The sequence below is a fragment of the Adiantum capillus-veneris genome, chromosome 21 (assembly GCF_014529385.1).
Source record: "Adiantum capillus-veneris isolate H3 chromosome 21, ASM1452938v2, whole genome shotgun sequence".
NCBI lineage: Eukaryota > Viridiplantae > Streptophyta > Polypodiopsida > Polypodiales > Pteridaceae > Adiantum > Adiantum capillus-veneris.
Window position 1 is genome coordinate 66,525,358 of NC_140951.1, and position 144,179 is coordinate 66,669,536.

A 144,179-nucleotide genomic window follows, 5' to 3' on the forward strand; every position below is an offset into this window, starting at 1 on the left:
GGAGTTGCATGTGATGAGAGTGAAGTGCAAGTCATCCTGGCAGCAGCACTAATAAAGCAACCAAGGTACCAAGGGATGGAGTCATTGGCTCCCATTGTGAGCTATATCCTAGAGGGTGAGTTTCCACAAGGCTTCACAAAGGCTCAAAAGCGGAGGCTCATGGAAAAGGCAAGCTCATATCTATTCTTGGAAGGTGCCCTCTACCAAAGAGGAAAAGACCAAGTTTTTAGAAGAATACCAACCATGGAGGAGATTCCATCCATTTTGGAAGGTTTGCATGAAGAAGCTAGTGGTGGTCATTTTGCACAAGAACTCACTGCAAAAAATATTTTACTTGCTGAGTATGTTTGGCCAAGCTTACACATTGATATTCAACATTGGTGTAAAAGCTGCCACAATTGTCAAGTTAATGGAAACAAGCACTTGTTGCATGGTCCACGTCAACTAGTCCTTGCAAATGGGGCATTGATGCTATGGGTCCATTACCTAGGACTAAAAATGGAAAATTGTATATCTTGGTGGCCATAGACTACATGACTAGGTGGGTAGAAGCTCAAAGTTTGGCAAGAGTAAATGAGAGGACAGTAAGAAAGTTTGTATATACTCACATTTGCTGCAGATTTGGAACACCTTTGGAAATTGTTTTTGACAATGGTCCAGGATTTAGGAAGGGTTTGCTCACAGAAGTTTTTGATGAGCTTCACATTCTACATCCGCATAGCACCCCCTACTATCCTCAATCAAATGGTTTGGTTGAGAAAGCTAATGGAATCATTGCAGGGATCATCCGAAAGATAGTAAAGAACAAGACCAAGCTATGGGATGACTTCTTGGATGCAGCATTGTGGGCGTATCGAACTACGTATAAGGAAACTACGGATTTCACACCCTTCCACCTTGTATATGGGCAAGAAGCTTTGCATCCTATTTAGCTCAACATTCCAACAATACGACTTCATGGAAAGGTGGCACAAGGAGAAGAAGAAGCATAGGCGGATCGTCTCCTCACCCTACCAGAGCTAGAATGGAAGCGGGAGGCAGCTTACGAGTGCTACAAAAGCAGATCCACGCAAGTAAAAGGTAAGCTCAACAAGAAGGTCAAGGACAAAGGAATCAAGGAGGAGACCTGGTGTTAAGATATGACAATCGCTTTGATGTGAAGTTCAATACTAGGTGGCAGGGTCCCTACATCGTGAAAAAGGCCTTTAATTCAATCTACTATTAGCTCATGGATCTGGATGAAAAGGAGCACTCTAAAACGGTAAATGGTTATCAACTAAAGCCCTACTTGAGTTGCAGTCTACCAAAGGGTTCACAAAACCAAGAGGCTACATCATCATCCATGTTTTGATGTGAAATTCATACACATAAGGCATGAAAAAGTAGTAGGGAGCGACAACAAACACATTCTTTGGAAACATCAAATCTCATCAACACTCGAGCATCACTTGCATTGGAAAGAATGCCTTTTGATGGGGGAGGGCTAAATGAAAGCTGCTTTTCGCTATTAAAAATTTCACATTTTTAGCATCACTCTATCACTACTAACCTTTTAACTCTAACCACGTGCTAACTCAAAGATTGTACATACCTTATTTTTATTCATGTGTGTGATACCACTCTATAGTGGACATGGTGTTCTCATAAATCTGTATATTTCTCAAAAGTTTGTCCTAACCATAAAACTTCACCTTTACTAATTACCTAAGTTGGGTTGGATCCAAAAAATTATTATTGCCCTTAGTATTTATGTAAATATTTCTTTTCTTTGTTTTAAAGTGCATAAATATTACGAGTATGATTTTATAAAAACAAAAAAATTATTTTCACACATATTTTTTCCCATCCCCTTTTATGTAACTAGGTGTGAGTATTTTTTCCCTACCCACCTACTAATTCACTAGGTGTGTGTCGTGTTTTTCCTAATTTACTATTATTATTATTTTTACAATAAAGTGATTTTTATAAATATTATATTTATTTGTATCTCAAGAGAGTGTATTTATTCATTTATATATTTCTATTTTATTTATCCATGAGATTTCAATTTTTTCTTCACGCTAGTTAACTACAGTGTACTTTTTCCTTTCATATTGTGTAAAATTGTAAATATTATTTTTTCACTCCACCTATTGTAAGAAAATATAACAATATATATTTTAGCATACCTCTTTTGTATATTATCTTATCTTATTTTATTTTACTTTTATATTTTATATACATATTATGTATATTTTATTACTATAATCATGCACCTTAGCTTGTACACTTGTTATCATGCATATCATCACCAAATTCAATAATAATTTTTCATGGACTCAATGGAGCATTATTAAGGGTCCATGTGATGCCCTCATGCCTCACCGATTGGAATATATGCAAGTTCAACAACCAAGGACCCCACTTGGAAGACTTTGAGAGGGAGAAAACGACACATGTTTTTGGGCGAATTTTCATGCATGAATCCACTCCGAGTTGGACTTTGCACAAAACTACAAAGTTGTAGCTCGTGAGCTGAGGTTTTAGGAAAAATTTATTTCCCATTTTTTCAAGCTAAGAGTGATTTTTTATGGGCATTTTGGTGGACCCCAATTTTGTTGTCTTGGTCCAAAATGCTTCACCCTCACGCTCCTCTTCACCCACACAAACTCTCATTTCCATCTCCATTATATTCAAACCTGCAAACACTCTCTTCCCCCTCTAAGTACAAATAATCCTTATCACCTCCACTCTTACATACCTTCCATGAAAGCTTTAAACACTCATCTACCCTAACTACCTACCTAATAATTATCAATGAAAAGATATGATTGATCTCTTCTTCCAAAAAATCTAAAAAATCAGCAAAAAACTGATTGTGTGCATCTTCTTCATCAGCTTAATCTCCCCCAAGCACCCTAATTACGCAAGCCGACAAAACCTCGCCACCGATCAAGCATTGGAGCGGCAAACGACAAGGTGTTGCAAGCAATAACAGGTTTCTTATCCTTTCAAACTCATCCTTGTATATAATCATTCCATAAAATCACTTTTCCTATTATGCTCATTTGAGCATTCCCTTTGTAAATTATCCATTTCGCACGTTTGTGCCTCACTTGTAAATATTATAACTACTAACTCACTAACTACTAACTTGTATGCAATTTGCCCATCGAATTTCACCTTTTTAAAAAATGGAGACCCCATGTAGATAGAAACACCTCCATTCAACCCTATAAGTTATTTCTCTTCTCCCTATTCTCACTCAATGTAAATAGAGAAGACAAAGTAGTCCCACTATATAAAGAATTCAGAAAACCCTATACCTAATTAGCCACACAAATAAGCATACTTATGTTGAGAGATAATCCACTTGGAAATGCTATAAATAGAGCACTTCTACATCACTTTGGGGGGGCTTATCAATTGAGAGAAGAAGAGCTTTAGCTACTTAAGTGTGTGAGGAAGCCGTCGTGTCAAGTCCTTATGTCGAGATAATCGCCAGAGATAGGCTCTCCATTTGTATGGTCTACTTATCTATCTATAACAATTGGATTTGGGCACACATATTCTCATTATCTCCTAAATCTCTTGACAATTCACAAATTGGTGCTCATTTTGGAATCTTCTTTAGCTAGCCGCAACAATTGGAAATGTCTACTTGTGGTAACACTTGTGTATTTTCCTTTGAGAGTTTTTGTTGATGATGGTGTTGAGCATTGGTGGTACTTTGTTGGTTTAGGTTGAGGTTGGATTGGAGATCCCTCACTAGAATAACAAAATCATCAATTGGCTTGTGATTGTGTATGTGCGTGCGTCTATTTATGCTCAAGTGTTAGTGCCTTTGTAAGTTTGTTTCATGAATCGTCGCAGGTAAGTCTCTTCATTTGGTATGTTAGGATGTATGATGGGGATGATCGTACAAAGATGTGTGTAAGCTCAAATGTGATGTTCATGTTTTGATATGTCCTAACTCATTCTAGTTAGGTGGTGCCCTTTGTCTTGGTTTTGTGTGGGTTTGGTTTGGTCTTTTGGCCATCCGTTTTTTTTTTTTAGCGACACGGGAGCCTAGGTGGTGCTTAGAGGCCACTTCCTTGTTGCTTGCCCCGGACCGCCTCACTGGTTATGGGAATGTATGCACAGCTCATGTTTTTGCCCTCGTAGTACATGCAAACTTTTGAAGATTCATTCATGATTGGGTTTTTCAAAATGGATTTGACAATCTTCAACCTGCTCACAAAGGACTTGCAAGCACGGCATATTGCTTATCAAAGCATGATCCTCAACAACCGTTTCAAAGACCTAGCTGTTCAAGCAGAAGTGGTGGCTCAAGAAAAAAAATCAGAATGATCACAAAGACACTAGAAAAAAGAACCTTCGAGTGCTAAAGCCACTGCCACAGTTTTCATGAGGACGTGCAAAGATTAGGAAGGGGCAAATGTTAGCAGATGTACCCAACGGACACCTCCTAGTCGACTAAACCACCACAGGGCCATGAATTTTTGTAATCATATTATATTTTTTAGAAAGAAAATAATGAGAAAGCCTTGTAAAAATAAGGATTCATGATTATTGAGCCACATCATTGTAAAATCTAAGTTGTAATCCCTTTGTCCTGAGCTAAAAGTCTTGCAAGCCGGCCATTGGCCAATTGAGCCCTAGGTAAAAATTTCAAATTTTCAAGTTTGAACAACACGCACCTTTTTATCTCATCTAGAGTTTTGAAGAGCATTGAGCTTATGAGTGAGAGTGGCTACTCTAAAGCACATTGTAATCCATTTTTCTCAAGCTCTAGTAATCACATTTTGATTTTAAGTGTATTGTGCTCATTGTCTCTTGCTCTTTAAGATAAGTGTAATCATTCTTAATTTGTGTTGTGGTTTGCGATTCCCTGTTTGTGAGTAAAATCTGTTGTTTTGAGTGCAAAAATGATTTTGGATTTCAACCGTAGGAGAGTGTTCCTAGACCAGAGGTGACCTTTTTGAATAATTATGTTATAGTATTCAGGACCCTCGTCAGGACCTTGATCATGATGGATCGTGATTTTGGTACCTTGCAAGATTGCAACCAGACTGTGTAGTATAGTTCTCCTAATCCTATTATATCTCCTCCTAAATTTTCTTTGCATTTCAACTTTGTTTGAATGACAAAATCGTGTGACAATCGAGAGCAGGGAGACAAGACACTGATTTTTTTGAGTAGAGAGTGATAGATTTTCTAGTGCTGATGATGGCTTAGTTTTGTAGGTTCACGTCTTGAAGTTGACACCCTCAAAGAGTCTCTGTACCCCATTCAAGTTGTTTCCCTGATAATTGACATTATGTTAATGCCAGATAGCTATGTTGTAGATGTTCGATCGCTTCGACCCATTAACAGGTACCTTCTCTTTCCAATGACTCATGATAACACATGAATATGAGGAATGATACATGATGAATGATTCATAGCACATGATGGCACATGGAGGGTCAAGTGTACCTACTCCAAAAGTAGCAAAGCATAGAAGCATCCCTCCTACATACTCACTGATGATGTCGAAGCTTAAATCTCCATGAGAGCTATATAAGCACAACTCCAATGTACAAGAACCAATTCTCACGAACCCACTCTTGTATAACCTTTGGCATGATTGTTAATCCATGATTACTTTGCATTGATCTTGTCTCTACACTTTTTTTTTTGGCATTGAATCTATGCAACCATGAATGCAACTAATTCTAAACCTCCTTATCCTGATAGTAATCTAGAAAAAGCATATTGATTAGGGACCACCATCAATGAACATCATCTCTTTCAATTGGTATTAGAACACAAAAAAGGATTAGCACATTCCTAATCTAATCCTTTAGGTATCCTAGGAATTATTTATCTTTTAGCATTGCATGCCTTACAATTTGGGAAATCACTAGAATTATTTTTGCTAAGGAGATCAAGTCAATCTTGGAGGATTATTTTGGTGAAGGTTTTATTAAGAAAGAATCCAAAGCTTGAAGAATCCTGATAGTAATCTAGAAAAAGCATACTGATTAGGGACCACCATCAATGAACATCATCTCTTTCAATTGGTATTAGAACACAAAAAAGGATTAGCACATTCCTAATCTAATCCTTTAGGTATCCTAGGCATTATTTATCTTTTAGCATTGCATGCCTTACAATTTGGGAAATCACTAGAATTATTTTTGCTAATGAGATCAAGTCAATCTTGGAGGATTATTTTGGTGAAGGTTTTATTAAGAAAGAATCCAAAGCTTGAAGAATCTGCCATACTTGATCGTTCAACTAAGGCTTCTTTCCTCCCCCTAGGGCACATCTACTCGCTTCTCTGCTCAACAACCCTCACCATTGCTCAAAAAACTCCCAAAGCTTGTTCTCTATTTCAGCCACCGTAGCCATATATGGTTGTAGTGTTTTGTCCAAGAACCATAAGCCATATCCTGGCCTCCCTTCAACATCAAACTTCTCCATTACCTTAGGGCACACCCCCTACATTTGTCAATTGAATTGATTGAAGGTACAATCACATGACTTTTTTCGATTTGCATATCAACCTATTTTTCAAACCCAATCGTCTATGAACATCTATAAGCTTTGCTAGATTTCAAGTCAAAAGTCAAAAACTTTGAAATCAAAGTTTTTAAGGCTTAAAAAGCTTTTGGCCTAACATAATCGATTTCTTAATCTCAATAGAGAGCATCTCTAACATTCTACTCTCGTTTTTACACGCTTAACTTCAGGTGGAAGCCTACCATAACAAAGCTTAATTTCTTTTTTGCTTACTTTTGTTTGCATTTGCATTTGGATTCTTGTAGACCTTTGGGTAGACAGTGCCATACAATTGGCAAGGCCCCCCAAATTGCACTTGCATAAACATCTTTCAGATTTTATCTTTTTCATAATAAAGATGGATCATTGTTTTTTTTTAAATGAACCATGATGAAGACACTTTTTTCCAATACACAACTATGATTATGTTGTACTACATGACAACGACAAGAAGAGAATCAATGGCAAAACGATGAAGACTCAAAGCACAATAAATGAATGATTAAGTGTACAATTACTTGAACCTACGGATAAGAAAGTGATCACCTTGTAAACCATAGTGATGAATCATGTGGATCCACTATGATGTATCATTGAACAACAATGACTCTAGATGAATCGTAATCATATGTACACCATGACTAGGTTTAAGGGGAGGATTGTTTGCAAGTAACCCTATCCATGTGGATACTTACCCTATCTCCCATGACATGACACATGAGCCATCCATGAGGCATATTCATGGCACAAAGTAGTAGCCATGTGCCACCCTCATTTATGAGCATACCACGAACCATTGAGTCTATAAACATGACAAGATGCATGTGCAATTGATGCACACATCACATCATTGATGATGTCACTCAAAGCCTCTCCACTCAAGCTATATAAACCACTTGTATGCATCATTTTAAGTATGAATCAAGCTACTCTATTTGTGGCCATGTTGCATACATACTTTCCCATGGTGATTAACATCACTCGTGGCATAGTCTAAGCTAACCCTAACCCTAATGCAACCACCATGAATGGAAGCTTACCTAAGCCACCATAAGGGGTCTCAATCCCAACAAACAAAAAGTCAAGCTTGAAACTTTAGATTCACGGTTTTGTGTAGAAAATTAAAATGCTCTTCTTCTTGAAGCTTTTGGGAGAAATCAACTCAAGCAATGGTCTTGGAGGGGCTTGCAAAAGGCTTCAACTTTGACAAATCCAAAAGAAAAAATATGAAGCTTCTTGGATCTGTGTAGAAACTAAAATCATAGCTTTGAAGCTTCTTTTGGGGAGAGCACGCGCACGCGCGCACACACACAGTAAAGTGGGGAAGCTTGTGTGTGAACTTGGACATTGGAGACCTAATGTTGGAGCCTTTGCATTGGTGATTTTTGGCAAGGGAGTATGTAATGCACACGCGCGCACACACACACACACACACATTCACACACCACTAGGAAAAATATGGACTTTCCATAGGTCTTGTAAGAAAGCCTAATTTTAAGGAATTAATTCTAATATTATGTTTGGTTAAGTGGACAAGTGCATTTATTAGGCTACTTTTTCATAGGTTTCTCTAGCATTTTGTTTAGGCCCAAGTAGGGAGTGGAGCTAAGAAGTCATTTTCTCTCTCTATCTTTTGAGAGTGACGGGAGAAAAGGTGGGATGGCATTAACTCCCCAATCAACATCTTCCCTTTTCCTTTCCATTCCACGTCATCAAAACGTGCACAACCAAGAGCCAAAAAATGAGGTTTTTTTTTTAACTCAAAAAAACTCATTTGGATCCATTTTTAGTTTGAACTTCTTCCCAAGTCATTAATATATATATATATATATATATATATATATATATATATATATATATATATATATATATATATATATATATATATATATATATATATATATATATATATATATATATATTATAAAATAGATACATATATATGAAAAAATGGCATTTTAAACTATATTTCCCACATCTACACACTCTCACTCCCCAAAATCTCCTCTCTCTCTCCCTCTCCCTCCCCCCCTCTCTCCCTTCCCTTGTGTGTGTGTCTGTGTGTGTTTGAATTTAAAATCCCATCACTTAGAATCATATATTGAGAGACTTGAAAACTATTCGCAAAAACCTTTTGTGTAGAGAACAAAACAAAGAAAAATTTCTTGATATAAATTTCATTACAAAATACTTTGATACATGACAAAGTAGGAGCTTAAGCCGGAACTCCTATTAGATAAGAGCAAAGATCTTTACCTGCCAACGAACCATAAGTACAAAAATATCTTGATATAAATTTCATTACAAAATACTTTGATACATGACAAAGTAAGAGCTTAAGCCGGAACTCCTATCAGATGAGAGCAAAGATCTTTACCTGCCAACGAACCATAAGTACAATTAGTTAGAATTAATGTGTACTACATGGGTGACAGGTATATCAAGAAATCCCCACTGCTTGATATTTTTGTCACACCCCATACTTCAAACTTACTCCTAAACATATATGATGTTTTCTTTTGCTCGTCTATGTAAGTAAGGTCTATTGCGGTCTTCGGAACATTTAATGGGTTTACATGGTTTCGAGATAGGGTCCCTAATTGCTATTGGCCTGGTTTTCTTTAGCCCATTATGTGAAGCCATGAGCTTGTCCCAAATATGTTGCAGCTTAAAAATGTCCCAAGTGATGCTCATTCTAGCTGTCTGTCTGTACCCCTGTTTGTCAGCAATGATTATATGCATGTGGTTAATATTCTTACATACTATACTTGATTGTTGCCTCAAAAGCATCCCTACTTCTATGGTATGTACATTCATCTTTCAAAACTATTTTTTCACAAGTATCTTAAATTTATGAAAATTTCGGCAGCATTTTGTTTGTAAAATCTTTCTTTTTTCAAAAAAAAAAAAGTTGTACACAATGACATATGCCCTCACAGGAGGTTGTCATACACCCTCTTTCAAATCTTGATGCATTTTTATGCCACATAATAAACTTGAAGGAAAAGAATACAAAGAGGAAACTTTTCTCTTAACATCAATGTTTAAGTATATATAAAACAATTGTAAGCGAAGCTTTCTGTACCAATTCACCTGGTTATTTTTCGCATTAAACATCTGTGTTACTCCTCTTGTATACACTTAGTGTCCAATGTAATGCCCCCCTTGATTGTTTCTTCCTTCAAGTGACACATTTTTTTGCAAAGATATTAGTCTTATGATACAGTTTTTGTATTATGCATGCTAAACTACCTGTTTGTATGCCGATGTGAAGCCTTTCAAGTGTTTTTATGTGCTTATATACATACCTTTGTATGTGGATGACAAAACCAAGCATTTCGTATGTGTAATTATGACTATAATCAACCTCGTTTTTGCCTTTGTGTTATCCTTGTGTTGGTTATTCACCACTTATTGTTTTAAACACCTACATGCATGTCCGTGCATACGAAGCTTCCTCTTTTTGTAACCCGACTGTGGATGAGATTCTATAACCCGACTCTATGCATGTTTATGCAAGTGGAAAATCCCCTAATCTACATATACATCTGCATCAATCAATTAGGTAATTGGTTAACTCAAATACGTCTTACCGTTTGTGTACTCGGTGTTGTCGTTTCTCAGTTTGGTGTTGCCACAAGCTGCACACCGTTTGCAATCGTTGGCATTTTGCACAATACCCACACCACCCTTGCGATGGTTGCTTGCTGTGTAGACTCCTTGTGTGTGTATATTGCTACGCAGCTTGCAGGCTGTAGTCTTATAAGTATTAGGCTTATGTTGCTGGTGTTTTATATATAGCCATGCTGTATTGCTCCTTAATGGCCCTGGGCAAAACTGTTGCCTAGCTCTGTAGTATGTATATGAGGTATTGGAGGGGAGTGTATGCTCTACAGAAGCTTGCCCACCCTTTCAGTTTAGCGCGTCTGTGTAAGCCACTTTATAGCCTATAAGAATTTGGTGCTTTAACTCCTATGTGTTGGCTTCTGAGCAAGTTGCACTGCTTATTGGGTAAGCCTTAACGTATGGCTTGACCATACCAAATCACTATCTCTAAAAAAGCCTCCATTGAGATTATGAAAAAGGGTTTATTTAATTCTACTTCTTACATAGGGCAACCCGTCCCTTTTTGGATTCTTACAGCAGGTCTTTAACTTTTTTTAAAAAACCTATCATGTACTTTAACTTGGAATTTCCAAATTTTTATTAAAAGAATACCATGTTACTTTAAAATTTCAACGGTCACTGCAAATGGAGATTTTTTATTTACTCAAAAATTGGTACATCATCTGTTGTCTTCTATTGAAGCATATGAAATACAAAAAAACCGTTCAGTGCTGAAAAAACCCCTGCTTGTTTACAAACATCAATTGTTAACTGCTTGGCCCCATATTTTGTCTTTGTTGTGGTCCATCAATCCCCTGCTATTGACGTAGTTGCCTGCATTATGTTCACAAGATTAATATAGTTCAACTGCTACGTGACCAATATCTGTGTTATAAAAAATAAAATGATGCTATATTTTTTGTTTGCATGTGTGTGTGTGTGTGTGTGTGTGTGTGTGTGTGTGTGTGTGTGTGGCCCTCTGGCCCCATCCTTGAGAAAAGGTACATTTGGTGGAGGATAGGCCACCAAGTAGACCTATCTTCTACCAGTTCTATGTTTCAAGGTATTAATGGTAAATTTAATGCCAGGAAATTTATTTGCTTCCTAAAGTTAGTAATACATGTAACAATATTCTTTTTTTGAAACCATTTTCTTCAAACATAGATATAAGTTTATTTTAAGTCTGTTATCGCATTTGATTTTTGGAATGCATTGTATAAAATGGGGAGAACTTGTGATATGCATACATAATATGCCATCTTTTTTGGTCGGTTACTGGCTGCATGAATAAATGAGACATTAGGACACGGTAATTTATCTTTTTTCCATGCGATGTATGTAATATATTCCCCTTCTATTGGTTCACATAATTGGATATATATATTTAAATATGTGAATTGGCTTCCCTTATGTGTGGCTTTGATCCCAATAATGTCTAGCGGGTAAATTGTAAAGGGGTCCTCATGGGACAAGGGTCTATTATGATCCAAGCATTGCAAAACAAAGGGATTATTAGCAAATAACAAATCATCCATATATCTCCATGAATATAAGAAGGCTTTCATCATATCGTACTGTGCAAGACAAGATACCTTTTTTATGTATTCAAATTCATACCATACCAAATATAAATTACACAATAATGGAGAGCAGTTATACCCCATTGGTATACCTTTTTCTTGTCGATAAATATGTTTGCTTAATTTTGTAAAGCAATTATCAAGGACAAATTCATTAATAGTATGTAAGTATTCAAATGTCCATATCACTTCACTCTTCTCTTTTTGGTAAGTACAATCTGCTTACAGTGCTTCTTAAAGCCAAGATATTTCAAAGTTTTTATGAGTTCAATAATAGAGTCAAGTCCTTTGAGTAATCCATGCATGTCTTTATGAGGGATAGCTTCATAACATGATTTTACATCAAATGAATGTTTGTGATATGTTTTGGTAAATTAATCAAAAAATCATATTGATTACTGATCAACCAATATCCATTGGTTTGTGTCCCGAAAACTGTGTGTATCTTTTTATGTATTTTTTTAGTGTACTCCAAAAAACCTTAGGTTACTCCTTTGAGTAATTTAGTGATTATAATTGTAGCTGGAGTAAATACACAATTATGTGCATTAGTGATCCATCTAAATTCCATTTTGTGCATTTTAAAATTTTCCATAAGATATGGGAGTGAGTATTCCAATGGTGTTTCTAACCCAATTTCTTGGGTATAAGATCCTATGGCTTGACAAATTTCTTCCTCATTTGAAGAGAGAAGACCAAATTCAGGGGTTTCTAACCTCCTTGTTGCTAAACGAATAAGTTTTTTACATATGAATACCGGAGTTTGTGCAGATTTATCTAGTCCACAAATAAATAAATACTATAGAATATATTGAATTTCATCCATTAAGTTTGTATTTTTGTACCATGGAGTTTGGTTTTGTCTGTGATAGGGAATTTTTTGGAAAATGACTCATTAACTAAACTATGGATATAATTATGATGTGCTTTACTATCCTCACACCCCAAGAAGGAACATAAAGACTTCCATACCTTGCCCAAGTTCTCTTACCATTGATGTAGGGTTTACAGGTACTAATGGTATGTGGTTTAATCCTTTCCTAATAAATTCTTGAAAAAATTTATGTCTATCTAAGCAAGGGTTTTACATTGTTCCACAATGTCCGTGGGTATGCTATAGAGCAATCCTAGAGAGGAAATGGTAAATCGATGGTTCAAGATTTTATAATCCCAGAGTTTGTGTTCAAGTCAAATAGCATCCAACTCAACTTGCCTGGGTGGTAATAGTGGGATTACTTCTAAAAAGAGCTTAGAAACTGCTCTTTCTGGGGCTAAACTGTTTGCATCTGCTAAAAAGTTGAGCACTTCTTTCTCCTCTTCTTCAAGAAGGTCTAGATCTAAATGAGGATTGATGACCTTTTTTTAGTGCTTAATTTCTATAGAGACAGCAGGGACGTTATTTATAAAATATAACTTGTTCGCAATAGTGGGTAGAGAAGTAAAATAAAAATCAAGATCTGAACTATCCTGGGCATCAATAATGGGTAGTTTAGCTAGGAAGGTACTAAAAGCTTCCAAAAGATTATCTTTCTCTTTTCTGGAGAGAATCAGTAAAGAGAGCCACTCATTGATAGAAGTTGTGTTTAAGACACATATAGAGTGGGTGATAATAGCTTGTTTCTCAAAATCAAGCAATTTCTTGTGGAATTCCACTCCTTTGGAACAAGAAATAATACATTGGGTACCAATTGGTGGAACAGGAATGTCTTCTTCTACTCCATATCCCAAACAAGTGAGAGATGGAATCCAAAAGGCCTGAATCAATCACCATATAGGTATTAAACAAATTCTTTGAATTATTATAGCAGTATTAAGTATTCTCAGTATATGATGGATACCCGACCAAAGGTATCCTGGGAAATTTTGTGTGTGTTAAAATTTTAAATCCAATCACTTAGAATCATGTACTGTAAGACTTGAATACTGTTCGCAAAAACCTTTTGTGTAGAGAACAAAACAAAGAAGAATTTCTTGATATAAATTTCATTAAAAAATACTCTGATACATGACAAAGTAGGAGCTTAAGCTGGAACTCCTATCAGATGAGAGCAGGGATCTTTACCTGCCAACCAACCATAAGTACAATTAATTAGAATTAATGTGTACTACATGGGTGACAGGTATATCAAGCAATCCCCACTCCTTGTTATTGTTGTCACACCCTAGACCCCAACCTTACTCCTAAACATATATTATGTTTTCTTTTGCTCGTCTATGTAAGTAAGGTCTATTGCGGTCTTTGAAACATTTAATGGGTTTACATGGTTTTGAGATAGGGTCCCTAATTCCTATTGAGCTGGTTTTCTTTAGCCCATTCTGTGAAGCCATGAGCTTGTCCCGAACTGTTGCAGCTTAAAAATGTCCCGAGTGATGCTCGTCTACCTATACCCCTGTTTGTCAGCAATGGTTATACACATGTGGTTAATATTCTTACGTACTATACTTGATTGTTGCCTCAAAAGCATCCCTACTTCTATGGTATGTACAGTCATCTTTCAAACCTAATTTTTCATAAGTATCTTTAATTTGTGAAAATTTCAGCAACATTTTGTTTGTAAAATCTTTCTTTTTTCAAAAAAGCCAGTTGTACACAATGACATATGCCCTCACAGGAGGTGTCATACACTCTCTTTCAAATCTTGATGCATTTTTATGCCACATAGTAAACTTGAAGGAAAAGAAAACAAAGAGGAAACTTTTCTCTTAACATCAGTTTGGTGCTGCAATGGAGGTGGGAGAAGATGAATGAGCTTGCTTGGTGTGGCAAGGGGAGGTGAGAGAGGGAGAGAATGAGGAGGAGCTTTCTTGGTGCAACAATGGAAGAGGGAGAAGGTTAGTAGAGAGATAACGTTAGAGTAGAGGGTGAGTGTGATTGCAGAAGCAATAGAGGGCTTAAAAAAGGGATTCTATATAGAGAAAATCACTTTTTGGGTATGGGATATGTTTAGGGAGACTTTTAGAGTACAAAAGAATATCTTGGAAATTTTGAAAACAAATCCATTTTTTTAGCTTTTGAAATACGTTTTTCGACTTTTAGAGTTCCAAAAAGCCCTTTTTAACTACAAAATAGGTAAAGGGGTGTTTTAAAGAAGGAGAATATGACTTTCAATTTTTTTTGAAAAAAACAAATTTTTAAGGTATTTTCAACTCCGCGGCACAAAAGGGGGGGAAAGAAGTCAAAGTGGTTCCCCACCTCCCCTCCCAACACACACACACACCACCACCTTCTCACTAGGTACTTCAGGCCATCAAGATATGTAAGACTACTTGTCCCCCTAAGCTTTTGAGGGTACAAAGTGTGTCCAACACCCTCTTTCTATTGGTTGGTCTCTAATTAACTTGAATCCCAAAGGGCCCCTAAAGGGTTCATATTTTTCCTAATGCACGCACTCACTGCAAAGAGTGTGTAACACATACACAAAAAGGAGTCCACAGGAGTTCGAAGATTGACGGCTATCATCATACTCTCCCTTGCAAGATTTGACTTAGGAGTTTGAGAGAGGATTTTCCAAAAAAAAATCTTTGCATTATGGCTTTGCTGCATTGAGCATTGGCAAGCCTGGCTCTAATCTCAAAAAATTTGAGCATCGACGAGCTCGACATCAACATAGACTCTTGGCAATTCCACCCAGCAATGGAAGACGACATCGACATCTCCTCCCTTAGCACAGGAGATTCACTTCGTTAGAGAGAGAGAGAGAGAGAGAGAGAGAGAGAGAGAGAGAGAGAGAGAGAGAGAGAGAGAGACATAGAGAGAGAGAGAGAGAGATTGTGTGAGAGAGTGGTGTCCACTCTCGGTTTCCACCATCAATGATCCCACTCTTGGTATCCTCGACATCAATAGCTTTTCTCGGCCTACCTTCAACCATCCTCATCATCGACACCTCTGAACTTCCCCACATAGATTGTAGTGGGAGAAATTCACGAGAGCACATCCATAGCTCTTCTTGAGTCTCTTTAGAGATGGTTCCTTGAGCACCTTTCTCAGAGGTGGAGATTTGGCATTGACTGCATATGTGTAGAGCTTGGATTTTTTGTTGCGGTTGTAGTGGGTGTGATTTTTGATCGAGAGACATTGCAGCTAGGGTTTTCTGCTCACAAGTTGCATTTTTTGTTGCAATTTATATGGCTCAGCTACTATGCTTGTGAATGTGTGGGTTACTTCAGAGAGTTATATGCATGGATTTGTGCGATTTATGATAGTGTATATCATATGCAGATACATGTGAGCTCATAGGTTGTAGATTCACAGGTCTATTTTCTATTGAGACACTGAGAGTCTACTCACGGCCTATGCGGTTTTGGTGGGATTTTTTTGAGATTTTGCTTAAATTTCAAAGGAAACTGTGTTTAGTTTTTCTAGATTTTTGCCATCCTTTCTATGTAATTGAAGATGACTCTTTGATGGTTTAGTGGTCGAGTGTGACCTTCACTTTGACAATGATTGAGTTTGACTCTAACTTTTGACAAGTTTTTGTCAGTTTTGAAGACAAAATGGTGCTCTTGTTTGTATCCACTATCGCAGGAGTGAGGTTTCTGTACGCTTGTAGGTAGTCATAGGTTCTGGTTCTACAAGTACAAGTATAGTTTATATACCAATTATTTTTTAATGCATATGCGGACTTTGGTTTTGTGACATCTATATATAGTAGATATGTGTAACATTTCAGAGTCTATAGACATGACTCATGAAAGACAGAGGTCTTGTTCATGCCGATACTTGCATTGTTGGCATTGCAGTCATACAAGACACATTGCGCATCGTTACTTTGGGAGGAGAGATAGAGACAACGATGTATGTGAAATGCATATGTGGTTTTGACACATTCTAGAGATGTGGCTTCATACTATATGATGGTGATGTCATGTTGATCTCTAGCATTCCCCTTGCTTACATGTCTTTGCAAGGTTGCACTTCTTCCCGTTGGTTGTTAATGAGGGTGTAGTTTTCCACATCCCACCACATCATGAGTGGTTTACCAATTTCTCTAGTGAGAGCTCTGGTCATGTACACTTGGCGGATGGTTCGACGTTTGACATTGCAAGAGGAGGAGATGTATGCTTATTATGCATCATATGCAATTCAATATGTGCGCTATGTTTCTCACAATTGAGACAGAGCTTGATCTTCAGTAGCAAATAGGGGATATCATATACTACTTAGAGAGCAATTTTTCTAGATGTATTGCACATCTAGTCACTTCCAGGGGATCCAAGAGTGGCTTGGTGTATCCTATGCATGTACCTAAGGCATGAGATAACATAGTCTTGATTTCGTTTCTATGAGAGACAAGACATTTCTTCTTCACGAGTGAGCTCCACCATGCTCACGAGACAAATCTTTTAGTAATATAGGACGTGTCAATAGACTCTGTAGGGATAGACATAGAGTGGCAGATCTCTAGTGAGATACAACATGTGTCATTGGAGTTTGTGCAGATAGAGATAGAGCAAGTATGCTCCCTAGAGACATAGACAAGATAGAAGACATGGAGTTCTTTGATATGCTAGATGCTGATGAGTTGATGCCAAGGCACATAGTTCCACCTAGGGATGAGAGGAATGTAGCAATCCCATTGTCAGTGCGATGACACACCCATACGTAATGAGTAGTCTTGATGATGCAATGTATACAAATAGCCCTGAAGAGTCTAGTACAACTAGAATTGCGGTAGCATTTGTAGCAAGGATTTTCAATCGTACATAAGACCATGATGCATTGTGGAGCTATGTAGACCATACAAGGATCTCTATGGGATTTCCACGTAGGCTCTAGGGCGGATATGCACGCTTCACTGGAGCCAATATAGTTGTATGTAGATCAAGTGAGCAAGCTAGTGGGTGTAGGCTAAGAGAGTCTCACTTATTTTTTGTACCTACTAGTAGTTTAGCTACTAGGACCCACTTATTGACACATTCACCTTTAAGTGCAAGGTGGTTGGGGCTAAAGGCGGATGTGCCCTTGCCCCGTGCTAGACATCTGGTGGCACTAACATCTTATTCTTCAACGTACATATAAAGAATAAGGAGTGAGGCTCACTTGGGGCCTTCTCTCCACTCACACAACGTGTCTCTCTTCTTTTCCTTTTCACACCACATGCACTCCACTTTCGCATCACCCCACCGCTCTTCATAGCTAAGCCTTTTTTATGGCTTAATTACTAACATTGATTTGACTACAGGATTTGAGGAGTCATTTCAATAATTGAAGATGCATTAATATCAACTCCTATCTTAAAGACACAATATTGCAACAAAATTTCTCGTGTATGTTGATACATCAAACTTTTCCATGCAAGTAGACATCTAAATGCAACAAAAATAATAATCATAATAATTGAAAGAGAAGTATCGGGGATGGTATATGTTGTAAAGATATTTCAACATTATCTTTTGCCAAACAAGTTCATAATATTTGTGGATCACCAATCCGTCCTTAAGATCGAGCTATGTGCACAAAGGTTGTACATTTCTTGCTTGCTTGCTAAGTGGAATTTTTTATAAAGGATTGTTTCTCACTCAAATGTGTGTTATGGAGAGTTAAACAAGAATCAGAGAGAATTTCTTGTAAATGAGAATGGGATTGAGTGCAATGAATGGATCATTTCCTATTTTATTTCTCTACATTGAAAAAAGGATTGACTAAATTATGTGTTCAAATTTGATGGCAGATTTGAACATGTAGCATTTTTCAATGAGGGCTTTCATGAGACAAGAAGTCATACAGAGGATCTTACTATTCAATGTATGTGATGCACAATCCATGAAGTTGAGTTTTGGTCACATCATAAAGAAACTCTAAGACTGATTGTTAAAAAATCATGTATACATGAACCCTATCAATCATGAATTTTTTTTCTAGCATCTATTAAGATGAGATGGTCACCTTCACTCCTAAGATGGGTTGTGTTAGCGATAGTGAGCAAATTTGTTTTGAAATTTTCAATGCCTCTACTTGTGCACAAGCTCTTTATTTGTGCATCAATTACAAGGGATCTCCAAGAGGAGATCTCTACATAGTTAAGAACGCTCATATTGTAAGACATGTATGCACCAAGCTTTTAAGTCCATTCCATTGTGTCAATGCATGTAGGAAAAATGTACCTCTAAGAGCATAGAAAGTCAATTTGTGAGGCTCTCTCTTTGCAATTGTGAATGACTCATCTTCAACATCGAAAAAAAATGACAACTACTCTTTCAAGATTTTCTTGTACTCTTCATAAACACAATAAGAGAAATTTGTATCAAGATTTTTCACTCTTACAGAAGTGTAGTAACATGTTAACACCAAATATAGAAGAGACCTACAGTAAGATAATCTCTTCCCACCAAAGTGAAGTGATTTATATCTGGAAGGAAGCTTAAAGGGTATAGTTCTACGGTTAATGTGCTCAACACCTTGCAAAAGTCCATGATTCTCTCTATTGCAAATTTAATTAGTCATAGTAAGTGTACACACTTGAGGGGTAGGATGTTTACATCCTACAATGACTGTGTTTGGTTTTTTGCTAGCTAAATATCCATCTTCTTCCTGAAAGATGGCAAGAGTTATTATTGATTATTATCTTGAGCATAGCTAAGCCCTCATCATGTTTCACCTCGTTGGTATCCATTGGTGTGCTACTCGAGAGTTCCGAACGAGATGTAAGTTCCTCATTTATTGGTATGGTTTGCTGGGAGGTTAGCACAAGTGAGGTGCTTGTTTGTTGGAAATTCTACTTGCTAAGATATTTTCTTGCGATAGCACGATATTATTAGGTTGTATGAGACCCTACCTGTAGTAGTAAAATGGAGTCTAAATTTTTCAAATTTAAGTGTGTCAAATCTTTCCTTTTTTCATTACATAAAAAGGAGTTGCTTACATGAGGCTCACATCGCACACACATCGCACATACTTTTTGAGGATCAAAGGGCTCAAGCAAGGATCTATGCGTGATATGTACTATGTCGCAAATTGAAACATATCTAAATATATGGAAATTCTCGTGCATACCATAAATTGACTAGCACTCTTTGATAGTATTGGGGGGTCATTATTGGATTCTATACAACAAAGCACAAAGGAACATGAACACTTGTCTCTATTATGAAATATTAGTAGGATTGAGGGGTCTCTCTCACTCCAATCCAAGTACATGATGCATATTTTACACATGTTTCTAAACTATTAAATCTATGATAGAAACAATACTTAGAATTTTGCACCGCCTTGGCAATAAGTGCTCCAAACGCCCAAAATACTTGCCACATGAGATGATAGATAAACTATGCCACAAAAGGATGGGAATTCTTTTCATCAAGATTCAGACATGCATTGTTGTCAAGGACATAAAAGCAAAGCACTTGTAGAAAAGTAGGCTTTAAAATCTAGTGGAGATACCTCGTTGCATAGACTCTTAATACCAACCCTTCTACTCTATAAAATAAGTATGTTTCCTTTACTATTTTTATTGTGGATGCGTTGGCTTCTCAAAAAGATTGCAATTTAAAACTTCAGAACTCCAATATATGGCATGGCTATCACAAGTACTATGCATGTGTAAGGGAGGAGAAAGTTGCTATAAACGATCTTGTTATTGAGTCTTCTAACTATTTTTAGTGAACGGTATATGAAAGATGGGATAATAGAATCCTCTAACGGCTCATCACCTATTTATTTGAGTAAGTTATTAACGACATGCTATGAAAATGCATACATCACGGTATGCGAGGTCTCAAGTAGCAAGATACACCTAAGGGGGGTATAGATTTTTCGACGCTTATCGCAATATGCAACAAGCAAAAGAACCTTTTAAATGGCAAGAGGATGAAAAATAAAAGTCGGTTACCAAAGAAGATGATCCATGGTTTCCTACTGACTCTAGAGCATTCAAAAAGAATAAAGACTCGACAAATATCAAAATTCCCAACAAGTGGACATTTCAGAAATAGTTAGAAAGGTGGGTTAGGTTGCCTACAAATGGTACACTTACCTACTAACTTGCATGTCAATCCATGTGAATCATTTCAAGTAATAGTATTGGCACAAGTATGCTAGTGGACAAGTACTTGTGTCGGAGTGAAAAGCTGCCATGAGGACTCCACTTGGGAAGTCACTACTGCTCCCAAGAAGAGACTTCTCACTCTTGTTTTTGCATACAAAAGCTCCTCCACCACAAAGGGGAATAGTGTTAAGATAGAGCCTTGTCTGAAACTACCCTAGAGGAGAGCTAGCAAGAAAGGGGGCTAAGTCCCATATATAGACAAATTGGGTGGTGATTCCTAAGTCTCTACTTAGGATATGACAAGGTCTCTAGGGAGCTACTCAACATACTCTAGAGACGGCTTAACAAACGGCATCACAAAAGAATGCCAAACTTTAAGGGGTTCATAAAAAAGGTAAAGAGTGATATGAAGACCTAATAACATTCTCAAATTTCGAGGTAACTTCAAACTCTTGGAGCAATCGTAGGATTCTTTTAAACAATGAGGTGATGATGTGTAACATCAATGAGGGGCCTATCTTGTATGTGTTCCCTTACGCTATTGTCTTAGAATTGTTGATAATTGAGTGAGAGAGGACCGACGAAAGTGCACAAGTTGAATGTCAAATGGAAGAAGCCTCATTACAAGGAACTCTACTTAGAGAGGTGTGGGTGGGTCGTGGGTGGGTGGGGTGTGGAGACAAATTAAAAAAGAAAGCACTAAATCTTGCAAAAAGGGATGGATTTGAGCACAATTTTTGAGCTATTGGATGGCCACAATAGTTTAAACAATTGAATGAGTGTGTGTGTGTGTGTGTGTGTGTGTGTGTGTGTGTGGATAAATTTAAGCATAGAACCCTTCTTTATATAAACAAGCAATTGGATTTCATGCCTCACATCTCACATAGTTTCCAAGGATCATAGGGGTCGAGCAAGGATCTATAATTGTTATGTACTATGTCACCGATGGAAACTTAGCTGAACATGAAACCTATTTCACGCTTACGAAAAATTAACTAGCACTCTTTCATGGTATTCGGGATACATTATTTGATTCTGTACAGAAAGGCACATAGGAACATGACCATACATCTCTATTCTCTACAATTAGAAGAACTGAAGGGTTCCTCTTAAATCCAAATGCTGATAATTGTGCATATATGATATTTTACACATAATGAGAATTGAACCCATCTTGTCTTTTTTTTTTTGTAGGTGGGTTTTGTGTTTGGGGGGGGGGGGTCACAGAGAGAGAGAGGGGATTATGCAGAAATATTTTGTGTATCATGTATCACCCTTTCATTTTGAAAGCTATCAAACTTATTTTACTTTTGACCCCAATGAAATCAGTGCTACCTTTGATTGAGAAGCTTTTGCTGCAAGCTGTCTGCTCTGAGCTTTTATTTCATTGGATCAGTTTCTTTTCTGGTGTCACGATGTCGAGTCATCTAGGTGAGCTGATGTCAAGTCAAGGCTACTTTAGAACCCAAATATAGTTCCAAGCGGCATCGCTCATAGGTTCCTTCTTATAGCCAGACACAATTTCATAAGCTTTCTCAAACCCTGCTTGTACAAGATTGATGTCCTGCACAACACCAAAGCTCAGATTTTACAATTCATGGCTCCCATAATTGGATTCCACCCTGCAACCATAGCTTGTCATCACATGTTGCAAATAGCAAACAAGAACTTGCTGACATCCATCATGAGCATTACGGCTTATGTTGCAGCTGTTCTGCACTACAACTAAAATTTCAAAGATGCCGTTGAGTGCTGAACCTAGGTCTTTCCGCACCCACACATCCACCTTAACCACTAGGTTACCGTCCCATTGGCTTCGCATCCTATTTGTTTTAACCAATCTTGTGAAAATGGCACCTGATTTTTGCAAGATACAATTTGCGGCCTTAAAAATACAAGGGCTTGCTAGGTTCAGGCCGACATGCTTACATCTGCATCTGTAAAGGGCTCACTCTAAAGAGATCGACATCGGCAAGGGTTTAGGCTCTAGAGTTTATTGGGGCTTTTGTTTTTTGAGTGCACTAGTCACACACGATCATTGAACTCGATGGAATACAGACAACTTGATCATAACAATCAATTCTGGAATCAATTTGTTATGAAAAGCCAGCATCTCATGTATCCATAAGTTTGCTCCATTGCCCGCCGGCAAAAATAGCTAAATTAGCTAAAGTCGTTAATATTGTTGATGGAAGCAGTCATGTGGCTGGTTGACCTAGTTGGAGTGCTGTTTAATGAGGTTTCTTGTAAAGAAGACCTGGGCACAATGGTTTTCCCACTGTTCAAAACCTACAAGGAACATAGTCCTAACAGCATGACCCAATACCTTGCTCCGTACTTTCCAAGAGTTAAGATTATGATCTAAGTCTTCGCTTACCTTCAAACCAGTAAGCACAACCTTTCCTGATGAGAATACAAGAAAGCAAGTTTTCGGATTTGTCGTCCTCATTATCGCGCCAGGAAAAACTCCACTATCATACTGCATAACCAAGGCTCACAAATGAGACATTGCGCATTAATATCTCCCTTGAACCTTGCGATTCTATAAACCTGCAGAAGAACGACAACAAGGGCAACAGGCTGTGAAGAAAAATTAGCAAGAAAACTCCACTCGCACCTCTACCATCACCCCCGGGGCATTATCCAATAGTGGCAGCGCAATCCCAAACTTCATATCACAGGTTGCCACTACATTTTGAATTGTATGGTTCTGCCGAACAACGCAAACCAAAACTATCATACTTATCATACTTGTCAAACAGAGACACCTATCATACTTGCAACACTTCATTCAAACTAAACATAATGTGCATTCTTTCACAAACCTGAAGCTTCGCTGTTGGATAACCAATTTTGTTGAGAATTCGAACAAACTGCAACATGAAACACCTCTCTCTCTCTCTCTCTCTCTCTCTCTCTCTCTCTCTCTCTCTCTCTCTCTCTCTCTCTTCAGCATACTCTTTGTTCTGTTCTAAACTCAATAGAACCCAAAGGTCATGAAAACTCGCATTAAAAGTACTTGACTTGCTAACATCCTCATGAAGTGCAGAAGTGTTTATACTTCAAGTTGAGAAAATGTGAGGAAGTACCTAGCCTAACCAATTTGCAGAGGATTGAGTTCATGTTTGGTTGGAAAATGGCATTTGACATATGACAATCAACTACCATTTAGCTAGGCCTTTCCAACTTCCATCATTAAAACTATCCAACAAGGCCATGCCCAACTAAACACAAAAATCAATATCCACCCTCATCATGTCATGACACATTGTAAGAGAGCCGATCATCAACAAAAAAGATATATTCAAAAAAGTCATTTTTTGGCACTCAAATCATAAAGAATAGCAGTATGTACAAGTAAGCATTCACTCCAATAGACACTTATTTATAGCCATATTCAACTTTTGCCATGCTTTTTTTAGTCTTAACCATCTTGCCATATTTTCTAGAAAAAAGACAGGACATTCACAACTAGATATCAACACTCCCTCTGCAATAAGATATTTTGAAATTACCACACTTAAACATTCCATTCATAGATTTTTACAAGTTTCAACCATCTTTTCCTTATCTTTAATGCAACTACTTTTCAAGGATGGTGCCAATAGGGGGTCTCTAAACTCTCAACCTTTGGTAAAAATCTTTTTAATGTTCTTAATATCCACTCAAAATTTAAAAAATATTAAACTCCAAGAATTACAAAAGGCATCCATGTAAACAATAATGGACTTTTTTGTTAAGGAATTTGAAGACCATGATCAATATGGTGCAGAGGAGAATGGCTCTACAAGACAAACTTTGCACCAAACTAGGAGAGACTTTACATTATAGATTTCTTGTTGGGTGTATATGGTCTTCCAACTAACAAAACATTGGATAAGGGGGGCCAAGCCATGGTTTATGAGTTTTGTGTTTTTTGTTTGACCTATAAATTGAAGTATCTTTCCATGCACTCCTTTGGAATCTTTTTCATGAAGCATTTTGAATGCATAGTCTTAAAGTTAAACAAACTCAAGCTCACTTGGCAAAATATATAATGCACACTTTAACACTTGCTAAGAAATAGCATGCTACTTAGCTTGTAGTACTTATTATGCTAGTGGTTTGAAAGGCCCTCAAGTGCTATTATGAAGCATCTTACCTAGTGCTAGTGATAGTTCTTTGATTAGAAACCCTAGCACCTTCACCAAAGCTTGGCGAGCCGGTAAAGACCCAACCCCCTTCACCAAAGCTTGGCGAGCCGGCAAAGACCTCACCAAGAAGAGGCCTCTTATACTGCAATTCCCATCAGAAGAAGCACGCACCCTTTTCATCCGAAAGAGGGTAATCCTACGAGGTCTCACGGAGCCCCCCATCTACCTAGATGACGACCTCACAAAAATGCAAGTGGAGCATAGAAGAGCATGCATGCCCCGGATCCAACAAGCACGCAATGAAGGAAAACGAGCCTCCTATGGCGACGGCCGGGTCATCATCAATGGCAAGGCCGTAGCATAGGGACTCGCGGCCTATGGGACACTATATGAGGAGATACACATGGCAGTTTGGAACTGCAACGGCTCTCTGTGGAGACACCCAGGGAGATTGGAGGAGGTGATGCATGACAGAGACATCATTCTACTCACACAGAGACACATGAGAGCTCAGAGAGAGGTCTACCCCGAGTACAGGATTATCAATGGGAATCCACACACAGGAAGTGCACACGACACAACACCACTAGAGGATCTGGCGGAGTAGCAGTCCTCTACCGCCGCTCACTCCATAGCAGGATACAGATAGTAGCCCGTGACCCAGGAGCACGCTACATGTGGGTGCGGATTGAGCTCTATGATGAACACATTCTCTACATTGCCATTTGCTACTTCGCACCCAGTGGTTCTAGATTTGCACAGACAGACAGAGGAGAGACAGATGAGGCTCATACACAGGGCGGAGAGGAGGAGGATGATACACTTTCACCATATGCATGTCTCAGGGAGGAGATCATGGAATACTCCAGGCTGGGAGATGTTTTCCTCACGGGAGACTTCAACACAAGGACACAAAGTAGACAGTGTGACATCTACGACTTTGACGACCCAGAGCTACTCTCCACCATGGAGAACACAGAGGCAGAGAGGTTTTCCAGAGACACCACCACACCGACACCGTACAGGCGACATCTACTTCGCTTGGGATCACAGCACCGTCTCGTTATCTACAACGGGATGGCGCAATGGCCATCATCTGGAGGCCTGACTTGCATACCACCCTCAGTACCCGGCGGCGGCAGTACAGTGGACTACATCATCGGCTTCAGAGAGGCAGCTCACCTGCTCACATCCTTCACCATCCCACCACTACCTATTGGGGCTGACCATGCATATCTTACCCTCTCTTTCACTGGCTCACCCATCTCACACACACCACCTACACTCACACCACACACCACCATACATTTCACACATGAGCTAGCCAGAGTTTACTCATCACATGTCTACGAGGGGATCTACACTCTCGACCCAGATACACCACTCTCTACACTCACTAGCCAGCTTTCCGCAGTTCTACACACCTCAGCCCTCAGCTACTTCCCACATACTACCCACACTCATAGACCTCCACCCTCTGGGACGATTCCCCAGAACCGGTGGTACAACGAGGAGTGTAGGGATCTATATAGGCAGCTACGGGCTCGACGAGCCTTGGAGGAGATCGTTGAGGGCAAGGTCCGGCGACAGATGAAGGCCATCACACGCCGTAAACGGCGGGCCTTCGAAGAGGCACAGGAGCTTGAGCTATACCACCTTCTCATGAGTACAGACTGCGCCACCACATGGAGGATTCTCAGAGAGCCACGCCCTACCACCCCCCTAGAGGATCCTCAGATCTGGCATGATTACACCGAGCGCCTATACCAGATACCTAGGCAGCCATTGATCCTGGAGCCACCCGACCCTCCACCTACCACCTCGACTTTCTTCACATCTAGTATGGTGAAGAGGGCTATTCGACGCCTCCAACATGGCCGCTCAGCAGACCACACTAGACTACAAAGCGAGCACCTCATCTATGCAGCAGACACCCTCTCCCCCTTGATAGCACGTCTCTTCAACCGCGCTTTGGTTGAGGGACTACCAGAGGAGTGGACCATGCACACCATTGTGCCGATCCACAAATCTGGCGACACCTTGGACCCAGGGAACTACATGACTATCATGATTGGCCACACATTGGCCAAACTATATGGGGCAGTTCTTGAGGCAAAGCTCAGCACATACACAGAGGCATCAGGGCTTCGTACACCAAGACAGTCAGGGTTTCGACGCACTTTCTCGACCATCGATCACATCTTCGTGCTTCGCTGCCTCATCGACGGAGCGAAAGCACGGAAGAGACGACTCTACTGATGCTTTGTGGATTTCCGCAAGGCTTTTGACACCATCCCTAGAGAGAGACTCTTTCACCGTCTCCAGGAGCTACAGATACCATCTGAGATGATATGGGCCATTCATTCTTTGTATGCACAGGTCATAGGTAGAGTGCGGTGCCCAGGTGGAGTATCGGACCCCATTGCTAGCACCATTGGTGTGAAGCAAGGATGCCCCCTCTCCCCGACCCTATTTGGCCTCTACATCGACGAGATAGTAGATTACATCCTACGAGCAGGCGGGGCGGGCTCCGACTTGGCAGGTACACCAGTCCATATTATGCTCTATGCAGATGATATTATTCTAGTTTCTGAGACACAGGAGAGACTACAGAGCCACCTACACGCCTTGGATGATTTCAGCACACATCGAGGGCTCACAGTGAACCTTGGCAAGACCAAGGTCATGATCTTCCACACCTCCAGGACAGTCCGGAGTAGAGCAGTGCTCATGGTAGCAGGTGGACAGGTTGAGGTAGTTGATTCATATGTATATTTGGGGGTGACTTTCACTGGCACCGCGGGCAGATTTTCCATGACCAAGGCAGCCAGAGACCGGCTTACACGAGGATATGCAGCACTGGCCACCTTAGAGCGCAGATGCCACCAGGCCCACATCCAGGAGCCCCGCACCAAGGGGTGGCTTTTTGACACTTTAGTTACACCTGCCATGATGTACGCTGCCGCAGTATGGGCACCAGGACTCTCAACATCTCTCTGGACACAGATAGAGCGCCCACAAATCATTATGATCTCTCGTTTACTCCACAGCAAACCATCAGTACCACACGACATCATCAGAGCAGAGCTAGCGGCACCCTCGATGCTAGTAGACGCTCTCTTCAAGACAGTTTGCTTCATCCAGCGCATGCAAGAGCTTCCACCAGACAGACTCACAAGCAGAGCTTTCGAGGCATCGATACAGCTACATCAAGAGGGGGGCACCAGAGCATGGTACTCACACGTCACAGAGTGGTTCACATCCCATGGCTTGGACATCATAGACTTGCCCCCTTTTCAGTATGATCTTAACTCCCCATACATACGCCTCTCACACCATGAGAGGAATCGAGTTCTCAGACACGATTTCTGGCAGCTATACATCCGAAAGACATGGATCACACCCAGAGAGCCTCTTCCTTCGAAGAGGCAATACTACAGAGACCACTTCCTGACCATCCTAGCAGATGGTTTCATCCAGAGACCGAGATACATGGATGTCCACATGCCACATAGAGCACGGGTCGCCATTAGACAGCTCAGAGTATCATCACACCAGCTAGAGATTGAGGCAGGGAGAGCTGCACATGTCCCCAGGGTAGAGAGGATATGTAGACTTTGCACAGCAGACATTGAGAGTGAGGAGCATTTTGTGTGCAGATGTAGAGCATATGAGGGGATCAGAGGCAGATATCCGACTTTGTTTGCAGACCAGCCCACCTTACACCAGATTCTTCAGTCCAGAGACCAGCGACTTTTCGGCCGCTTCCTCATAGAGGCACAGTAGCACCGGGACTCTCTTTCAGACATCATCAGTCGAGAGAGACGAGCGCCAGACACAGCTTACAGATTTCTTCCAGAGGGGCACAGTAGTACCACCATCCCAGATTACTCAGAGAGGAGTGACTCTACAGCAGGCTGAGGAGGTCCGAGCTCGCAGACGTCCACGTCCCCATGGGCGTAGGGCACCCCGACTTCACCAGAGAGAGATCCAGGAGATCCAGGAGCGCTACTACAGATCTCTAGAGGAGAGACGCATCCGGGCTTTTGCGAATCCAACCGCCATCCTACGGGGATTCTTCACACCTCACCCATCCATGCATCATGTCTTACATCCTGATTACGGGACTGGATGGAGCTAGAGATATGATAGCATTTCTTTCATGATTGTATATACCCCAGCATATAGGATTGCATCTCTCCCCTGTTTTTAGAACCCCACCCTTGTAACACCTCCCTCCTCCCTCAGCTATTTTGCTTTGTACCTTTTCATCCTTCACAGGATATCCAGAGGACACCCACCCCATGTACTTTGATTTGTCTCATAGGCCGATTTCGGCCTCCTATGGACGTTAAAAAATCTCTCTCTGTCTCTCTCTCTCTCTCTCTCTCTCTCTCTCTCTCTCTCTCTCTCTCTCTCTCTCTCTCTCTCTCTCTCTCTCTCTCTAGGAGCACAGTTAGTGGGGACTTGGATCTCATTGCTACTATATGCAGATGATATTGTGTTGATCTCAAATTCACCAGACGGAATGCAGCGACATTTGGATACATTGCACACATTTGCTAGTGATAGCGGCTTATGGGTGAACCTTGGCAAGACCAAGGTTATGGTGTTCAACACCACACCACAGTGGGTCAGGCGATTTGCACCTACTGATAGCCGTTTTTCGGCTCTTTGTAATTGCCACAGTGAGTTACCTTCCCCTATCAAATCCCTCAAACACTGTGGTTACCCTCACCCTTTCACTGTATATAGGTGCGTGTGAGTTAAGGGACTTTTCCCATATCTCCTTACTGAAATAAAAAACCCTCAATTAGCTAGTCATTGGGCTAGTTGAGCCAAAAAATATAAAAAATATAAAAAATATAAGTATATTATGACCCATGCGTATGTAAATATTTCTTTGTATATAGGGCCTAAATAAAAGATTTTTTCATAATTATTTTGGTATTTATTTAAATATTTTTACCTAGGCGTGTGTTATTTATGCTCTGTACATTGCTTCACCATTACCACAATTTTTCTTACCATTTTTCATACTCTTTATTCCATATAGAAATATTTTCATGTAAGCTTCTCTTATATTTGGTGTAACTCCACCCCAACAAAAATCCAAAAAAACTAGTTTTATTTATGTGTATTTTTTTCACTATTGTGATTTTTTCCCTTCCTACATCTATTTTGTTTTTTCTCTAAAAAATTAGAACACCAAAAATATTTATCTTTTTATAGTAGCCTCATAATGAGAGAGATTTCTTTTGACCCCTTTATATTTTTTCCACTTATATTATTTATATTTGACATGTACATATTTTTTAGACCCCTCAATATTTGATTTTCTTAGTTGTACTATTCACTTATATCATGATCTCAACAATATCTTCAATTATAGACCTACCAAATAAGGTCAAGGGTAGGTGGCATGCATACATGCACTATGGAGGGCTCACTCTTGGAGGTATTCAAAAGAATCATCCAAAGAAGGACCCCACAAGGACCTTGTGCAGTGGAAAAAAACGGTCGGTTTTGCTGAATTTTTAAAGTTCACTTGCTCTCCGAATTTGAAAAGGTGATACAAACAAAAGTTGTAGCTCGTGGACTGAACTTTTGCCTCAAATTTTTTCATATTTTTTTGAGCTACGAGCTGTGAGCTATGATTTTATTAGTGGACCCCAGTTTTCCCATGCTATGCAGCCATACTCTCTCTTCCACTTTATCATTTTCCTCTTTCACACACACTTCTCCACTCATCATCCCCACCTCTCTCACCACTCCTCTCTGCACCCTACTCACCTTCTCCTCAACCTTGAAGAATAAGAGAAACCATGGTGAACTCATACCTCCCACACACAATTCCATTCCAAAATTGACCACCTAGTCTCATTTTTCCTCCTCCAATTTACCCATATCTATAAAAAAACCACAAAATTCAGCCTCTTCTCTTAAAAGACAGCATCATGGTGGTTGATTACTCAGCTTCAATTACCTTGTCTCTCAAGGAAGGTCAACAGTGGAGAAAAAATGTACCGTCAAAGCTAGTGGACCGTCAACAAGCGTCAAAATTGGCCCTACTCAAGACACTTGGAGCATCAACCTTGTAAGAAATCCACCTTTTCTTACCTCTTAAGAGTTTTTCTTCCTTATTTGTATCCTACATGGATACTCCCATTGTAAATATCCAATTCCATTTGTAAATTAATACTAACTCTACTAACACTAACCCACTATGAAAAGTCCTATCACCTCCATTTCTCTCCTCTCTTTTTCCCCACCAACTTCTTGATAATTCCAAGCAAAAGAAATTAGATAAATGGCTGAAAATCTAACCCAACCATGGTTAGAGGAGTAACCCTAGCCTTCAAAATTGCTATAAAAGGAGGGTGTAGCTAGCACAAAAAGGGGGGAGCCATAAGCAAGAGCACTATGTTATAGCTTGAGAAGCAAAGCTCAACCTCTCTAGAAGGAGCTCTTGAGTGGAAGCTCATTGTCTTATGCATGTGCATGTGTTGTAATAGGGGATTAGCAAGGGAACTCTATGCCATTGTAAGAGAGAGAGTGATCATTCAATTGAGAGTAGGAAATCTATCATTTCTCCTACTAGTGTAAGCCCGACATTTGTTGAATCAAGGAGGGTGGATTTGGACTAAGCTTGGATATTTTGTCTCCCTTCCAACGTGAAGTAATGGACAACAATGATGCGTAAGTGTCTTGGTGTTTTTTTGTTAAGTTCTTGATAGCTTGTCTCTGGTGTTGTCATCAATCTAGCCATAAATCCCACATACTGTAAGAGGGCGACAGGGTGGAGAGGACTCCCCTGGCTTTAAGACAGTGATTGGGGTGGCTTTTCTTGTGATGTGTTGTGGTGAAATTTACGCAAGCTATGTTGAACAAATACTAATTTCACTTTGATTTGTCATGACAGATTTGTAAGAAGGTATTAATGCAACAAGCACCCCCTCCCCCTTTCTCTCTCTTTCTTAAATATATAGTTGTGTTTGCTTGATCATTGCCGATACGTTTCAAAGCAGCCCGAGCTCTCTCTCTCTCTCTCTCTCTCTCTCTCTCTCTCTCTCTCTCTCTCTCTCTCTCTCTCTCTCTCTCTCTCTCTCTCTCTCTCTCTCTCTCGGGTTTTAGTGTGTGAGAGTGTTCCATTGGTGTTAGGGTTAGTGTAAATTCCTTGCTTGTTTGTGGGTTGCTCTAACGATTCTCCTCTTTTGCGTCCTAGTTCGCTCTTAAACTAGGTGGTGCCCCTTGTGTAGTTGGGATTTGGTTGTGGGTTTGTTGTTTTGGTTTGTGTTGTGTTCTGCCCCAGCCCCATTGAGCAGCACGGGAGCCTTGAAGGGTGTCTAGAGGTTGCTCTTCTTGTTGCCCGCCCCGGACCCCCTCACTACCTTTGCATATGATCACGAGATAGTGGAGTATACAGATGCATACACTTACCTTGGTCTGGTCTTTAGTGGCCCAGTGTTTTTTTTTTAGGAGAGCAGTAGAGACTAGGCTGACAATAGCGTATGCGGCTCTAGGGAAGATGGAGAGGATGTGTTCGTAGATTCATTTTCAGGAACCTCGAACGAAACTATCGCTTTTCGACACTTTGGTCACATCAGCTATGCTTTATGGGATGCAGATTTGGAGGCCATCAGTGGACCACCATAGTCGTGCTGGCAGTACACATGGATGGAAGTGCATGGAGAGGCCTCTCGTCTCAATGATTTCTTGGATGATTAGGGCCAAGCCCTCTGTACCACATGAGATTATCCGTGCAGAACTCGCTACTCCACCACTGGTCATCGAGGCACTCACCAAATCCATTTCCTTCGTGCACACTGTCTGGGATCTCCCCAGAGACAAATACGCCCGTCTAGCTTTGTGGTCTTCTCGACAGCTTGCCTCAAAGGGAGACACCTCTTGTTGGTATGCACAGATGACAACTTGGTTCAAGCTGCATGCTTTTGACATGGATAGACTACCCCCTTTCCAATATTCGTTCGACGCACCCTCCTTGTCTCTCACACGAACCGAAATCACTCAACTCATCAGACAAGACTTGATTCAGTTAGACACTAGGAGGACATGGATACAGCCGATGCGTGTGCTTGGCACGAAGATGGCTTTCTACAGAGAGCATCTCCTTGAGCCTACAGAGGATTGTTTTGTGATCAGACCCGCCTACATGGACATTCATCTATCCCGTGGATTACGATGTGCTATTGGACAGATGTGCACATCGTCACATCAGTTAGAGATTGAGGGGGGTGCATTTGGACGGAGAAATGAAATGTCTTTGGGGAGGGAAAAAAGAAGCACCAAGGGTGGTATTTTTATTCTTGTTTGCTCTCTCTCAAGGGCAAGGAGGAAGGGGAGTAGAGAATTTTGGACAAGGTTTGGCGGGCTCTATGCTCAACCTTTTCTAATGCATGTGTGCTTCATGATAAGCCTAATGTGATATTTTCAATTTCTCAAATATGAAGTACGCCACTTGGCCTAGAGTCAATCGTTGATCGATAGGGGATCCGACGGCTCCTACAGCCCATGCTTTTTAACACAATTATATCGCACCTAAATTAAGTTATTAATCACATTTGACTTTTGACCTCAGACTTTGTTTCCTTTCTTTTCGACGGGCTTGGACATTCGGTATGAGGGATGTGCCCAGCCTCATTACACAAAGTACACTACTCTGTATATATCGTGTAACATTTAATGGCCTAAAAACTTGTGTGTAGCGGAAATTAGCATGAACATAGTGGGCATTTCATTAGAATAGATTCCTAATGAGAATTACAAGAGTGCTTGGGTGGAGAGAGTAACAAAAAGCATAACACCTAGTTAGATAGCAGGAACGATACTTTCAAAAGAGAGAGAAATTAAGCTATTGACAACAGTTGAGGACCGGATTTGCATGGAGCCGGTCCCCCCTCCAAAAGGCTTTGTATTATGGTTTCTCCCATCAAGAGAGACATTGTACAATACAATTCTTTGTGTTCCTTCAAGACTAGTTAGTGCAATGAAGATGAAAGCTTCATGCACTAAGCAAAACACTTAGCAAACACAACATTAATTATCCCCGTTCTCAGACCCAAGACCTCACACACCTTCGAAGATGGTGAGAGCTAGCAGGGTATGAGAGTAGATTGAGAGGAAGGAGTATCTTACGAGAAAGATGTACATCTCCTCACATAATCACTCATATTAGCATAGCTTAGCTTAGTAATTACCTTGGTAGAGGAGATGAGCATGCATTGAAGCTTGGCTCTTGGTTGGATTTGCATCCACATGCCAAGAGTGTGTCAATGTAGGCTTCTATCTCACAAGCTTGGAGTAGGTGATGAGCTGTCCATTAAAGCTTGGGAAGAGATAGTCTTCTCTTTCTTCACACATGAGATTATGTGAGTGTGTGTGTGATAATGCCTTGCAAAAATCAGCCCCCTCTCTCTCTTGGGCGAGCCCTCTTGCTAATTGCTCTTGCCATCCTCCCATTGGACCTCCCCAGGCCTAGCCAATCACATTTAAGCAGCATAAGTGATAGCCTTCTGACATGTGTCCCCCTTTCCCCTTTTGTGAGAGCTTTAGGTAATTTAATAATTCTACTAAACTCTCATTGGACCCCTTTGCCTCCTGGCCAATAAGAATCAGGCAAGCCATTGGCTGTTGAATGCTCATTGGACCCCTTGGGAGACTGTCCAATAGTCATCCAGGAGACTTAATTTTCATTGGTTCTTTTTATTAAGTGTTTTTAAATTAATTAAACTAGATTTACTCTAGCCTAATTCTCATTGATCCACCTCCAAGGCCATCCAATAGGAATTGGGTACACCTTGTGGGCATCTGGCCTAGGGAGCTGACATGTGTCCCTCATTCCCTTTGTGTAAAGGGAGCTTGTGTGTGTGTGTGTGTGTGTGTGTGTGTGTGTGTGTGTGTGTGTGTGTGTGTGTGTGTGTGTGGCTTTCTCTCTCATCCCCTACAAGAAAGGCTCGCCCCCTCCCAAGTAGGGATTGCAAAGACTTTTTTGTTCACACACAAAGCATCCAATTCCCTTAAGGTTGACCTTCGGACACAACCTTTGAATTTTGGAACCTTAGCATTTTGGAAGTCTTAATGGGCTGAACCTTAGGGTCTTTTTAGCCCATTGTTGCACATGGCTCTTTTGCAGATGGCCCCCCTTTTGGATCCCTATTTTCCCTCCTTTGGATCCCTACAGTGGCCGGTCTGCTAGCTTAACCAATATTCTAGCTTTTTTCTCCCCTGGCACTTCCCCACATTAAATGATCAGTTTAATAGGAGAAAATCATTTAGGAGAATTAGATATTGATTATTATGACATTACCTCTCTCTTGAAATCATAGTCGTCCTCGACTATGGTGTAGAGAAGATAAAGCATATTCATGAGTCCTTTTTTTTTAGCGGGTAGAGGATCCCTATGTTACCCAACGACATCATTCCACAATGGATGACTAGTCCATTTGGCACTTGAGAGTCTGAGGCTGCCGCAAGCATGTCTGCACATTAGTCCTATCAGTCTTCCATAGTAGAGTGACAAGCTCTACTTGGTGTTTAGGAGACGTCGTCTCCGCAAACTTGATCTAAGCATGCATACTACTTCATTTTTGTGCACAATAAAGAAAAAGAGAGTCTTATAAGACAAAAACTTTGTTCATTTTTAACATTTTGTACATTTGCTTACTCTTGGGAAGCATTGTAAGCATTGACAAGGTTTAGGTTATCCGTTAATTGTATGCCTTGCATCCATCGAGCATCTTCAAAAGGATAATTCTTAAACTTAATAAGATATCGTCGGATAGTCTTACCGCCTCTTAATACCTTGTCTTCATGTCGGAGAATGGACTCGGACTGCAGCACCTTCTGTTGGTTCTCGATCTCCGGTGGGTCTTCAATAGTTGGTTCTTGAGGTGGCTCTCCTTTGAAAGGCTTTAATAGGCTCACATGGAAAGCATTGTGTATGAGCCAATGATTGGGCAACTTGAGTTGATAGGCCATCTCATTGATTGGCCTAAGAATCTGGAAGGGGCCATAGTACCTTTTTGCTAGTTTAGCATAGTACTTTTGGTGGCCCGTAGGATTCTTGTCCGTCGTGTGCCTTAATCGAGCCTTGGGAAACTTTAATAAGACCCAATCATTTTCTTTAAAGGCTTGGGCTCTTCTGTGCTTGTCAGCAGCAGCCTTTTGCCTTTGCTATAAGATAGAGATAGCATCCTTAATCTTTTGGAAAGATTCTTGTAGGTCTCGGCTATACTCATCTGCAGCGAAGATCTTCCCGTGTACCTTAAGTAGCAAGGGACTTTTTTATCTTCCCTCAATTACCTCAAAGGTGCTTTTCCCATGGAAGTATGTACAGTGTTATTATAGGCATACTCCATTAAGGGTAAGTACTTCTCCCATTGGGATCTTTGATCTACTTCCATTACATAGGCTTTTAGTAGATCGAGAATTGTTAGGTTAGCTATTTCACTTTGGCCATCCGTTTGCGGGTGATAGGCCGAAGAGAAGTTTAGCCTTGTTCCTAAATTCTCAAAGAGACCCTTCCAGAAATTACTGGTCATTCTAGGGTCTCTATCCGACACTATGGATATTGGCCAGCCATGGTACTTGAAAATTTGTGAAATGAAGAGGGTTGCCATTTGATGGGCTTTGATAGTCTTTTTGACAGGTATAAAATGAGCTTGTTTACTGAACCTGTTTACTATCGTCCATATTCCCGTATTCCCATGGATAGACTTAGGCAACCCAAAGATAAAATCCATGGATATGCTCTCCCATGGTGAATTAGGGATTGGCAAAGGTTGAAGCAATCCAAGTTACTTCCCTCTATCAAATTTTGTCTTTTGGCATACCACACATTTAGAAACATACTCTTGTATGTTCACTTTCATGGTAGGCCAATAGAAATATGTTTCAATTCCCTTTAAGGTAGACTGAATCCCTCTATGCCCCGCATAAGGTGGAGCATGTGATTCATACATTACTTTCTCACGTAGTGAGTTAGTAACACATAGTCTATTGCCATAGAGAAGATAACCATCTTGTAAAGTAAATGGTTCTTCTTTCTTCCCTAGTGCAAGGGCTGAAATCACATCTCTAAAATCGGGATCAATAGCATACTCATCTATCATTGAAGATAGATCATTGTGAGTTGCTATGGAAACCGCATTCACTCTCGGCCGTCTTGAGAGTGCATCAGCTACTTGATTATGCTTGCCAGCAATGTGAGCAATATGAAAATGAAATTGCGAAAGGAAATTTGCCCACCTCATTTGTTTGTCGGAGAGGTTCGTCTGCGTCATGAGGTACTTAAAGACTTTGGTGATCCGTTCGCAGAATGAAAGGAGTCCCCAATAAATAGTGCTTCCATGAGTCTAAGGTATGTAGAATTGCAAGGAGTTCTTTTTCATATATGCCTAGAGCTTGCTCAACAGGGTCGAGCCTTCGACTCTCATAGCCTATGGCGTGTCCTTCTTGGAGCAAAACAGCTCCAAGGCAATCACCACAAGCATCACATTGGACCTCAAATGGTTTTGAGAGATCCAGTAGTGTAAGCGCAGGTTGAGAGATAAGCTTTTCTTTAAGCTTTTCGAAAGCATTGTTCTCCTTAGCAGACCATGTATGCCTAACATTTTTCTTTGTTAGGTCATGTAATGGTCCTGCAATTTGTGAGAACTTTTCTATGAAGCGTCTATAGTATGCAGACATACCTATAAAGCTTCTTAGTTCATGAAGATTCCTTGGTTTAGGCCATCCTTTTATTACCTCTAACTTTGATGGATCCATGTGGATGCCATCTTGAGAGATAATGTGACCTAAATACTGAATCTCTTGCAAGAAAAATTCACTTTTCTTTCGATTAACATAAAGTTTATTCTCTCTTAAAACTTGAAATATTACCTGGAGCTGTTGCTTGTGTTCGTCTAATGAATTAGAGTAGATGATAATATCATCAAAGAACACTCCAGTGAAGGTTCGATGAGGCCTGAACAACATCTCCATCAAGCGGTTGAATGTGGCTGGTGCATTGGTCAAGCCAAAAGGCATGACAATGTATTCATAAAGACCAAATGTGGTGCGAAATGCGGTCTTTACAATGTCTTGATCAACTATCCTTATTTGATGATAGCCACTTTTTAGGTCAATCCTACTGAAGTAGGTCGATCCTTGTAGCTTATCAAATAGGTCTTCTACCCGTGGAACGGGAAACCTATTTTTGATAGTGATCCTATTTAGTGCTCTATAGTCGACACACATACGATATGTGCCGTCTTTCTTTTGCACTAATAGCACAGGTGAGTAAAATGGAGATGAGCTAGGCCTAACCATGCCCTTCTCAACTAACTCATGCACTTGCCGCATAATCTCCTCTTATTGAGCTTGAGAAACTCTATAAGGAGGTTTGTTAGGCGGTGAACTTCCTGGAAGAAGTTCAATTGCATGGTCATCATTACCTCGTTTAGGAGGTAGCTCACAAGGGATGTCCTCAATAAAAACATCTTGAAACCCCTTGAGAAAATTGGATAACTCTAATTCCTTTTGGTTGCTTTTATTTTCTTTTGCTAAAGCATTAGGTTCATTTTGAGAATCTTTAACAAAAATCATGTACACGGAAATAGAGCTATTTATTGACTTGTTGAAAGCTGGTGTATGTACAATTGGAATAGTGTTACCCATTTCTTTAGCATCTATATACATGTCTTTTCCTTGAACTTAAAGGAGATTCTCCTTTCAGGAAATTTAATATTGGCAGCCAGGCGGTCAAACCATGGTGCCCCTAGGATTACATCCTCATGCTTGAGAGGAGAGATAAAGAAGTCCTCTTTGTCCACATGGCTTTGAACATGAAGCCTCAATTTCCCGATTAAGGGAGTGACTGAAGCTTCTTGCTCCTTGAAAGCACTGTCTGCGGGTAGGACATCTCCCATCTCGTAAGCTTGTATGCCTAGCTTGGTAGCCAACTCTATAGATATAAAATTGTGAGTAGAACCAGGGTCAAAGAGAATAAAAGCATCATGTTCTCTTACCTTTCCCCAAGCATGGCATAGAGGAGATCCTTTGTGGTGAGTTTGGTGAGTCTCCTCCTCTTGGATTTCAACCAAGGAAGCTCTAGGAGGATCTTGGCGGTTGTTCTTTTGGGGACAAGCGCGGTACGCATGCCCTTGTTCGCCGCACTTGAAACACCGGTTATCCTTGCGATAACGCTCAAGCTCTTCAGGAGAGAGTTTGTTCTTACCTTTGTAAACTCCCTTCTCTTTAGCTTTGTTGGAGTTGCCCTTAGGAGACTTTTGGACATTGTCCTTTCCCTTAGGTCGTTGGAACCCTTGTTTTCCGTGGGCTTATTATTTCTTTTAGCCCCCGTTTGGAAATTGATTCGAGAGGCCACCATAGTATGGTGTATTACCGCCGATATGGTACGTGGCCTTTGGGAGTTGACATACTCCGCCATTTCTTCGGTTAACCCCGCACAAAATTATCGCTTTTGCTCTCCAAAATCCAACTTTTTGAAGACAGTGGCTTTGAGTTGTAGGTCCCAAAACTTGTCTACATATTTGTGGATGGATTCATAGGGAGAGAGCTTTAAGCTTCGCCATTCAGTGAGTACTTTGTCTTTGGCATCGGTCGCCAAAAAATGCTTCATAATGGAAGCTCTTAAAGCTTTCCATGTTCGTGGAGCTTCACCGTTGGCTCGTAGGCTAGACCACCATTGCCTGGCAGACTTTTGAAAGTGCATAGCTACATGGCGTAGCTTAGAGGACTCCGTGAAGCCCTCATCTCCAAACGCCACATCGAACTGTTGGATAAAGGCCAAGACTTTGTCCGTAGCACCAAAGGTACCATCATAGGTAAGGAAAGAGATGCTCTTCCCTCCCTCTTTGAACTTCTTTAGCTTGGATGACCTCTTCCATGCGGCATAGGATTTCCTATGGCCTCTTCTTTTTGATGGTTCAAAGGTTGCACCATCACTTTCTTCAGAAGGTGAAGAATTTGAAGAAGGTGGAGAAGAGGGTGACCTCTTTCTCGCCTTTTTCTTGTCTTGATCTTCGTCGTCTTCACCACCACTTTCATAAGAGGAAGAAGATGGAGAAGAGGGTGTCCTCTTTCTCGCCTTTTTCTTCTCTTGCTTTTTATCATCCCTCTTTGAATTATGATGTGGAGAAGGGTGCGATGGTCTTCTCCACTTTGGTGGTGATGGAGAGCGTTTAGCCCGCCGTCTTCGTGGAGCCATCTCCGCCGAGGTGGCGGGAGACTCACTTCTTTCTTGTTCCTTCGGTGGAGGCTCTTGAGTTCTCTTTTGGGAAGGAGATGGATCATCAAGAAGTAAATTCTTGAGCCCTTCATATGGATTCTCTTCTTCTTCCCGAATCGGAGAGAGACCTCTTTTGGGAGTCTCACAAGGAGGCTTCCTAGGTGTTCTCTCGTCATGGTGATGAACTTGGAGAATCCCGTGAGCACGGAGCTGCCGTTGCACTTCACTTTGGAGAGATGGATTGTCCATGGCTTGTTGAAGCCTAGAAACAAGATAGTTAACAAGCATCGGAGCATCATTAGTAGCTTGCTCATTAGCAAAATCAAAGTTATCAACATTAATTTCTCTCTCTTTACTATTGTCAGCCATTCTAACAACGTTTAAGTGTAAACTTTTTAGGTGTACTTTGGCACTTCAAGACCTAGTTGCTACTCCTCTTTACCCCTTTAGAAAAAGCACTCAAGCTACTGTACCCGTGGCTCGAATACCATTAATTGCAAGGAATAGAAGAGAGGGTCTTTCAACACCAAAACAGCACCAGCTCCTGTCAAGCTTCTAATAGCTCAATAGTGGTTAAGCCGTAGGCAAGCCCCGTAGGACTCCACTATTAAGACCATAGCTCTCGACGGTGATGCCCCGTTAACTGTACGAAGGCAGGCACACTGCAAGGCTGAAAAATCCCTATTCTACTTACTCACAGGCAATTAATAATACCAACCATTTAGAGCTAGCTTGAGGACCTCCCTTCTTGAGCAAGAAAAGAGAAACCTTGTGCTCTCATACCAATGTAACATTTCATGGCCTAAAAACTCGTGTGTAGCGGAAATTAGCATGAACATAGTGGGCATTTCATTAGAATAGATTCCTAATGAGAATTACAAGAGTGCTTGGGTGGAGAAAGCAACAAAAAGCATAACACCTAGTTAGATAGCAGGAACAATACTTTCAAAAGAGAGAGAAATTAAGCTATTGACAACAGTTGAGGACCGGATTTTCATGGAGCCGGTCCCCCCTCCAAAAGGCTTTGTATTATGGTTTCTCCCATCAAGAGAGACATTGTACAATACAATCCTTTGTGTTCCTTCAAGACTAGTTAGTGCAATGAAGATGAAAGCTTCATGCACTAAGCAAAACACTTAGCAAACACAACATTAATTATCCCCGTTCTCAGACCCAAGACCTCACACACCTGCGAAGATGGTGAGAGTTAGCAGGGTATGAGAGTAGATTGAGAGGAAGGAGTATGTTACGAGAAAGATGTACATCTCCTCACATAATCACTCATATTAGCATAGCTTAGCTTAGTAATTAGCTTGGTAGAGGAGATGAGTATGCATTGAAGCTTGGCTCTTGGTTGGATTTGCATCCACATGCCAAGAGTGCGTCGATGTAGGCTTCTATCTCACAAGCTTGGAGTAGGTGATGAGCTCTCCATTAAATCTTGGGAAGAGATAGTCATCTCTTTCTTCACACATGAGATTATGTGAGTGTGTGATAATCCCTTGCAAAAATCAGCCCCTCTCTCTCTCTCTTGGGCAAGCCCTCTTGCTAATTGCTCTTGCCATCCTCCCATTGAACCTCCCCAGGCCTAGCCAATCACATTTAAGCAGCATAAGTGATAGCCTTCTGATATGTGTCCCTCTTTCCCCTTTTGTGAGAGCTTTAGGTAATTTAATAATTCTACTAAACTCTCATTGGACCCCTTTGCCTCCTGGCCAATAAGAATCAGGCAAGCCATTGGGCTGTTGAATGCTCATTGGACCCCTTGGGAGACTGTCCAATAGTCATCCAGGAGACTTGATTTTCATTGGTTCTTTTTATTAAGTGTTTTTAAATTAATTAAACTAGATTTACTCTAGCCTAATTCTCATTGGTCCACCTCCAAGGCCATCCAATAGGAATTGGGTACACCTTGTGGACATCTGGCCTAGGGAGCTGACATGTGTCCCTCATTCCCTTTGTGTAAAGGGAGCTTGTGTGTGTGTGTGTGTGTGGCTTTCTCTCTCATCCCCTACAAGAAAGGCTCACCCCCTCCCAAGTAGGGATTGCAAAGACTTTTTTGTTCACACACAAAGCATCCAATTCCCTTAAGGTTGACCTTTGGACACAACCTTTGAATTTTGGAACATGGCTCTTTTGCAGATGGCCCCCCTTTTGGATCCCTATTTTCCCTCCTTTGGATCCCTACAGTGGCCGGTCTGCTAGCTTAACCAATATTCTAGCTTTTTTCTCCCCTGGCACTTCCCCACATTAAATGATCAGTTTAATATGAGAAAATCATTTAGGAGAATTAGATATTGATTATTATGACATATCGTATGACGAAGGGTGGAAAGAAGTGCTCTCCCTTGGAAAGGCACAATCATATCATGAGTTTGTGGATGCAAAGAAGTCATCCACATGGTTTTGTAAAGTGTGCAACAAGCATTGTGTGCACCAGCACGAGTGCAAAGCCCACCGCGGAATGCATATACCTTATAAGTTCAAAATAGTCTAAACTCACTAATTATAAGAGAAAATAAGCACTCATAAAACTATAAAAGCAAGGGACACAAGAAAAGAAAAGAAAAAACAAAAACAAACAAACAAACTAACTAAATCACTTTGTTTGCTACGAAACAAAACTAGATAAAACAAAACATTACTAACTTGAAAATATTTTTAGAAAAGGCATGCGTAAAATAAGTTGACGTAACTTACTTGGCTTAAAAGGAGTACTCAACTTTAAGCAAAAAAGGATAAGACATCTAAAAAAATTAATCCTAGAAATCAAACTTCACACAACAACTTTTAAAAAAACACATTCTTAAGTCCTCGGGTAAGCTAAATACGAAATCGAAAAATAAATACTACTACAAAGATACAAAGAGCAAAGATCCAAACTTGACAATATGTGACCTCAACTTCGCTGCTTGTCCAAACAGGAAGAATAAGATTATCACCTTTATCATGCATAGCTTGGACAACGGCTATGACATCCCTACTCACGTCATCAGTGCCCAAGAGTAGGTGCAGGTTTGTATAGAGGTCATTCATGCTTTGAATGTACTCTACAAAACCAACAAGCTGAGTTTCTATCACACTTCGGAGGTGATGGGCATACTCAGCCATGATGAAGGCTAGCATTTGTCAAGCTATAGTAAAAATACTAGAAGCACTAGAGATCAAAACAACAACATAAGGTGTAATTAAGTCAAACAATAAGTGGGCTTTTTAGCTCCCCACTTCTATTGAATTTACTATTGATTATATTGAACATTCCAAAGGAAGAAACATTAAAAATAAACCTACTACGATGCAAAAATGAACGAATGTTTTTCATGATTCTTTTGAATGACTATCCTTTTTCAACTAGTGAAGAAATAAGATAATAAGATTGAACAACAAAAGCAGATTTACTAGAAAAAAAAACAAGAAAATTTAAATAGTTGAGAGCAAATGACACCGTACTTAGCTAAAAGAGAAATGTTCAAAGAAATGTGAGGCATACGGATGATATTTAGATTTGCATATTCTCATTCAAGGCACTTATCATAGATATCTACTTCTAATCCCAAGGAAGTCTAAAAAATCTTAAGGTCTAAAAAGGCACAACATATACCTTCATAAGTTGAGAATAGTCTGACTCACGAATTATAAGAGGGAATAAAGCACTCATAAAACTATAAAAGCAAGGGACACACGAAAAGAAAAGAAAAACAAAAACAAATAAACTAACTAACTAAATCACTTTGATTGCTTCGAAACAAAACTAGATAAAACAAAACATTATTAACTTAAAAATGTTTTCAAAAAAGGTATGTGTAAAATAAGTTGACGCAACTTACTTGGCTTAAAACAAGTACTCAACTTTAAGCAAAAAAAAAAAAAAAAGGATAAGACATCTTAAAAACTTAATCCTCGAAATCAAACTTCACACAACAACCTATAACGGAACACATTCTTAAGTCCTCAGGTAAGCTAAATATGAAATCGAAAAATGAATACTACTACAAACCTACGAAGAGCAAAGAACCAAACTTGACAATATGTGATCTCAACTTCACTGCTTGTCCAAACAGGAAGAATAAGATTATCACCTTTATCATGCATAGCTTGGACAACAGCTATGACATCCCTACTCACGTCGTCAGTGCCCAAGAGTAGGTGCAGGTTTATATAGAGGTCATTCATGCTTTGAACGTACTCTACAAAACCAACGAGCTGAGTTTCTATCACCCTCCGGAGGTGATGGGCATACTCAGCCATGATAAAGGCTAGCAATTGTCAAGCTATAGTGAAAATACTAGAAACGCTAAAGATCAAAACAACAACATAAGGTGTTATTAAGTCAAACAATAAGTCGGCTTTTTAGCTCCCCACTTCTATTGAATTTACTACTGATTATCTTGAACATTCCAAAGGAAGAAACACTAAAAATAAACTTACTACGATGCAAAAATGAACGAACTTTTTTCATGATTCTTTTGAATGAGTATCCTTTTTCAACTAGTAAAGAAATAAGATGGCAAGATTGAACAACAAAAGTAGATTTACTAGAACAAAGACGAGAAAATCTAAATAGTTGAGAGCAAATGACACCGTACTTAGCTAAAAGAGAAATGTGAGGCATGCGGATGATTTTTAGATTGGCATATTCTGGTTCAAGGCGCTTATCATAGATATCTACTTCTAATCCCAAGGGAGTCTGAAAAATCTTAAGGTCTAAAAAGGCACAACAATCACTATTTGTGGTACAGTTAAGTTCACAAAACTCCTTGGGATAAATCCCTCCGCCTACAGAACTCGAATTCAAGTACATAAAATCTTGAAAAGAAGGAACGTCAGGGACAAAAAGATCATCTACAAAGCGTCTTACATTGCATAACTTGTGCAAAAATAGTGCAAAAATATTGGGCAAGTGTTAGCAAGGACAAGACGCTCCATAAAATCAAACTCATAAGTAAAAAGATAGAAATTAGCAAGGAAAACAGCACAATTGGTACCCATAGGGATACCAATTGTTTGCTTGAAAAGAGAGTCGCCGATGGTTATATATAAATTGTCCAAAAGAAAATCTAACCAAGATATGATGTCAATGTCATCTACAATCCTGGTGAATCTCTTTCTTCCTTTGTCTACATCTGCATTCTTATTTTTCAGCCATAAGAAGTCAAAGTTCAAGGCTGACTTTTCTACTAGCCATGCCTTGTACCTATCCTTCTCAAGCTTGAACGCAAAAACTTTTGAAATAAGAGACTTGACTCTAAATTTAAGGTCCTCCAAATTTAGCTTCGTGTATAGCGTTGTAAAGTCAAAAGTTTGGAGACATAAAGGAGAAGATTTCTCCTTAAGGCTTCTTGAAGAGTTCAAAAACTTTAAAACAGGAACACACCTACTGAATCATTTAAAATCCAACTTGAATCGGTAGGTACGTCTGCTTCCTTTAGCATATTATTCCACAATTCATTTACGCTAGGTAAAATGGCTTTGAAACAATAACTAAGCCATTTGGAAACCTCGCTCAAAGAGGTGTTACAAGAAGCAGCTATAAATCTAGGCTTTATAGGGTTCTTGTGGAACTTCCAAACGGTATATAAAAAAGGTAATTTAGGCTGGCACTTAAAACCAAAAGACTTACAAAAGTCTTGATGTTTGAAGATAACCTCTTGCATTGAAAGATCACAATCACTGTAAGTCTGAGAATTTACTTCACCTAACAAGCATTCTAAATAGAACTTTTTGCACGTAACAACAAAGTTATTAGAGCACTTATCTACATAAGAGATTACAAAATCACGATGAAACTTCCTAAGAGCATCACGATCAGAAGAAGATAAGCTATTCCTTCCTGAAGAAACGTTCCGAGAGCAAGATGCTAATTTCAAAGAAGCTTTCTTGAGGATTACAGACTTCCAATGGGTAAAAATACCTTGAACTCCTAAAGACTCCTCAAACTTTACTACGAAACTAGAAATTCCTTTTTCTATGGCTTTGAGAAGGCAAGAGTCGTTTGAGGAAGGGAGCCTATATTTAGTACCTCTTGAGAAAAGGTCTTTCAAAGAATCCGAAAGAAGGATAGAACAATCGGCAGTAACTACATGACCCAAAGCTCCATTTACGTAAGAAGAAAAGGCAGTTTTACTACAAGGGCAATCAATACTTGAGATTGCAAGGCTCTCTTGCTTTTTAAGATTACGTCCTATGTCACTATAGTTGAAAGCTTTTTGTCACTATTTGTGGTACAGTTAAGTTCACAAAACTCCTTAGGATAAATTCCTCCACCTACAGAACTCGAATTCAAGTACATAAAATCTTGAAAAGAAGGAACGTCAGGAACAAAAAGTGTCACGTGCACATGGCTCTGTGTGCCACGTGGACATACTTCATCGACTTCTAGAGCCAGTTTTCCCCTTCTTCCTAGATAGGGATGTCTAGAATCCTAGGAGGATTAGTACCGGCAATTTTGTGAGCCTGACCTGCATTTCTAGTTTGGAACCCTCCTGCATAAATGGTTTGTATACGCGTTTTGACAAATGTTATTACACTATGGTGGCCATCTGGCATGACGAGCATGTAGTTCTAGGTTAAAGGAATCCGATGTGCCAAACCGCGCGTCGGTCGGATTCCCAAGTGGGCAGATGTGGAAGCGGCGGAGCGTGAGGATAGTCGATTGGCACTAATCCGCCAAGGCTCGTAGGCTGGAAAAGGATTCCATGCGTGATCTCATCACCACCTTGGCAATGCGACCCAATCCCCCATCTTCGGAGCCCGATTATGAAAAGCTTGCCAAGACCACCGCGGAGGCAACCATTGTTACACGGACGACCAATGATCCCATTCCTGAGAAGATCACGTTCAGTAAGTATGACGGTAAGATGGATGCTATTGTCATTTACTCATAGTTGCATCAATTTACATCCAATTTTGTCACGTGACACATCCCAACCCTATGTGTCCGTGGACAAGCAAGTCAAGTTAGATTAGGAGTGATCTCGCACTTTTGTGAGTCTATTCGTAGACCGTGCATGCCCAGTCACTCAGTGTAGGTGCATATCCTCTAGTTGCATAAGCATTTCCATCAAATTCCATCAAAGTCAGTTTGGGGATTTTTCAGATGACTTTATCCCATTTTTCCCTATTTTTGACATTTTACACTTATTTATTAAGTGACTTTTGTTGGGTACTCAGTAGGGCAAATTGGGTAAGTTAATTTATAAGCAAACCCAAGTTAGCACAAATTGGCAGATGAGCAGAGAGCACAACAGGCTTTCCCAAGCAGCAGGTGTTCCCTCCCTCTCAGCAAGAACCTCCCCATCTCCTTGGCGAGGCCAAACCATCAAGCCTAGCGCTTTCATCACAGAGCATCTCTCCCTCGCCGGCATTACCAGATCTGCCATCACCAACACTTGGACTGCCCTAGCGTTTTCCTCCATGCTAGAGATCGTCAGCAAGTGACCAAGACCAGCGTTTTTCTACCTTGTCAGATCAGAGTTTTCACCTTGTTCAGGCCAGCGTTTTTGCAAGACACTAACGCCAGCACACTCAGTTTTTTGCAGCGTTTTTGGGAGCAGCCTTGGCAACAATTTTCAGCCTATTACACCCTGCTGTGGCAGCATTTTCAGCCAGCCTATCAACACCCAAAACGCAGCCTAAGTGCAGGAAAAAGCAGCGTTTTGCCCTCAGCAATTCAGCCCTTGAACCGCAGCAGAATCCCAAATCCCTTCAGCGTTTTTCATCCAATATTCAGCCGACAAAAAACAGTCATTTTTCAGCCACAAGGAAGGTCACAAATTTCTGCCTAAAAACGCGGTCGTCATCACCGTCGTCGTCATCGGCATAGTCCCATTGCATACGCATTGTACACCTTTGTGCAATCAAGTAGACCACTCTCGCCGACGAGAGTGGGGCCTTCGGAGGAGGGTTTTACAACCTCTCGGTGTTGTATCTCTTCTCTCTCCTTCTCTCAGTCTCATCCACTTGCACGCACAATCCACTCACTTTGTTCGTGATCATAGCATTCTCCACAAGACGGAAAGCTCTCTCTTTCCCTAAGAACTAAAAGGAACCTTGAGTAGTAAAGATCACTAATCTTGAGAAAATACAACATTTATTCCGCTGCACCTTACATTGGTATCAGAGCTTTGGAAGTGTTCTGCATTACTCAAGGAAAGAACCACAAGAATTTTTTTTGCTTGTTGAGGTCACACGAACCCAAGTTTTTACTTGGGCGTGGCGATTCCTAATCGTGTTTTGTTGAATAGGAATCGTGTTTTGTTGAAGAGTGACAAGAATCCCAAGAAAGAAGGGCTTGTCCAGCCTCCCCTTGTGTCTCTTTTCACTCATTGAGAGCGGACCGTGCACTTAGCGGCCGGCCAATCGACGTGAGGTGGGAAAAAGCAACCTTGGTGTGAGCGCAAGGCCGCCAAGGGGTGCGCCCGCAGAAAAGGGTAGAACTCGGGTGAAGAGAAGATCCTTCTCCAACGCGATTTGCAAGCAAAAGAAACCCTCAGGAACCTCAAGACCCAAGTTCCTCGTGAACTTGAGAACCAACGATTCCAGTGCATGGTCGTCACCCGAAGCGGCATGGATACTTCGCATTCAGGTGATGAGCATGAGAGAGGCGACGAAGGATTTACCCCACTAGGAGATTTTTCCGACCCTCCCCCTTCGCCATCTACGCCACGAGTTGCCCTCACTCCTATGGAGATGATGGTCAAGTCAATGTTGGACATGATGACACAACAAGAAGAAACGAATCGAGTTGCCTTGGCACAACTCGCAAGCACAGCAGATGAACAAGCGGCAAAGGACCGTGCACAAGAAGCCAAGGACCGCGAGCACGAAAAACAAAACAACAAACTTGCTGCACAACAAGAAGAACATCGACTTGCTCAGGAACGTGAGCGCATTGCAATTGCCGCAAGACAAGAAGACCAGCGACTTGCCCTCGAACGCGAGCGCATTGAACGCAAAGAACGCAAAGCAGAAAGGGACCCCGAGCGAGAAGCTCAAAGGGAGATTCGTCAACAAGAATTTATTTCCCAAGTCCTAGCCTTGAAGACCGAATCACCCAAAGATCGTGGGAGTTCGTCAAGTGGCGCAAGCCACGAGGCGGATTCACACAATCCAGTCACAGAGAAGTTGACTTTCAGTAAGTATGACGGAAGATGGATGCTACTGTTATTCATTCTTGGTTGCATCAATTTAATGCTTATTTTGCGACAACTAAGAAAACAGGCAATAGCAAAGTTTTGACGGCAGCTATGTACCTTGCCGGTGATGCCATAAATTGGTATCAGGCTTGGCAAGAGGCACAGCTAGCCGCGCACCTAGAGGCAGCCGATGATCTCACGCCACTCTCTTTTAGTTGGGCTAATTTCCAAGACAAGCTCAAGGCGCGGTTTATGCCACCTCAGTACCTTGCACGACTAAAGGACGATTGGCGAGCTCTCAAGCAAAACGGTACGCCAGTTATGTCTTTCTCTAATCGGGTTTTGCAGCTCGGCACTCAATTACGCAAATCAAATAAGAAGCGCAAGGAGGCATTTCTTTACGGATTGGACGAGTATATCAAATATGATGTCAAGGTACTCGATCCACCCGATCTCAACAAAGCGGTAGCCATTGCTCTCGCCCACGAGATGAAACACAACAAAGGAAAGCCCAAGGAAAACAAGACTTCTCAAGCAACCCCGCAGAATTCTCAGAACACACAGAATGGTAAGAACGGTAAGAATGGTAAGAATGGTAATTCTTCTAGCCCTTCTTCCTCTAATTCCTGGGAAAAGAACTCTAACAATGAATCTAAGGGTAAAGCTAAAGCACCTGCAAAACCTAAGCTAACCCCTGATGAAAAAGCTTCTCAAGGAATTGTAGGAGGATACATCACGGCTGAAGAACAAGTGATTTATGCTAAAAAAGGTAGATGTTTTCAATGTCACATTAAGAGTCACATTAAGAAAAACTGTCAAAAGACAGTCACACCTAAAGAACCAAAGGCACCTGCAACTACCACAAACTCTGTCACAACACAACCTTCATCTTCTCATGACTCTGACACACACATTGATGAATCTCTCATGAAGTGTTATGGTCATGTAAAAGGACAACGTTTTATCATATTGTTTGATCCAAGTAGTATGCATGATGTGATTAGTCCCCCTCTTGTTGAGAGAGCCCGCCTAGAGGTTAGTCAGAAATCTCCTATCGAGGTTTCTGGCTTCGCTCCTGGTATGGACTCTCATCACGAAGTAGTGCCTTGATGTGGCGTTTACCGTTCAACAAGCTTCTTTTAGTAGGAAATTTCTTGTGTCTCCTCTCTCAGGATGTGATATGATTTTGGGCATGAAGTGGTTTCGTGAACTGAACCCTCTCGTTGATTGGGAGGCTCTAACTCTCACTTTGCATGCCAAGACAGATTCCCCCCTCATCATTCGTGCTGAGGAGGGCTTGCATTCTTTGCCTCTCATCTCGCATATGCAAGTAAAGCGTGAATTACGACGAGGAGCACAAGCCGCATTCATATATGCTGCCCCGGTTTCCCAGAGCATTCAGGCTCCAGGTAAGTATTCGGAGTTGTTTACGAAATTTAAACATCTCTTTTTGCAGGATGATCTTCCACCTCGTCTTCCACCGGAGCGGCCGGAGGACCATCGCATCGAGCTTATGGAGGGAGCGCACCCTGTCAGTAAGGATCCCTACCGTTTGAACAAGTCACGGGAGGAAGAGTTAGAGCGACAACTCACGGAGTTGATGGCTAGAGGATTCATACGTCCTAGTGTAAGTCCTTTTGCTGCCCCTATTTTGTTTGTTCGCAAGAAGGATGGTTCGTCTCGTTTGTGTGTTGATTACAGGGCATTAAACAAGATGACCGTCAAGAACAAGTTTCCGATGCCTCGCATTGAGTATATCCTCGATAGGCTCAATGGGGCAAAGGTTTTGAACAAGGTCGATCTCAAAAGTGGATACCATCAGGTATGGGTATTCAAAGGCGACATTTTCAAGACCGCCTTTCGCACCGAGCGAGGGCAATGGGAGTATATTGTTATGCCTTTTGGATTGACAGGAGCCGTGGGTACGTTCAATCGTCCCATGGTAGGTCGTTTCGGCGACATGGTAGGTGTATGTGTGTTCATCTTTTTAGATGATATTCTCATTTTTTCTGCATCGTGGGAACAACATGAAAGAGATGTCGAAAGGGTATTAACTCGTTTGGATGAGCGTCAGCTGTACATTGCAGCTAAGAAGTCTGAATTTTTTCTTACTGAAGTCACTTATTTGGGTTATATCATTTCTGCAGAAGGCGTCAAGCTAGACCCCGCGAAGGTGGAACAGGTTCGTAATTGGGAATTGCCCAAAACTACATATGATGTGCGTTCTTTTCTTGGTTTATGTCAAGCATATAGTTCACACATAGAGAATTTTGTACGCATTGTTGCACCTATGACTGATGTTTTGAAGGGGTAAAGACTCGCCGTCAGCGCGTAGACTTGCCCGAAGCAACCATTGAGGCTTTCGCAGCTCTCAAGGTTGCGGTGACAGAAGCACCATGTCTTATCCTTGCCTCTTGGGATGACCCCTTTGAGGTATGGACGGATGCGAGCAATGTCGCCATAGGCGCTGTGCTCCAGCAGCATAGTCGCCCAATAGCTTTGCTCCAGCAGCATAGTCGCTGTGCTCCAGCAGCATAGTCGCCCAATAGCTTTCCTTAGCCGGAAGCTCAATAGTGCGGAAAAGAATTATTCAGTTTATGATAAAGAACTTTTGTCTGTCACTCACTCTCTTAAGAATTGGAAGCATTTTTTGTATGGTAGAGAGTTTACAGTGCGCACAGATCATCAAGCCCTCAAGTGGCTCCAGTCTATGCCTAGTGCACATTGGAGTGATCGCCAAGCGCGGTGGTCACAATTTTTTGAGCAATTTGGTGGTTTGATTGAGTATGTGCCTGGAAAAGCTGACCCTGTTGCAGATGCGTTGAGTCGCAAAGGACAGATTTTGGCTCTTGAGTCAAGAACCACATTTTCTATACAGGGTGAGTCTTTTGACAGCATGAAGAACCAGTATGCAGATTCGGAATTTGGTAAGTATTGGTTGCAGGCTCTTGCTTCCCAAGGGCCCAGCAACTATCTCATTCGTGATGGATTGTTATTTTTTCGTCAGCGTCTATGTGTGTTGCCCTCTCTTAGGCCAGCCATATTGCATGATGCACATGACTCTCTCACGGGTGGGCACAGGGGTATGAACACCACATTGGAAAAGATTGAACGGTTTTTCTATTGGCCTAAAATGCGAAAAGATGTGTTTAGTTATGTCACACATTGCACTATTTGTCAAAAAGTGAAAGCTCCTCGAGGTAAGCAGCAAGGCCTCTTGCTTCCGCTGTCTATTCCCGAGGGACCTTTCCAGGATATCTCTATGGATTTTGTGACTAACTTACCACCAAGTCAGCATTCAAGGAACACTCAATGTTTAACTATTGTTGATCGTTTCAACAAATTCTGCATATTGATTCCTTGAAAGGCCACAGTTACTGCACAAGATGTTGCACGATTGTTCATAAAGCATTGGTACCCCCTCTGTGGTTTGCCAAAGTCCATTGTTTCCGATAAGGATGTTAAGTTTACGTCCAGCTTTTGGCGTACACTCTTTGAAAATTTTGGCACAAAGTTGAATTTTTCATCCGCTTTTCATCCACAGTAAGATGGTCAAATGGAAATTTATAATCAGTTAGCTTTTGATGTGTTGAAGTTTTATGTTCATGATCAGCAGTCTCAGTGGGAGCTCTATCTCCCATTGGTACAGGCTATTCTCAATGATTTCTTCTCTTCTGCTATTGGTCAAACTCCGTATGAGGCAGCTTTTGGCCGCCGATTCCAGTCATTGTTGACTCGATCGGTCAATCAAATGCCTGATGCTAATGCTGAGAGTCAGTCATTGCATGAGATTTCTGAGAGTGTGAAGCTTCGGCTAAGCAAGGCTCGCGAATCTTATTCTCGACAGGTTAACAAGCATCGTCAGGAGGTCTTGATCAAGGAAGGAGATTGGGTGTATCTACGGATTATGAAACAGCCTCTTAAGCAAGTTGGAAAGAAATGTCCTAAATTATCTTTTCGTATGTATGGTCCATTTCCAGTCATCAAAAAGATTAATGAGGTTTCAATGAAATTAAAGTTGCCTAACTCATGGTCAATGCACAACGTTTTCCATGTTTCTTGGTTGAAAGTGTTTCAGGGAACACCTCCAAAGGACGTTTCGGAAGAAGAAGAACCGGAGATCATCGATGAAGCAGAAGTCATGGAGCCGGAGCAAGTCTTGTTGCATCGGTTTCGCCATGGTTCAAAGACAGTATTTTTTGAAGTTCAAAGATCGAGGAACCCATAAAGCGGTGTGGGTAGACAAAGAGTTCTTCAAGGATTATCCAGAGTTGTTGGCAGACTACAAGGAAGCCATGCAGCTCGGTACCAGTACCTCACTTTAAAAAGGAGGGGATGTCACGTGACACATCCCAACCCTATGTGTCCGTGGACAAGCTACACCATAACAGGGTTTCCGTCAAAGTCCAGTCAAGTTAGATTAGGAGTGATCTGTCACTTTTGTGAGTCTATTCGTAGACCGCGCATGCCCAGTCACTCAGTGTAGGTGCATATCCTCTAGTTGCATAAGCATTTCCATCAAATTCCATCAGAGTCAGTTTGGGGATTTTTCAGATGACTTTATCCCATTTTTCCCTATTTTTGACATTTTTCACTTATTTATTAAGTGACTTTTGTTGGGTACTCAGTATGGCAAATTGGGTAAGTTAATTTATAAGCAAACCCAAGTTAGCACAAATTGGCAGATGAGCAGAGAGTACAACAGGCTTCCCCAAGCAGCAGGTGTTCCCTCCCTCTCAGCAAGAACCTCCCCATCTCCTTGGCGAGGCCAAACCATCAAGCCTAGCGCTTTCATCACAGAGCATCTCTCCCTGCCGGCATTACCAGATCTGCCATCACCAACACTTGGACTGCCCTAGCGTTTTCCTCCATGCTAGAGATCGCCAGCAAGTGACCAAGACCAGCGTTTTTCTACCTCGTCAGATCAGCGTTTTCACCTTGTTCAGGCCAACGTTTTTGCAAGACACTAACGCCAGCACACTCAGTTTTTTGCAGCGTTTTTGGGAGCAGCCTTGGCAAGGATTTTCAGCCTATTACACCCTGCTGTGGCAGCGTTTTCAGCCAGCCTATCAACACCCAAAACGCAGCCTAAGTGCAGGAAAAAGCAGCGTTTTGCCCTCAGCAATTCAGCCCTTGAACCGCAGCAGAATCCTAGATCCCTTCAGCGTTTTTCATCCAATATTCAGCCGACAAAAAACAGTCATTTTTCAGCCACAAGGTCACAAATTTTTGCCTAAAGTCGCCGTCGTCATCACCGTCGTCGTCATCGGCATAGTCCCATTGCATCAGTTCATTGCATACGCATTGTACACCTTTGTGCAATCAAGTAGACCACTCTCGCCGACGAGAGTGGGGCCTTCGGAGGAGGTTTTACAACCTCTCGGTGTCGTATCTCTTCTCTCTCCTTCTCTCAGTCTCATTCACTTGCACGCACAATCCACTCACTTTGTTCGTGATCATAGCACTCTCCACAAGACGGAAAGCTCTCTTTCCCTAAGAACTAAAAGGAACCTTGAGCAATAAAGATCGCTAATCTTGAGAAAATACAACATTTATTCCGCTGCACCTTACAAATATTGCGGTTGTTAGAAAGTCTGAAAATAACAAGGTTCTCTTGGCTTTCATGCATCTCACGGGTGATGCCATCACTTGGAAGGATGAATGGATGGAGAAACAAGCGGCAGCCCATATGGCTGCCCATGCCGAGTCCTACCTCGTTCCCCCTCTCGAGCTTAGTTGGGAGGAGTTCACGGAGGATCTCAAGACTCGCTTCCTCCCTCCACAGTACTTGAAGCGTTTGAAGAAGGATTTTCGGGCTTTGTCTTAACAAAGTAAACCGGTGATGTCGTATGCTAACCGTATGTCACAGCTAGGTGGACAATTGCGGAAATCGGATGATGAGAGGTTAGAGGCTTTTCTCTTTGGATTGGACCACTCGATCAAGTTTGACATGGAGGCTGGTGATCCAAAGACATTGCAGGAAGCAATACGTTTGGCTCAACTCCAAGAGATGAAGCACAACAAGGGTAAGCTTAAGCCGGCCTCAGGTAATGGTACTTCTTCCTCTCTTGTTTCATCTAAGGAAAAGGACAAGAATTCTAATGGGAATGGCAACAATAAAAAGAACTCTCCAAATTCTTCTCAATCTACTTCTACCTCTCAATTTAAGGGCGATAAATCTAAGGATAAGGGTAAAGAAAAATCAGATAGGCCTCAACTCACACTTGATGAAAAGATTGCCCAAGGGGTTTTAGGTGGTTCATTAAGTAGAGAGGAACAAGCATTGTATGCAAAAGAACGTCGGTGTTTCCATTGTTCAGTCGTAGGTCACATGAAACAAGAGTGTCCTAAGAAAGAGTCTAAAAAGGAAATCTCTACTACATCCACTTCTGACGCTACCCCTCAAGTGAATGCCATGAGTGTGGTAGAGAAAGAAGCTAAGCAGGAGGGGACTTCCGAAGAAGACGAACTCATAAAATGTTATGGACATGTTAATGGTCAAAGGCTCATTGTGTTGTTTGATTCTGGAAGTTCTCAGGATGTCATAAGTGAATCTCTTGTGAAACGTGTACGTCTTCAGACAAATCCAATCCCCACCATTCCGGTGCAAGGATTTTTTGAAGGCATGGACGCTTCTCTCTCTAACAAAGTTAATGATGTCAATTTAATTGTTCAACAAACTCAATTTACTCGTCGATTTGTAGTCTCTAAACTTGCAGGATGTGATATCATTTTGGGCATCAAGTGGTTTCGCATGTTTAAGCCCATTGTTGATTGGGAGAAGTACACGCTTCTCATCAATCACAATGTGTCGCAGCAAGTCCTAATTCGAGGCGAGAGCGGCATTCCCTCTCCCTCTCATTTCTCACGTCCAAGCTAAAAGAGAGCTACGTCGAGGAGCCCAAGCGGCGGTCATCTATGTCAACCCCACATCCAGGAACTTGGGTATTCCCAACACGTATGGTGAGTTATTTGAAAAGTTTGAGCATTTATTTCTCCAGGATTATCTTCCCCCTACACTCCCTCTCGAGCGACCTGACGATCATGTCATCAACCTAATGGACGGAGCACATGTAAGTAAGTTACCATATCGTATGAACAAGGCTAATGAAGAGGAGCTAGAGCGCCAACTAGGTGAGTTGTTGGATAGGGGTTTTATACGTCTTAGTGTAAGTCCTTTTGTTGCTCCTATTCTTTTTGTTCGTAAGAAAGATGGCTCATCGCGGTTATGTGTGGATTACAGGGCCCTCAACAAGATGACGGTCAAGAACAAATTTCCTATGCCTCGCATCGAGTACATTTTGGAGCGTCTCAATGGGGCGGTGGTGTTTTCAAAAATCAATTTGAAGAGTGGCTACCACCAAGTGAGAATCGCAAATCGAGACATCTACAAGACAGCCTTTCGGACCGAACGCACGCACTACGAGTTTATTCTTATGTTGTTTGGTCTAACGGGCACACCAGGTACATTTAATCGCATGATGATGCGTATCTTCATCGATTTGGTCGGTAAGTGTAACAAACTTGGACACTCCAAGTCGAGAATCTACCATGACACCACAAATAATCACTTCAAACAGTTCACAGTTCATAATTGATTCGACACTGGCCCGGCGGAGTTTCGTGCCTAGAGATATTGGCCCCCAAGACTGGCGCCCGTTTCGGTATTTCTTTTTGTATTAATCAGTGTTCAAAGTGCAAGAGTGCATGCAAGCGCTCACACTCACTCTGCATCCAAATGCTCTGAGTTATGAGGCCCTGCCTGCTTATTTAAAGAGTACAAGGGATGCCAAAAGCAGAGCCCCAAAAATTGAAATTAAAGACTTGTGCTTTTCTCTGAGTTATGAGGCCCTGCCCGCTTATTTAAAGAGGACAAGGGATGCCAAAAGTAGAGCCCCAAAAGCTTCCATAAAAAGCTGCCCCAAAAACTAAAATTAAAGGCTTGTGCTTTTCTCTCTCAAGTTCTCTTGAGCCTAAAAATAATGCAAACGAGTTCTCCCTCTCTCTCTTTCAATTTGCGTAAAATAAAGCAGCAAAAAGTTGCACCAAATTTTGCCCCAAAAGCTGCGCCGTAAATCGCGGAATCCGTACAGCAAGCCTGCCACGTCATTTTTCCGCAAACTGCAACCATGTCAGCAATTCCAGCCCACCATGCCGGGACTAGGGGAGGTGTGTGTGTGTGTGTGTACACTGGGCAGCCACGTCACCAGTTTGTGACATACCCCCCTCTTGAAAGCATTGTAATCGCCCTCGATTACGCCCGCAAACAGACAGAAGCCATAAACTGCCTTAGCAGACACTGACTGTTAGTACCTACGCACTAGGAACACACATCTAGCACATGTACCAATCGACATTCACATCACACGACATCACCGAACATCACTAGACATCACAGGACATCACATGACATTCAACATTCATTCGGATCTTAGACCGTGATTTATCGGCAATGCAGTTAGCAATCACATCTAGATCCGCTCACGACCTCATAGATGCCCGATTGACTAACCCCTATTGCAACCATGTCTATTCGAGATCAATTACACCAAAATGCTGCAGTCATTTCGTCTATCACTTCCTGCACTTAAAAACAAGTCAACAACAAATGAGTTTCATATTCCGGCATTCCATCTCATAAAGTCATACAGCAAAATACTGTCAGTTATCAGTATCCCTGAAGCTCAAAGAGACATTAATGACTCTAGTATTCAAAAATCAAGGCATCTGTTGACAAAGGAGCGGAGTAACTCCCCTTTTGTGCAACCCACTACACCAGATCTCCGGCCAAGCTGAATTCAGGGTTCCTTTTGGAGTAGGCTATGCTAAACCAAAAGCTTCAAGGTAAAGGTTCACAATCTGAGGGGTATATGCTAGGTCCTCCTCCTCCATCCACTTTGCATCCAATGCAGGATAGTTCTTGAATTTAACCAAGAACCGCCTTCGTACTTTACCCTTATCTTTTTGTCTTTATGTGCCAAAATCTGTTCAGGAACAAGGATCTCCTCGTTTTCTTCCACTTTAGGTTGCTCATCGGGCTCCCCATCTTCAAGCACATCATCTTTAAAAGGTTTGAAGAGACTCACATGAAATGCATTGTGAATCCTCCAAGTGTCAAGCAGTTTCAATCGGAAGGAGACATCATTGATCTTCTCGAATCTGGAAAGGTCCGTAGTATCTCATACTAAGCTTTGGAAAAAGCCTCTCCTTTCCCTTCTTCTTTCTCAGGCGTGCCTTCTCAAAACGTAAGAACACCCAATCATCCTCCTTCAATTTCAAGTCGCGACGACGACGATCCGCTGCCTTTTTCTGCCTTTCCTAAGAATTCTGCAAAGCCTCACGCACCTTGGCAAAAGCCGTGTCTAAGTCGCGCGTGTACTCATCAGCTTCAAAAATCTTACCTTTCGTGCTTAGGAAGGGTGGAACCTTCACAGCATCTTCAATAATCTCAAATGGCGCCTTCCCCGTCGAAGAGTGTATCGTGTTGTTGTAGGCAAATTCCACCAAAGGTAGATACTTTTCCCATTGAGTCTTTTGATCCGAGTAAGACTTCAATAAATCTAAAACCACCGAATTGGCGATCTCAGATTGCCCGTCAGTCTGCAGGTGGAAAGAAGACGAGAACTGCAACCGCGTGCCAATGTTCCCCCAAATTGCCTTCCAAAACAAACTCGTAAATATGGGGTCCCTGTCGGAGACAATCGTCTCAGGCATGCCATGTAATCTGAACATCTGGGCCACAAACACTCTCGCTAAATGATCCGGCTTGACTGTTTTCTTCACTCGAATGAAATGAGCCAGCTTGCTAAATCTGTCAATAACATTCCAGATACCATCATGACCACTCCGTGTTCTCGGGAGATCAAAAATAAAATCCGTTGCAATACTTTCCAAGGGGCGGGTGGGTATGGACGAAGGCTGTAACAATCCCTGTGCTTTATGCCTGTCAAACTTGACCTTCTGGCATACCAAGCACCTGCGCACAAACTCGTCCACATCCTTCTTGAGTCTTGGCCAAAAGAAATATCTCTCTATCCCTTTCATGGTGATAGCAATGCCGCGGTGACCCGTAAAAGGCAGATAGTGGCATTCGGTCATAACCTTTTCCCGCAACGGCTGTGTAACGCACAACATGGTTTTCCTCATCAAGTAGCCATCCTGAATGGAATATCCCGCTACTGTCTCCCCATCCCGTATCCGTGTGAAAACGTCTGCAAAATCCGGATCTGTGGCATACTGATCGACCATATCCTCGAAGCTCCTATGGTGAATCGCGGAAATAGCCAGAACCAACGGCTTCCGAGACAAAGCATCTGCCACCAAATTCTTTTGTCCCTGAACATAGACAATCTGGAAGTGAAACTGTGACAAGATGTTCGACCACCGCATCTGCTTTTCCGATAGCTGCTTCTGTGACGAGAAGTAGCGTAAACTCTAATGGTCTGTAAAGACAGTAAAATCCGCTCCAAGTAGGTAGTACCGCCATTGAGTAAGAGCATGGATAACCGCCAAAAGCTCTTTCTCATAAATCTGTGATGTCAATTCCGGCCTTGAGAACAATCGGCTCTCGTAAGCAATGACATGGCCTTCTTGCATTAAGACCGTACCCAGACTACGACCACAAGCATCACAATATACTTCGAATGACTTCTGCAAGTCCGGCAAAGTCAAAAGTGGTCCCGTAGTCAATTTCTCTTTTAAAGTCTGAAAGGCAATCACCTCTGTGGGTCCCCACGAGAAAGGGACTCCTTTCTGTGTCAAGATATGCAAAGGGGAAGCAACCTCTGCAAACTTTCGAATGAACCGCTTGTAGTACGAACACAATCCCAAGAAGCTTCTAACTTCATGGACATTCTTCAAATCGGGCCAATCACGGATAGTTTCTATCTTGGCCGGATCCATCTGCACTCTTGCTACTGACACAATGTGTCCCAAAAAGTGTATCTTTGGTAGGGAAAATTCACTTTTCTTCACATTAATCACTAACTTGTGATCTCGTAATGCCTGAAAGACTTGAAGCAGATGATCTCTATGTTCTGCCTCATCCTTGGATAAAACAATGATATCGTCAAAGAAAGTGCCAACAAATAGCATGTGCTCTCTAAAAATCATGTCCATCATCCGGTTAAATGTCGCAGGAGCATTGGTTAAGCCAAACGGCATCACCAAAAACTCAAATAACCCAAATGTCGTCCGAAAGGCCGTCTTGTAGACGTCTCTCGACGCGATTCAGATCTGATGATATCCACTCTTCAAATCAACCTACTAAAACACGAGGACCCCTGTAATCTGTCGAATATATCATCGATCCTAGGAATCAGAAATCTGTTCTTGATGGTGATTTTGTTGAGAGCTCTATAATCGATGCACATTCTCCAAGATCCGTCTTTCTTCAAAACCGACACTGAAAAGCAATACGATGAAGTACTAGGTTGGACAAGACCCTTTTCCAAGAGGTCTTTCACTTGGTTCATAATCTTTTCGTTCTGAGCTCGGCTCACACGGTAAGGTGGCCGGTTCGGTGATGTGCTTCCAGGTATTAGATCAATGGTATGATCTTCAGGATGAGCGGGTGGTAACTTGCCTGGCAGGCCCTCTGAGAAGCAATCGGCATAAGAGTAGAGAAAATCTTTGTGTTCTTTATCAAGTTCAGACATATTTGTCCTATCCTCATCACTCAACTCTTTCTTAAAAATCGAGTAAACAAAAAATGAGCGGGTGGTAACTTGCCTGCAGCCCCTCTGAGAAGCAATCGGCATAAGAGTAGAGAAAATCTTTGTGTTCTTTATCAAGTTCAGACATATTTGTCCTATCCTCATCACTCAACTCTTTCTTAAAAATCGAGTAAACAAAAAGACTGGATTTCGTTAACTTTGAAATGGTCGAAGCCGACAATAGGAATAGACTCGCCCTTAAGTTTGATATCAAGTACAATGGTTCTGCCCTTCTCTGTGGTCAAGGTCGCTTTCCTCGCCCGATAGTCGACCATGGCGTTGTTCTTGTGGTACCACGGAATTCCCAAGAGAACATCACAACCTTCCAACGGCATTATGTATAAGTCCTCATGCCCCAAATACCCCTGACAATGTAACCGAAGTTTGCCAATGACAGGTGTAATGGCTACGTCTCTGCCGAGTGCCGCTAGAACTGCCTCCGCAAGTGGTCCCATCCGATCGAGAGTGATCTCGAGCCGCGCCGCCAATTCCGCTGATATGAAGTTGGCCTTGGCTCCTCCATCAAAGAGATCAGGGCTTCTTCCTCTTTCACTTTGCCCCAAGCTCGGCAAAGTTCTGTACTCTCGTCCAGCGTGCTGAGATAGGTACGCACGCAATCTGGAACCAATCCTGTTTTCATCTTGCCTTTTCGTCCACGTTCCTCAACTTCTCTCGAACCCTCAAGTCTCTCGTTGTCCTTGTCGTTCTGTTCTTTCTGTGCCTTTTTAGGGCACTTCGCGGAGATATGTACAGTTTCCCCGCATCCAAAGCACTTTCCCTCCTTGATGTAGCGAGCTCTCTCCTGAGGACTGAGCTTGGGTCGTGCATCTTTCTTTTCTGGTGCTCTTTCCTCTCTTTATTTGTCGAAGCAGGTTGTCTTTTTCGAAGTCATGTCGGCTCTTTGTGTCATGATCTCATCGGTGGGGGTGAGGTCAAAACCCCGTGAAATGGCTCCAAGAATGTAGATGAAATAAAGTTTTATTTTAATTTCAAAGCACTGATCTCGGATCTCTGTAGGAAGGCCCAAGGTAAACCGCTCAATCTGTTCCTTGAACGAGATCTTCTTAATTAAAGAGGCGGGTAGAAAAGAGCTCCATAATCTCTCGCAATAAGCGTCCACTATATCCTTCTTGGTCATCCGAAGATGGTTCCAAGCAATTTGTATATCACGTTCATACTTTCGAGTCAACCAAGAAAATAAAAAGCCTCTTGAATTTCAGCCATTTAACTGGCGCAAACTTGTTTAATAGAAGCGTGGACCACCAAGTTCGAGCATTCCCCTTAAAGTAAGAGGCAGCTCTTCGAATCTTGGTGTACTCTGAGTAACGCCCTCTCGAGAAAGCGATGTCGAACTGTTGTACAAAAGACAAAGCCTTCAAAGCATCTCTATAACCAGAAAACGTGTCAAATTTAATTGACTGTCCACCTTCCTTAAACTCTCGCACTTTCTTGATTTTGTCTTCCAGAAAGTCATACTGGTTGGCCTTGCAAAAATTCTTCTTCTTTGCATAAAAGTTGTTGTCATCCGAGTCCGAACTAGACGAGTCCTCTGTAGAACTGTCAACCACGGGGCGAGATTTAGACTTCTTTGCCTTTTTCTTGCCCTTTCCGAAGCGTTGCTTTTTGCTTCGCTTTTTGCCCTTTCTGTCTTCTTCGCTCGAGTCAAATGAGCTAGAAGAACTGTCAAAAGAAGAAGAAGAAGAAGAATTGGGTACTCCTTTAAATCGAACACGCTTCTTCTGCTTTCTTGCCTTTTCAACAGTAGACTGACGACCCAAATAACCCGGGAAGTCAGTGCTTTTCTTCTGCTTTTTGTCGTGCTTTTTAACTTTGTTCTGTGCGTCAAAAAGCTGAGCAATTCGTGCATCAACCACATCATCTAATTCTTTCTCTGTATACCTCTTGGGAGTAAGAGGTTTGTTGAGAGCGGGTTTTCGGGATCGTTTTGTGGTCTTCTGCCACTGCATGTGTACTTCCTCGAAAGAAATCTTGCTCATATATTTTGCCAATTTCGGGTCCTTGGCAAAATTAAGCATCATCTTTGTTGCATCGCCGATCAATTGACGACGCTCCATCTCCTGACGCTCCGCCTGAGTAGGCCGAGGCGGGCCATACTCCTTGCCTGAATCTTCGTTGTGATCCCTTCCCGCATCTCCGGATGCAAAGGGAGTCGACTGATCTTTGCCTGAAGCCATAGGTGCCGCGGGGAAAAAAGTAGGGATCGGATTTCCAGTACTTGGACACTCCAAGTCAAGAATCTACCACGACACCACCAGTTCACAATTGATTCGACATTGGCCCGGCGAAGTTCCATGCCTAGAGATATTGGCCCCAAAGACTGGCGCCCCTTTCAGTATTTCTTTTTGTATTGATCTGTATTCAAAGTCCAAGAGTGCGGGCAGGTGCTCACACTCGGACTTTGCGTCCAGATGCTCTGAGCTACGAGGCCTTGCCTGCTTATTTAAAGAGTACAAGGGATGCCAAAAGCAAAGCCCCAAAAGCTTCCATAAAAAGCTGCCCCAAAAACTGAAATTAAAGGCTTGTGCTTTCTCTCTCAAGTTCTCTCTCGCTTGAGCCTAAAAATAATGCAAAAGAGTTCTCCCTCTCTCTCTTTCAATTTGCGTAAAATAAAGCAACAAAAAGCTGCGCCAAATTTTGCCCCAAAATAAATCGGGAAATCCGTACAGCAGGCCTGTCACGTCATCCTGCCACGTCATTATTCTGCAAGCTGCAGCCATGTCAGCAATTCCAGCCCACCATGCCGAGACTAGGGGAGGTGTGTGTGGGTACACTGGGCAACCACGTCACCAGTTTGTGACAGTAAGTGTGTGTTTATCTTTTTGGATGACATTCTCATTTTCTCCTCTTCTTGGGAGCAGCATGATATGGATGTGGAGAAAGTTTTAGCCCACTTGGATGCTAACCGTCTTTATATTGCAGCAAAGAAGTCGGAATTTTTTCTGACTACTGTGTGCTATTTGGGCTACATTATCTCTCCCAAGGGCATTCGACTTGATCCCGCGAAGGTAAGTGAAGTAAGAGAGTGGCCTATGCTTGAGACAGCATATGATGTTCGCTCATTTTGGGGTTGTGTAAAGCATATAGTTCTCACATTAGGCATTTTGCATATATTGCCGCACCACTATCTGACTTGTTAAAAGGTGTCAAGACACATCGTCAGTGCATTGTCATGACCAATGCCGCTAAGAGTGCTTTTGAAGCGCTCAAAGTAGTAGTAACCGAGGCGCCATGCCTCACCCTCGCCCCTTGGGATGAGCCTTTAAGGTGTGGATTGACGCTAGTAACATTGCCCTAAGCGCAGTGTTATAGCAAAACAACCATCAAGTAGCATTTCTCTCTCGTAAACTCAATAGTGTTGAGAAGAATTATTCTATTTATGATAAGGAACTTCTCTCTGTCATTCATGCATTAAAGCATTGGAAGCATTTCATTATGGACATGAGTTTGTTGTTCGCACAGATCACCAAGCACTTAAATGGCTTCAATCTATGCCTAGTGCACATTGGAGTGATAGGCAAGCACGATGGTCTCAGTTTTTTGAACAGGTTGGTGTTATGATTGAGTATGTCCCTGGCAAAGCTAACCCTGTTGCATACGCACTTAGTACGAAAGGACAAGTTCTCTCTCTCAAGTCTCATTCTTTTCTTTCTATTCAAGGTGTTAGCTTTGATGATCTTAAAGACAATTACATGGGTTCTAAGTTTGAAAAGCATTGGTTACAAGCATTAAATGCACAAGGTCCGTGCAATTATCTCATTGGTGATGGGTGGCTTTTCTTCAGGAACCACTTGTGTGTGTTGTCTTCTCACCGAGCACCCATTTTGCATTACGCACATTATGCTTTGAAGAGTGGGCATAGGGGTATTAATGCTACATTAGAAAAGATTGAACGTTTTTTCTATTGGCCAAAGATGCGTAAGGATGTGTATGCTTATGTTACTAAGCGTGCTATGTGTCAAAAGGTTAAAGTCCCTCATGGTAAGCAACAAGGGCTACTCATGCCGTTGCCTATCCCTAACGAACCATTTGAGGACATTAGTATGGACTTCGTAACTAATTTGCCTCCTTCCACGTCTGCACGGAACGCGCAATGTCTAACCATTGTTGATCGGTTTAGCAAATTTTTCATGTTAATCCCTTGCAAGGCTAATATTACTGCACAAGATGTTGCATGATTGTTCATCAAACATTGGTATCCATTGTGTGGTCTACCCAAGTCTATCGTGTCGGATCGTGATACTAAGTTCACATCCCATTTTTGGCGTGCTTTGTTTGAAAATTTTGGCAATCAATTGAATTTTTCGTCTGCATTTCATCCACGGTCTAATGGAGAAACTGAAGATTACAATCAATTGGCATTTGATGTTCTCAAATCGTATGTACATGATAAGCAATCTAAGTGGGAGCAATATGTACCATTAGTTCAGGCTGTCCTCAATGATTCTTTTTCTAGTGCTATTGATCGCACTCCATATGAGGCTGCATTTGGCCGACCTTTTCAATCATTGTTGACTAGGTCTATTTCCAAGGTTAATGATGCTAATTGTGTTAGTCAAACCTACGTGGAGGTAATCGAGAGTGTTAAGCTTCGGCTTAGCAAGGCTCAAGAGTCCTATTCTAGGCATGCTAATAAGCATCGACAGGATGTCTCATTTAAGGAAGGTGACTGGGTGTATTTACGGATCATGAAGCAACGTCTCAAGCAAGTTGGTAAGAGGTGTCCTAAACTTTTTTTTCGTATGTATGGTCCGTTTCCAATCGTCAAAAAGGTAAATGATGTTTCCATGCAATTACGTTTGCCATCTTCTTGGACAATGCATAATGTTTTCCATGTTTCTTGGCTTAAAGGTTTTCAGGGTGATCCTCCAAGGAACGTTTCTAACGAGGACCAACCGGAGAATGTTAATGAAGCCGAGGTGATGAAGCCCGGCACGAAGAAGCAAGCACGACAATATTTCCTCAAATTCACGGATCGAGGGACACATGAAGCGTCGTGGGTGGACGAGGAATTCTTCACCGATTACCCGGATTTGCTAGCCTCATACAAGGAGGCCATGCAGATGGGTACCCGTACCTCACCTTAAGCAGGAGGGGATGTCACGTGCACATGGCTCTGTGTGCCACGTGGACATACTTCATCGACTTCCAAAGCAAGTTTCCCCCTTCTTGATGTCTAAAATCCTAGGAGGATTAGTGCTGGCAATTTTGTGAGCCTGTTCGTAGGACCTACATGTCCGGACAAGTCCATTAGATTAGGTTTTCCAGTTTGGAACCCTCCTGCATAAATGGTTTGTATACGCGTTTTGACAGATGTTATTACACTATGGTGGGCATCTGGCATGACGAGCATGTAGTTCTAGGTTAGAGGAATCCGACGTCCCAGACCGCGCGTTGATCGGATTCCCAAGTGGGCAGATGTGCAACACTTTTACCCAGTTTTGGATCCCCTGGACCAATTTTTAAATAAATCATTTTATGATTTATTTGTTGGAAAAACTAGTGGACAGTTGCCCTACCTAGGCCTCAATAACTACTTACGGCCCATTCCTCACCTATAAAGGGAAACCAAGAGCTAGCGCTTTCTACCATTCTTAGGGACTGCAGATCAACCCAACGTTTTGGAAGAAGAGTAGCTAGCGTTTTCAACAGCCCCTTGGCGTTTTCTACGGGATCTCGCCAAATCAGCCTAGCGCCAGCAAATTGCAGCAGATCCATCCAGCGTTTTCGGTTTTCAGCCCACCGTCGTCGCGGTGGGGGTGAGATTTGCAAACGCTAACCTTCCCGGTTGCGGTCCGATACTTCGGCAGCCCATCGAGCCTCCCCTCGGCCATTTCCTCGCCGGCATCGAGTGCTCCATTGCTGTCCATCATCGGCCTCGTCGAGATCTGCGTTTTCAGCCCATCATTCTTCTCACATCGGAAGTGCAAATCAGCCCGTGGTGGTCATCCGCAATTCCTACATCGAGAAGGATCCAAGGTGCATCAAATCAGCCCCGGAGGTGCCTCTTCCTGAGGAGTTACCACGGTGATTTGTCGTCGTCAAGTCAATAGAGTCTGCATTGAGGTATTGCATTGTGTATACATTCCATTTACGCAATCTAAAGCAAATACCACATCGGTAACGGTGTGGGGGGCCCTTGAGAGGGTTGGTTGGGACCCGATCGGGTGTCTCTCTCTTCTTCTCTCTCTTTCTCTCTCCCTCTACACATCTCTATTGCATTCTCTCAACCCCTCTCTTCAGGGGAACATAAAAGGAACATTCATTGAAGCACAAAGTATTCACTAACGCAAGGAAAGAAGGAAAGGATTTTGTGGAAGTGTAAAACTAGATCTTCACCATTTCAATTCCGTTGCACCTGACACACAAAGCGTCTTACATTGCATAACTTGTGCAAAAATATTGGGCAAGTGTTAGCAAGGACAAGACGCTCCATAAAATCAAACTCATAAGTAAAAAGATAGAAATTAGTAAGAAAAACAGCACAATCGGTGCCCATAGGGATATCAATTGTTTGCTTGAAAAGAGAGTCGCCGATGGTTATATATAAATTGTCCAAAAGAAAATCTAACCAAGATATGATGTCAGTGTCATCTACAATCCTGATGAATCTCTTTCTTCCTTTGTCTACATCTACATTCTTACTTTTCAGCCATAAGAAGTCAAAGTTCAAGGCTGACTTTTCTACTAGCAATACCTTGTTCCTTCTCAAGCTTGTACGCAAAAACTTTTGAAATAAGAGACTTGACTCTAAATTTAAGGTCCTTCAAATTTAGCTTCGTGTATAGCGTTGTAAAGTCAAAAGTTTGGAGACATAAAGGAGAAGATTTCTCCTTCAGGCTTCTTGAAGAGTTCAAAAACTTTATAACAAGAATCACACCTACTGAATCATTTAAAATCCAACTTGAATCGATAGGTACATCTGCTTCCTTTAGCATATTTTTCCACAATTCATTTACGCTAGGTAAAATGGCTTCGAAACAATCACTAAGCCATTTGGAAACCTCGGTCAAAGAGGTGTTACAAGAAGCAGCTATAAATCTAGGCTTTATAGGGTTCTTGTGGAACTTCCAAACGGTATATAAAAAAGGTAATTTAGGCTGGAACTTGAAACCAAAAGAATTACAAAAGTCTTGATGTTTCAAGATAACCACTTGCATCGAAAGATCACGATCATTGTAAGTCTGAGAGTTTACTTCAGCTAACAAGCATTCTAAATAGAACTTTTTGCACGTAACAACAAAGTTATTATAGCACTTATCTACGTAAGAGATTATAAAATCACAATGAAATTTCCTAAGAGCATCACGATCAGAAAAAGATAAGCTATTCCTTCCTGAAGAAACGTTCCTAGAGCAAGATGATAATTTCAAAGAAGCTTTCTTGAGGACTACAGACTTCCAATGGGTAAAAACACCTTGAACTCCTAAAGACTCCTCAAACTTTACTTCAAAACTAGAACCTTTCTCTATGGAAAACCCACAAAAAGCAAGTGCGCCTTCTCCTTACTACCAAGCTCACAGACCAGGAAACAAGGTTTCCTAACTCCACACCATGATCGCCCACCAAAGTTAACTTCATTTTGCTATTACTTCATGCAGTAATTTAGTTGATGTCGATTGGTTCAACCTGCCCGGCAAAGTGCAGACTTGTGATTATTTGTCACATTGCACAATCTGGGAGCTCTTTAGAATAAGGTTTCTATAGGTGGACAGCAAATGTCACGGGGGCGGGCACCACGTGCCAACAGAAAAGAACAGACTGAACAACTTTAAGCACTTCAAATAACAACTGAACCAAAAGAGATGCAACCAAACGCTTCCCAGACATCCCGTCTGCGTCGTTTAGAGATATTCCAACATACAACAAATGCTCCCCAAACATCCTGTTTGCGTGGTTTCGAGGTTTCAAACATACAACAAAACACTCCCTAGACATCCCGTCTGTGTCGTTCCAAGGTTTGGACAATACCAAAACAGCAATTCTTACTACTCCATCCGGGAGTAAAATCACCAATCAATGAAACCAATATTAAAACCAGAGTCAAACAGTTCAAATCAGCACCAAGACTTTTTAAAACAGATACCATCCATTTCAAACAAATTTCAAACATTACTTCCTCAAACAGAGCTCACAGAGCTCAAAAGTATCTAACTACAAAACAACTAGAAAATTCATTCAGGTTTTTGTTCAGACAGCCAAATTTTGAGGACGATTCGCTTGTCCTTCTACATCAGGGTAATGGTTCGGTTTCGGATGTGGAGTGTCACGTGACACATCCAACCCTATGTGTCCGTGGACAAGCTACATCATGACAAGGGTTCAGTCAGTCCAGTCAGTCTAGCTTAGGAAGTATTCTGACACTTTTGTGAGTCTGTTCGCAGACCGTGTATGCCCAGACACTTAATGTAGATGCATATCCTCCGGTTGCACACAGCATGATCATCAGCATTCCCATCAAAATCCATCATGGGAATTTTCCAGTGCATTAAACCTAATTTCCCTATTTTTGACATTTTTCACTTAGTATTATAAGTGACTTTTGTTGGGATCTAGGTAGGGCAATTTTGCTAAGATAATATATAAGCAAACCAGAGTTAGCACTTTATGGCAGAAGAGGCAGCAGAAGCACCTTGCTCAACAGGCAACTTCTCAGCAAGACCCCCCACATCAGCAAAGCTAGCGTTTTTGCATCTTCAAGGACCTAGCGTTTCCATCCACAGGCAGCCTGGCGTTTTGTGCACAGCAGATCAGCCCCAACAGCAGCAAGACAAATCAAGAAGCCTAGCGTTTTGCATTTGCAGGACAACTGGCAGCAGTAGGACAATTTTCAGCCCTAGCGTTTTTGCATCTGCCAGGCATTTTAGCGTTTTGCAGATCTACCGCGATGGAACCAACACAAGCATCAGCGTTTTCAATTTTCAGCACTTAGACATCGCAGGACAAGTCTCGAACCTCGCAGATCTCACCTCCTCGCAGCACATCCTCGCCGCACGGTCAGATTCCGCAAGGTTTACAGATTCAGCACGGAAAACGCAGATTTCAGCATCTGCGTTTTCAGCGCGTCGTCGTCGCATCGTCGACATTGACATCGTCACCGACATAGAGTCAAAATTCAGCAGATAAAGATTTGCAGATTTCAGCCCTTAGCATTCTCAGATTTCAGCCATCTCGTCGTCGTCCTCATCGTAGTCAACATCGTCGGCAAGTCCAAGCATTGTAGAGATTTGTGCAATCATAAGTAGACCGCTCTCGCCATAGAGAGTGGGGCCTTCGGAGGAGGGTTTGACAACATTCTGGTGTCGTATTCTTCTTTCTCTATCTCTCAGTCTCACCACCTTCATTCACAATGTTCACCACTTTGTTTGTGATCCATTGCACTCTCTCACTAAGGGAACGGAAGGCTCTCCCTTCCGTAAGTGAAAAGGAACCCTTGAGCACAGTTCGGAGCACTCATCTTGAGCAAAGTTCAACATTCACTTCCGATGCACCTTACATTGGTATCAGAGCTTTGGCAGTGTTCTGTATCACTCAAGGAAAGAACCACAAGAACCACAGATTTTTTTCTTGCTTGTTGCGGTCGCACGTAACCCAAGCCCTCTTGGGCCTGTCCCTAATCGTGTTTTTGAAGAGTGATAGGAAACCCAAGAAAGAAGGGCTTGTCCAGCCTCCCGTTGTGCCTCTTTTCACTCATTGAGAGCGGATGGTGCACTTAGCAGCCGGCCAATCGACGTGAGGTGGGAAAAAGCAACCTTGGTGTGAGTGCAAGGCCGCCAAGGGGTGCACCCGCGGAAAAGAGAAGAACTCGGGTAAAACAGTGATTGCAAGCGAAAGAAGAACCGCAAGAACCCAAGACCCTCAAGAACCTCAAGACCCGCAAGAACCTCAAGAACTCAAGAACCCCAAGAACCCAAGTTCCTTGGGAACTTAAGAACCCAAGACCACAAGAACCCACGACTTCAGTGGATGGTCATCACGCGAAGCGGAATGGATACTTCGCTTGGAGGTGATGAGCATGAGAGAGGCGAAGAAGAATTTTCCCCACTAGGAGGTTTTTCTGACCCTCCCCCTTCTCCATCTACGCAAAGGATTGCACTAACTCCTATGGAGGCTTTCGACAAGATGGTGATGGACATGAAGTTAGAACGCGAAGCACGAAAAGCAGAAAGAAAGGCAGAACACAAAGAAAGAATGGCAACCATAGAGCGTGAGCACGAGCAAGCGCGCTTGGAAGCCGAAGAAAGAAAAGCAGAATTTGATCGAGAGACCAAAGAAAGAAAAGCAATGAACGACCGACACATGAAAGAGATGTTGCGACTCTTTTCTCAAGTGCAAGCACAGATGCAAGAGATTCGGGAAAAGGAGACTCTCTCAGTCTCTTCTTCTCCAAAGCATGACACACAGGATTTGCATGATGATAAGCATGATGATTTGAATGACAATGATTTGCATGATGACTTGAATGATAATGATAAGCATGATGATTTGAATGACAATGACAAGCATGACGATTTGCATGATCAAGATGTGATTTCTCACCAGCACATGATTTGTATGACCACGATGTGATTGTTCACAAGAATGATGGGTTAATTGATATTGTTTCTAGTGAAGCTAACGTCATTGCAAATTCGATCAATCACGAAGAACCGATCTTGGCTCTCGAGCCTAGGTCCAAAAAACCCCTCAGGAAGAACCGATCTTGGCTCTCGAGCCTAGGTCCAAAGAACCCTCACAGGAAGTATTATGTGTTCGCATGATTAGTCAGCATGCATTGATCGAGTGTTTCATTCGTGTTCCTGTATTTTAGTCAGCGTCTTTATGTGATCCCTTTTCCTAGGCATGACATATTGTACGTTGAGCACGTTTCACTCATGAATGAGCATGGATTTATGCGGATGATTCATGAAAAGATGTAAAGTATGCATTCAAGGAAGCCACATTCCATGTCTCTTCCTTGGCACAACACAGTGGTAGAACGAGCACCAGAAAGTATGAGCACCAAGCATGGGCATTTCCGTTGTGAATTGCCACAGTTGATTGCTTTAGATCAAAAGAGAAAGATTCGATCTCATGGTCTGCGTGTGTGTTGTGAACGGTTTGACACTCCGTCTCGTTGTTCATCTACATTGCATGCACAGTCTTTGAGAAAGACGATATTTTTTCCAGTCACTTTACATGGAATAGCTATGTTCATGTTTTTGTGTTGAAAGTGGTTTCAGGAATTTTCAACCATGGAGATTCTTGAAGAAGGTAGACGCATGACTATAGACAAAGTTGAAGCATTGAAGGAGCCTCAGAAGACTTTGTGTCGCTTTCGACGCGGCCCAAAGAAGCAAGCATTGCATACCTTTATGAAGTTCAAGTATCGCATGACCCACACATCAGAGTGGGCCGGCGAAGAGTCCTTTCCAGGATTCTTGATGTTATTGGCAATCTCCCTCGACGCCATACAGTTCGGTACCAGTACCTCACTTTGAAAAGGAGGTGATGTCACGTGACACATCCAACCCTATGTGTCCGTGGACAAGCTACAACATGACAAGGGTTCAGTCAATCCAGTCAGTCTAGCTTAAGAAGTGTTCTGGCACTTTTGTGAGTCTGTTTGCAGACCGTGCATGCGCAAACACTTAGAGTAGATGCATATCCTCCGGTTGCACACAGCATGATCATCAGCATTCCCATCAGAATCCATCATGGGAATTTTCCAGTGCATTAAACCTAATTTCCCTATTTTTGACATTTTTCACTTAGTATTTTAAGTGACTTTCGTTGGGAACTAGGTAGGGCAATTTTGCTAAGATAATATATAAGCAAACCAGAGTTAGCACTTTCTAGCAGAAGAGGCAGCAGGAGCACCTTGCTCACCAAGCAACTTCTCAGCAAGACCCCCCACATAAGCAAAGCTAGCGTTTTTGCATCTGCAAGGACCTAGCTTTTCCATCCATAGGCAGCCTGGCGTTTTGTGATAGAAGATCAGCCCCGGCAACAGCAGCACAAATCAAGAAGCCTAGCGTTTTGCATTTGCAGGACAACCGGCAACAGTAGGACAATTTTCAGCCCTAGCATTTTTGCATCTGCCAGGCATTTCAGCATTTTGCTGATCTACCACGACGGAACCAACACAAGCACCAGCGTTTTCAGTGTTCAGCACTTAGACATCGCAGAACAAGTCTCGAACCTCGCAGATCTCACCTTCTCGCAGCAGATCCTCGCCGCACGGTCAGATTCCACAAGGTTTACAGATTCAGCTTGGAAAACACAGATATCAGCATCTGCATTTTCAGCGCATCGTCGTCATCAACATCGTCACCGACATAGAGTCAAAATTCAGCAGATAAAGATTTGCAGATTTCAGCCCTTAGCATTCTCAGATTTCAGCCGTCTTCTTGTCGTCCTCATCGTAGTCGACATCGTCGGCAAGTCCAAGCATTGTAGACCGCTCTCGCCATAGAGAGTGGGGCCTTCGGAGGAGGGTTTGACAACATTCTAGTGTCATATTCTCTTTCTCTATCTCTCTGTAAGGTGCAGTGGAATGAATGTTTGAACTTTGCTCAAGATGAGTGCTCCGAACTCTGCTCAAGGTTCCTTTTACTTACGGAAGGGAGAACCTTCCGTTTCTTTAGTGAGAGAGTGCAATGGACACAAACAAAGTGAATGGACACTGTGAATGGAAGTGCATGAGACTGAGAGATAGAGAAGAGAGTACGACACCAGAGACGTTGTAAAACCCTCCTCCGAAGGCCCCATTCTCTATGGCGAGAGCGGTCTACTTATGATTGCACAAATCTCTACAATGCTTGGACTTGCCGACGACGACGATGAGGACGACAACGAGACGAGCTGAAATTTGAAAACGCTAAGGGCTGAAATCTGCAAATCTGAATTCTGACTCTATGTCGGTGACGATGTCGATGACGACGGTACAACGACAACAAGCTGAAAACGCAAATGCTGAAATCTGCGTTTTTCGGGCTGAAACTGTAAACCTTGCGAAAACTGACCGTGCGGCGAGGATCTGTTGCAGGAAAGTGAGATCTGCAAGGTTCGGGACTTGATCTGTGGTGTCTAAGGGCTGAAAACTGAAAACGATGGTGGTTCTTGATGATCCGTCGCGGTAAATCTGCAAAACGCTAGGGCTGATCTGCAAATCAAAAACGCTAGGGCTGAAAATGGCTCTGCTGTCGCCGGATGGCCTACAACTGCAAAACGCTAGGTCTCTTGTTGAGTCTTCTGTCGCCAAGGATCTGCAAGAGCAAAAACGCTGGCTGATCTCGTCCAAAGACGCTAGGTGGTTGTTGTGGAGCAAAAACGCTAGGGCTTGGGGTTCTGCTGAGAGTTGCCTATTGAGCGTGTGCTCCTGCTGCCTCTTCTACCAAGTCACTTAGAAATAATAAGTGAAAAATGTCAAAAATAGGAAAACTAGGCTAATGCACTGCAAAATTCCCCTAAAGGATTCTGATGGATTCTAATGGGAATTCTTATAATCAAGCTGTGTGCAACCAGAGGATATGCATCTACACTAAGTGTCTGGGCATGCACGATCTGCGAACAGACTCACAAAAGTGCCAAATCACTTTCTTTTCTAGACTGACTTGACTGAACTGAACCCTTGTCGTGTTGTAGCTTGTCCACGGACACATAGGGTTGGATGTGTCACGTGACACTCTCAGTCTCAGCACCTTCATTCACAATGTTCACCACTTTGTTTGTGATCCATTGCACTCTCTCAGTAAGGGAACGGAAGGCTCTCCCTTCCGTACATAAAAAGAAACCCTTGAGCACAGTTCGGAGCACTCATCTTGAGCAAAGTTCGACATTCACTTCCGCTGCACCTTACATGGAGAATCGCATCATTCTTGTCGAGCCAAGACATGCCCAAAAGAACGTCGCAATCACCCAACTTCATGATGTGGAAATCGGCTTTTCCAGGATAATCTTGGATAGTCACTAGAAGAGCATCAATGAGCGGTACCACTTTCTGAGTTTGTCCCATGGCTAGCTCGGCTTCAATTTCTCCACCCTCTGCATCATAATCAAAGTGCATCTGCTTCAAGAATTATGAATGGATGAAGTTCTCTATAGCTCCGGGGTCAAAGAAAATAAGCGTTGACTTTACCATATGCTCGACACAATTCACTTGTACTCTCAAGGTGTATCCCATAGATATGAGGGACTAGTCCACTAGCGGGTCTAGCTCTGTTAGCTGGAGGTGGCCCTAGGGATCTTTCTGTCGTGGGAGCAAAAAGTTGCCCTAAAGACGTCAAGGCTCGCTCAGGACATGTAGTGAATATATGCCCTGTTTGAAAACATTCAAAAGAATCGGCCTTCTTGTAAAAGGATTTCTCGTTGACGCTGTGTCAAACGAGGCTTTTGAGGTTGGGTTTCACGAGACTCCTAAGAATTTGTTCGTTGTTGCCGAGAGGTTGGTGGCCAGGGTTGGTTCTGTGGTGAACTCCAACTTTCCCTTCATCAGTTTGTAGCTAGCCGTGGCATGGTCCATAAGTTCTTGCATGGTTGAGACTTGATTGGATAGACAATATTCCAGCAACGGTGATGGTGGTCCAATGTGTATCGCTCGCACTAATCCTCAAAGGAAATGAGCTTAAAGGACACCGGAAGGTAGACATCGAGAAACCTTTGGTTATAATCGTCCATGGTCTCTCTGGCAAGCATTTTCAAGTTGCCCCGTTCTGCCAAGATCCAGACTTCAAAGAGAGAAGTCATATAACTGCGTGCAAATATTGTCCTGAACGCTTGCCAAGTCCTTGAAGCATGCGGTTGCAAAGTTGTTGGATATAAGATCTGTTAGTGTCAAGGTGTAGAGCTTGTTGAAAGGATCAACTTTGCCTTCTATTGCATATCCGAATTCTTAGCCATCGAAGAGAATTTTAAAGGTCTTCTGGCAAACTTTCTTACCGAAAATTTGTCGATTCTTCATTCTTTTCTTCAGTGCCCGTGCCAGATTTCGAATTTTCTTTGCCTGCCCACCAAGAGGTGTTATCTCTATCAGATTCTCCGTGAAAACACATGTATAATCTGGGGTTTATGATGACTTATGCCCTGTAAGACAGAGCGATGAAAACGGGAGTGCGCACGCGCACCCAATGCACGATGAAGGGTAGAAGTGGCTAAAAAGTCCAGGGTCGGGACACAAAGATTCTTCACTAACAACAATTTCCAAAGTCCCCAAGTGCCCTCTCTGCTCTTTGATAGGACCGGTATGCTTTGAGAAAAGCACACGCCTAATGCTCTGATACCATGGTCACGGGACTTGGGCACCCCAAGTCCGAAATCTGGAACGACACGCGAGAGAATCATTGAAAATACTTCCCAACTTTATCACACTTTAAAATTGAGTCGAAATGGTCCGACGTAGTTCCGTGCCCAAAGGTATTGGCCCCAAAATCTGGCGCCCCTTTCGGCAATTATATTTAAATTAATGCTTGAGAAAAGTACAACTCCCGAGGGGACCTCTGCTCTCAGACTCTGCGTCCAGATGCTCTGCAAAGTGAGGCCCCAAGGGTCTATTTATTCTTACAAGGGATGCCCTAAAAAGCAGAGGCCCAAAAGCAGTTTAACTCAAAGCAACTGACCCAAAAGCTGTCCCAAAACGCAGCCAAGCACAAAAAGCGGAAATCCGTGCAATCTGCCACGTCAGCAGCCGTCAACGCAAAAAATGGAAATCCGTATTGTCTGCCACGTCAGCATGTCAGCGTGAATTCCGGGGGTTCCGTACGGTCATATCCACGTCAGCAGCCAAACAGCAATGCCACGTCATCAATTTGTGTCATCGGTCCTGGAGAGAACTTCAGCACATGCTGGTTGATTTTTCACCTATTTCACCTTTGCCTGATGGTGATCGCATGTCCGATTGGAATCTTCAAGGAAAATGTCTTTTCAAGATATTTCTGCCAGTCGAGTTTATGATCTTCTCCTACCGCAACCTTGGCTTGCTGACCATTGTAATGCCCTTTGGCACATGCACAAATCTGATATCTCGTGGAGGAAGCTTCTCTCTGCCCTGTGGAAAGGTCACTTGCCTATGAAGGAGCGATTGTTTCTTTGGCGTTGTTTGCTTGGAGTGCTCCCGGGGGGCACTTTTTTTAGGGCACATCATATCCGCCCTTCTTTTTGTGTCCGTTGCTTGACTGTGGAAGAGAATGTTTGCCACTTGCTGTGGGATTGTTGTCTTACTAGAGATTTCCTTCGCCGCATAGGCAATGCGCCTCCGTTTTCCGGCGATGGTTTTTCACAAACGGTTTTGGGCATTTGCATTCTCTCACCAACATTGCAGCGATTCGCAATCTTCTTTATGTGGGTCGGATATTGGGCCTACTGGCCCCTATGGCACCATCGAAAATGGCTATATGTTCCATCGCATTGATGCAGATCCCTTCCCGTACTTCGAGCTTTCTCTTAGGCAATCTTTACGGTTTGCCTTGGAAGTTGGTGATATCACCGCAAAGGTACACCAGCACGCCGGGGGGGGGGGGGGGGGCTCCTGATGGTGGCAAGATGAGCCTTGCATGTGACCAATTTGCTTTCTACAATCCTTTGCTTCTCTACTTGTTGGCTTCTTTTGCTCGACTCACTGTTCTTCGCTTAATTTTGGTAACCCTTGTGTGAAGATTGTGAAGAAAACAATTAGGTCTCATGTGCTCACCGGAGTTTGGGACAACATGACCTGTTTAGGTTGCTGGTGTTGACTCGAGGTATTGTAGTCTACAAGGCCAATGCTCTATCAGATGGTTTCCTATCTAGATAGACAATTGTACGTCGTCTAACCTTGTGTTTGCTACCATAACTGACTTCTTGTGTCATCCAGAAAGTGCCAGGCAGACATGTCTATAGAGGCATGAGCTTTATTTGTCTGCCTGGTGATGTCAATCACGCGCCTATCAAAGACGAGCACAAAAATATGCTTCAAGAATTTAGTATGATTCAAACCTCTTAGTTGAATTATGTGTGACTCATTGTTAGCATCATTAATTGTATCAATGAATTTGAACCATCCTTTCAAGCTACATGGTATTAATTCCATATCAAGCTTAAAGTTTCAAAAATCCAGCACACATTTCACATGGAAAAAAGGTCCAACAGAAGATTTCTTGAAAGACCCTTTTGTGTCGACTGAACATGAGCGGAGAGCCTTTGGGGATGTTAAAGAAAGCTATCTACATTAACAATAATAATGCCTCCTTATTTTTCACATGTGGAAGGCTCAACATGTCTATCTAATTAGAAAAGTGAATTTAAATGCAACATGATAAAAATTGTTAATCTATTCGGTTGGGAATGCTAGAATCCAAGAGCTTTCCACATTTATCAGACTTTGTGAATGCTAGTGATTCTCAAAAAATGATTTTGAATATGCAAGCAAACAATCATAAACTATTAAGTAGATCATGCTAGCATCCAAGAGTTTTCACTTTCACAAAGACGAGACTGTGTAAATAATTTGCATTAGTATGGCATCAAGTCACTATTGGCATCAAACAACAATAAACGAATTCTGAATTCTTATATTCTGTTTCTTCATACTAAAGCTTTGCAGGAAAATATAAATACCTTCCTTGATGCCTCTTCACAATGCTTCAGCTCTTTTGTCCCAGTAATCACCTACAAAAATGACATTTAAGAAGTGATCAAAGGAAAGACAAAAGGACTGAGAAGGTCTCTCTTAAAAGCTCACTAGATTGACATACCACTTTTCCAGTTCCGAATATCAAAGCTGTCGCCTTAGGCTCTTTTAATCGCATGATGCAAGCCCGGAAAGACTGGAAGGTGGCCAAAAAGAAAATTATGTAGCATTAACCAAAGTGCACCAGTTTCAAGCCTGTAAACATACCCGTGGGTTATACTCGGCGTTCCTAGCCTTTAGGGCAACTTCGGCAACATTCAATGGGCAGCCCACTTGAATAGTGCAAACAAGATTCCTGCATAAATCAGCAAAATGTTTTAAATCAAAATACCAATGGAACAAAACAAAATTAAGTTGCCCACGATATCTTCTCTCTCTAAAAAGTTTTATTCCTGCCCCTCTTGTTTCATGAAATAAAGGTGTTGAATTAATTCTCTCTCTCTCTCTCTCTCTCTCTCTCTCTCTCTCTCTCTCTCTCTCTCTCTCTCTCTCTCTCTCTCTCTCTCTCAAACCCTATGCGGTTCTCTCGTTCTTCACCTTCACGCGTCCCCAGCCTCCCCCTGTGGGCGAGGGGCTGCCCTAGGGGGGGCGCCAACAGCCTTGCCCCATCCCAACTAAGCTTCGTCGCACCTGTCCCCCACGAGCAGGACCCGGGTCGGCTTCGCCACATCTGTCAGGCTCGGTTGCCCTGCGAAGCTCGCCTTGCTGCATCTGTAAGGCCCGGCATCGCTGCATCTGCCAGGCTCGGCCCACGAGCAGGAGAAGCCATGCGCGCAAGCCCGTCGACTGCCCTGCAAAAACCCGCCCTCCTGCGAAGGCCTCTCGACCACCCCGCCCCGCACAGGCCTGTTTTGTCAACGAGACTGGCCACTGGGGTCTGAGGCTCTGCTCGCCCACAATCCCGCACGCTCGACTGTCGTGCTCGCCACTGCAGGTCCGAAACCCTGCTCGCCCACTAGGCATGGACACTTAGTGTCTCTCTCTCTCTCTCTCTCTCTCTCTCTCTCTCTCTCTCTCTCTCTCTCTCTCTCTCTCTCTCTCTCTCTCTCTCTCTCTCTCTCAACTGCAGGTTTGATCACGAGCCCATATGTCCTCAACACCCCCAATGCACCCCTAGCTGGAATGCATCCTTCGGAAACAAACAACCAGTAAATACAGAGACATCTTTTAGGCACAAGGGCTGCAGCAATCATGGCCACACGAGCGTCGTCCCGAGGCAAGCTGACTTTTGCCGGGGTTGTGGCAACACCCCCGAAGATGGACACCACGACCCGCCTCCAACATGAAGTCGAAAGACTCCGCAAGGAGAACGATGAGCTGAAACAAAGACTGGTGGTCATCGAGGCTAGACTCACCATAGTAGAGAACTCCAAGGCGGAAACAATGGAAGAGATGGAAATCAAGATCAACCAAACAAAAGCAGAGGTGGAGACCTCTCTCACCAATACGGTCAAGAATCAAGTGCAACAAGTTATCCTCCACAAGGTCAATGATCGGGTGACGTCCACACTACTCGAACAACAACGGCAAGATAGTATAGCTCTCAACGTTCGCATTGGTGGGCTTCCTAGCAACTGGCAAGGTGAGGGGATCTCAACAACAAGTCTTTTGCCCGCATTCAATCCGCAACCCACATGATACAGTGGGACCTAGTCACAATCAACTCTCTTACACACGAATACCGCACAAACCATGCAATCATCACTTTCAAGACCAAGGCGGACCGAATCAAACTCCTCGAGCAATCGAGGCTTCTTAAAGACACTAAAATCTGGTTTGCAGAAGACCTTACTCCCGCCCAACTCAAGCAGAAGAAAGAAGAACTACAAAAGATGCGAGAGGCGCGCATTGCAGGAAAATGGGCAGTTTACCGAGGAGGCAAAGCTATTATCCAGGAGTTTCGAACTCCCAAATCGGCTTCCTCCTCATCTACCCCTCCTTAGGTTTTGGTCATTTTCTTTTTGTTCACCCCTCGATGGACCCTCAGTCCTTAACTGAGATTGTATCTGACAATGTATTGTTTTTATTTGCGGTCCCATAGGTCATATCTGACCTCCGTGGACGATAATTCAATCTCTCTCTCTCTCTCTCTCTCTCTCTCTCTCTCTCTCTCTCTCTCTCTCTCTCTCTCTCTCTCTCACGCAGCCCCTCCCTCCCCCTCACGCAGCCCCTCCTCGCTCCCCATCACGCAGCCATCTCTCTCTCTCTCTCTCTCTCTCTCTCTCTCTCTCTCTCTCTCTCTCTCTCTCTCTCTCTCTCTCTCACACACACACACACACACACACACACACAGACACACACACGGATACATACCCACACACACACTACACACATACACGCATACACACACGTACTCCCTCTCTTCCCCTTCTCCCCTCTTCTTCACAATATGAAGAGAGGGTAGTTACGAAGACAACCATGTCTTCCCCCATCATCAAGACGCCGACATCGACAATAAAGACAACCTTCATGCTCACAAACAAGAGGCTTGCACAATTGGAGAAGGACATGAAAGAATGGCGGATGGAGAGAGAGATATGGGAGGAGGAGAAAGCCACCTTCATCAAGCTATGGAACGAAGAGAAGGAGGACATGAGAGCGGAAATCCAAAATCTCAAAGAGAAGGAGAGAAGGGAACGGGAGAACGAGAAGGAGAGGGAGAGATGGAGGAAAGAGCAAGAAGAGATGAAGGCACAAATCGATCTCCTTCATGCTTCCATCACATCCCTCACCCCCGAGGAAGGAGAGATTAAAGAGGAGGCTAAGGAAGCCCTCAAGGAGGAGATCACCAAAGCCCTCACCGCAAGCATTGAGGACAAATTAGAGGCCACCAAAGAAGGATGGGTCGAAGTGGTCAAAAAGAACATCAAGAAGGTAGCAAGAGAGGAAGCCCAAAAAGATGAGGTATTCATCGTACACACAACCATCGAGGAGGAGAAGATGCGACAAGCTCGCCGTCTCAATGTGCGAGTGACCGGCATCAAAGAAGAAGAAGGGTCTACACCCGAGAGCGATGGGAAAGCTTTATGCAAGAAAGTGGGATACAAGGAAGAAGAGATCCCTTTCTCCAAAGTTTGGAGAGCCGGCAAAGATCCAAAGAAGAGAGCTCTCATCCTCCAATTCGCCTCCGAGGAGTCTCGAACTTCTTTCCTCCGAAAGAGGGTCATCTTGAGAGGGCTAGAAGGCCCCCCGATTTATCTTGATGAAGACCTCACAAAGATGCAACAAGATCACCGTCGCGCGTGCATGCCTAGAGTCCACCAAGCCCGCAAAGAAGGGAAGAAGGCAGTATATCGAGATGGTAGGATTATCATTGATGGCAAGACCATCGCATAGGGACTCGCGGCCTGTGGGACACACGAGGAGATTCATGTCACGGTTTGGAATTGCAATGGAGACCTATGGACACACCCAGAGAGACTTGAGGAGGTGATGAGAGGTCGAGACATCATTCTACTTACAGAGACACACGAGAGCCCAAAGAGAGGGTTACCACAGATACATGGATTCCAGTGGGAGTCTCTACATCGGGGATGTATGCGCCAGCACACCACTCGCGGCTCAGGAGGAGTGGCCATACTCTTTAGACAGGGGCTTCACAGCAGACTACAGATTGTTGCCCGGGACCCATAGGCCCGCTACATGTGGATTCGCCTCGAGCTCTCACGAGACAGGATCGTCTACATTGCCCTTTGCTACTTTGCTCCCACAGGCTCCAGATTCGCCCCTATTGAGCAGGAGTCACCGTACGCATGCCTCACGAAGGAGATTATGGAGTACTCCACACTGGGTGAAGTCTTCCTTATGGGAGACTTCAATGCTCGTACGCGCAGTGAGCAGTGTGAGGCATATGACCACGAGGACCCAGAGGCACTACACACTCTAGATGAGGAGGCTACTATGAGAGATACAGCAGACAGGGCTCCAGTCCCAGCCTACGGACGACATCTACTTCGACTTGGCTCCCAGCACCGTCTCGTTATTTATAACGGGATGGTCCAGTGGCCCACCTCAGGGGGCTTGACTTGTATGCCACATGGAGTTGCAGAGGGAGGGGGGAGTACAGTCGACTATATTCTGGGACCCAGGGAGGCTACACACCTTATCACATCCTTCACCATTCCACCCATACCCATCGGAGCCGACCACACATACCTCTCTTTCTCCATCACCGGAGATACCATCCCACACAGCTCCACAGCACACACTCCACACACCACCATCCATTTCACACATGAGCTAGCCTCTCTTTACTCGGCCGAGGTCGAGCATGGCCTATGCCTCCTCCACCCATCCACACCACTCTCAGTTCTCACATCACATATCTCTTCCGTTCTCCACACTTCAGCTATTAGCTCTTTTCCACACACCACTCACACAGGACGCACTCCCCCCCCCGGGACTATGCCTCAGAACCGCTGGTATGATGATGAGTGCAGAGAGCTATACCGACGCCTCCGTGCACGGCGAGCCTTAGGAGAGATCACAGAGAGAGAGGCCAGACGGCATATGAAGACGCTGACACGCCAAAAGCGGCGAGCATTCGAAGAGGCACAGGAGCTTGAGCTATACCGCCTATTCATGAGCATGGATAGCGCGACGGCATGGCGCACCCTGCGCGAGCCACGTCCGACTACAGCTATTGAGGATCCACAGATATGGCATGATTATGCAGAGCGACTTTATGAGGTGCCAGGGCAGCCTCCTATCCCACAGCCACACGAGCCACGCCCCACGTGCTCCTCCTTCTTTACAGCAGAGATGGTAGAGAGGGCCATACGCCGCATGCAGCACAGACGATCAGCTGACCATACTGGATTACAGAGTGAGCACATCATTTATGCGGCCTCCACTATAGCCCCGTTGATTGCACATGTCTTCAACCGGGCTATAGGGGAGGGCTTCCCAGAGGAGTGGACACAGCACACCATAGTGCCTATCCACAAATCTGGCGACACCCTGGACCTAGGGAACTACAGGACTATCATGATTGGCCACACGATGGCCAAGCTATATGGAGCAGTACTTGAGGCACAGCTCAGCTACTACGCAGAGATCGAGGGTTTACGAGCTCCAGGCCAGGCAGGTTTCAGACGAGCTTTCTCCACCACTGATCACATCTTCGTTCTGCGCTGCCTCATTGATGGGGCAAAGGCGCGGAAGAAGAGGCTTTACTGCTGCTTTGTGGATTTCCGCAAGGCCTTTGACACAGTCCCACGCGAGACTCTTCCAGCGCCTTCACAACGTTGGGGTACCAACAGAGATGATTTGGGCCATATATGCTCTCTACGAGAGGGTGACGGGTCGAGTTCGTTGCCCAGGCGGTTTTTCAGAGACCATTGCTAGCACCATTGGTGTTAAGCAAGGATGCCCACTCTCCCCGACACTCTTTGGGCTCTACATCGACGAGATCTCCGACTACATACTGCGAGTAGGAGGAGAGGGGAGCGACTTGGCAGGTACTCCGGTCCACATCATGTTATATGCTGATGATATTGTGTTGATTTCAGAGTCACCCGAGGGCTTGCAACGCCATCTTGAGGCCTTGGACGAATTCAGCACACACAGGGGGTTGACTGTGAACCTTGGCAAAACCAAGGTTATGATCTTTCACACATCCAGTGCAGTGAGGAGCGCTACCACCTTCACAGCAGCAGGAGGACAGGTTGATGTAGTCACCTCCTATGTCTACCTTGGCATCACATTCACCAGCCTACCAGGACCCTTCACTATGAGGCAGGCTGCTGCTGACAGGCTCACCCGAGGATATGCAGCTCTGGCCATGCTAGAGCGGAGATGCCACCAGGCACACTTTCAGGAGCCCCGCACGAAGGGGTGGCTTTTCGACACCTTAGTCACCCCGGCCTTGATGTACTCGGCGGCAATATGGGCACCAGGATTGACAGCTGACCAGTGGACACAGCTTGAGAGGCCACAGGTATGTATGATCTCACGCTTGCTCCGCAGCAAGAAGACAGTGCCACATGACATTATTAGAGCCGAGCTCGCCACACCACCTATGGTTGTAGAGGCACTATTCCAGACAGTCTGCTTCATCCAGAGGATGAGAGAGCTACCTCCTGACAGACTTACTCGTAGAGCATTTGAGGCAGCTATACAGCTATCAGAGAGTGGGCATGAGAGAGCATGGTACTCACAGGTCAGAGCATGGTTTGAGGGACACGGTCTTGACATGGAGAGCCTACCACCATTCCAGTACGACCCCCACTCACCATATGTTCACCTCTCTCGCAGTGAGAGGAACTTGGTATTGAGACAGGATCTGTGGCAGCTATACTGTGGCAGCTATACACTAGGAGAGTCTGGGAGTCACCTGGCTTGGGGACGAGGATGTCAGATTACAGAGACCAGTTTCTCACCATATTGTCTGGGGGGTTCATACAGAGACCACGCTACATGGACACATATATGCCACATAGCTCACGGGTGGCGATTGGTCAGCTAAGAGTGGCTTCACACAGGTTAGAGATTGAGATCGGGAGACATACTGGTGTTCCCAGGGAGGAGCGAGTCTGCAGAGCCTGCACAGAGGAGGTCGAGAGTGAGGAGCACTTTGTATGTAGATGCAGAGCATGTTGGGTTCAAGCCCTGTGGTCTAAGCCCGTGGGAAATTCCCCTTATGGCATGCAGAGGAAAGTCTAGTCTATGTAGAGTGTGCATGCAAAGTCTCCTTTATATAAGGCTTTTTGTTAATACAAGTATATACACAAGCGTTTTTATTTCTCTGTGTCGACTCCTTCTCTCTCGCTCTCTTTCTCGTTCTTTGCACCTGCACCCGTCTCCAAGCCATGGATTGCCTCAGGCTGCATCCCCCATAGCCCCTCGTTCCAACAACTGGTATCAGAGCTTGGCGCTCGCAGGCAGACAAGCCACCTCTCAAAACGCTGCTGTTTTGTGACGTCTAGGTGTAGCAGGCGGCATCCATCTCACTTGCATCTCAAAAGGCCACGGTGTGGCGGTTGTTCCCAGGCAGACAGAAACGGCGGGCTAGCATCTCAACAAGCAGCATATCCGGTAGCATCTCAAAACGCTATTATATGAGCACCCAATTGGCAGGGACTAGACAAGCCTCTCAAAACGTTGCCTTTGCTGCGTAGAAGAGCATCTCAAAAGGGTACCGAAATTTGCACCTACAAACACTGCTTGGCAGAGTTGGGCAATTGTTCACACAACATAGCTTTTCAAAAAGCATTGTAAGGTAGTTTTGTTGAGCTTGGCAATTTCACAGCTTTCTAAAACGCTGTCTTGTGTAAGTCAAGGCATCGATGATCCTAGCATATCAAAAGGCAGCAGTTAAGCTTGTTAATAGGGAAACTTTGCACAATACAGCATCTCGAAAAGCAACAAGTAAAGGAGCATTTTTGGCAATATTTGCAGCATTTCAAAAAGCTGGCAATACTCAAGAAGTGAAAGCATTTAGAAGCCGGTTCAAGAGCGTCTTGTGGCACTTCCATCGGCTTGACAATAATAATTGTGCCCGATAAAAGTGATGCCGAAGAAGAACAACAAGGCTTATCCAAAAATCATAGCTCATGTGATAAGCAAGCCACCTATGATTTTTTCAACACTTTGCTTCGAGCTTTTGGTACATCAACAGATGCAGAAGATGAAGATCTGCTTCGAGATTGTGGTACAAGACTTCACAAACTATTTTTATCTGGTCATAGAAGTTTTATGTTTATTTGTCAACACAGTCATATATTTTTCAATCAAAAGCCTTTTTTTAGTTTCTCTGTTGTCAGTCATGCCAAATTTTGTACGGGATATAGACACTGCCATCTATAAATGGTAAGACCTCCCAATTTTTGTCAGTTCTCAACCTATTTTTACCGCTTCTCATGAGGTTACTGGGTACACCTGAAACCCAAGGTTTGGCAGTGAACCAAAAACTCCACTTTTGGTAGCTACATATTTGGCCTACACCCTATCTGTTCAAGGGGGGGTTACTGATCTTGCACCAGGTTATGGATAAACCAAAAATCCTTGGTTGTGAGAAAACCTAAAACTCACGGTTGACGAGTATACCAAAAACTCGAGGTATCATGAGTTGCTTGTCCAGTTCAGGCTTGAGGGGGGGATTGTTGGGTTCAAGCCCTGTGGTCTAAGCCCGTGGGAAATTCCCCTTATGGCATGCAGAGGAAAGTCTAGTCTATGTAGAGTGTGCATGGAAAGTCTCCTTTATATAAGGCTTTTTGTTAATACAAGTATATACACAAGCGTTTTTATTTCTCTGTGTCGACTCCTTCTCTCTCGCTCTCTTTCTCGTTCTTTGCACCTGCACCCGTCTCCAAGCCATGGATTGCCTCAGGCTGCATCCCCCATAGCCCCTCGTTCCAACAGAGCATACACTGAGATTAGAGGCAGGTATGAGGCCTTATTCAGAGGACAGCCCACTCTCCGAGAGATCATGGACTCTCGAGATCAGAGACAGCTCGGACGTTTCTTACTAGAGATACAGAGCCATCGGGACACACTACTACAGCCACACACAGCTACACAGACAGAGGGGAGACAGTCGCAGCTCACAGACTTCTTTCAGAGGATTGCCGCCCCTCCCTCACCAGACACTCAGAGGGGAGTGACACTCCCACAAGCGGAGGTGAGCCGAGCTAGACGACGACCACGAGTCACAGGCTACAGGGGCGCGAGCTCCCACCACCGACAGATCGAGGAGATCCGAGCCCGGGAGCGTCGTGCCACTGAGGAGCGAGTGGCTCAGATGAGGGCCGACCCGACTGCTTTCATCCGGGTAGCCTTGGCACCAGACCCGCCCATGTAGCACATCTTACATCCCCCCATTAGTACAGGATGGAGCTAGATAGCTTGATGCATTCTCATGATTGTACTACCTTGAGCATATAGACATGCATATACCCCTAGAGATAGAGCTCCATCCCTCCTCAGATATTCCACTACCTACATTCAGTTCAGTTTTGTATCAATTTTGTTTCATTTGTCTTTCCCATACACGGATGACATACACACCATGTACATTTGATTTGTCTCATAGGCCGATTTCGGCCTAACATAGACGTTAAAAATCTTTCTTTCTTTCTTTCTCTCTCTCTCTCTCTCTCTCTCTCTCTCTCTCTCTCTCTCTCTCTCTCTCTCTCTCTCTCTCTCTCTCTCTCTCTCTCTCTCTCTCTCTAAGGTCTCTTGGGATAGTTTCCGACGATGTTAAAACTCTGAGACAGAGAGAGAGAGAGAGAGAGAGAGAGAGAGAGAGAGAGAGAGAGAGAGAGAGAGAGAGAGAGAGATGTGGGGCTTGGTACCCTTTTGTATTACGTAATCAAAATTACAAGCCCGAAGGCATTACATCAGCCCACAAGCAACACACATACTAGATCTAATAGTGAAAAAACCCCTAAGATATTCAATAATTACAGACCATAGGGGAAAAACTACCGATGCAAAGTTACAAAAGATGGGTGATACAACAAAAGCTAGGAGCACGGGAGTGAGGGAAGAAAGTAGTAGAGAGTTGAAGCAGAAACAGGTCACCCTGAGTCGAGAGGAGGCCGAAAACTCCACCATGAGTAACTTGTGCTGCCTACGATGGTTTCTTTCCTTTCGTTTTGTTTGTTGTTCTTACGCAGATGCTTTTCTTTGTTTCTCATGGTTTCTGTTTGTTTACCTTGTATGCGTCTTATTTCTTTTGTGTGTGATGCTTGTGCTTGTGGATCTGCATGTGCTTGGGGTGAGTGTGTTCTACATGACTTCGTGGTTGAGGTGTGTGTGCGTGTATGTTTGCTTGTTTTGCCTATTTACTGCTTGTTCTTTTTTGTTTTTTCTCTTGTTTGATGAGTGATTTAGGTTTGGAATTGATTTGGTGGGTGTGGGTTGGTGGGTGTGTTGGGCGGTTCCTACCTCGCCTTCAAGGGGCCGTAGTCTCGGAACAAAAGAGACCTCTAGAGATGCTTAATGGCCTATCAGCCAGATGGAAGTACATAAGTAACAGACTTGGACACCCCAAGTATACAATCTGTCGCGACACGAGAGAGAATCACTTAAATTACTTCACAACTTTCAATATCACAGTTCGATTTGGTCAACACGGCCCGGCGTAGTTTCGTGCCTAGAGAGATTGGCCCCAAAGATTGGCACCCCTTTCGGTATTTCTTTTATATTAACCTTTGAGCAAAGTACAATAGCCCACGGGTGCTCGCTCTCAGACTCTGCGTCCAGATGCTCTGCTGAGTGAGGCCCTTAGGGCTTATTTATTCTTACAAGGGATGCCCAAAAGCAGAGCCCCAAAAGCTTCTAAACTCAAAAGCAAACTGTCCCAAAAGTAACTAATCCTCAAAAACTGGCAAAAAGCAGCCAGCACAAATTACGAAAATCTGTACAGTCCTACCACGTCACCACTGCCAACATGAAAAGCGGATATTCGTACAATATGCCACGCCAGCCTCCATACAGAACTTCCACGTCATCTGCCAACGTGAATCACGAGGTCCGTACTACCGTCCGTGTGTGTCCGGGCAAAATTGCCACGTCATCAATTTGTGACATTACCCCCTCTTGAAAGAATTGTCGCCTTCAAAACAGATAAGAGGCCATAAACCAGTTCAATAGACACTAACTCTTAAGTACCGACACACTAGACATGACACATATAGCACTTGTACAAAGACAACATTCACATCACAGGACATCTGTCACAAAGTGATGACGTGGTGGACAGCAGAAACCCTAATTTCTGCCAAAAACCCTAAAATTCCTGCAAACCCTAATTTCTACCAAAAACCCTAATTTTCGAAAATCGCGGAGGCTGGAAAAGAAATAATAATAATGATGAGCGACACGAATTTTGCTTTTTCTCCATGACATGAGAAAGAGAGAGAACTTGCTTTTTTTTTTAAAAAGAGATTCTAAGAGAGAGAGAGAGAGAGAGAGAGAACTAATGCTTTTTATTTTTAAAAGCTTTTGGGGCTCTGCTTTTGGGCATCCCTTGTACCTTTACATAAGTGGTGAGGGCTTCACTTCTCAGAGCATCTGGACGCAGAGTGTGAGAGTGAAACCCTAGCCACTCTCTTGTACTTTGATCTGAATAATATAAAAAGAAATATCGAAAGGGGCGCCAGTCTTTGGGGCCAATATCTCTAGACACGGAACTCCGCCGAGCCAATGCAAATCTATTGTGATTTGTGAACTGTTTTGAAGTGGTTATTTGGTGCTGTCGCGATTGATTCTTGACTTGGAGTGTCCAAGTCTGTTACAGTGGTATCACAGCACGGCCAATTTTTCTTCTATGGGAAATCCGATCCCCGAATTTTTTTCCATGGCACCTATGGCTTCAAGCAATGATCAGTCGACTCCCTCTACATCTGGAGATGCGGGCAGGGATCACAACGAAGATTCCGGCACGGAGTATGGCCCGCCTAGGCCTACTCCAGCGGAGCAGCAAGAGATGGAGCGTCGAAAATTGATTGATGATGCAACAAAGATGATGCTCAATTTTGCCAAGGACCCGAAGATGGCAAAATATATGAACCAGACCTCTTTGGAAGAGGTACAGATGGAGTGGCAAAGAACCACAACACCACTCCCGAAACCCGCTCTCAAGAAACCTTCTGCCTTCAAGAAATATACGGAGAAGGAACTCGAGAACGAGGTTGATGCACAGATTGCTCAACTTTTCGACGTGCAAAAGAAAGGCAAAAAACACGGCAAAAAGCAGAAGAAAGGCACTGACTTCCCGGGATATTTGGGTCGTCGGTCGACATTTGACAAGGCAAAGAAATTGAAGAAGCGTGTCAAGTTTGAAGACCTACCTAGTTCTTCTTCTTCTTCTTCTGACAGTTCTTCTAGCTCTTCATACTCGAGCGAAGAAGACAGGAAAAGTAAAAAGCGAAGCAAGAAACAAGGCTTCGGAAAGGGCAAGAAAAAGGCAAGGAAGTCTAAGTCTCGCCCAATGAGTGACACTTCTACAGAGGACTCGTCTACGGACAGTTCAGACTCTGACAACGGAAACTTTTATACGAACAAGAAGAATTTTTACAAAGCCAACCAGTATGACTTTCTCGAAGATAAAAGCAAGAAAGTCCGAGAGTTTAAGGAAGGTGGCCACTCGATCAAGTTTGATACTTTTTCAAGATACTCAGATGCTTCGAAGGCTTTGTCTTTTATACAACAGTTTGACATGGCTTTCGCGGGAGGACGCTATTCAGAGCACTCCAAGATTCGGAGAGCTGCCTCTTACTCTAAGAGGAATGCTCGTACTTGGTGGCCCACGCTTCTTTTAAACAAGACTGCGCCAGTTAAATGGCTTAAATTTAAGAAGCTTTTTATTTCTTCTTGGTTAATGCAAGAATATGAATGAGATATACGAGTTGCTTGGAACCATCTTCGGATGACCAAGAAAGACACTATCCATGCTTATTGTGAAAAATTCTGGAGCTCTTTTCTACCCGCCTCTTCATTCAAGAAGATCTCGTTCAGAGAACAGATTGAGCGGTTTACCTTGGGTCTACCTACAGAGATCCGAGATCACTACTTGGAATAGAAGTCAGCTTCTAGTTAGGAGTTGATGAGTCATGCGAAGCGGGGCTTTGCCATTCACTCTGGCAGTTTGACCTACCCCACAGATGAGGCCATGACACAACGAGCCGAACAGACTTCTGGGAATGAAAGTAGAAAGAAAAAAGAGCAACCCAGAGAAAAAGGATGCACGACCCAAGCTTACTCCTGAGGAGAGAGCTCGCTTCATCAGAGAGGGGAAGTGCTTTGGATGCCGGGAACATGGACATATCTCCGCGAAGTGCCCTAATAAGGCACAGAAAGAACAGAATGATAAAGAACGACGACAGGCCTGAGAGTTCGAGAGCAGCTGAGGAGCGTGGCAAAAAAGGCAGATAGAAAAGCAGAATTGGTACCACATGGCGTGGGACTTGCACCGAATCAAATGAATGAAAGTACAAACTTTGCCGCTTTTTGGGGCAAAGTGAAGGATCAGGAAGCTCTCTTGAAGGAGCCAAGGCCAACTTCTTTTCACTTGGAATTGGCGGCTCGATTTGCAATTACGCCCGACAGACTGACGCCACAGGCGGAGGTAGTTCGACTGGCACCCGGATGGGATGTTGCCATTACACCGAGCATTGGCAAACTTCGTTTGCAATGACAGGGGTGTTCAGGACACACAAGTGACGTTCTACTCGGAATCCCTTGGTACCACCAGAACTACGCCGTGGTTGACTACCGGGCCGAGAAAGCGACTTTGATAAATGAAGGGCTTAGAGATTGTACTTGATGAACTTCAGTTTCTTACTCATTCTTTTGGGAGAGAACTGAACGATGGATAAAGGTTGATTATGTTTTGACCTGATCAAAAGAACGCCAAGATTTTTCTCCACACTCATGCCGATTCCTTTTCAGAGGGCCTGAAGATCAAACCATTGATCTCATACCTGGAAGCACGCCACCGAATCGGCCACCTTACCATGTGAGCCGAGTACAGAATGAAAAGATTATGAACCAGTGAAAGACCTCTTGGAAAAGGGTCTTGTCCAGCCTAGTACTTCACCGTATTGCTCTCCAGTGTTGTTGGTTTTGAAGAAAGACGGATCTTGGAGAATGTGCATCGATTATAGAGCTCTCAACAAAATCACCATCAAGAACAGATTTCCGATCCCTAGGATCGATGATATACTCGACAGGTTACAGGGATCCTTGTGCTTTAGCAGGATTGACTTGAAGAGTGAATATCATCAGATCCGAATCGCGCCGGGAGACGTCTACATGACAGCTTTTCGGACGACTTTTGGGTTATTTGAGTTTTTGGTAATGCCTTTTGGCTTAACCAATGCCTACGACATTTAACCGGATGATGGACAGGATTTTTCGAGAGTACAGGCTATTTGTTGGCACTTTCTTTGACGACATCAATGTTTACTCCAAGAATGAGGCAGAACATAGAGATCATCTGCTTCAGGTCTTTCAGGCATTACGAGATCACAAGTTAGTGATTAATGCAAAGAAAAGTGAATTTTTCCTACCAAAGATACACTTTTTAAGACACATTGTGTCAGCAGAGCAGGAGTGCAAATGGACCCGGCCAAGATAGAGACTATCCGTGATTGGCCCGATTTGAGGAATGTCCGATTTGAGGAATGTCCATGAAGTTAGAAGCTTCTTGGGACTGTGTTCGTACTACAGGCGGTTCATACGAAAGTTTGCAGAGGTTGCTTCCCCTTTGCATATCTTGACACAGAAAGGAGTACCTTTCTCGTGGGGATCCACAGAGGTGACTGCCTTTCAGACATTGAAAGAGAAATTGACTACAGGACCAAATTTGACTTTGTCGGACTTGCAGAAGTCATTTGAAGTATTTTGTGATGCTTATGGTCGTAGTGGGTGCGGTCTTGATGCAAGAAGGCCATGTCATAGCTTACGAGAGCCGTTTGTTCTCTAGGCCGGAGATGACAGCACAGATCTATGGGAAAGAGCTTTTGGCGGTTATCCATGCTCTTACTCAGTGGCGGCATTACCTACTCGGAGCGGATTTTACTATCTTTACAGACCATCAGAGTTTGCGCTACTTCTTGTCACAGAAGCAGCTTTCGAAAAAGCAGATGCGGTGGGCGAACATCTTGTCACAGTTCCACTTCCAGATTGTCCATGTGCAAGGACAGAAGAATGTGGTGGCCGATGCTTTGTCTCGCAAACTGTTGGTTCTGGCTATTTCCGCGATACGTCATAGGAGCTTCGAGGATATGATCGATCAGTATGCCACAGATAGAGATTTTGCAGATATTTTCACACGGATACGGGATGGGGAGACAACAACGGGATACTCCCTTCGGGAAGGCTACTTGATGAGAAAGACTATGTTGTGCGTTACACAGCCATTGAGGGATAAGGTTATGACTGAATGCCACTGTCCACTTCTTACAGGTCACCGCGGCATTGCTACCACAATGAAAGGGGTAGAGAGATACTTCTTTTGGCCGTGAATCAAAAAGGACGTGGAAGAGTTATACGCAGTATGCCAGAAGGTCAAGTTTGACAAGCATAAGACACAGAGATTGTTACACCCTTTTACCCATACCCACCCACCTGGGAAAGTATTGAAATGGATCTCATTTTTTATCTCCCGATTACACAGAATGATCACGATGATTTTCGGATTACATGGCACGTCTGAGACGATTGTCTCCGACAAAGACCCAAGATTTATGAGTTTGTTTTGGAAGGCAATTTGGGAGAACATTGGCACGCGGTTGCAGTTCTCGTCATCGTTCCACTTGCAGACTGACGGGCAATCTGAGATTGCCAATTCAGTGGTTTTAGATTTATTGAAGTCTTGTATCTCGGATCAGAAGAACCAATGGGAAAAGAACTTACCTTTGGAGGAATTTGCCTACAATAACACGATACACTCTTCGACGGGGAAGACGCAATGTGAGATTGTTGAAAGTGCTGCGAAGGTTCCATCCTTCCTGAGCACGAAAGATTAGATATTTGAAGCGGATGAATATTCGCGAGATTTGGATACGGCTATTGCCAAGGTTCACGAGACTTTGTAGGAGTCTCAAGAACGACAGAAAAAGGCAGCGGATCGCCATCGTCGCGACTTGAAATTGAAGGAGGATGATTGGGTGCTCTTACGTTTTGAGAAGGCACGCCTACGAAAGAAAAAGGGAAAGGAGAGGCTTTTTCCAAAGCTTAGTATGCGATACTACGGACCTTTCCAGATCACTGACAAGATAAATGATGTCTCCTTCCGATTGAAACTGCCAGATACTTGGAGGATTCACAATGCATTGCATGTGAGTCTCTTGAAACCTGTTAAGGGTGATGTGCCTGATGATGGGGAGCCTGATGAGCAACCCGAAGTGGAAGAAAAGGAGGAGATCCTTGTTCCTGAACAAATTTTGGCACATAACGATACGAAGAAAGGTAAAGTCCGAAGGCGGTTCTTGGTTAAGTTCAACTTTCCTGCATTTGATGCGAAGTGGATGGAGGAGGAGGACCTAGCAGATACTCCTCGGATTGTGAAACTTTACCTCGATGTTTTGGTTTAGCATAGTCTACTCCAAACGAAACCCAGAATTCAGCTTGGCCGGAGATCTGGTGCAGTGGGATGCACAAGAGAGGAGTCACTCCGCTCCCTTGTCAACAGATGCCTCGATTTTGATACTAAAGTCACTGATGTCTCTTTGAGCTTCAGGGATACTGAGAGCTGACAGTATCTGCTGGATGACTTTATGAAATGGAATTCCTGATAATAATATTGATTTGTTCTTGACTTCTTGTGAATGCAGGAACTGATAGCCGAAATGACTGCAGCATTTTGGTCTGATTGATCTTGAATAGACATGGTTGCAATAGGGGTTAGTCAATCGGACATCGATGAGGTCCCGATTGGACCTAGATGTGATTGCTAGCTACATTGCCGATAAATCATGGTCTAAGATCCGAATGAATGTTGAATGTCATGTGATGTCCTGTGATGTCTGGTGATGTCCTGTGATGTCGTGTGATGTGACTGTCGATTTTGTACATGTGCTAGATGTGTATTCCTAGTACGTAGGTACTAACAGTCAGCATCTGCTAAGACGGTTTATGGCTTTTGTCGGTTTTGCAGGCGTAATCGCGATCGATTACAATGCTTTCAAGAGGGGGGTATGTCACAAAGTGATGACGTGGCGGACAGCACAAACCCTAATTTCTGCCAGAAACCCTAAAATTCCTGCAAACCCTAATTTTTGTCAAAAACCCTAATTTTTGAAAATCGTGGAGGCAAAAAAAAAAAGAAAAAAATTTATTTATTTATTTATTTTAATGATGAGCGACGAGAATCTTGCTTTTTCTCCATGCCATGAGAAAGAAAGAGAACTTGCTTTTTTTTTTTTTTAAGAGACTCTCTAAGAGAGAGGGAACTGATGCTTTTTATTTTTAAAAGCTTTTGGGACTCTGCTTTTGGGCATCCCTTGTACCTTTAAATAAGTGGTGAGGGCTTCACTTCTCAGAGCATCTAGACGCAAAGTCTTGAGAGTGAAACCCTAGCCACTCTCTTGTACTTTGATCTGATTAATATAAAAAGAAATACCGAAAGGGGCGCCAGTCTTTGGGGCCAATATCTCTAGGCACGGAACTCCGCCAAGCCAGTGCAAATCTATTGTGATCTGTGAATTGTTTTGAAGTGGTTATTTGGTGCTGTCGCGATTGATTCATTCTTCGCTTGGAGTGTCCAAGTCTGGTACAACATCACATGACAAATCACAGAAAAATTCATTCCAAATCTCATCCCATTACTGCCATCAACGTATTTAGTAACCACATCTACATCCATTCGGGACCTCACTGATGTCAGATTAACTAATCTCATATTGAGATCCTGTCTATAGAGATTTTCAACTCAAGCACTATCGTGTGCAAGTAGTCATTCGCCTCAAGCATTGTCTGTGCGAGAATCATTTCCGGGGATCCCGATCCATCACCAAGTTTACTATCGTGTGCAAGTAGTCATTCGCCTCAAGCATTGTCTGTGCGAGAATCATTTCCGAGGATCCCAATCCACGTCATCTGCCGGCGTGAATCACGGGGTCCGTACTACCATCCGTGTGTGTCCGGGCAAAATTGCCACGTCATCGATTTGTGACATTACCCCCTCTTGAAAGAATTGTCGCCTTCAAAACAAATAGAGGCCATAAACCAGTTCAATAGACACTAACTCTAAGTACCGACGCACTAGACATGACACATCTAGCACTTGTACAAAGACAACATTCACATCACATGACAAATCACAGAAAAATTCATTCTAAATCTCAGACCATTACTGTCATCAACGTATTTAGTAACCACATCTAGATCCATTCGGGACCTCACTAATGTCAAATTAACTAATCCCATATTGCGATCATGTCTATAGAGATTTTCAACCCAAGCACTATCGTGTGCAAGTAGTCATTCGCCTCAAGCATTGTCTGTGCGAGAATCATTTCCGGGATCCCAATCCATCACCAAGTTCATACTGAACAGAGTGGTTTAGTCATTCATTCAATTGAATCAGTCGTGATCCATGATTCGATATCAAGTTCATTGGGGAGCTGTCACTACTCCAAAATCATCATCATCATTTCATTCTCAATCCTATTGTCTGTTCACAAATAGAAGGTTCTTCCATATTAGTTTCATTCAAAATTCATGAAACTCATCAGATTCATTCTGAAGCGGTCATTGCTCTCAATTCGTCATCCATTATCATCGATTTCACCTGCTATCTGTACACATCTAGCAAGTTCTTCCATAGAACATTAGTCTCATACATAAATCGGAATCATCTTCAGAAATTCCTATTTCAAAGTTCTATATTCACACACTTAAATCATACTGAACACGTGTTTCAATTATCTACTCATCTCATCCGTCCAGAAGTTTTAATGCACCTAGATCCCTGTGTAGCTCCCGCGGGAACTCTTGATGGACTCACCACAGTATCCAATCATCTCATTCATATGGGAATCTTGATGCACTAGAATCATTCAGCATGCATCATCATTCATTCATTCATTCATTCATTCAAATTCATCATTCTTATCTCAAATCGAAAGAATATCTGATTCATTCCTGAGCCATTGTCGCTCTCGATCTTACCATCTCATCCTTGATTTCACCTGCAAAACAGGCAAGGAGATGGCTCACCTCGTTGAAAAGAGTGGATGTCCAGCTCCATGCTTCCCAATCCATACAGAAACGAGTTCCTCGCTCCTATTTCCGGTTATCTCTTTACAAACAACCAGATTGTCACCACAACAAGATCTCTTTAGTGTCCTTTCCAGTATTGGTTCATCTTTTGGTCAACGGTTTTGTTCCAGCTCTTCCTGCGAGTAAAGATTCCACTTTTTTGCACTCGTCTGTACTTTCAGCTTTCGTCTCGTCCTGAGAGGAGAATCAATGGCCCCATGCCATCTCGAGTGAATCTCATTGATCAAGTAATCTTCAAGTGTTTCGCAAATCTCGGGTCTCTAGAGTACTTCATCAATCTTTTCACACCCATGTCAACGTGAAGTGGACGCTTGTATTCTGCTTTGGCAAACTTCTCCATCAAAAAATTGCCTAAATCTTTATTCTTTTCTTTAGTTCACGTGCCTGATTTCAACAGGGAGGTGTTATCTCTGTCAGATTCTCCACGAGAACCCATGTGTAATCTGGTATTTATGCCCTGTAAGACAGAGCAATGAAGACGGGAGCGCGTCCGATGCGAGATGTATGAAGGGTGGGAGTGGCTAATAAGTCCGGGGTTGGGGCCCGAAGATTCTTAAATAACAATTTCCAAAAGTGCCCAAGTGCCTTGTCCGCTCTTTGATAGGACCTATATGCTTTGAAAAAAGCACACGCCTAAGTGTCTTGTCCGCTCTTTGATAGGACCGGTATGCTTTGAGAAAAGCACACGCCTGATGTTCTGATACCATTGTAACAGACTTGGACACCCCAAGTATAGAATCTGTCGCGACACGAGAGAGAATCGCTTAAATTACTTCACAACTTTTAAAATCACAATCCAATTTGGTCAAAATCACAATCCAATTTGGTCGACACGGCCCGGCGTAGTTCCATGCCCAGAGAGATTGGCCCGAAAGACTAGCGTCCCTTTCGGTATTTCTTCTATATTAATCTTTGAGCAAAGTACAATAGCCATAGGGTGCTCGCTCTCAGACTCTGCGTCCAGATGCTCTGTTGAGTGAGGCCCTTAGGGCTTATTTATTCTTACAAGGGATGTCCAAAAGCAGCCACAAAAGCTTCTTGACTCAAAAGCAAATTGTTCCAAAAGTAACTAATCCTCAAAAACTGGCAAAAAGCAACCAGCGCGAATTACGAAAATCCGTTAAGTCCTACCACGTCAGCACTACCAGCGTGAAAAGTGTACATTCCCACAATCTGCCACGTCAGTGTCCGTACAAAACTGCCACCTCATCTGCCAATGTCAGTACAAAACTACCACGTCATCTGCCAACGTGAATCACGGGGTCCATACTACTGTCCACGTGTGTCCGGGCAGAACTGCCTCGTCATCAATTTGTAACGACAAAAGCAAGGTAACAATGTGTAGGCTATATAAACATTAAGGTGGTCTATACTATTAGAGTATAAAATGAACCACTAGGGAGGTGTATAATGCCATTGGTGTGGGCATGATCGCGATTGAAAAGAACTAACGATCTCCCCTATGTATGAAGAAAAGCGCATCGATGCTACTTTGCTGCCCTGGAGAAGCGGGCTAAAGAATCCCACTAATTGCACAGTGTATGCAGCAACTCTGTCCAAATAGCTCTCAAAATGTGCATGTAGGGGAGCACTGTGGGCACATCGAGCCGTCCTTTTGCAATTTCCAGGCTCACACCTCTTTTTTCAGGGCCTACCGATAGATCCGGTCTTCATTCTTACTTCCTTAGGATATAGATCGTGCACTTTATAGATGATCCCAGATGCACTTTATAAAGAATCCCACTGACTGCAGTGTATGCAGCAACTTAGTCCAAATGGCTGTCAAAATGTGCATGTAGGGGAGCATTGTGGGCGCATCGAGCCATTCATTTGCAATTTCCAGGGTCACACATCTTTTTTCAGGGCCAACCGATAGTTCCGGTCTTCATTCTTACTTCCTTAGGATATAGACCGTGCACTTTATAGATGATCCTAGATGCAGGTCACCACTTGGATTTGTGCCAGCGAGACACAATCTTCACCATGATATGTAGCATCATGCTTTGGACCATGTTGCCATGCAATTGCATCCAACATCAAAAACCCATCATGGATATCCACTCTAATCAACAAACAACAAACTGCCATCCACACAGGCTGCACTTATGGACAAACCCAGAAACACTACCTCAAGGACTCAAGCTCTAAACTACATCTCTAACAAGTTGGATCATGACCAGCAACTGCAACCCAAGTCCCAACAAGCTATCCTATATGTGCTATCATCCACATGAAAAAACATATCCTGCGGCTAATCCTGAGGATCCAGATGCATGACCATAACTGTCATTGGAAAGCTGAGGATGCGTTGATCCTGACATACCTCTGATAGGCATGGACGATGAGGTGGGTCCTCCTAAGTGATACAGTGTACTCAAAAAAGGATAGAGAAGCTCCATCATCGCACAATGAAGGTGTAAGGTGCAGCGGAATGAATGTTGTATTTTCTCAAGATTAGTGATCTTTATTGCTCAAGGTTCCTTTTAGTTCTTAGGGAAAGAGAGAGCTTTCCGTCTTGTTGAGTGTTGTGGTCACGAACAAAGTGAGTGGATATTGTGCGTGCAAATGAATGAGACTGAGAGAAGGAGAGAGAAGAGATACGACACCGAGAGTTTGTAAAACCCTCCTCCGAAGGCCCCACTCGTCGGCGAGAGTGGTCTATTTCTTGATTGCACAAAGGTGTACAATGCGTATGCAATGGACAGATGCAAATTGGACTATGCCGATGGCGACGACGGTGGTGACGACGACGACTTGATGGTTGAAATCTGGGATCTTCTAATCGCTGAATTCGGGGACTGTTTCGGTGGCTGAAAATGACTGTTTTGGCTGCGTTTTGTTGGGCTAAACTTGGGGATACTTCTACAACTCAATGGGGGTTGGTCTGCTAATGTTCTGCTGCTGAAAATCGCTAATGCTGATGGTCTTTGCTGGCTCCCTAGCGTTAGTGATTTGAGGCAAAAACGCTGAGCATGCAGGGGTAAAATCACCAGGGCTGAAGTGAGTTGGTCGCAGGAAAACGCCAAGGTATGGGTGAGGATGGCGATGGGGGTCATGAGGGGGGGGTACTGCTGAGAAGTTGCCTGTTGAGCGGGAAGCTCCTGCTGCCTCTTCTGCCAGAAAGTGTGAACTTTGGTTTGCTTATATAGTAACTTAGCAAAATTGCCCTACCTACTTTTGTTGGAAAGTCACTTAAAAATAATAAGTGAAAATCCCAATAAATAGGAAAATAGGCTAAATGCACCGGAAAATTCCCCTAACTGATGCTAATGGATTCTGATGGGAATTCCGATGATCATGCTGTGTGCAACTGGAGGATATGCATCTATGCTAAGTAACTGGGCATGCACGGTCTACGAATACTCACAAAAGTGCCAGATCACAGCTAATCTAAACTGATCGGACTGACTGAACCCTGTTGTGGTGTAGCTTGTCCACGGACACATAGGGTTGGGATGTGTCACGTGACAGAAGGCCACTTCCACTCACCAGGATCCGCGTCCAATTGAACAAGAGGCTTTCCCTACCGGAACCACGATCTCCATGGTGGTGCCTCCTCGGTAGTGAAAACAGGGTCAACATGTGATCTCCTCTAGAAAGAGCCTACCACTCTAACAGCCTGCCACTAGGCATTCAACTGCTGATTAGGTGGAACCTTGATTTTTGGCCTCTGTCTGTTTTGCAAGCGTAATCAAGGGCGATTACAATTCTTTCAAGAGGGGGCTATGTCACAAACTGATGATGTGGCATGACCACCCGCGAGCAAACTGATGACGTGGCAGCTTGTACGGACAACATGCCACGTGGCAGCAATACGGAATCCTGTTCCTCGTGAACTTAAGAACCCAAGACTTCAGTGTATGGTCATCACCCGAAGCGGAATGGATACTTCGCATGGAGTGTTGGGTTAAAGGCCTAAATAACCCCTTTTTGTACATTTTTATACTTTGTCCAAGTTTATATTGAACCTGGACACATTTTTTAAAGGTCACTTATAATAAAAGTGGGAAAACCCAAAACTCACTTATTGAGTTTTCCCCAAAAACGTGAGCTCTCTCTCTCTCTCCCTCTTCGTTCTGCTAGCGCTTCCCTTCTGCAGCACAGTGCCTCCGCTTCAAGCCTCAAGGCCTGCACATCTTCGCGTGCTCTATCACTTGCACACACCGCCGCGCGCTCATCAACTGGTATCAGAGCCAGATTAGGGTTTCAGAAGCTTTGCGCAGGTGACTGGACAGCAGGCAAAAGGCTTCTCTCGCGTCAAATTTCTACTTTCATCGCGAAGCCCCTTGCTTCTGGTGTCACCTAGAGTGACTAGGGTTCCCAAAAACAGCCTAAAACAGGCTGAAATTAGGTCAAAATAGGTAAAAACCAGAAAATTACAGGTCAAAACAGCAAAACGCAAGTGTTCTAAATCGATTCCCGTGAATGCCCCTTGCTTTTCCCACTCAAAATAGGTCCATTTGATGCAAATTGATGCGCCAAAACAGTAAATTTGCAGAAAATTCAGAATTGTACTGTTTTTATGTACACAAATTGAGGTTTATGTACGCCTTTTGTGGGTTTATGCAAGTACGCATTGGGGATACTTGTTAATTGCTGAAATTTTCAGCACATTGTATGCAACGTGCTGTACATTGTGATCACTAGAAATTTTCAGATTTTGTGTAGACACTTTCTGCTGCATTTTTATCCGTGCAAATGGCCTCTACTTGCTCGTCATCTGATGCCAAGAGCTTGATGGAAATCAAGCGATTTGACGGTACAGGTTTCGACCTATGGCAGGATAAGATGCAGGGGATTTTGTTCCTCAAAGATTGTGAGGACGCCCTTTTGGCTGTAAAGCCTGAGGATATGCCGGATGAGGATTGGGCCAAGCTCAACAAGAGGGCAAAGGCCTACATCAAAATGGCTGTGACCGATGACATTCTGGTGGACATAAAGGGCTTGGACAGTGCACATGCAATTTGGCATAAGTTGAAGACCACTTATGAGAATGCCACCCCCGTGAATCGGGTGCATTTGATGCGCAAACTGGTGAACATGATGCTTGACGAAGCCACGTCGGCTTCTGAGCACTTAAGTGCTTTCACTAGTGTTATGAGTCAACTATAGGATACTGGGCTTCAACCTTTTGATGACAAGTTGAAAGCCATATTTTTGTTGATGACTTTGCCATACTCTTGGGAAACGCTTGTGGTTTCTTTGAGTAATAGCCCCAACCTCACATATGATGGGAGTGCGAGGCTCCGTCTTAAATGAGGAAATTAGACGCAAGTCTAGTGGTGGGGAAGGTGGCAGTTCTGCTTACAATGCGAGAGGTAGAAGTCAGAAGCAAAATACAGGTACCAAGACTCAAAACAGGAGTAAAAGCAAGTCTAGGGATAAGGATGTGACTTGTTACCAATGTGGCAGAAAAGGCCATAAGAAGCCAGATTGCAAGTATTTCAAGAAAGAGCAGGAAAGAAAGAAGGAATCACAGGAGAAGAAGAAGACAGAGGATAAGAAAGAGGAAAAATCAGCAGGTACCTCCTCCAAGGATTCGGAGACTGTCAATGTATCCTCTAGTATGGTTATCACAGAGTTATCCGACAGTGAGGAGATCTTGGTTGCAGCTTCATGTCCCTCAGATTTTGTTGTAGCAAATGCAGAAGACATGCTTATCTCACGTAGAGATGTCATTGATGCATTGCTAAGTGCAAATGATGGCCTTACACAGTCTTGGATAGTAGACTCGGTTGCCTCATTTCATGTGACTCCATCTGTGGAGTGTTTTGCTTCTTATCATGCAGGCAAGTATGGCAAGGTTTATCTTGGGGATAACCATGCTTGTGACATTGAAGGAATGGGCACTGTGCTCTTGGCATTAAACAATGGCCAAGAGTTTATGCTTAAAGATGTAAGGTATGTACCAGGCATCAAGAAGAGTCTATTGTCTGTTGGCCAGATGGAGACACGAGGTTATACAACCATTTTTGCTGGGGATTCATGGAAGTTGCTTAAGGGATCAATGCTCATTGTCAAGGGATGCAAGAGTGGTACATTGTACTATTTACATGGCAAAGCTTTGCCCGGCAAGTTTCTTGCAGTGGCCGAAGTTGCTTCTCATTTGGAGTTGTGGCATAAAAGACTTGGCCATATGAGCCAGAAGGGACTTGATGTGCTCTCCTCTTTGAAGAGGGTTGATGTAAAGGGTACCAAGTTAGATTTTTGTAATGACTGTTTGTATGGTAAACAAAAGAAGCCTTCTTATTATTCTGGTGTCTCGCGCAAAGCTAATGCTCTTGATTTAATTCGCTCCGATGTATGTTCAATGAATGTTAAGTCTTTTGGTGGTGCATCATACTTTGTTACATTCATTGATGATTGTACTAGGAAAGGCTGGGCATATTTGTTAAAGAATAAGAGTGAGACATTTAATGCATTTAAGAGGTTTCATGCTTTTGTGACCACGCAAAAGGGTAGTAAGCTTAAATGTCTGAGATCTGACAATGGGGGGGAGTACACGTCTGCTGAATTTCAGCGTTATTGCGAAGAATATGGGATTAAAAGGGAGTTGACAGCCCCTTATAATCCATCTTCTAATGGTGTGGCTGAGAGGTATAACCGTACTTTATGTGAGAGAGTGCGTTGCATATTGTCCACAGCTAATCTCCCTCATGGGTTTTGGGGAGAGGCTTTGAAAACTGCAGTTCATGTATGCAATCGCTCTCATAACAGTACGCTGAAAAATGACATTCCAGAGGAGGTTTGGTCTGGCAAACCTGCCTCTTATGATCATTTGAGAGTGTTTGACTGCGAGGCTTTTGTCCATGTTCGTAATGACTTGAGGACAAAGCTAGATGCCAAGTCCATCCAAGGACTCTTCCTACGTTATGGGGAAGAGGGTGAAATGGGCTACAAGATATGGTTGCCTCAGTTTAAGAGGGTAGTACGCAGCCGAGATGTAGTGTTCAATGAGGCTAAATTGCTGAAAAATGCTACATCTTCTGAAATTGACAAGAAATCGGTCAAATTTCAGCTTCTCTTGCCACCTATTGATGTTGAAAAAGAGCCTCAAGATGCATTACTGCAAGCTGAAATTGATAATCAGCCGGTTAACCTTGAGCCAGAAGAGGTAGGACATGATTTAGATGCTCCAAATGAGGATGGACAGCCACCTATCATGGCTGAAAATGATTTTCAGCAGCATGAGCATGCTGAAAATGAGTTGCCTCCTGATGTAGAACCTGTGCTTGAGAATGTAGATCATTGGGTACGCAGGTCTACTCGTGTCAGAAGGTTGATACAACGCTTTGACCCCTCTTTGCATCATGTTATGTTGACAGATGAGGGTGAGCCTCTTACATATAAAGAGGCAAAATCATGTGAGTTAAGCAATAAGTGGGAGCTTGCGATGCAAGAGGAAATCAAATCTTTGCATGCAAACAATACTTGGGATCTTGTGTCATTGCCTAAAGAAAGAAAAGCTCTTCCTAACAAATGGGTTTACAAGGTCAAATGTGTTGATGAAAAGCCCAAGTATAAAGCAAGGTTAGTTGCCAAAGGGTATGCACAGAAAGAGGGGATTGACTTTCAAGAGATCTTTTCTCCTGTTGTAAAGCTTACGACATTGCGTGTCCTTTTTGCTCTCGCTGCAGTGCTCGACTTAGAATTGAATCAAATGGATGTAAAAACAGCTTTTCTTCATGGTGACATTGATGAAGATATCTACATGAAGCAACCTGAGGGTTTTGTAGTTCCTGATAGAAAGGAACTTGTAACCAAACTAAGAAGGGCACTGTATGGTTTGAGGCAGTCATCACGTCAGTGGTACAAAAAGTTTGATACTTTTATGCTGTCTCAAGGCTTTAAACGCAGCCATTCAGACCATTGTTTGTATACCAAGAAGGATAATGATGGAAGTCCTATAATCCTTGTGCTATATGTAGATGATATGTTGATTGTTGGGAAGCATAAGTCTACCATTGATGCTCTTAAACGTCAGCTGAATTCAGCTTTTGCAATGAAGGATTTAGGTGATGTTGAGCACATCTTGGGCATGAGAATCAAGAGAGATAGAAAGCTGAAATTGCTCTTCTTATCTCAAGAAAAGTACATTGCTAAAGTACTTGACAGGTTTAACATGGCTGAAGCTAAGTCACTTGGAGTACCTTTACCTCCACACACAAAACTTAGCAAAGCCGACTGCCCAAAGGATGACGTGGCAATGAATGCTATGAAGGGAATCCCTTATGCATCAGCTTGTGGTTCTCTTATGTATGCTATGGTTGCCACTCGTCCTGACATTGCCCATGCGGTGGGAGTTGTTAGTAGATACATGTCCAATCCCGGCAAAGCACATTGGGAAGCTGTGAAATGCATTCTGAGATACTTGTCAGGTACACAATCTAGGTGTATATGCTATGGCAAAAGTGACCTAAAGTTGCAGGGCTATTGTGATGTAGATATGGCAGGTGACTTGGATACCATGAAGTCCACTAGTGGCTATGTGTTTGCTATTGCTGGTGGTGCTGTCTCTTGGTGTTCACGACTGCAGAAAATTGTGGCATTGAGTACTACTGAGGCTGAATATATTTCAGCCACTGAGGCTTCTAAAGAGGCCATATGGTTGGGCAGACTTGTCAAAGAGCTTGGTATGCCTGCTAGTACTCCTGTCTTGGGATGTGATAGCCAGAGTGCTGTCTATTTGGACAAGAATGCAATGTTTCATGCACGGACAAAGCACATTGATTGTGCGATACCACTTCATACGACAGGTATTGGAGGATGGTCTAGTCACCTTGACTAAGATTCACTCACAGGATAACCCTGCAAATGTTCTCACCAAGAGTCTTGCTAAGGCTCAACATGAGCATTGCATACAACTAGTGGGAGTTGGTTAACTTAAAGGCGTCATTTATGCCTTTAAGTGGGAGGTTGTTGGGTTAAAGGCCTAAATAACCCCTTTTTGTACATTTTTATACTTTGTCCAGGTTCACATTGAACCTGAACACATTTTTTAAAGGTCACTTATAATAAAAGTGGGAAAACCCAAAACTCACTTATTGAGTTTTCCCCAAAAACGTGAGCTCTCTCTCTCTCCCTCTTCGTTCTACTAGCGCTCTCTCTCTCTCTCCCTCTTCGTTCTGCTAGCGCTTCCCTTCTGCAGCACAGTGCCTCCGCTTCAAGCCTCAAGGCCTGCACATCTTCGCGTGCTCTATCACTTGCACACACCGCCGCGCGCTCATCATGGAGGTGGTGAGCATGGAAGTGGCGAAGAAGAATTTTCCCCACCGGGAGGTTTTTCCGACCCTCCCCCTTCCCATCTACGCCAAGGATTGCACCAAATCCTATGGAGGCTTTGGTCAAGACGACGATGGACATGATGAGAGAACAAGAAGCATGGCGCGAAGAAAGAAAGGCAGAATTGAATCGTGAACACGAAGAAAGAATGGCAGCCTTAGAGCGTGAGCACGAGTAAGTGCGCTTGGCGGTTGAACAGAGAGACCAACACATGCAAGAGTTGGTCCTACTATTTTCTAATGTGCAGGCACAAATTGAAAAGAATCGGGAGAAGGAGACTCTCGCAGTCTTGTCTTCTCCAAAGCACCACACACATGATTTGCATGATAACGATAAGCATGATGATTTGCATGATCAAGATGTGATTATTCACGAGCATGATGATTTGCATGATAAAGATGTAATTGTTCACGATGATGATGGTTTAGTTGATACTTTTTCTAGTGAAGCTAACCTCATTGCAAATTCGGTCAATCACGGAGAACCGATCTTGGCTCTCGAGTCGAGGTCCAAAGAACCCCCACAAGAAGTATTCTGTGTTCGAATGAATTGTCAGCACGCATTGTTCGAGTGTTTCATTCGTGATGCTTTCCTATATTTTAGTCACCGTCCTTATGTGATCCCTTTTCATAGGCATGCCATATGGTACGATGAACACGATTCACTCATGAATGAGCACGGATGTATGCGGATTACTCATGAAAAGATGAAATGTTTGCACCCAAGGAATTCACACTCCATGTCTCTTCCTTGGCATGACACAGTATCCGAAAGAGCAAAGATTGAGCATCAAGCATCGGCACTTCCATTGTGATTTGCCACAGTTGATAGATTTAGATCAGAAAGACAAGTTTCGATTCCATTGTTTGCGTGTGTTTGATGAACGGTTTGGCACTCCGTCTATATATTCATCTACATTGCATGCACAGCCTTTAAAGAAGACTAGAATTTTTCCAGTCACTTTACATGGGATGGGTATGTTCATGTTTTTGTGTTGGAAGTGGTTTCAAGAATTTTCAGTAATGGAGATTCTTGAAGAAGGTAGACGCATGACTAAAGACGAAGTTGAACACTGAAGGAGCCACAAATGACTGTGTGTCGCTTTTGGCGCGCCCATAGAAGCAAGCGTTGCAGACCTTTATGAAGTTCCAAGTATCGCATGACCCACGCATCAGAGTGGGCCGGTGAAGAGTCCTTTCCAAGATTCCAAACGCTAAAGGCGATCTCCCTCGACGCCATACAATTTGGAACCAGTACCTCACTTAGAAAAGGAGGGGATGTCACGCGCACATCTAACCCTATGTGTACGTGAACAAGCTACTTCATGACTAGGGTTCAGTTCAGTTTAGTTTAGCTAGCCTAGCTTAGAAAGTGTTATGGCACTTTTGTGAGTCTATTCGTAGACCGTGCATGTCCACGTAGATGCATATCCTCTGGTTGCACACAACATGATCATCAGCATTACCATCAGAATCCATCAGGAGCATTTTACAATGCACAGAATCTATTTTCCTCATTTTAGCCATTTTTCACTTATTATTAATAAGTGACTTTGTTGGGAAATTGGGTAGGGCAATTTGACTCGGCCATAATATAAGAAAATCAAGCGCTAGCACTATCTGGCAGAAGAGGCAGCAGGAACCGAGGGTTCAAAAGTGCACCTTCTCAACAAGACTCCCCCCACAGCAGAATCCATAGCGTTTTTGCAACAGACACCAAATCTGCCCTAGCGTTTTTGGATCAGCCTCAAGCTCTAGCGTTTTGCAGATTTCAGCCTTATGACATCGTGACATGATCCTTGCAATATAGCAGATCTTCACCGCATTGTTTCTCCCGCGACAGATCAGCCCTAGCGTTCTTGCATTTGCAGACCTACACCAGCATTTTGCAGATTCTCCGTGACAGAAGTACCATTAGCATCAGCGTTTTCAGTTTTCAGCATATAGACACCGCAGAATAGCCCCCAAACCTCGCAGATCTCACCTTCCCGCAGCAGATTCTCGCCCCACAGTCAGATCAACAAGCGTTTGCAGTTTCAGCTCGCCATTCGCAAATTTCAACATCTGCGTTTTCAGCGCCGCGTCGTCGTCACCGACATCTCGTCATCGTCGCATCGTCGTCACCGACAGAGTCAAAAGTCAGCCGGAAAAAAAATTGCAGATTTCAGGCCTTAGCGTTTTCAGATTTCTGCCCGTCTCGTCGTCGACACCGTCGGCAAGTCCATTGCATTGTAGAGATTTGTGCAATCCATAGTTACAGGGGACGGGGGGGACGGGCCCTAAGGCCGAGGGACGGCCGTAACCGGGCCGGGAACGGAAGGGAACGCCGGGGGACGGACGGAAATCGGGCCGGACGGGCGGGTCGCAGGGGGGGCGAACCGGGGACGGCAGGGGACGGACCGGGGTCGGACGGACCGGTAGGGGTCGAACGGGGTCCGCCGGGGTCGGACGGAACAGATTCAAATTTTTTCCCGTTTTTGACCGTTTGCAACGGATCTGTGCAGCCCCAACTGCCATATTTTTGGAGCCTTGGCCCTTGGGAGGCTATAAAAGGCTCCCTTGGGCCTCTTAATACTCAGTCTCAATGCTCATTCCATTTCCCTCAAGCTCAAGGCTCAAGCTACTCAAGTCTCAATCATCAATGCTTTCCTCTCTACTCAATGCTCATTGCTCAAGCTTGAAGCATGACCATTGACCATTGACTACTCTACACTCTAGTCTCCACTCTCAAGTCTCTCCCTCTTCTACCCACTTTGAAGTTTGAACTTTGAAGCTCTCCTCTCCCTCTTCTACCCACTTTGAAGCTCTCCTTTACTCTCTCTCCACACAAGCTCTCCTCTAACTCTTCTAACTTCTAAGCTCTACTCTCTCGAGTCTCTCCACCATCATGTCATCTCAAGCCAACTCCACTTCTCAAGTCGCTTCTTCTCGAAGGAGGCCCGCCGTGCAAACGTGGTCGTGGTGGGATGAAGTCGACTTTAGCTCGCGTGGCAAAGGTGGCGGTGCAAGACCATGGACGTGCAAGCTATGTCCATACAAGAGATCGGGTGGTTCAAACAAAGTGCGAGCCCATCTTCTTCATGAACCCGGTCACGAGGTGAAGTTTTGCCCTCATGTAGCTCCCGAGAAGAGGTTGGATCTTCTTGAGAAGCTCACGGTGTATGAGGTTGCGGAAGCGGCCAAGAGGGGCCGTTTTGTTGCCGTTGATCCCTCCGCCACGGCGACACCGCGAGAGCAAAGGGAAGCCAACCTTGACAGCATCTCTCGAACCTTCAAGAGCCATGGATCTACACCGTCCTCTTCCGTTCTGCATCGCCAAACCACTCTCAACGAAAATTGGAATCCTAAATTGAAGGAAGAGGTGGATAGGTCGGTTGCCCGATTCTTCTTCCACGACCACATTGCCTTCCATGCTTCGCGGTGAGTTTCCCTTGGCATATGCACATTGCAATCTTCCATTTTGTATTCATAATGGGTTATAACTTCTCGACTCTCGACTCTCCATACTAACACAACATGCTCTATTTTGTGTGGATAGGTCTCCATACTTTCGAACCATGGTTACGAAAATAGGGGAATATGGCTCCTCTTATGTGCCACCTTCATCGGAGAGGCTTCGCACCACCCTCCTTGACAAAGAGAAGCTTGCCGTGGAGCAAGCGGCCCAAGCAACAAAGGATTTGTGGGAGACCAATGGCGTCTCTCTTCTTGTAGATGGATGGAGCGACACCCGCAAGCGGTCCATCCACGGGGTGGTGGCCTACTCTCGGGGGGAGATGTACTTTGTGGAGTCACATGATGCATCCGATAGTGGCAAGGCCGCCGAGATGCTTGCTGCGGAGTGGACAAGCACCATAGAGATCACCGGCCCGGAGAATGTCCTTGGTATGGTTGCAGATGGAGAGGCGTCAAATAGGGCAGCCGGAGCTATCATTGAGGGCATGTATCCCAGCATCCATGTCACATTTTGCATGGCGCATTGCCTCAATAACCTCCTCAAGGACATAGGGAACTTGTCATGGATTTCACCCACCATTGGTGACGCCTCTCGAATTGTCTCCTTTGTGCTCAACCATCAAAAAGTGCGCCATGAATTCTCAAAGAGGAGCCACTTGTCCTTGCTCAAATATTCAGAGACAAGATTTGCATTTAATTGGCTTATGCTAGGCCGCTTGTCTACATGTGGCGGAGCCTTAAGGGGCCTCTTTCTCAGTGATGAGTTCCAAGCCATGCCGGAGTCTACATCAACAGTAGGATTGAAATGCCAAGAATGGGCCGACGACGCCGCTTGGTGGGAGGAGGTGAAGACTCTTGACGCCATGGTCAAGCCTATTCTACACCTACTTCAAGTGGTGGATGGCTTGCAGCCATGCATTGGCAAAGTCTACGAAGCCATGGATCGGCTGATAGAGGCACTTGAGAAGCTTGTGCCTGACCCTGTTCAGTATGCGGAGATTCATGGCTTGTGTGAGTCGAGGTGGAATGGATACTACTCTCCACTTCATGCGGCAGCTTATGTGCTTGACCCTGAGTTTCAAGGAAGGCGTCAAGAGACCGACAAGGAGGTGAGCAAAGGATGGCGGCTTGCATTGGAGCGCCTTGAGCCTAGCAGTGACATTAGGCGCAAGATTAGAGACGAGCTACTCAACTACAGGCAAAAGAAGGGCTCCTATGGATGTGTAGATGCACAGCTTGATCGCAACAAGATTGGCTCGATTTTGTGGTGGAAGGACTATGGAAGAGATGGCCCACATTTGTAGCGCTTGGCTGTTCGTGTCCTTAGCCAAGCATGTACCACTAGTTGCTTGGAGCAACTATGGAGTGTGTACAGCCACATTGCCTCTAAGAAGAGGAATCGCCTTGGGGTTCAGAGGGCCAATGATTTGGTGTTTGTGAGCACTAACTTGCGCATGCTTGCCAAGAGCGTCACACACAAGGCAAATCCTTTCACTGAGTGGGAGATGGCACAAGAGAATCCATCTATGGCCGATACTCTTTTGGAGGAGCTAGAGGAGGATTTCGAGCCTCAATGCGAGCCTCCCGAGCCCTCATACGTCGTTGACGACCTCAACTACGACGACGATGTGGAGATTCAGCAGGCGAGCACTTCTTGAGTTTGATGATCATTGATCACTCGACTCTCGAGTCTAGACTCTTGAGTCTACGACTCTACCTACTACATAGCCCTTTGTACTTTTTGTTATCCTTGAGGCCTCATGCTTGTCCTAAGTCCTTTAGGCTTTTTGACTCTTGAGCCCTTGTGGCATGCACTTCTCATTTTGTATCCATCGATCATCGATGTTTTATAATTTATTAGCACATTTCAGCCTACATGACTCGTGTTCTTTGGTCTATTTAGTGTAAATTTATGGTCAAAGTGATGCTCTATGTGTGTGGCATGTGTGTAGGTCAAAAAATGCCAAAAAAACTCTTTTTTTTTTGCCGTTCCAAACCCCGTCCTCGTTTCCTGACTTTTGCCGTCCCGACCCCATTCTCGACCCCGACCCCGCCGTCCCATGTAACTATGGTACAATCAATAGTAGACCGCTCTCGCCATAGAGAGTGGGGCCTTCGGAGGAGGGTTTGACAACATCTGGTGTCGTATTCTTCTCTCTCTATCTCTCAGTCTCAGCACCTTCATTCACAATGTTTACCACTTCGTTTGTGATCATTCGCACTCTCTCACTAAAGGAACGGAAGGCTCTCCCTTCCGTAAGTAAAAGGAACCTTGAGCACAGTTTGAAGCACTCATCTTGAGCAAAGTTCAGCAAAGTCCACATGCGAGGTCCTGAGGGCTCTTTTATTCTTACAAGGGATGCCAAAAGCAGAGCCCCAAAATCAAAAGCTCTTAAACTTAAAAGCTCCTCAAATTAAAAGCAGCTGTTCCAAAAGCAACTGATCCCAAAATCTGCCAAGAAGAAGCATCAGCATTATTTTCGAAAATCCGTACAACAGCCAGCGCCATATCCGGCCATGTCCGTACAGAACTGCCACGTCAACATGTCAACGGAATTAGCACCTGTCCGTACTGCCACGTTAACAATTCAACGTGTGTGTATATGTGTTTGCCCGAGGGCCTGCCATGTCACCAGTTTGTGACATACCCCCCTCTTGAAAGAACTATAATCACCCTCAATTACCCCTGCAAAACAGACAAAGGCCATAAATTGTCTTAGTAGACACTTACTGTTAGTATCGACGCACTAGACACGACACATCTCGCACATGTACAAGACGATAGTCATATCACTGCACATGACATCACATGACAATCAATCACAAAAACATCCATTCCAAATCTCTGACCATGACTGCCAGCAACGTATTTAGTAACCACATCTAGATCCATTCCAAACTTCATTGATGTCGGGTTAACTAATCCCATATTGCGATCATGTCTATAGAGATTTTATTTTTTTCTTATGTTCGAGCAAGCACTGTCATGTGCAAGTAGTCATTCGCCTCAAGCACTGTCAGATACGAGAAATCTTTCACCTCAAGCACTGTCGTGTGCGAGAATCTGTCGCCTCAAGCACTGTCATGTGCGAGAATCATTTTCGGGGATCCCAAATTATAACTAAGTTCACTCTGAACAGAGTGGTCCAGTCATTCATTCCTTCAAATCAGTTGTGATTCATGATTCGTTATCAGGTTCATTCAGGAGCTATCACTGCTCCATCTCATTCTTAATCCTGCTCTTTTTCCAAAATTAACAAATTCTTTTAAAAAACATTAGTTTTATTCAAAATTCAAAATCATCTTCCAAAAAAAAGTCTTGTTTCATAAATCCATAAAGCAAAATAATGCTAATTCAAAAAGCTTCTGAAACGAGTATCGCCTCATCCTACTGTTCTTTCAATCTGCCAGTCATTCTGATTTTTGTGTCCTTTTGGGACACTTTGTAGCGATATGTCCTTGTTCTCCACGTTCAAAACACTTCCCTGCTTTGAAATATTCATCTATTTGGTCTTCTATCAATGAAGGTCGTCTATCTCTTCCTTGATTGTTTCTGCTATAGTAAATCCCTGCTTCGTGTGTCCCATCAACTGTTGTATAAGTCTGACTTCCTTTCGAGACAATAATTTCGAATTTCTTTGGGAAGCCCACAACAAAACCGTTCAATCTACTCCTTAAATTTGATCTTCTTTAAGGATGAAATCAGTAGAAAAATTTCCCAAAAACTTCCACAATAAGAATCCAAAGATTCTATCTTGACAATCCGAACATGCTTCCAGTCAGTAATCACCATCTCATTTGTATTCTTTTGTAAGCCATGAAGAAATAAAGAGTTTCTTAAATTTCAACCACTTTGTCGGTGCTTGTTTCCTTAACAAAGAGTGGACCACCATGTCTGTGCATTGCCTTTCAGAAAGGATGCAGCCCGTCAGATGTAACAAACTGCTGACGTGTCAAAGCCTAAAGAATGGAACCAACTTACATGTGGCCAAGGGACCTAAACTATCACAAAGTGATGACGTGGCTGCCCGAAAGCAGAAACCCTAACCCTAATTTTTGCCAAAAACCCTAATTGTTGAAACCCTAATTCTCGCAACCCTAACCCTAAAACCTGCAAACCTTAATTTTGGAAACCCTAACCCTAAAACTGCAAAAAACCTAACCCTAACCCTAAGGGCAACAAGGAGATTTCCAAAAATTGCGCTAGCTGATGACGTGGCATGCTGTACGGATTTCCGTGATTTACGCTGACAGCTTTTTGGCTTTGCTTTTGGACCAGATGCTTTTAAGTTTGAAGGCTTTTCACTCTAATTGCTTTTCAGGCCAAGGGCCTTTAAATATGAGGCTAGGGCTCATTCTTTGGTATACTTCCTGGAGGAGGTATAGAGTCTGGAGTACCGGCTTGTACTGTGTTGATGCAATATAAAGAAATAACGAAAGGGGCTGGTTGGTTTTCTACCACAGAGTATGAACTTCAGTCATCGCCTGCTGGGTCAAAAATTTTGCAAATTTGGGATTCTTATCAAATTTAATCATCTGCTTTGTTGCCTCGTCAACGACTTGTCAACGTTCCATCTCTTCAATCTCAGCTTGAGTAGGCTGAGGTGGGCCGTACTCTTCTAATTGCTCATGAGAATCTTCTCCGCGATCTCCTCCAACATTGGCAGAGGCACAAAGAGTCGACTGATCTTTGTTGGAATCCATAAGTGTCGCGAGAAAAAAGGATCGGATTTCCCGGTAGAAGAGAAATCGGTCGTGCTCTGATACCACTGTAACAAACTTGGGCACCCCAAGTATAAATTCTGTCGCGACTCAAGAGAGGATCACTTAAAATACTTCACAACTTTGAAATCACAGTTCAACTTGGTAAACAGGGCCCGGCGTAGTTCCGTGCCTAGAGAGATTGGCCCCAAAGACTGGCGCCCCTTTCGGTATTTCTTTTATATTAATCTTTGAGCAAAGTACAACTCCCACAGGGTCCTCTGGTCTCAGACTCTGCATCCAGATGCTCTGAAGAGTGAGGCCCTGAGGGCTCTTTTATTCTTACAAGGGATGCCAAAAGCAGAGCCCCAAAATTAAAAGCTCTTAAACTTAAAAGCTTCTCAAATTAAAAGCAATTGTTCCAAAAGCAACTGATCCCAAAATCTGCCTAGAAAAAGCATCAACGTGATTTTCGAAAATCCGTACAACAACCAGCGCAAAATCCGGCCATGTCCGTACGGAACTGCCACGTCAACATGCCAGAATTTCTGGGGGTTCGTATTGCCACGTCAGCACGTGTCCGTACTTCCACGTCAGCAATTCAACATGTGTGTGTGTGTGTGTGTTTGTCCGGGGGCCTGCCACGTCACCAGTTTGTGACAATAACCCGGCTGTATACTGTATGAAATGAAGAGGATCGGGGTCGGTAAGGGCACTGGATGCCAAACCGGTTGGGTGAGAGCAAGACCAGGGTGGGCCAAAAGCAAACGCTGCCCTCCTCCTGCTGAAAACGCATGAATGGCAGCTTGCAAGCAGAAGGCTCCAAAAACGCAGGCCCCCTCTGAGAAAAACGCAAAAAGCAGCCAAAATGCAGATGGAGGAGGAAGGAATCCCGGTAACAAAACAGTCCCAAGAGTCTAGCACGGGGGGGGGGGGGGGGGGGGGGGGGGGGGGGGGGGGAATGATGATCACCATCTGATGAAGCCAAAAACGCAAGTGGAGAGAATTCTCTGCGACAAAAGCTCACCAAGAGCTAACGTGAACCTGGCTGAAAGCTGATTGTTGGCAGATCTGCCTCTGAAGGGGGAACCAATGTTGTTGGTGATAGCGCTGGTCCCATGGAGAGCCTGAAGCTGCTGATACCATGTAAGAGTGCGCCTTTGCGGAAACGAGAGAGAGAGAGAGAGAGAGTAGACGATACCAAAACGATGATATGGTGAAGAGGGGGCGATCAGCCCCCCACTGACTACTAAAGCAAGAGACCCAATACAATGTGTCAGATGATATGAGTCTATGACTGATTGTGGGTACCCCCCTCGCCCCATATATAGGCGCCCAAGGGGAGGTAGGGTAATATAGGAATATGTCCCCCATGACCCAGCATGATATAGGAAATATATGTGGGCGCCCGGACAAAGGTGGGCGCCCAGACATCCAGAGAAAATGCATATGCAAAGGGTGGCCAGCCGCAAGCACACTAGCCGTACATGCATGCCCTAGATCTGTGAAGCAGCAGAGTGGTGTACACTACCCACTACCCCGCTATGTTTTTGCATACATGCAGAAAGTGATCCCCCTTACCCTACATATTTGTAGCATCGCCTCTTGCGTGACTTCAGAGACGAGAGCCCCCCCTAGACACTCATGCTAGACTGCATTTTGTGCATCCAGAGCATTTCTTGCACATGAGCCCAGATTTGGAGCGTGTTCCATGGCTGTTTGGCAATGTTTTGAGCCTCTGAAGGCCCCTTACCCTACATATTTGTAGCCTCGCCCCTTGTGTGGCTCCAGAGACGAGAGCCCCTCCCCTCCCCTAGAGACGCATGCTAGCCTGCATTTTGTGCATCCAGAGCATTTCTTGCACATGAGCCCAGATTTGGAGCGTGTTCCAGGCTGTTTGGCAATGTTTTGAGCCTCTGAAGGCTGCCATCTCAGCGCACCACCTTCATACAGGCTCCTTTGATTCCCCGGTTTGTTCGAGCCAGGGTGTGTTCGAGCGAGTACAAGGGCACTGAAAATCTCTGTTCAGCTGAAAGAATGTAGTGTACAAATATTTCATGTGACCCAGGGATACACAGATACATGTTTTCCACAGAAATGACGTCTAGTTCAGAGAGACTTACTGGATAACCGGGGAAACGCCGCGGGGCAATGAGCTGTTGAGAGGCTGCGTTGGAGCTGGAGGACCCCGGACGTACCACTGCTTTGAAGGACGATGTTGCCGCGGTTGGGGGATGTTTACAGAAAGGGGCCCTGGGATCGTTGGTCCTTCGCATTGTATAGGCAATTCATCTTCATCAGGTTCCTCAGGGAAACTTGACTTTGCCTTCTTCACATTCAACGGTGGAGCACCCATGAGCGTCAACTTCTGACGGGAGAGAGCAGTGGGGCCGCCTGCTGCTTGGTTCTCACGTGTAAGGCAGTAGGCTGTAGGCCTACGACGAAACGTCACGTTGTAGGCCTTTTAAGTTTTGAGTGGCGTTTGAACTTTGTGTAAGGATGTTTACACACTAGCCGCTGGGCAGTTGCGAAAAAGTGACGCTGGACAAAATTACAGGGCCTCGACCCCCTGTCCAAGGATGGGCGGGCATCGAACTGCTGCCAACTCAACGAGGCAGAAGCGTCAAACCAATAGCGTAAGGGGCGGAGCTGACATCGACTGTGTTTTTTAAATAAAAAGCACTACGCGTGCCAGCTCACCCCCAAAATGACAGGCAGGCATGGCGACAGTCTGTAAATGCCCTAACTCCGCCTTCTTTGACAGAAATACATTGAGAAGAGCGGGCACCGGGTAGAGGAGTTTAGAGATGACCTTCGTAGTGAGGCCTCGTCTATAAAGACCACGGGATCGCCGTCAAGGGGGAGCTTTATTGACAAGGCGGGGGGCTTTGGGCCGCTAGATCAATGCAGCGGGGGGGGGGGGGGGGGGGGGGGCAGGTTTTCATATTACAGCCGTCACAATCTCTGCACGGATGTGTGATAGGCAGGTTAAATTATGTTGGGATTCAGGTCAACTGGTCAGACATCCCACTTACTACTAACCAATCTACTAACTTAACCCATGTATACACTTATTCTTTAATGCAACAAAAAGAATAAGAAGCTGCAACAGGATTACGTTGTTGTGCGCTCCACCCAAAGCAGGTCTCTCTCTCTCTACTCTCGCACTTGCACTCGCACACACTTCCCGCAGAGCAGCACCTTCAACTGGTATCAAAGCAAGGTTTGTGCTTGCCGTTTTCGCCTCTGCACACGCGCGCACTTTCAAAAGTGCAAACAGGTTTCCGATTTTGGCATCGACAAATTCAGCGTTCCGAGAGCATTTCCATCAGGCGTCTTAGGGTTTTACCCCCCTTTCGAAGTTGTTCGTGCAGTCGAAAGCTTCATCCGAGATACGCTTTAGGAGTTGTATTTTTCAATTTCACTCTTGCTACAGGTACAGGACACGGGTGTAGGTTCTTCAGAGACTATTTTTGGAATGGTATATAGTCGTTTTATGGCTATTATGTGTTATTGAGATGGTGTTTATGGGCTGATTAGGAGCACTTTCCAGCATCGATATTGTCTCGAGTTTTTCAGGCATGCATCTCCTCACAGGTTCTTGCATACATACAAGACATCCAGGTTTCTTACAGGTTGCAGTGTTTAGCATCAACACAGATTTTAGTGGGAGTACTTGATGTGCATATGCATTGTTTTGGCACTTTTGACAGTGCTTGAGCTCTTTTGAGAGCGGTTTTACTCTTCGAGGGATTTGTTTACTCTTGCACATTTTGTTTGGTGCCTGTTTGAGCGCGTATATTGCACCTTGCAATATTGTTGACAATGGATGTACGTTGAGTTGCAGAAACTGTCATATGTATCTTTTGTGGAGCCGATTTGGCTTGTTTTCGGCAGTCTCGACCGTTTCTGAGACTCGCTTCGAAGGCCCTTTTTGAAACTGGGCTGGTTTCTTTTCCGCATAACCTTTTGTGAGGGTCGATAGCATGAGGTTTTCTTGAGCTGGGGGATTCTCGAATATTGAGATCCTTTTGGTGATACAAGTTGCTACAGTATCCCTTTTTCGTGGCCTCGCCATAGGACATGTATAGAGAGGGCTAGGTGCATTTGACGTCGTGTTGGCAGTCTTGGGTCAGCTTTTGACTTTTTATGCACAATTAGTGGTTGATGCGCCTGTCTTATGCTATGAGAGCATTACTTTTTATGCGTTACTGATCTCTTGTGACAGTTTTGGATTGAGATTCTATCAGTTTTTCAGGGGAAACTCTACCGAATTTTTCTTAGAATTATCAATGTTTATCGCCATATTATCTTTAGTTTGCAGCCATGTCATCTAGCAGTGAAAAGGATATTTACAATATCCAAAAATTTGATGGGGCAAATTTTGGATATTTACAATATCCAAAAATTTGATGGGGCAAATTTTGCTATCTTGAAAGAGTAGATTCAAGATGTTCTCATACAAAAAGGCTAGTTGGATCCTATCATGGAGCGCCCAGAGGGCGAGTATACAGATATTGAGTGGGAGAGACTTGATGCTAATGCCAAATCTACCCTCCGCTTGCATTTGGTCGAATTTGTGTACTTTACTATAGTTGGAGAAAGGACTGCTAGAGATGTATGGGATAAGTTGTGTTCTAGTTATGAGAACAAAAGTGCCACTAATAAGGTTTTCTTGATGAAGAAGTTGTTTGACCTTCGTATGAAGGAAGAGGTGACTATTTCTACTCACATTAATGAGTTCAATATCATTTTCACTCAATTGACCACTCAGGGTTTGGTATTTGATGACGAAATCAAATGTATCTTCTAGCTATGTAGTTTACCCTCGTCTTGGGATACGTTCTATACTGCGATTAGCAACTCAGCACCTGGTACCGGTCTAGTGTACAATGACGTCCTTGGGAGTCTGTTTACCGAGGAGATTCGCAAGAAATCTCTCGAAGGCAAGAAGGATGGTGATGCGTATGTTACTAGTGATAGACAGAGGGGTCGCACCCAAAGTTGTGCCAAAAGCAAGGAACGTGGGGGCTCATGCAGTAAGTCTCGGGGTTCTATGCGTAATGCCGAGTGCTATCACTTCCATAAAAAAGGGCATGTAAAGAAGGATTGCAGGAAATGGCAGCAAAGCAAGAAGGATAAACAATCCAGTGACACTTCTAAGTCTGATGATTCAAACAAGGGCAAAGCAAAGTTAGAGGAGATCAATGTGCTAGAGTCTTCAAATGCTCCTATTATAGAGACTCTTCCAGCGATTGTTATGCCACTTACCTCTGACGTATCGGTCTTCATAGCAGATCTACCTATCGAGGCTCTTGTTACAGAAGATGTGCAGTATGCACAGAATTGGACAGTAGATTCTGGTGCGAGTTTCCATGTGACACCACATAGAGAGTGGCTCTCTACTTATTCTCACTCTTGTGGCAAAGTGAGACTTGGTGATGCTTATGAACTAGACATTGAGGGTGCGAAAACGTCAAATTGCATCTAAGGAATGGCACGCACTTTACTTTATGTAATGTCAGACATGTGCCCAAGTTGACTAAGAGCTTGTTTTTGTTGGCCAGCTTGATGATTTGGGCTACAACACCACATTTGGCAATGGTTCGTGGATAGTACGCAAAGGTAATCTTGTTGTACTCAGAGGTCAGAATCATGGTACCTTGTATTCCATGCACGTGTCAGATGTTGGTCATGATTACATATCTATAGTCGGGCTGCCGTGCCGTCTATTGAGTTGTGGCATTGCCGGCTAGGTCATATTAGCCAAAAAGAAATGAGAACTCTGACTTGTTTTGGCTACTTACCTGTCTTGTCTTATGTTGACTTTCCTGTTTGTGAGCACTGTATCTATGGCAAACAGACTAGGTCCGTTCACTTACCATTGGGTCAAAAGCGAGTTGAACCTCTAGATTTAGTACATAGTGATGTTTGTGGTCCTATGTCAACCAAATCTCTAGGGGGGCCCAACTATTTTGTGACATTCATAGATGACTCTACTCAAAAGGTGTGGGCATATCCTTTGAAACATAAGGATCAAGTTCTTCCTGTGTTCCAAATTTTTTTGGCACTTGTTGAGAATCAGTCTGGAGGACTGACAATGGTGGAGAGTATGTCTCCAAGGAGTTTGACAATTGGGATTAAAAGGCAGTTTTACTGCACCATACATACCAGCTCAGAATGCAATTGTTGAGCGCATGAATCGTACGATTCAGGAAAGAGTCACAGCCATGCTTTCTATGTTAAATCTCACACAAGGCTTTTGGGTAGAAGTTGTCTTGACCGCAGTGCACATTATAAATCATTCGCCTAGTACGCCATTGAATTATGAGATTCCATAAGAGTTATGGTCTAAACATAAGCCCCACTATGACCATCTACGTGTTTTTGGTTGTGAAGCTTATGCTCATGTGCCTAAACAACTTCAACAGAAGTTAGAGCCAAAGTCATACAAATATATTTTCATTGGATATGGTGCAGGATGGAGAGATGGGATATCGTCTTTGGCACCCGGAATCTTGTCGAATCATCCGTAGTTCAAATGTGATCTTTAATGAGTCGAAGATGCATAAACAACCTATCAAGGAAATAGAGGTTTGGAGAGTCGCTTTTGAGGATGTTGCCTCAGAGACAGTGAAATCAACTCAGTGGGCTAGTGATGTACCTTCCACTAGCAATGCTCTGGAGGGAGCGGATAGCAATGGTCAAGGAGTGAGACGGTCTACTAGAGTCTCTCGTCCACCTACACGTTTCGAGCCAGGTCTTGATTACATCATGTTGACTGATTGCGGTGAGCCAAGCTGCTACCAAGAAGCCATGATGACGGATGATGTGGTGAAGTGGGAGCAGGCTATGGAATCTGAGTATAACTCGATTCTGGCTAATGACACTTGAGACTTGGTAGAACTGCCAAATGATGCGAAAGCTTTACCTTGCAAATGGGTTTATAAGAAGAAATTTATCTCAGGTGATCCAAATCCAAAGTACAAGGCTAGACTTGTAGCCAAAGGGTTCAAACAGCAAAAGGGAGTCGATTTTGATGAAATCTTCTCGCATGTGGTCAAGATGACAACGCTTAGAACCGTACTTGGTCTTGTAGAGATTGAGGACATGAAACTTGTCCAAATCAATGTGAAGATAGCATTTCTTCACGAAGATCTCGATGAGGATGTTTACATGCAGCAGCCTGAAGGGTTTGTTCAGGAGAACGCATCTCGTGAGGAGCTAGTATGTAAAGCAGTGTTCAAGGCAGTGGTATCATAAATTTGATGCATGTATGAGGTCTCAAGGGTATAAAAGACTAGGATAACCATATTGTTGATCTTGCAGTATCATGTCCACTTTTGCAATGACAACCACCCCTTACATGAGGGGCGAAGAGGATCACTGCTTGTACACAAGAAAGCTAGATGATGGCTCAATGATCATTCTAGTTTTGTATTTTGATGACATGCTTATGGTTGGGAAATCCATTGCGAAAATTGCTAACTTGAAGAAAACACTTAGCAATAATTTTGCAATGAAAGATTTGGGGGATGCTACACACTTTCCACTGCTTGTACACAAGAAAGCTAGATAATGGCTCGATGATCATTCTAGTTTTGTATGTTGATGACATGCTTATAGCTGGGAAATCCATTGCGGAAATTGCCAACTTGAAGAAAACACTTAGCAATAATTTTACAATGAAAGATTTGGGGGATGCGAATCAAAAGAGATCGCAAACGTTGTATTCTTGAGTTATCTCAGGAAACATACATTGAGAAAGTTTTGCGGCGTTTCAATATGAAGGGGGGGAAAGCATTGAGTACCTCAATGCAGGCATTCTTGAAACTCGGCAAGGAAGATGCACCCAAATCTGATGCTGAGCGAGCTGAAATGGCTAAGGTACCATATTCTTCGGCAATGGGCAGTCTCATGTATGCTATGGTAGCCACAAGGCTAGACATTGCTTTTGCAATGGGAGTGGTGAGCCGATATATGGCAAATCCTGGCAGCAAGTATTGGGAAGCACTGAAGCACATTCTTAGGTACCTCAAAGGTATGGTCGGCAGGTGTTTACGCTTCCGGAACGGTGATGCATCCATCGTGGGTCATGCGGATGCAGACTATGCGGGTTGTGTCGACAATAGGAGATTGACTTTTGGCTATGTTTTCATATTTGCTGGAGCAGCAGTATCTTGGAGGTCATGTCCAAGATTGTACGTCATCTTCCACTACGGAAGCAGAGTACGTTGCATTGTCAGATGCAAGTAAAGAGGCTGTATGGTTATCTCGTTTGGTCAGAAATCTTGGCATTGACGAGACTGCAGTGATATATTGTGATAGTTAGAGTGCTCTTGCATTGGCAAGGAATCCCGTGTTTCACTCCAAATCGAAACACATTGAAAGCAGGTATCATCTCATGAGATATTTCTTGGCCAAAAAGCTCATTGATTTCGTCAAGGTACACACTAACGACAACCCAGTAGATGCTTTAACGAAAGGCTTAGCTTTGGAGCGGTTTACACGTTGAAGTGAGTTGATGGGTATAGGTTAAAGCCACTATATTGCTTCATGGTTGTACATACCATGTCACTTGGGCTGCGTTGGCCTTCAAGTGGGAGTTTGTTGGGATTCAGGCCAACTGGCCGGACATCCCACTTACTACTAACCCATCTCCTAACTTAACCCATGTATACACTTATTCTTTAATACAACAAAAAGAATAAGGAGCTGCAAAACAAGATTACGTTGATGTGCAAAGCATGTCTCTCTCTCTCTGCTCTCACACTTGCACTCGCACATGCTTCCCGCAGCACCTTCAGATTAGGCGTGGGAGTGTGGAGCGACAGGTGGCGGGTTCGAGCTGCGAGCGGAATGGTGGGGACCCTTCATTTTTTATCCCATCTCCATTGGATCAACGGTGGAAAAAAACTCCACCATCCATCCCTTGACTTTACCCCGTGGCTTTTATAGACAAGGGGGGTTAGCCTTTGCCTGGTGCCAGTAGCCTCTTAGTTGTTATAGTTGTAACTTTTGTGTCCCACTACCATTTCAAAGACAAGTGAACAAATCACAAGGCCTACCCTTTGAATGTTAATACCACCATTGCAATCTTTAACAAGTGATAAATCACAAGGCTTGCACATACATACATATGCTCATATCTTTACTTCATAGACATACATATGCTCACATCCATGCTTCATATGCATGCATTGGTCGTAGGTCCTACTATAAAGCCCATATGGGAAATGCATTGAACTCCATTCCCCAACAAAATCAAAGCTTGAAAAGACTGGGCATGCATGAGATGCACCTTAGCACAGATGGGACATAGGAAACCACATTGCGCCTTGCCAAGAAAACCATTAAAGACATCTATTTGGCTTGCAAGAGTTAGCTTTGAGCAAGATCTACCTAGCAATGTTGAGGAGTAACATTCCCAAGAGAGAAGCCAATCTATAGGAGATTGAGTAGTTGTCTCTCCTATCTGTACACTTTACATTGTTAGATTAGAGATGCTACGAGTGTCCAATTGAGGGGCGGATGGGGTGCTCTATAATAGTGCTACAAATCATACTTCTCCCTTTGCCTCTACTTGAAGTGTGAGACTAAATATACTCACAATATATGAAGAGGGCACATATTAGTACTAACTACATGTGCATTGGAAAACATGCACTTTTGTAATGCACACCATGGTTTTTAATCTTTTTTAAATGCCATCTCAGAAGCATACAAAATGTAGATCTATGACACCCCCACAAAGACACAAATTTTCAAAACAAAACACCTAAAGCTAGAGGTAATCAGTATCACCATGGCAATCACACTCAACATCCATCTGCTCTATTCACATGCAACAAACACACATTTACCAATTCAACAAAGCTTCTATTAGCGGTGTCAGTGTTTGGTGGGTTGACATGGTTAACCTAGCCTGCAATGTGGATGTTACCATATACACGTGGTAGTGATGTGTGTGAACACACTAGGACCACCGGGGCATTTTTTCCCTCTTTAGGAGGTTTTTCCCCCAGCATTGTATATACGCCCATCACTCTAGGGCTATCTATCTTTCCATTGCACACTAAGTAACACACTCTCTATTGTGTGCCTTGAGCTTCCTTCGTCTTCTCCAAGCTGTGTGCCTTTCTCTGAAACCCTAATTCCAGCAATTGGTATCAGAGCAGGTTGCGTCCTCCCGGGCTTAGTCGCCAGCTGCTACAGCACACGTCTGCCAACAATGCCTCTTATCCGGTTCAAGCAGTTGGAAAGATTGTGCTTACTGCTGCAAATGGCAGTTCCTTCACACTTGTTGATGCACTTTATGTACCTGGGATCAAGAAGAATCTCTTGTCTGTATCCGCACTTGCTAGACTTCGACTTGTAGTCAAATTTGTGGATGACCGATGTACAGTTCATGATCTCAGTTTTGGTGATGAAATTGTTGCATCTGGCCTTTTGTGCCACGGGCTGTATAAGCTCACTTTGTATGACAAGTGTGAACAAAATTTTGTAAATGTTGTTGCAGATTCAAGGGCTATTTCAGATGCAAAACTTTGGTATGCACGTTTTGGTCATTTGAATTTTGCCAGTTTGCTGCGTTTACAGAAATCTGATATGGTTGCTTCTTTGCCGCCTCTTGAAGCACCTGTCAAACATGTTTGTGAAGGCTGCATTTTGAGTAAGATGCAACGTTCTAAGTTTCCAAAGGATGGTTCAGTTCGGGCCACATGCAGGTTGCACCTTGTGCATAGTGATGTTTGTGGGCCCATGCAAACTCCGTCTTTGGGCAATTACCTGTACTTCATGACTTTCATTGATGATTACTCTAGGCATGCATGGGTATTCCCGCTTAAAGCGAAGTCCGAAGTTTTTATGTGCTTCAAATTTTTTTTGGCTATGGCTGAAAATGTCTCGAAATGTACTATGGGCACCCTCCGTTCCGATCGAGGGGGGGAGTATATGTCTCATGAATTTAATGCATTTCTGGCTAGCCGTGGGATAAAACACCAATGTACAGTGCCTTATACACCTCAGCAAAATGGTGTTGTTGAAAGGAAAACAGGTCACTGATGGAAATGGCACAATGTATGATTAAAAAATCAAGCTTTGCCGCATTCTTTTTGGCTCGAGGCCATCATGTTTGCCACTTATGTACTTAACAGGTGTCCTACAAAAGCCTTGCAGTTTATTACTCCATATGAAGCATGGCATGATAGAAAGCCTTCTACTAAACACATGCGTGTTTTTGGCTGTTTGGCATATGCTTTGGTGCCACAAACACAGTGCAAAAAATTGGATGATAAGGCTGTCAAATGTATTTTTGTTGGTTATAGTGCTGAAAGCAAAGGTTACAGGTTGTATCATCCACAAACAAAACGTATTTTGATTTCATGGGATGTAGTGTTTGTGGAAGATTCTGTTCAGCGCTTGCTGTCATGTACTAGAGATAGTAATGTAAGATCACACGACATATATGACACTTTGTTGCCTCTTTTCAGTGGTGGAAATACAAATGTAAGTTCCAATGAGGCAAATGTACAGCCTATGGGGGTTTTTGAAAATGTTTTAGATCAGTCTATTAGTGATGCAGATGTACATGATGCACTTGATGAGGAAAGGGCTGAAAATGAGCAGGCTAGAGGTATGCCAAAATGGCTGGTGCATACTTTGCGTGACCGTAAATTGGATGCACCTTTGTCTAGTCGTACTCATTCATGTTCTCGCCATGCATCTTATGCATCAGATTGTTATGCTTTGGCTGTGTCTAGCTTACATGATGTTGAGGAGCCTCTGTCTTTTGATGAAGCACATAATTCAGAAAATTGGATGGCTGCCATGCAATCAGAATATGATGCACTTATAGAAAATGACACATGGACTTTATGTGATTTTCCTCGTGGCAAAAGGGCCATTGGTACAAAGTGGGTTTACAAGTTAAAACACAAGCCGGATGGTGAGATCGATCGCCATAAGGCTCGACTTGTTGCAAAGGGTTATGCACAACAAAAAGGCATTGATTATGAAGAGACTTTTGCTCCCACTTGTCGTATGACTACTGTGCGTTTTCTATGTGCATTGGCAGCTCATTTTGGTTGGGATGTACATCAATCAGACATTGTTAGTGCTTTCTTGAATGGTGACATATTTGAGGAAGTTTATGTAACGCAGCCTCGCGGTTTTGTCATAAAAGGACAAGAGGACAAAGTGTGCAGATGTAAGAAGGCTTTGTATGGGTTGAAGCAATCTGCTCGTGCTTGCTATGAGAAAGCTGACACTCATTTGGTCAAACGAGGCTTTCGTAACAGTCCAACAGAAAGCACATTGTATGTAAAGTGTGAGGGTGATGTACTTCTCATTGTGGTTCTTTATGTCGATGATTTGCTGATCACTGGACCAAATGAGAGACATACTGATGAATTTAAGGCTGATTTGAATGCTACTTTCAAGATGAAAGATTTGGGGGTGTTGCATCATTACTTGGGTATACAGTTTAAGCAATGTGATGGTGGTATTGCCTTGTGTCAGAAAAGTTACATAGAGACATTGCTATGTAAGTTTGGACTTGAGGATTGCAAACCTATTGCCACTCCCATGGAAACAGGTTTGAAGTTGAGTCTACATGATGCTAGCGATCCTGCTGATGTCACTCTTTACCAAACTGATGTTGGCTGCCTCATTTATGTATGCAACACGAGGCCAAATATTCAGTTTGTAGTCTCACAGGTCAACAGATTTATGCATAGCCCAGGGTCTAAGCATTGGTAGGCTGTCAAGAGGATTTTCCGCTACCTTAGTGGCACTTTATATCTTGGCTTGTTTTATCCCAAGGGGGGATCATTGCTGCCAGACTTACATGCTTTTTTGGACTCATATTGGGCTAGTTGTTTTGACACGCGAGTGTCCACAAGTGGTTTTTGTTTCATGCTTGGCAGTTCACGTATATCATGGTTGAGCAAGAAGAAACCTATTGTGGCCACTTCGAGTTGTGAGGCTAAGTACAGGGCAGTCTTCACAACTACGATTGAGTGTGTATGGCTCAGACGCCTTATGGCTGACTTGGGTGTTGGACAGGACACTGCCAACACTATCTACAATGACAGTCAGAGCGCATTGGCAATTGCGAGGAACCCAATTTTTCATGCTTGCATAAAGCACATTGAGGTGCATTACCACTATGTTAGGGAGAGGCTCTCAACAGGAGAGATCAGCTTGGCTTATGTGCCAACACAGGACAACCTTGCAAATCTTTTCACAAAGGCATTGTCTTGTGAGAAGCTTGAAGATTTCCGCAAAGCTTTGGGCTTACTCCCCTTTGTGGATTGATCATGTCCTCGGGGCATGGCACTTCCCTTTACTCACGTGCCAGCTCTCGTTCACAGCATCACTCCAGGGGGGAATTTGTTACCATATACATGTGGTAGTGATGTGTGTGAACACACTAGGACTGCCGGGGCATTTTTTCCCTCTTTAGGAGGTTTTCCCCCCCGAGCATTGTATATATGCCTATCACTCTAGGGCTATATATCTTTCCATTGCACACTAAGTAACACACTCTCTATTGTGTGCCTTGAGCTTCCTTTGTCTTCTCCAAGCTGTGTGCGTTTCTCTGCAACCCTAATTCCAACAGTGGATGTCCGCAAGCCTTGGTTAGAAATTCACCACATGCATTGCAACATGTGGCGCCTTAACTGTTGTCAACATGCAAGTAACAGGAATGGATAATGCACCATACCTCACAGAACCTACCCCGCGTTCTACTCTAACCCTTGATGGAAACCCAAGTCTGTTCCACGATTGTGTTCTCCCATGGCCCATGCTTACCATTTGCTATAGTAGCTACACCATCCACATTGTCTTTGACATGATTCCTCTTCTCTTTTTTAGTTCTCATTTATGCATTGCTAGGGCCATGGTTACCATCCATCATATTTTGCCGCCTAAGCCCTAGGGTGTCGTTGTTGCCCTCAGTCTACCTAAGCCACTCTTCGTGCCATATTCTGCAAGATGGATGGAAGGGGTTTGTGTGTGTGTGTGTGTGTGTGTGTGTGTGTGTGAGAGAGAGAGAGAGAGAGAGAGAGAGAGAGAGAGAGAGAGAGAGAGAGAGAGAGAGAGAGAGAGAGAGAGAGAGAGAGAGAGAGAGAGAGAGAGAGAGAGAGAGAGAGAGAGAGAGAGAGAGAGAGAGAGAGAGAGAGAGAGAGAGAGAGAGAGAGAGAGAGAGAGAGAGAGAGAGATAAGAAGCTCTCTAGGACAGATACAATGTAGACTCTGTAGAGTCGTGAAAAAGCAAAAGACATCCTACCTTCCCAACACTGAGAATGGGTGGGAGAAAGGTGTTGAGAGAATGGGGTCTAGGAAGGTCATTATTTGTTTATAAATTGGGCAGGCTTGAGTGTAAATCACACCCACGAAACCAGATAGATGCATGTAGCAACCTCACCCTCTCTCCAACTATTTGCATCCCTCCCTCCCTCCAGTTCATCACCATGGCTTACTTTTATCTTGCAGGTGCCCACCATTGACTCTAGAGAGAGAGAGAGAGAGAGAGAGAGAGAGAGAGAGAGATAAATTGAATTATCATCCATGGAGGTCATATATGACCCATGGGACCAAAAGGAGCACTACAACAATTCCTTCTTAGAGTGAGGCGTGATACATATCATTTAGGATTGAGGGTCCATCAAGAGGGTAAAGTAAATAAAAGAGAGACAAAACCTAAGGGGGTTCAACTGAGGGGATAACCAGCTTAGGATTTTGAAATTCCTGGATGATCTCTTTGTCACCTCAGTAGACTGCCCATTTGCCTTTACGTGCTTCATGTATCTTCTTGAGCTCACTTGCTTGTTACCATATACATGTGGTAGTGATGTGTGTGAACACACTAGGACCGCCGGGGCATTTTTTCCCTCTTTAGGAGGTTTTTTCCCCCGTGCATTGTATATACGCCCATCACTCTAGGGCTATCTATCTTTCCATTGCACACTAAGTAACACACTCTCTATTGTGTGCCTTGAGCTTCCTTCGTCTTCTCCAAGCTGTGTGTGTTTCTCTGCAACCCTAATTCCAACAATTGGTATCAAAGCAGGTCACGTCCTCCCAGGCTTAGTCGCCAGCTGCTCCAGCACACGCCTGCTCACTTTCTCCGATTTCAGTGAGCTTTGGCGAGCGTTCGCAGGTTGACAAATATTTTGAGAAGGCTCGAAGAGCTTGGTCTGCTCAGAATTTTGATTTGGGCTCATTTCGGCCTCCGTTTCCACTACGGGCAGTACTGCATAGGCTATTTCGTCATTTTGTGCAGATTTTCTATCAGTGCCGTTTTCTGCATAACAGGTGCCTTATAGTCTTCTACGGTTTGTGCTATATAGCACAAGTTGTTCTCGCTCCATTTCTCCTGTTTTCGGGCAGTTTTCACATCAGGTGCAGCATTTACCATGGTTGACAACAACACAGATGTGTTCAAGATGTTTGTTGCTGAGGACAGGTTGGATGGGGACAACTACCCTATGTGGGCTTATATGATGCAACATGTTCTTGTGTCAAAAGGTGTCTGGAACATTGTGCAGGGCATTGATGTACGTCCTGGTTCTGAAGATGTAGGCGATGTTGAGGATGTTGCAGGTCTTGGTGCAAGGATTGCAGCTGTTAGAGTTGTTTTGCCTACGGCAGAACAAGCTCGTTGGGATGTTAAGGATGCGCAGGCTCATGCATTGATTGCGTTGTCTGTGAAGCGCACCATTATTCCTCACATCCGTTCAGCAAAATCTGCAAAACAGGCTTGGGATATTCTAGCAGGTCTTTATGCAAGCCGCAATGAGGCTAAAATTGCTTTGCTGCGTAAAGAGCTAGAGTCAAAGATTATGCATGAGGAAGATGATATGGACACTTTCCTTGCTAGTGTCAAGGATATCAATGAGCAACTCATTTATGCAGGTGAAGTCATTTCGGACAGTTCCCTTGTGCAGACTGTTCTTGATGCCTTACCAGATTCCTACCAGACTTTTGCTAGTACTTGGAGACTCATGACCCAAGGAAATCCTTAAGTTGTCAAGTTTGATGCATTATGCACATTGCTGTTGCAAGAGTCACTTTCTAGAAAAAACAGGACTAGGCAGCGTGCAGTTGAACAGGCTTTTATTGCTTCTCAAAGAAAGGGTGGTAACAGTAATGCAGCCACTTCTTATGGTTCTGCTGCGAGTGGCAAAAATTCTGTTCCTAATGCTTCTGGTGGCAGCACTTCGTCTGGCAATTCTGGTGATAAGGGCAAAAAGAAGATGCATTGCCATTATTGTAAAGCCAATGATCACTTGATCAAGTCGTGTCCTAAGTTGAAGGCCAAAGCGGCTAAGAAGAAAGAGGGTGGTTCCACTGCAAATGCTGGTTCCACTACAAATGCAGCCATTGTTGAGTCTTCTGTGAAAGGAGATTGTGATGGTGATGTTGATGCAGAATGGGCTTTTAGCGCAGAGTGCACTTACAATCCTGTTGTCCATGATGCATGCTTGTCAGTTGCTGCAGATTCACATGTGTGGTATTTCGACAGTGGTGCTACAAACAACATTACCTCACATCGTGAATTGTTTACCTCTCTCGAGTCTGTCCCGCATGGGAATTCAGTCACTTGTGCCAACAACGCCTCTTATCCAGTTCAGGGAGTTGGAAAGATTGTGCTCACTGCTGCTAATGGCAGTTCCTTCACACTTGTTGATGCACTTTATGTACCTGGGATCAAGAACAATCTCTTGTCCGTATCCGCACTTGCTAGACTTGGACTTGTAGTCAAATTTGTGGATGACAGATGTACAGTTCATGATCTCAGTTTTGGTGATGAAATTGTTGCATCTGGGCTTTTGTGCCGTGGGCTGTATAAGCTCACTTTGTATGACAAGTGTGGACAAAATTTTGCAAATGCTGTTGCAGATTCAAGGGCTATTTCAGATGCAAAACTTTGGCATGCACGTTTTGGTCATTTGAATTTTTCCATTTTGCTGCGTTTGCAGAAATCTGATATGGTTGCTTCTTTGCCGCCTCTTGAAGCACCTATCAAACATGTTTGTGAAGGCAGTATTCTGGGTAAAATGCAGCGTTCTAAGATTCCAAAGGATGGTTCAGTTAGGGCCACATGCAGGTTGCAGCTTGTGCATAGTGATGTTTGTGGGCCCATGCAAACTCCGTCCTTGGGCAATTACCTGTACTTCGTGACTTTCATTGATGATTACTCCAGGCATGCGTGGGTATTTCCGCTTAAAGCGAAGTCCGAAATTTTTATGTGCTTCAAACAATTTTTGGCTATGGCTGAAAATGTCTCAAAATGTACTATGGGCACCCTCCGTTCCGATCGAGGGGGGGAGTATATGTCTCATGAATTTAATGCATTTCTGGCTAGTCGTGGGATAAAACACCAATGTACAGTGCCTTATACACCTCAGCAAAATGGTGTTGCTGAGAGGAAAAACAGGTCACTAACGGAAATGGCACGATGTATGGTCAAAAGTCAAGCTTTGCCGCATTCTTTTTGGCTTGAGGCCATCATGTGTGCCACTTATGTACTTAACAGGTGTCCTACGAAAGCTTTGCAGTCTATTACTCCATATGAAGCATGGCATGATAGAAAGCCTTCTATTGAGCACATGCATGTTTTTGGCTGTTTGGCATATGCTTTGGTGCCACAAGTGCAGCGCAGAAAATTGGATGATAAGGCTGTCAAATGTATTTTTGTTGGTTATAGTGCTGAAAGCAAAGGTTACAGGTTGTATCATCCGCAAACAAAACGTATTCTGGTTTCACGGGATGTAGTGTTTGTGGAAGATTCTGTTCAGCCCTTGCTTTCATGTACTAGAGACAGTAATGTAAGCTAAGAGGACATTTATGACACTTTGTTGCCTCTTTTCAGTGGTGGAAATACGAATGTAAGTTCCAATGAGGCAAATGTACAGCCTATGGGGGTTTCTGAAAATGTTTTAGAACAGCCTATTACTGATGCAGATGTACATGATGTACTTGATGAGGAAAGGGCTGAAAATGAGCAGGCTAGAGGTATGCCAAAATGGCTGGTGCACACTTTGCGTGACAGTAAATTGGATGCACCTTTATCTAGTCATACTCATTCAGGTTCTCGCCATGCATCTTATGCATCAAATTGTTATGCTTTGGCTGTGTCTAGTTTACATGATGTTGAGGAGCCTCTGTCTTTTGATGAAGCACAGAATTCAGAAAATTGGATTGCTGCCATGAAATCAGAATATGATGCACTTATAGAGAATGACACATGGACTTTATGTGATTTGCCTCCTGGCAAAAAGGCCATTGGTACGAAGTGGGTTTACAAGTTGAAACGCAAGCCGGATGGTGAGATCGATCGCCATAAGGCTCGACTTGTTGCAAAGGGTTATGCACAACAAAAAGGCATAGATTATGAAGAGACTTTTGCTCCCACTTGTCGTATGACTACTGTGCGTTTTCTATGTGCATTGGCAGCTCATTTTGGTTGGGATGTACATCAATCAGACATTGTTAGTGCTTTCTTGAATGGTGACATATTTGAGGAAGTTTATGTAACGCAGCCTCGCAGTTTTGTCATAAAAGGACAAGAGGACAAAGTGTGCAAATGTAAGAAGGCTTTGTATGGGTTGAAGCAATCTCCTCGTGCTTGGTATGAGAAAGCTGACACTCATTTGGTTAAACGAGGCTTTCATAACAGTCCACCAGAAAGCACATTGTATGTAAAGCGTGAGGATGATGTATTTCTCATTGTGGTTCTTTATGTTGATGATTTGCTGATCACTGGACCAAATGAGAGACATATTGCTGAATTTAAGGCTGATTTGAATGCTACTTTCAAGATGAAATATTTGGGGATGTTGCATCATTACTTGGGTATACAGTTTAAGCAATGTGATGGTGGTATTGCCTTGTGTCAGAAAAGTTACATAGAGACATCGCTATGTAAGTTTGGACTTGAGGATTGCAAACCTATTGCCACTCCCATGGAAACAGGTTTGAAGTTGAGTCTACATGATGCTGGCGATCCTGTTGATGTCACTCTTTACGAAACTGCTGTTGGCTGCCTCATTTATGTATGCAACACGAGGCCAGATATTCAGTTTGCAGTCTCGCAGGTCAGCAGATTTATGCATAGCCCAGGTTCTAAGCATTGGCAGGCTGTCAAGAGGATTTTCCACTACCTTAGTGGCACTTTACATCTTGGCTTGTTTTATCCCAAGGGGGGATCATTGCCGCCAGACTTACATGCTTTTTCAGACTCAGATTGGGCTGGTTGTTTTGACAGGCGAGTGTCCACAAGTGGTTTTTGTTTCATGCTTGGCAGTTCATGTATATCATGGTTGAGCAAGAAGCAACCTATTGTGGCCACTTCGAGTTGTGAGGCTGAGTACAGGGCAGTCTTCATAGCTACGGTTGAGTGTGTATGGCTCAGACGCCTTATGGCTGACTTGGGTGTTGGACAGGACACTGCCAACACTATCTACACTGACAGTCAGAGCGCATTGGCAGTTGCGAGGAACCCAGTTTTTCATGCTCGCACAAAGCACATTGAGGTGCATTACCACTATGTCAGGGAGAGGCTCTCAGCAGGAGAGATCAGCTTGGCTTATGTGCCAACACAGGACAACCTTGCAGATCTTTTCACAAAGGCATTGTCTCTTGAGAAGCTTGAAGCTTTCCGCAAAGCTTTGGGCTTACTCCCCTTTGTGGACTGATCCTGTCCTCAGGGCATGGCACTTCCCTTTACTCATGTGCCAGCTCTCGTTCACCGCATCACTCCAGGGGGGATTTGTTACCATATACATGTGGTAGTGATGTGTGTGAACACACTAGGACCGCCGGTGCATTTTTTCCCTCTTTAGGAGGTTTTTTCCCCCGTGCATTGTATATACGCCCATCACTCTAGAGCTATCTATCTTTCCATTGCACACTAAGTAACACACTCTCTATTGTGTGCCTTGAGCTTCCTTCGTCTTCTCCAAGCTGTGTGTGTTTCTCTGCAACCCTAATTCCAACATTGCTTTGCTCTTGAGTTCATTCGTGCTCAATTCTTCAGCAATCCAAATCTTTTTTCCCTTGAGATGTCGAGGTTGGCATAGCAGCTTCATGCGGTCATCTTTGTCCTTGAAAGTGAGTATGCAATGCTCGGGTGGCACATGCCTATGTGTGTCGTTGATCCATGAAATAGTTTTGGTCTTGATGTAGAGAGCGAATTAACGCCTCTTCTTGACCACTACACAATACTTAAATGATAGAAATAGTTATGGATCCTTCCCCGATACTCTAGAGGGACTGGGAAGTTGGTGTGTGTGTGTGTGTGTGTGTGTGTGTGTGTGTGTGTGTGTGAGAGAGAGAGAGAGAGAGAGAGAGAGAGAGAGAGAGAGAGAGAGAGAGAGAGAGAGAGAGAGAGAGAGGGAGAGGGAGCTCATAGTTTAATTGCCAATTTCTTCAAAGTTCAAAATTCTTCCAGGGGTTGATTGTAGCTCAAGGCATTCTTACTGAGACAATATGCTGCCTCTTCAACAACATTATTCATATAATGTTGTATAATAAGAGGAGCAAGCATACCCTACCCTAAAAGCATCTTCCTCTCCTCATATATCAAACTACCAAAAAAGAGGCTTGTGGTGGAGCTGTTGGGCCCCTCTGCACTTTGACAATACATCCACAAGCATGAAATTATCTACAGCAGGGGCTAATTCAACAGGCCATGTCCAATCCAAGCCGTAGAATCATGAGAGAAGCATCCCATGTGATAATAGATAGAATGTACCCTTCATCTTGATATGCATTTTTCCTCATGTGAGCCCATCACAAGCTCAGAGATTCCTTATGGGCATCATCAAGAGCACCGGCCACACTTCGACACTCCGAAACGCTCCTCCTTAGATCAAGCTAATGCTGCAATCTCCGCCTTCCCACTCTCCACTAGTCATCCTATCGATTCAACCATCGCAATTCACTAATCCTCAGTATCTACTTACCCATATGATCAACTCCAACTCCACCCTTCGCCCTTCAGGTCTCTCTCATTGTTGGGGTAAAGGCGTTGCGCCTTTGCCCGGGGTTGGACGTCCGGTTTCCGACTGCTCTGCCCACCGTGTGTACATCCCCTTATTCATTATATACATAGGAATAAGGAGCTCCTCACTTACTAGTTTCAGAGGTTGCTCCACCCCAACACTCCCATGCTTCTCGTCCTTCCCCACACGCACTGCACCGCGTACACACGGACACGTCACTCACAAGTGGTATGAGAGCTACAGCTTGGTGGCGTGGTGGTCTCTCGGCGGAAATGGAGCTTCCACGGAGCTCGGTGCTTCATGGCATCGGATGAGAGTGATTCGGGGAAGATACGACACAGATCGGACGAGATTGTGGATCTCGTCACCCCATCACGCGCAGCCCCTCTTGGGGAAGCTTTGAAAAAGCTTTGGCATCTTTGTAGAAACAAGGGCATCTGCAGGAACAGAGAGTTCTTGGAAAGCCTTGCAATTGGAGGCAATTGGGGGAATTCGGGAGTGTGGTGGTGCTACACACACACACACACACACACACACACACACACACACACACACACACACACACTCAATTGCAGATGATTGCGGGAAGTCAAGTCAGGCAGAGCAGGCAAATTTGGGGGGTAGCGGCATAAGCATTTGAAGCTTGAGTGTGTGCAGGCAAGGGAAAGCCTTGAAGGCTTGTGAGCAAGGCAAGGCTGAACCGAATCAGGCTGTAGCAGGGGAACTTGCAGAGCTTGTGAGTGAGCAAACAATAGAGGAGCTCAGGATCTTGGAAGAGAGCATTGAGCAAGGCCTCCAGGGAATCGCAGGAGCATTTGGCAAAGCATAGCAATCGAGCAGGAGTCAGAGTCAGGTGGGCCTGTAGTGAATCTGAAGAAATTTGAAGGCGAGAAGCATCGCAGTCAGGTAGTGTGTAAGTGGGTCTCCGCACGGTGGGTTTCATAACCCACACTCTCCATAAAAAGGTATAAGGAGAGAATAAAGGAGGAGAGGGTGCGTTCCACAAACTTTTGCAAATATGCAAAAGTTTGCATAGTTTGGAAAAGTATAGACATTTCTAGAGTTTAAATTAGAAACTTAACTATCCCTACCTACTTATAGGCTGCGTGAGAAAGTGCAATTCAATTATTTGGTGAGTTGACAAACTCACCATGAGAAAGCCTTGTAATCAAGCAGAGCAGGCCTACACACATTCTCTCTCACCTGGACGCTCGTCAAACCTGTCAGATCGAGCCAGTCGAAAGAGTTCATTTTTTAAATAACTTTTATCCACACACACTTTAGTGTGTGCAAGGGCTTGATCCCACTGAGCCCCTTGACCACCCCGACCCCAACCCGAGTCCCCGCCCCGCTCACTAGCACACCCCGAGCTTGGGAGAGAGAGAGAGAGAGAGAGAGAGAGAGAGAGAGAGAGAGAGAGAGAGAGAGAGAGCAAGCTTCGGTGAGTGAGCCCGGGCATCGCCCAATTTTCTTGGTTCTCCTCGCTCTTGTCTGGTGGCGCAGGGCTCCTTCGCGACATCCTTCGGCTCTAGGCTCGGTTGAGAGTCCTTCTCTCGGATGATTTTCTCGGCATTCCTCCTCTATGGCTTTGAGCATCAACGATTAGCATTGCCTCAACACATCAGCTTTGGACACTGATTTGACGGCTCAACACCAGCTTTGAGCATTGACACTAGCTTCTCACATCAGTTTCGACATCAATCAGGTGGCTACGGTTCCACCTGACGACGGAAGACGGCCTCGATGATACTTTTCTCGGCTTCCCAACCTCGACATAGCAGGAGAACATAGAGCGAGAGCGGCATCAACTCTCCTCTACCTCCTATCTAGAGTGGATTTGGCTCTGACGTAGTCTCCACGACGTTTTGACTTTGACACATTTCTCTAGTTTTCGGCTTTGACGGCACATACTGACACTTACGCTTCTAATAGCCCATTCCGGAGCAAGTATTTCCCTTGAGCGCACTTGGCTCTTGGACGGCATTTCCGATCGACGTGTTTATCGATTAATGAGGTACTGTGTGCCAGTTTACCAGTGGTGTTGCTCATAGGTTGCACAGTCTTTGGAGTACAATTGATGCAACACATGGTGTGCTCATGTACGATATTGTGGAGCATTTCAGAGAGCTTTTGGCACGGTTTTGTGCAGTTTCATGCTCTGTATGCATTATGCGGATACAATTTGAGCTCGGTATAGCTCGCAGGTTTACAAGTGTTTTTGGACAGGTATATGTCCATAGAGCCACTTGGTCAGGAGTGAGCTATTTTGCCAGGGTTTTGGCTGTGCTATGCATGCCATTTGTGGACTTTGCTACTAAGACAATGTCTATTCTCATGCGTATTTGGTGAGATTTTTGAGTTTTTGCTCAGTTTTTAGGGGAAACTCTGTCGGATTTTGCCCAGATTCTCACCATGGTTTATGCATACTCGCAGTGTCTAATGGTTTAGTGGTCGAGTTTACTCCCACTCTAGCAGTTATCTACATTTTTTTTGGGCTTGCGGTCTGCATTGAGTTTTGACTCATTCTACAAAGGAAACTCTGTTCGTTTTTCCCCATCTTCTCGCCATGAAAATTTGCAGTGTTATGCCATCTTGTACAGTGGTTGATATATTCCCACTTTGATAGTGATCAAGTGTTTCACTTTGATAGGTTTTGTTAGCTTGAACAGAGTTTGGTGTTCTTGTGCCCACTCTTGCATGAGTGAGGATAGTGTATGCTTGTGTGGTACAGATAGACAGTCACATGTTTCATAGGTTTTTGCATATTTATGCAAGCAATTTACCTTGTGGGATGCGTCTTGAGCTAGTTTGCTCTCTACTTGCGTATATGGTTATGCGTTTTATGCTCGGTTGAGCAGTTTGTCCCCGTTTATGCTTGCACATAGCAGATTATGGAGTTGTTTTATGTATATGTGAGCATCAATTTTGATGCGATTGGTCATGGTTTTCATGATTGTGTAGTGGTCGAGTGATCTCCCACTTTGTCGCCATTTTGGCGTTCACTTACGGCAGAAGACGCATGTGACATTGAGAGACAATGGTCTTGTTCTTGCTGATACTTGCATTGTTGGCATTGTGGTCACACATGGCACATTAGGCACCATTTTTTCACGCGTATGAGTCAGTAATAACAGAGATCTATGCATGGAGCACATGAGGTTTTAACACATGCTAGAGAAGTGGCTTCATATGCCAATGACGGTGATGTCACATTTGCCTTTAGCGTTCCTTTGGATTACATGTCTTTTAGCAGTGACACTTCTCCACGTTGGTTGCTAGATGAGGATGCGGTTTAGCATATTCTCTAGTGGGAGTTTTGGTTGTGTGCACTTGGCCAATGGTTCAGCGTTTGACATAGACGATGGAGGAGACGTTTGTTTATCTTTGCCTAGTGGTGTGTCATACATGCTACGACATGTGCACTACGTTCCTCAGCTGAGACAGAGCTTGATCTCAGTGAGGCAGTTAGCAGACTTTGGTCGTTAGATACTCCTTAGAGAGAAGTCTTTCCATATGCATCACGGCTCATTAGTGATTGCTAGTGGAGCTCAGCAGCATGGTATATCCTATGCATGTGTTTGAGGTTCGAGACGGTGTAGTCTTGGTTTTGTTGCTAGCATGCTTTGAGCGAGAGACGAGACATGTTTCTTTTGTGGGTGAGCTCCATCATGCTCACGAGAGAAAGAATTTAGCTGTGCGGGATGTGCTAGTGGACTTTGTAGAGACAGAGATAGAGATGCAATGCTCTAGTGAGACACATCGGGTGTTGTCAGACTTTGTGCAGGCAGAGGTAGAGTAGGTAAGCTCCCTAGAGACACAGGTAGAGATGATAGACATGGAGTTCTTTGATATGCTCATGTTTGAGGCTGATGAGTTGGTGCCACGACGCACAATTTTGTCTATGGGTGACAAGGATGTAGGTTTGCCAGTGTCGATGTTGACACATCCATATCCAATGTGTAGTCTTGATGATGCAGTGATTGAAGATAGTGCAAGGGAGGCGAGTACATCTAGGTTTGTGCAGATTTTGTCAGCGTTTGTGCGTCTCATGTTCGACTTGTTAGTGTCGAGGCCCGAATTAGCAGTTGGAGTGGGATCATTTGTAGCAGGGGTTATTAGTCGTGAGATGACAGACACTAGCATGATACATAGTGAAGTTTTGTAGACCATACAGAGTAGTCTGCGAGATTGAAATGTAGTCTCTAGCGTGGGTACTCACGCTCGCCTACCATCAGAGCCGATAATACGATTGCGTGTAGATCGACTGAGTGAGCCAGTGGGCATAGGTTGAGAGTCTCTCACCTCGTTTCTTGTACATACTAGTAGTTTAGCTAGTAGGTCTCACTTACCAGTGCATTGCCTTTACGTGGGAGTTTGTTGGGATAAAGGCGTTGCACCTTTGCCCGGAGCCGGACGTCCGGTGTCCGGTCGCCCATCCACTGTGTTACATCCCCTTATTCATTATATACATATGAATAAGGAGCTCCTCACTTACTAGTTCCAGTGGTTGTTCCACCCACACACTCTCTCTCGTGATTCTCATCCTTCCCCGCATGCACCACATCGCACACGCACGCATCCATGTACACGCGCACCCACTCATCTCAGCTCAATGATCTGGACCATCCCATCTCACCATCTTCGAACACCATCATTTGAGTGCCTGATATCAAATGTGGCACTTTGGCCAAGAAGCCTCCTCCTAGGAAGGCATCCACAAAGGCCTGGCCTCTGCAGCAACTCAGCAAACCCTGCTCACGCGCCACAGTAGAGCAAGACGGAGAGCTTGTTAACCTCGCCCAATAGAGCTCTCGTGCACAAGTGCAAAATGATAGGAAAACAATTCATCATCTCATGAAGAGCATACATGGGGGGGAGAGAGAGAGAGAGAGAGAGAGAGAGAGAGAGAGAGAGAGAGAGAGAGAGAGAGAGAGAGAGAGAGAGAGAGAGAGAGAGAGAGAGAGAGAGATGCCCTGCTTCTCCCCTCCATCTGCCATCATTTTTTGGAGCATGGAAACTACTAGGAGCCCCTTAACCATCCTTTCGATGTGTCATGAGAGAGAGAGAGAGAGAGAGAGAGAGAGAGAGAGAGAGAGAGAGAGAGAGAGAGAGAGAGAGAGAGAGAGAGAGAGAGAGAGAGAGAGAGAGAGAGAGAGAGAGAGAGTACACGAGGGATAGATAGATAGAGAGAGTGCACACTTTTTGTTTTGAGAAAAAAAATTCCCTTCCCCATGACGAGAGAGAGAGAGAGAGAGAGAGAGAGAGAGAGAGAGAGAGAGAGAGAGAGAGAGAGAGAGAGAGAGAGAGAGAGAGTAGTGTTCGGGAAAAATCATTTTTCCAAACATACAAAATTTATTTTCTTGAGTTTGCATTTAGGAAATGTTAAAAAGTTAAGTACACTTGCCGTCAACCTGCATTTTTGAAATTGAGAACACCGTGATTAAGCTGAGACACATTCCTTTTAAATACTGGTGAAGAATGATGGAGTTGGTGACACATGTCCATCAACTGCACCAGCCTTATAAAGCCTCTACACGCACACCAGAGCAAGGGAAGTGAATTGTATATGTATAGCCTTTGCCCAAAGATGTATATCCTTTGCCCTTTGGACAGGCCACTAGACCCATCACTCATTCTTTGACTCCAGAATCTTGAAAAAAATCTTCTCCAAATCCCAATGAGAGTGCTATTTAGTGAGAATATCACCCAATTCCACTACCTGTTATAGACATCATTATCTTGTCAGGAGGAGTCTTTCTAATGAGGATCTTCTATTTATTTCATCCAATACAAAATTTGTGCAAACTTTTAAAAATAATCTTCCCTTTTTTATTAGCAAAAAGGGAAGGCATCACTAAGGCCTTACCCTTTGGGGTAGGCAGAAAAAACTAGAGTGCTTTGTTAGCATCATTCGTATCAAATTGAAAACAAGTCAAGCAAAATGAATTTAAATATTTATACTTGGATTTTAAAAAATTATTATTTGTTTGACTCAAATATCACTTTATTGTGTACAATCTTGTCATTTGTATAAGGATGTGCTCACTAATTTTTAGTAATCTTTGTCATTCGCATAAGGATATGCTCACTAATTTTTAGTAATCTGTAGTTGTATCATTTTAACAATAAAAAAGAGTGTACAAAGTGTTTCGCATGTGTTTGGAGGTGATAACAACATACAAGTGCCCACCTAGCCAAGGCGCCCGTTGGGTCAGCCGGCCAAAGTTTTGATGTGGTCACATTATTTTTCTGATGTTTAATACATCAAACCCTGTAAAAGCCTAATGTCAATCGTCTATGTCAAGTCTAAGTCAAAGATGTAATTTTTCCAATGATGTATGTAAAGGTCCATGAGAAGTTGGCCGCCGGCCACTTTAGACAGCCCTAGTTGTATAATACACTAAGGTTAGTGGGAAAGGGGACATTATTTTTTGAAGATAAGTGACTATTGCGTTACGCACAGAGAGATACCTCTTTGCTCCAACTTGTAATAATCGCTTCTGTGGTTACGGTAATCCAAATTCAGTTTTCTTTCTTGCATTGTGTTCCTCTTACTCTGCTCTTTCATTCAAGTGTAAGCATTCAAGATTCGGTGAAGGTTTCAAACTCATCTGTTTAGGGCTTAAATCACTGTTTTGAGTGTTTATATGCGTATTTTATGTTGTTTTGACCCTAGGAGAGGCTTAAGGGACCTAAAAACGACCCTTTAGGGTCATCCGTTTACTGTTTTTGCGTACTTGGGAACGAACGATCGCGATCCATGTACCTCCCCAGAATTCTATGACAGTGATAGGATATGTTCCTGATAGTCCCGTGTAGCTTCCCTTCAAGTTTCGTGCGATTTCGATATGATTTGCATAGTGAACGGGCGTGGGCGTGATAACTGTAGAGCTGTGTAGAAGGACATACGTAGATTACTTGGCTTTAGTGCGATTGATTTGCTTGTAGAGTTAGTAGTTGCATCTCTTCGAGTTCACTTCATTAGGGTTGACATCCTAGTGAGTTTCCATGCCTCATCCGAGTCGCTTCCCCTGTATCGATAATTTTATGTTGATGCTTGAGAGCTATGCTATGGACGTCCGTCGCTTCTTCCCTGGATTTTGTTAATTGATCTATGCCGCTTTGTGGAAACAAACCAAGGGGCCAGTGATGCTTATATAATTTTCATCAACCGCAAACATGGATAAAAAGGAATGTGTGTTTTAGTGTCCTGCCAAGGGCAATGCCCGGTGGTCAAGGACCAAGATCAAGGGGCCGACTGCAAGTGTGAATAGGTAATGAGGCCCAAGGGGCTATTTAATGGGAGGTTCATTCCTGGGCAGTCCCACCAGGGACCTTTCACTAGTATGAGAGCTCCTGTCTATCCTAGGCAAAGTGGGTCATGGACCTCCACTTTTAGCATGCTCATGCAACCTAAGGGCGAGTTTTGCAACGAGTTGGAGGCGGGCATGGCCGCTTAGCAAAGAATGGGGTCGAAGCGTGTGCATGCACCCTTGAGCCGAGGAGGGGAGAAATCTTGACCCTCGCCAAATCAAGTGCAGAGGGTTGCAACAAGATCGCAAGGCCAAGGGGAGCAAAGCTCGACCCTGGCGCATTGCAAGGCGAGCACCACACATCTCGTTGGCGGCTTATCTTCCTCTTGTGCTGCTCTCTGTGCGCCATAGCCATTTTGGAGTACCTCTTTTCACACACAGGCACCCAAAGACCTTTAGATTTTAGGCAATACTTTTTAAAATTTGGGGTAGGTGCCACGGCTTTCCACTGTGCATCCTTGACGGATACTGAAAGTTTTTGCATGGGTTTCAACAAATCGTTTGAATAATTTTGCAAGGGTTTTGGCACATTGTCGAGGAGCTGATTTGCTGTAGTGTAGAGTTTTGCCTTCCGTTTTCAAAGTCTGCAAACATTGCAACTTGGCAAGGGTTCTACGAGAAGCCCGTGGGAACTCATCCTGATTGTAACGACCTGCTAGCGAGACAACCACGGATCCAAGGGATTCGGCCTCACAATTTTTCCAGTTCAAGCACGACTTGACTTTGAAGGCAATTTTCTACTTTCTAATTACGGTTACGAACCTAATTAGCATGGCTAGTTATCCATGACGTTGATACATCATACGGCTATGAGAGTTCTCCTTATTTGCTCGCAAAACACACAGTTGTTGGAATTAGGGTTGCAGGAAAACACACACAGCTTGGAGAAGATGAAGGAAGCTCAAGGCACACAATAGAAAGTGTATTACTTAGTGTGCAATGGAAAGATAGATAGCCCTAGAGTGATGGCATATATACAATGCACGGGGGGAAAAGCCTCCTAAAGAGGAAAAAAATGCCCCGGCGGTCCTAGTGTGTTCACAACATCACTACCACATGTATATCGTAACAAATCCCCCCTGGAGTGATGCGGT

At 43.6% G+C, this 144,179-nt stretch overlaps 2 protein-coding genes across 4 annotated transcripts; one reads left to right on the forward strand and one right to left on the reverse strand.

The window, feature by feature from the left end:
• Positions 1–21,737: 21,737 nt before the first annotated feature.
• On the reverse strand, positions 21,738–117,214 carry LOC147431094 (TATA-box-binding protein-like). Of its 3 annotated transcripts, none has more exons than XM_086493743.1 (8): positions 116,882–117,212; positions 78,796–78,883; positions 78,653–78,724; positions 78,516–78,566; positions 23,521–23,568; positions 23,313–23,405; positions 23,073–23,174; positions 21,738–22,259 (listed from the first exon to the last, which is right to left on the reverse strand). In XM_086493743.1, the coding sequence occupies exons 1-8, from the start codon at positions 117,112–117,114 to the stop codon at positions 22,149–22,151; spliced, it is 798 nt and encodes a 265-aa protein (XP_086349869.1). In that variant the 5' UTR covers positions 117,115–117,212; the 3' UTR covers positions 21,738–22,148. The 3 variants fall into 3 exon arrangements, with proteins under 3 accessions (XP_086349869.1, XP_086349868.1, XP_086349867.1); XM_086493742.1 differs by having other exon boundaries at positions 22,207–22,984; positions 116,882–117,214; XM_086493741.1 differs by having other exon boundaries at positions 22,207–23,174; positions 116,882–117,214.
• On the forward strand, positions 27,365–28,964 carry LOC147431095 (uncharacterized). Its single transcript, XM_086494533.1, has one exon. It carries the CDS (start codon positions 27,388–27,390, stop codon positions 28,612–28,614), a length of 1,227 nt encoding a protein of 408 aa, XP_086350659.1. The 5' UTR covers positions 27,365–27,387; the 3' UTR covers positions 28,615–28,964.
• Positions 117,215–144,179: the final 26,965 nt, after the last annotated feature.

Coding starts and splice junctions, on each gene's coding strand:
- LOC147431095 (XM_086494533.1), top strand. CDS start 27,388: ATGCTCTATGCAGATGATATTATTCTAGTTTCTGAGACACAGGAGAGA.
- LOC147431094 (XM_086493741.1), bottom strand. CDS start 117,114: ATGGGTGCTCCACCGTTGAATGTGAAGAAGGCAAAGTCAAGTTTCCCT. Junction 78,884..116,881: donor GGCGTTTCCCCGGTTATCCA/GTAAGTCTCTCT, acceptor TGATTTATGCAG/GAATCTTGTTTGCACTATTC. Junction 23,569..78,515: donor GTGAAGAGGCATCAAGGAAG/GTATTTATATTT, acceptor TTCATGTTGCAG/TTTGTTCGAATTCTCAACAA.